A 144,179-nucleotide genomic window follows, 5' to 3' on the forward strand; every position below is an offset into this window, starting at 1 on the left:
ATTCAGGGACAGGTTGTTGGCTCTACACCAGTTCGTCAGCCGCTGTACCTCCTCTCTGTATGCTGACTCGTTGTTCTTGCTGATGAGACCCACCACGGTCGTGTCATCGGCGAACTTGATGATGTGATTCAAGCTGTGCATTGCTGCACAGTCGTGAGTCAGCAGAGTGAACAGCAGTAGCCTACTATGAAAGTACATTAAAGTACTTTACCATCGGATTCCATCATTGTAACATGGTGCATCCACTGCACTTTTACTGGTTTGTTGTTACATTCAGCGGAAGTTAAACTCCATTGACACCCAGTAGTGTGTTTAATACTCTGTGTGGCGCTATTGCTCTATTGCTGCATAGACTCATGAGTATTTTGAAAGGCACATACTCGGAGCGCCGCGTGCACCTTACATAAATAGATGATCTGGTGCCTCGCGCAACTGTGTGTGTGTGAGAGAGAGAGTGTGACACAGGGCAGAGAAGAGCCTTCAGTCTCCGACAAACAGGGATGGAATATGATAGTTCACAGAAACCAATGTGGATTCACAAAGACATCTGAAACACGGAGCCCCTGAGTGAGTAAAGTTATCTGAATGACGCAGCCTCGTTCAATGTTTTGAAGTGTCAAAATGTGCAACAGGTTGTTATTATTATACGCGCCATGAAGTTCGGATTATCATTTACAAACAAATGTTTTATTAATATTATGTAAGAAGTTGTTTCATGTATTATAGCCAGGGGTGGCTTAATTACTAAATTAGATCTCAAATAATTTCAGGCATTTTACAGTGGGATGATTGGGGTTCTTTAAATACGTTTAATATATCAGAGTAAAAATGCATTTGTCTGCACCTGTCTAACACAGAAAGTGAATGGAATAGTCACAAATTCACAAGAATTTGCCCTGTGGGAGTGCCAGGTCTGAGTTACAAACAGACTATGGATGAAAAAATTTAATTGACCTCACACTTGGAATGCATTTTTGTGTTTACCCAGTATGCGTTGTAGTGTTATTGATTTGTTTGCACACAGTAACAGCCAAAGATTTCCAGCATGGTATATTTATTGTGACAGTGGAGAGGGATTGGTCATAATCAAAACTAAAACTACTTACATTAACACATTTTCTTCTTCTTCTATTTTATAAGGAGCAAGCACTTTAGAATGGATCCATGTTAAGAACATCAGTTAAAGTGAAAAGGAAAACACTAAAAATTATTATATTACGTTATTACACATTTTTGTGACGAAACCCATTTGTGTGCATGTTGTATCAGATATAACCACCACCAAAACATTTCAAAGTTGAATTGAAGCTTCTGTTTATAGAGACCCATGTGTCATGTGCTCAAATCCAAAACTACATGGTCAACACAAGCTTTAAGACTACCCTATTTGTATATTTACCAAATATGGGTTTCATCATGTTTGTGTTCTTGGTGAATATGTCACTTATAACTTGTCTATGAGGCTGATGTTTTCTTGTCATGGCAGGTTGTGATTTTTCATTGTAAATGCAAATGCCGCTTAGTTTTGCCTGGTGTCACGCAATTAAAAAAAGAGTTGTGGACAAGGTGTCAAAATTGGTTATTGGAAAATTTGTCAGTGTAGCATATTCTTCTCATTCTGATAGTTATGTCAAGTTTTGTTTTTTGACGATATTAGAGAAACTGACAACAATAGAGTTTCCCTGACATTTAGGCTACTTAGTTGAGTTATGGGAGCTGAAAACAGATTCTGCAAGTAGATTATTATTTGAAAGCTAGAATTGCAATCTTTTCAAGACTTTGAGCTGCAAGAAAAGTGTTTAGAGTTCATTTATACTTGTACTTGTGCCACCATAGAAATTGAGGGGGACACATCCAATATTTGTTTACATCCTTGCACTATTAACCTTTTGTTTTATGCATTTAGCCTATAAAAAAGGAAAGACCTGATTCCATTAGTCCCATGTTCTTTATTAGGAGGAGTATGTATGCTTCAAACTTAATCAATTAGCCATGTTTGAAATCCCTTGAGCTGAAGTAAATCGCGAGCACTTAATACTTATGAGAATAGATTAGTGAAAGTTAGTGCCATGTTACATGCAATCAGCTTTCAAATGTGCTTCAGCTGATGCTATCTTCTACACTCCCATCAAGAACTGCACCGACTAAGAATCTTATGAAAATCAGTAAATCATGTAAATTTGTTCACTGCTCTTGATACAGGGCTGTGATCATGCAGTTTATTTGAAATACAAATGAAAGCAGTGGACACAGGAAAGAAGCGTCCACGCTGTCTCTCTAATGCCACACACTTCCACTGTTTACCGTGTGAGAGCTCTCACCACTTCTGCGTGAGATATGTCTCGAGTGCCACAGGCACAGGGTGCGATTTGGCCACTGAAAGCTGGGCATTAACAGTGTGATAATGAAGTTCATGAACTTTTAGTTATAATTTTCCTCTCTTGAACTTGCCTTCAATCTTTGGTGTGTTTTAAGGTTGCAATATGACATAGGACTTCATTTTAGTTACCATATGTATATAACAGTAATGCTGTAGCAAAATCATGGTTAATTGTATCAAAACCTTACTACCAAAAAGAAAAGAAAAGAAAAACATGCTTACTACAGTAACATTACTAGGCAGGGTTAATACAATATTACTACAGTAAATCCATGGGTAGTTTTCATGAGGGTATCATTGATTAACAAGGATTAAAGATCATTATCAATGTTTTAACAACTCTGAATTTAAATAACCTGTAAAAATTGTCAAACAAGCCCATTATATTATGTCACATAGGTTTGTCACTACTTAATGTGAATAACTCCAGATGCTGTTTTTCTGTCATTACATCAGGAATGCACTGCTCCCTCTTTGAACAAGTGCTATGACTGAAAGTGTGAGCACTGTCTGTGACTGATGGTGTATTTCAGCATTTCTGCGAGTCAAGATGAGCGGAAAAAAATTGTTCTGGCACCATGCAACAATTTGCTAATCCTCACATAAAAATTCTATATTTTTATGTGAGGATTTATATTCCTGATATTACATCAGTATCGGAGTATTGATACTTTAGTATCAATCTGCCCATCCCTAGAGGAGACCTCTTGTTTATATGAATTGGAGAAAAACAATAGTAATGCTAAATATTGTGGCTTCATGCTGCCATCACAGGCTATCGGAATTATCATAAATACATGTTTCCCACAAGGAAGTTACAAATTATTGACCCCTCAAGTCGTTATTACAACTGACAAACACAGAGATAATTTTGATACCTGCATTTTCGAGTTGTGAGGAGTTGTTAACTTTCAACATGGTGGAGGACGGTTTCTGTAGTGAATGACAGGTTTTATTCATTTATTTAAATACAGCTAATTGTTAGTGCTTGCCGTTTCCATTTATAGATCAGCAACCATTTGATGCATGCTGTACATTTGTACGCTGAGTAAATAGCTATTATTTGACCAAAATTCCATTATCGTCAGCAAGCTAACTATATGTATTATGGTTTGACTGGTGTCAAAATAAAAGTCCCTAAAAAAGTAAATGTGTATGAATGAACCTGTCATCCATTTTTATTGCTGATTTGAAATATGATAGTTGAGATTTTGGTCTTTCCCCATTCAATTATGTAGGAGCTATAGTAAATGGAAATAGCCTACTGTAACAAAATTTTATGGAAAGGAGGAGGCGAGAACCGGATTGTCAATATAAATAATATTATAATAATAAACTTAAACAAAAGACAAAACACACACATGACGGACATGCCCGTAAACGACCTCTCTCTCCCGCACAATCCTCCGCAGTTGGCCTTTATCCCTTTCGGAGACTTGATTAGCCTGATAAGGGACTGGGTGTGTAGAATCACGACCCGGCCCTGCCCTCCGCCCTTCCACACTTACCATTATGGCCACTGAGTTAACCGACTTGACCAACTACTCTAGGAGACTTTTGTGGGGGGAGTGGGGTGGGGGCACTTAATCATGGCCAGAGACAATATAGGAGAACGAGAAGTTTCAATAGTAGAAAAATGAATGGGAGAAAACGTAACAATCACTATGATGGCTGTAGGAATGGAACTCCCGCCTTTCAGTTAAAAGACCCAATCACTATTTGATAGAGACGTTGCCTGTTTTTTAAATCATAGAGTGCACATTCACTTTAGCTGGGTTTGAGCTAAAGAAGTATGATTTATGACACCATTGTTGTCTGATTTTATTTCTAATGTTGAATATGTTATTTAAACGCAAGCTTGACAAGCAGCTTTGGAGATTTCGGTCTTTGCCCATTGAAGTAGATAGGAGCTGTACATATGCCTGTGCTTCATGTACTCTGTGCCTTTTACCTACATAGAATATAGCTGCCCGGGGCGTTACCAAGATGGCCGCTGAGTGAACTGACTTGCTTTAAAGGTACTTTGTTTTGACTCATATTTACATGTAGTATCCCAAATGCTTGAGTTTTATTTTCAAATGTGCTAACACTTTAGTCTCATTGCTGAATAGAATATTATTGAGTGTGGGATGTGACAACCCAAAACACATTTTTTTCACCCTCAGGAGAGGGACTGCAGTGTCTTGTGTGAAAAAAAGCCTATCTGACCACTGACACACAAATGACCAGTGATGGCCACAGCATCAGACTTAACGGATGAGTAAGAACCTCAATAAACACCTTATTGCATAAATATTGCCTAAAATGGATGCGTATAATTTTCGTCACCAAATGGAACCGCAAATATAATAAATGTTTTCAAACAGGTTTCCCAAACGAACAAGCAGATAGTTCCACCCCAAACTCACACCAATGTTGCTGTGTTGGACTGGTTAAGATGCTTAATCAAACAGAGCAATGTTTTAATAGCACAGTTGTAAGGGGTATCAACCTACCAATGTCGAAAATATTATACACTTCACCTTTAACTTCATTCCGATTAAAAAGGATGTATTACAAAGGAAAACACAATAATAAGGAAAAAATTCCTGATTTTTAAAGGCATCTTTATAACATGAACAGATTTACCGGATGTTAAATCTTTTTTGTTTGTTGTATGTTTGTTTTTTGTCTGCAGTTCAGTCGATAAAGTAGTGTCTAAACACATTTTCAACCCTGTGGAGAGGATTACACTAGCTATTTTCCTGGTGGTTGTCATTATAATGACTGCACTTGGTAATTTGCTTGTGATGGTGGCACTCTGTAAAGACAGACAGCTAAGGTAATACTGCTTTCATATAGATTTAAACTTGCTATATCAATAACGTAATACTTAGATATCGAATTATTCAAACAAAAAACATTAAAAGGTTTCACACAAAGTGCATGTTTTGTCACTATTCCCTTCAAACAGACCCACTACTTGGCTGATGCTTTTATCCAAAGGGAAATTCAAACTGAATGTGTTTTTTTTTTGCATCCATCTGTGCTGTGTTTTAAATGGTTTTCTATGTAAATATGTGCAAGATGCACATGTTTGACCATTGTGTGACGTCTTGCTATTTTCTATTAGTGCCATGTTTTTAAGATACTGCATGAAGTTCAAGGAACTTCCAACTTTTAAAAAAACACGTCTTGAGACACATGCATGTTGTTCTATATGTTGTGCTGCATCTAGTTTTTAATGCAAGAATGCATTCTGTCTGAATGACCCTGTACATTACACTCAAGTTATATATTTTATCAGTATGTGTGTGTTCCCTGGGAATCAAACCAATGACCTTGGGATTGTTAGCACGATGCTGCCAGCACAATGCCTGAAGCCTTTGGATCTGAAACAAATGGTTTGAACAAAAGTTTAGTCTACATTTTGTGTATCCTGTTACGTGGTTAAGTAGAAAAAAGTAATTTTGTTAATTCAGTTATCATGCAGATGCTGAAAGTTTCAAGTGAAGATAAAAGTATATTAAAATATTGCTCAATATTTTCCATGTACTGATACTAGAAGAGACAGAACTTTTACTATCTGTGCTTTCTGTTTTGAACCTGAATATAGGAAGAAGAAAACCAACTACTTCATTGTATCACTGGCATTTGCTGATCTTCTAGTTGCACTTGTTGTGATGCCCCTGGCAGCGATAGAGTTGACAACAGGTCAGTGGAGTTACGGAGACACATTCTGCTTGGTCCGGACCTCACTGGATGTGCTGCTAACCACTGCATCAATCCTCCACCTGTGCTGCATTGCCCTAGACAGGTGAGTGCATTCATGTATGGGTTAATAATTAAAAGATTTTGTGACAAAAGGTTGTGGTTTCGAGTTAAAAAAATGGAAATGTTCCGATTTCCGATGATCCAGAAATCATCTTCTTTGTTTTTCATCTGTTTATTTGGTCGAAGATACCTAAATTAACTTTACCAAAATGACTAATGTTGTACACAGAAGACTACTGAGGTTGCCATGGAAATTTGAGCGAAGAGGTCCTAAAATAGATCATGGTGGCAAAGAAAACAGCATTGTGCTGAATGGTTTTGAGAAAGCTTTTAAATTGTCCTTGACTTATTTGATATTTAATTTGCTCTCTATAAAATTAAGACACCTAACTTGCCATATCATATTTTCTTATTGTATAAAACATTATTCCATCTTTTTTTTTCTAAATTGCAAGATTTGCATTTTGACATTCAGGGACTTTCTGATAGGTTTAAGCACTGTAATCTTGCTTCACCAAATTAGAATGTACTTCAATTCTTCTCTGGTCCGCTGCTGTGCTATATACTGAGATGCTGGGCTGTATTTGTTCAGATTGTACTTATATTTGTTTATATCTTGTCCAGTTCCTAATTAAGTGTCTTCGATTTTACAGTTGTGTTTGATGTATACTAATGCACTCACCAAGTGAACTGTGTTAAATGTGCACAAAAAAGTAACACATAGTTTATGTCTTCATGCTAACTCCAGGGGCTTGTCAGTATGTCAGCTAATTATGTGTAATTTGCTGCATTATGTATGCAAAACCTCTCTTGCTCACTAATTAGCAAGACTACAGCTCCTGTGGCCCGAAACAGAGCAGCTGTGATTTTATGCACCGCACTTGTCCATATGGCAGAAACATGACACATTCTCTGTCTCGCAAAGGCTATGTTTGGAATAGCATACTACCATACTACTTTAACTATTGCTGTAGTATGCAGTATGTATGTTCTACATTATGCTTACTGTATGGAATACTGTATACCACTATGAAGGTGAGGGCATGGTCGAGCGTCCATATGGGGGAGAGAGAGAGTTAAGGACATCCACCTGAAATTAACTGGGACTAATTTCCATTTCCATTTTCACAGTGAGAGTCGGGGGAGATAAAAGATGGCCAGTCCACTGAAAGAGAGAGAGAGACTCCAGCTGAGAAGCTGTATGTGTGTTGGCCACTGCCGTTGTTCTGTTATTGAAGTACCTTGACTTTGTGATCGTTTGAAGCTGTACTGTTGAGCTGTAAAACGAATCACGAGTTTTTGAGCTGAAATAAAGACATTCCTATGTCGGAATTACCGTGCTTCCTGCTTCCTCCTTTTGATCTAAATACGAACATCTCTTACACTTGTGCCAAAACCCGGGAAGAAGGTGGAAGGTACACTGTTATGGAGTCTTCTTCTCCACTGGAGGAAGTGTTCTGGACCCTCGCCAGCATCCACCAGGCTCAAAAACAGGCCATCATGTATCTGCAGGTGGAGCAGCAACAGCGCTTCAAGAAGAGGACCGATGGGCATTGTGGAGCTTGGTACTGTGACCCTGGCAGCAGCAAACCCCCATGTGACGTTGGCAAAGATGGGGTGCAAGATAACCCAGAGGCCTTTCTGGAGCTCTTTGAGCGCAGCCTCCTGCTTTTGCTGACCAGGAAGGCCCAACTCGTGGCCCATCAACTCCCAATCAACAACCTCCTAGGTAACCTGAGCGGTTCCAATCCCTGACATTGAGCGAAGTCGGCCACCTGTTTGTCTTCGCTCAACATATCCCTGATGCCTGCCGGCAGTGGGTGCTGGCCGTGGAGCCCAGCGATGTCAGAGGTGTCATCGAGCTTGTGGTACTGGAACAATTGGTCTCCAAACTATCAAAAGAAATTGCGGAGTGGGTCCAGTGCCACCATCCGTTATTGCTGGATGAAGCAGTGCAGTTTGGCTGAGGACCATTTAGTGGCATAACAGGGGGCCGGCATGCCCCGCTCTCTCTTTCTCTGTGGTCCCTCCCCTGCCCCCTCCCCTCCCCTCCTTCTTTCCGACCTATCCCGTTCCCCTGGTAATAGTGGAACAATCCTCCGCGACTGGTGCCCCGTCCTCAAGGGTGTACTTACCCTCCTGACTTTCTCTTTCCCCGCTCTACCAATTCTTCCTCTCAGGTGGGGGAAGAGGTGTGGGTGTGGGTGTGGGTGTGAGGTTTGGGCCGTTCTGTTTGAGTTGCGGGGAGGCAGGACAAGTCCACAAACAGTGCCTGTTGATGGAGGTGGGGATGTTGATCTGGATCCCTGACACTCCATAGGCCACCCTGGATCGAGCCGGGACGTACCAAATACCTGTGAGTAATAGAGGGGGTACCCACCAATCCTTGGTGTATTCAGGTTGTAACCAAACCTCCATTCATCAATGCTTGGTTCAAAATGGGGCATTGGGTACAAATAATCGGGTGAAGTTGAGATGTGTGCATGGGGATATTTACGATTAACCTGCAGTGATCATCACTATTCTAGGTCAAAATCATAACATTGGGGCTTTGGTTATTTCCCGCCTCACCCGTCCACTAATGTCGGGTACTAATTGTCCGGCTTTCCCCAAAGGGGTTGTGTGTGGATGGGTCTTGTAATACAGTATGGTCTGTGGTGTGCGACATGCCGTGAATGCCCTTCTGGGTTGAGAGAGAGTGGTAAGGACATCCACCTGAGATGAATTGTGACTAATTTCCATTTCCATGTTCACAGTGAGAGTCGGGGGAGATAAAAGACGACCCAGTCCACCAAAAGAGAGAGAGACCAGCTGTCTCTCTACCCATCTTTAGAAACAAATTCCATCTATCCCATTGTGTCACCAAGTCCTATTTCCATTTATATGATTCCCATGACTTATAATATGTTTGCCTGTGCAGTCTCCAATGAGCACTTATTTTCTGGTGGTACATAATTCAAAGCACTGCTTTTTCAAGGAAAGATTAGCAAAACCTTAGGGAAATAATAAAGTTTGTAGGGATATGGTGGTTAGACAAGGCACTATACTGCTTGGCGGCATCTTTGAGTAAATCTGTAAAAATACACTTGTCTTAATATCATTTGCACCTCTCGTCTTTGGCAGGTACTATGCAATATGCTGCCAGCCTCTGGTCTACAGTAACAAGATGACACCTGTAAGAGTGTCACTGATGCTGATTGGATGCTGGGTCATTCCCTTTTTCATCTCCTTCCTGCCCATCATGCAAAGCTGGAATAAAATTGGAATTGAGAAAATTGTGAGTCATGAGTTGAAGTTATTGAATGCATTCTTGTTAGGCTGAATTCTTTACAAAATACATTTAAAGGGATAGTTCACCCAAAAATGAAAAGTCTCTCATCATTTACTCACTCTCATGCCATCCCAGATATGTGACTTCTCCTGCAGAATACAAACAAAGATTTTTAGAAGAATATTTCAGCTCTTTCTGTCCATACAATGCTAGTCAATGTGTCCAAAAATTCTGAAGCTCTAAAAAAAAGCATATAGAGGCAGCATAAATGTAATCCATAAGACTACCTTAGTTAAATCTATATCTTCAAATGTGATAAGATAGGTGTGGGTGAAAAACAGATCAATATTTAAATCAGGGCTGTCAAACTCATTTTGGGTCATTGGCCTAATTGGACCAAGCGACATTGCTTGCAGGCCGAAGTTTATTTTTATAAGTTATACATACTGTGTGTGTGTGTGTGTGTATATATATATATATATATATATATATATATATATATATATATATTATGGTGTGAGGCACGCTACCAATGAGACTGAGACTAACTCCATGCCGAGAAAAGAGATGCTCTGAACCGGGGCGAGCTTGCTCTTTTCCCAGTTGACCTGAAGCCCTAGGCGGCTGAGGTGCCTGAGCACCTGGTCCCTGTGGGCGCATAGTATCTCTCGGGATTGGGCCAGGATGAGCCAGTCGTCGAGATAGTTGAGTATGCGGAAACCCACTTCCCTTGGCGGGGCAAGGGCTGCCTCTGCGACCTTCGTGAGGACGTGAGGGGACGGGGTGGGGGGCATGCCGAAGTGGAGGACCTTGTACTGATACACCTGGCCGTTGAACGCAAACCATAGAAAGAGTCAGTGTCGAGGCAGATAGAGACGTGGAAGTATGCGTCCTTCAGGTCTACCACTGCAAACCAATCTTGATGCCGGATGCAAGTTAAGATTTAACTTTGAATGAGCATTTTGAACGGGAGTTTGTGCAAGGCCCGGTTGAAAACTCGCAAGTCCAAGATTGGTCGTAAGCCACCGCCTTTCTTAGGGAACGATGAATTAAGGGCTGAGAGAAGACTCAAGCACTTAACTTGCTCCACTCACCCCACAAGGGGCGGGTAGTTACTGAGCAGGAGGTCCCATTTAGGCGTCCTCTGGACTCGTCTGAACCTGCCGGCCGGGGGACAGCCGTCGTGGGTCCGGAGTTGGGGGGTCCATGTCCGGGGTACCTGGACTGCTGAAGTATGGCACCGGTTTGCCGTGAGGACGGCATTTGCGGGCCAGGTGACCCAGAGAGAGAGGAAATTGCTCTATTATTGGGAATGTGAGAACCGGCAAAGAAAATACCTTTAACTGAAGGTTCTCCTCCCAGCCCTCCACCAGGGGACGGAGTGGTCTGCTTACCAGCTCTGGAGAAAACGCCTCGTTACCTGGGTCGTCCGTCTCAAGAACGCTTGGAAGTCTTCCGGGTCCTCGAGGAAGTTCGGGAGACAGGGGGCGTGCGCTTCCTTCGGGGCGCTCAACGCTGGGGCTGAAAGCTGGGTCCAGGTTGAAGCGGAGCTGCCTGACGTTTGGAAGCCGCAGGGTGATGAGCTCAAGTTCAGAGATGCTCGAGGCTCTCAAGAGAGACCCCTAGTGTCGCATCTTCGACACAACGTCAAAGTGAGTGACAGACAGGGAACGAAATTCCACTGATAACATAGCAACATGCAACACCACAAATTTAAATGTTGATCTGTTCTGGTGTTGCTAATAAAATAATAGTATGAATGCATCTTACCCAAGTTACAGGCTAAATCAATGTGAATGTTTTCAAACATTACTTATTTATTTTTTCTGCAAATCATCCCACGGGCCAGAGATGACTCCTTGGCAGGCCGGATCCAGCCCACGGGCTGTATGTTTGACACTCCTTATTTAAATCCTTTTTTAATATAAATTCTCCTCCATGCCCAGCAGGTGGCAATATGCATGAAGAATGTGAGTCAACAAACACAAAAGAAGAATAATGTGAAAGTTGAGATTGATAGTAAAGAATGACATAAATATTGTTCTGTTTCTCACCCACACTAATCTTCGCACTTACGAAAATATGAATTTAACCACTGGAGACTTATGAATTACTTGCATGCTGCCTTTATGTGCTTTTGGAGCTCAAAGTTTTGGTACCCATTCCCTTGCATTGCATGGACCAAGAATTTAGGAATTTAATTCTTCTAAAAATCTTAATTTGTGTTCTGCAGAAGAAAGAAAGTCATACACATCTAGGATAGCATCAGGGTGAGTTAATAATGAGAGTTTTCATTTTTGGGTAAACTATACCTATAATTACTTACTCTTTGCTAGATCTCTTTTGGCTACATTTTATACCAGTATTTTGAAAATAAATGCTTTCTGGTTGTTAAAGACTGTTAAAGACTTTTGTGTTGACATATTTTGTATGAAAAGCAGAAGTTTGAGCGTGCTATAATGAATCTCTTTACTCGTTCCTTAAAAATTAAAAAAGCCAATAAGCTTGGGTCACGTCACAGACATGAACCTACTTGCGAGTTGATTACAGGTGGTTTCAGGAGGAGGGACATTCTCATTCTAGAGAACATTCGATTGGACAAATATCTGTGTAGTGCAGGATGAGTCGTCAATATTTTTGGTCCATTTTCCCTGAAGAGAGAGACTAAATTTGAAAAGCATATATCTGCTAAAAGTTACTTTAGTTCATTTTTATTAGTACACTATCTTGGTAGCTTCAAAGCTAACAGACATGGACTACAAGATACAAAACTAAAAAATGTATTTCATGATTTCACTGCAGCAAACCTCATTATGTTAATTTTACTTTTTATGTTGAAATTTTCCAGGTTGAACACAGAAAATTCAACCTTTCTAGTAATACAACTTCTTGCGTGTTCATTGTCAATCGACCCTATGCCCTGGTCTGTTCGGCTGTGGCCTTCTACATGCCTTTGGTGCTGATGGTTCTTGCCTATCAGCGGATCTACATCACCGCTATGGGCCATGCTCGACGAATTGGCTCACTGCATCGGGCGGGTTCGGCCCCCTCAACATACCCTAACCATGACCAACAAGGCTCCAGTCGTATTAAGAATGAAACCAAGGCAGCCAAGACACTGGCCATCATCATGGGCTGCTTCTGCCTGTGCTGGGCACCCTTCTTTATCACCAATGTGGTGGACCCCTTCATCCATTACACCGTACCAATGCAGATGTGGACAGCTTGGCTCTGGTTGGGCTACATCAATTCAGGCTTGAACCCGTTCCTCTATGCTTTTCTGAACCGTGCTTTTCGGAGAGCCTTCCTCATGATCCTGTGCTGTGGGGATGTTCGCTATGCCTGGCAGGATGGCTTTAGTCCAAGCAGACCATTATCAGCGTCTGTCAACGGGAACTCCATGAATCTCAGGTACAGTTAGTCCCTCCTGAATACACTGAGCTTTTAGAAATGAGATCTGAGAGGAAAGAGATTAAAGATAATCTTGTGTATGATAACTGCATTTAAGAATATTGTAATAATCTTTATAGAGATCTCTGGTGGGATGCACCACTAGATCATTGCTTTTTTATCTTTGTTGTCTGCCAAAGTCAAAGGATTTTATTATTATTATTTGTTTATTTTTGGACATTTATTTGAAGGTCTGTGAAATGAAAGTTCTTAAATTCTGCAGAAATGAAAAGCAGCAGGGATGGACAATAGGGGCAAATTAAAAAAAGTACTCCCTTTCAATTCATGAGTTGGAATTTAAATTGGCTACCTACTCCACACAAAATGCTGAATTTGAATTAAGGGAAGAGGAGTTTACTGAATTGCTATTAAAAGAAATTGGGTCACACAACAGAGGATTTTCATTTGTCCAAGTCAACAACAAAATGGGCAAGATCAGATAATTTCATAGGTGTACTGTTGAAGTCTTTTTTGCACCAAAGCACTCATAATTTAGTAATATATGATAATTTTCCACCCTGTCTCTAGCCCTTTGTCTGAAATGCTTAGTTTTGGCCTAAACGTCTCCTTTAAACTTCAACGTAAACACCCCTGTTATGATTTTGCTAACATTGTGCAGCCACTCAAATACACAGCCATATACTGTATATTTGAATCTCGATCGGCAGTCAAATGAACAAGCTCCAAAACATAATAAAATTAATTTCAGGGTTTACGCATTATGCACATCCAACACATTGCATCCGAATATGTTACAAAAGCACAACTGAACCATAAGCTATCAAACAGTCATGACATTTGAAACATTCGTGAGTGTAACTGGTTACTTGCGGTTTTGCGGTCGGGTCCAATAGTGTTTTTAATTGTCATATCTTTCAATAATAGCTCCTTTGCAAAGCTTGAATCATTTTGTGACTGGTTCACAAGCAATCCACGCTGATATGAGCCGAAAGCAGAAGTGGAATGGACCAGAACAGACATGTTTGCGCTTGTACCGTTCTTAAAATGCAGTGCACATGGCTGGAAACACATCAAAATGAGCAAAGATGTCCATCTAGTGCATGTTCACATAGACCAACAATTGTCCAGGATGCATCTCTATGTGTTTATACTTAAAACTCAGCAAGACTTAGAATGTGGGTCTCCTTTTAAGAGTTATAACTTAAACTTTTAAAAGTGGTAGATGCATGATAACGGTCAAAACGGTTCATCTAGTGCATGTTTATGTAGAAAACATTTAGTATGTTGTCTCCTTACAAAAAGTACCCTTTTGTATAGATGAGTCTCCAATGAGTCCCATCTCTTCTCACCTCTTCTCCTGTCTGACTGAGTGACAGTGGGCGGGGGCAAGGGTGTGACGTTGTAAAAGTGGGTGTTGGTGTCTTGCTGTAGAGGTCCTTGTGATGTACAAAATCCACAAATTCCAAACGAGACGTTTTTGCAGCATGGTTAAAATAAATGTTCTTTTTCTATTGAGGTATTTTATTTTTATTTATTTTATTTTGTATTTTATTTATAACAAACATAAAAAAGTCTCACAAAATGTATACAAAAAGTATGCTATACATAAAATAAACACACAAAGGAAAAATACAAAAAATATATACCTTATATATACCTTAAATAAAGCCTTATTTAATCAAACTTAAGACAAAACATTATACATGGAGTGAAGGAATAAAAGAGTGAAGTTATCAATAATACAGAAATGCACAAGCAAATTTCAACTCTTAAAAAGAAACCTAAGGAAGGGGCCCCAGCTTGAGGGCAGCAACCATTTCAGCTAGCCATTTATGAAAACTGGGTGGTAAAGTGGACTTCCACTCCATCAAGATCACCATTTTAGCCACCACCATACCAAACATAAGAGACAGTTGCTGAGAATGTGTCAATGCTAATATAGGGACAGAACGTCCCTGCAAAGCTAACTCAAGATCTGGACTTATATCTTCACCAAAAACACTGAGTACCACTGAAAAATATTCCTCCAAAACTCAGAAATCACAGGACAAAACCAAAAAGTATGAGCATGCATCCCATCTGAGCTCTTACATCTATCGCATAATGGGGAAACTGAAGGGTAAAGTACCTTTTGCTTACTGTACCACTCTAAGTAGTTATGGTGGTAACTTGTGTGCAATAAGGGACCGTAATCTTGGAAGCCCAAAACAAATATTATGATTAGAAACACAGCGTCGCTTTTGCTTCTAAAAGACACAAAGCAGATGGCTCTTTTTCCACACTTTATGTAATTACTGAAGAGATAATAGAAGCTTCTTGTAAGATATTCCACATTATACTAATACTGTACGTGTACTTAGAAGTGCCTCTCATGTGCTGAAGTTTTTAATTGCTCAGTAATCCCTATGTTATTTTATGGTTCATAAAATAAGAGTATTGAGAGTATGGTTCATATTACTTGTGGATAGTTTGTGTTTATGATGTGTTCATTATGTGCTCTTTGGAGTGGTGGCTACATTTTATTGTTTGATGTCAATAGGGGTAGAGAAGTGCCACTAGAATGCCATGAATATGAAAAAAGCCACATGAATATGGTCTGAATTAGTTAGAACAATGTGTACAACTCTTTGGGATTTAAACAGGTTGTTACAACATATATTAGAACATTTGGTGTATTAAAATGCTTAATTAGCCAAATAGTTAATCCTTGTTGGCAGTGTATGTCAAAACTTACCAAGCAACTAAAAATAATTAGTTTTCTGATTTAAAATGTTATCAGAATAATGCATTCTGTTACAAATCCCTCTAAAAGAAAAATGTATATATCTCAGTTAACAGAAAACATTAAGTTTGCATGATTGCTTTAACAAATATCGCCTGTTCCAGTGTTTCAAATCAAAGCAGCTTTCAAAAGCTGTAAATATAAGGATTTGGAGTTGCACACTGAATCAGTCCTTGTGAAACATGAGCAAATACACACTGTGAGTTGAAGTGAGTTTTTTATCTGAAAGCTACAGCCTTGGTCCTCTGTATGAAGCCTTTTAACGCTGAATTTTTTCCCCACTTTGTTTATTATCAGACTAATGATTGCAGATGCAGAAAAGGTGTAAAATATAGGTCTCTCTGCTTCTTTTTTCCTAGAGATTACTTTGTGCAACAAACCTTCAAAACCCCCCACCTCAACTGTCAATCACAGCCTTTTGATTTCTTTTCAAAGTTTTCCTTATTCTACACTTTTCTTTTCCTTGAATGTTCCTAAGGCATCTCTGGAATGTGATATTCTCCTAAGGAACAGTTGGACAGCTTAACGCTAGTAGTTCAAGTCTGCCCTCTACTCATGCAAAGGTGCTTTTTGTTGAGCTCTTTGAATCCGTCCGGTGGTACCCGGACTCATGTTTCACTCTGTGTGACTGAAAAAGCTTAACCTTTGAGGAACTTTGAAACTCTCACTTAGACAGAACAAAGTAAAGCAATTTTCAGAATAAAATAAAAGACTGCGGAAGAAATAATAATGCAGTGTCCAAAACAAGTTCTTAATTTTGCCTGTGGACACTTTTTTCATAAAGATATTTACACAGTAAAGGAATATTCCAGGTGCTGTACAAATTAAGCTCGATCAACAATCTTTGGGTTCTATATAGAACCGTAGAGTTCACTACACAGTTCCAAAAAACCCTTTATGCTAAAACGATCTATTCACAAAGATTTACAAAGAAACAAAAGGGTTCAGGCTTAAAATTGCTCTATGTACATAGACAGGGCCATCGCAAGCCAAGGGCAGGCCCTATGTGTCGGGCCACCCCCATTGAAGTGATAGTCACATTTAAGCCACTAGCTCACAGCGACACACTTCGTGCCAGTCATCAAAAACACGTCCCCATTTCAAATTTCAACTGTCACAGAAAGTCTATTAAAATGCTTTATTGAAATGTGTTTTAAAAGGTTATTTTACTTTCTTCTAGTGATTAAACAGTATATATGTTAAATATTTAATTCACAAATCCATTAAATGTTCTTCTGGTAATAAGTAAAAAAATACATTATAAAACAAAAACCAAATGTTACAATTCCATGTTTCAAACTCCTAAAATGTTTTATTTAAATCTTTTTCACCTGGCCCAAAGAACCCTTTTAGAGTTCTTTTAATAGAACCCTTAAAAAGGGTCTATATAAAACCTTTTCTTCTAAGAATGTACTTCACTGAATTGACCCTAGCTTCTGCCAAGTAACAGATCAAAAAGCACCAAAATATAATTGTTTTATTGGACACACTACCTTTGACATAATCAACAAACTATATGAGAAGTGTTTTCTCCACCCTTTTAATATTTGATAAACCTAGTTTGTTTAGTTATGCTATGCAGGATTATATGGCTATTATATGATATCTATTATTTGCATTTACCATTGTTTATCCTGTTGTCTGCATTTCTGTCAGAACCGACCAGCTTTTGGGTCATGACCCACCAGATAACTACTGTTATAGAGTGCTTGCTGATATCAACTTTAAATAGAACCTGAGATGAAGGTTATAAAATGTTTTATGGCCATATATTTGATTGAGGACATTGTTATTATTGCTGCCAATACAAATATCCTGTTCTAGTTTGGGTTGGTCCATTTGATGGCACTGTATAATACCGCAACCTTTTATTGTGACAGTTCTTGTATTCAAATAATGGCAAACCCGTTTCTACACATTTTTTTAAATGTATCCTTTATGTGATCAAAGCCAGTTTGGAACAAACTCAGCATTGTGATGGAGCTGACACCGCAATGAAGATATTGGAGGGCCTTAAATATTAATTCAGCTAGTTTATGGTGTCTTTCATTTAGACCATTTAGATACAGGCTCTCTAAGGAAGATATACATTTGGAGTGGGTTAAAAGGAGCAATGGGTTAATGTGTCCTATTGATTGTACAGTGCACTTTTACAAGCTTTACCTGCTTGCTGAGGCAATTATTAAATGTAGTAAATCAGTCATTTGTTACTCATTAAAAAAGTTTTACTTGAAACATGTGAAAAATACATTATTGCACTCACATGAAATGAAGACTCCAGTCACATCAGTAACCTTATAAACGCTGTTTTATTCTACATGAAGATGGTCCCCTCACGGGGTCTACCATGTTAGAATCACATGACAAACCAAATACTACTCACTAAATCTCACTTTCAGTCATGGATATAATTAATCATGGCTGAATAGTGAATATTTACAACTGAAAACTATTTATTTGAATGATGCTGCATCCAGGCCACTAGGTGTCAGTGTAAGTCCAAGACGACATAGTCCAAAAATTTGTCAGTGCACCTTTAAAGCTTAGTTTGATCCAATACAAACAGTGCCAATGCTGAGCAAATCTCCTCACTGTGTCCAAAAAATGGTCTAACTACCAAGCAATTAGTTATTATTATTTATTTGTTTGCAATTAAAAATGTATTATGCTATCAAGTTGCTTTAATCATAAGCTGACTTAAGTGCTGTTTTTCTGTGTAAATTGTAAAAGGTATAATTCACCCAAAAATGAAAATTCTGTCATTATTTACTCACCCTATTATCATTTAAAACTAAGAGGATTTTTTTTCTTCCATAGACCACAAAAGAAGATTGTAAAGCAGTTCAATGGAAAGTAGGAGGCGAGAACCGGCTTGACAACATAAATCATATTTTAATGTAAACCGTAAAACAAAAGACACAAAAACACGCATAGGACGGACAGCTGCCCATAAACGTTCTCTCTCTTTCGCACCACCGTCCGCATTCAGCCTTTATCCCTCTCTGCAGCTTGATTATCCTGATAAGGGACCAGGTGTGTAGAATCACGACCCGGCCCCACCCCCCTACCTCACATTCCTCCCTCATTCTCTCAGACGCCCTTTCCCTGGGGGAGGGCGTGCCTTATTCCCAATCTGCTGGCAGGTCATTTCCGCCTTCCTGAATCTGGGAGGGGACAGGGGGAGGGAAAAAATTATAAAAAATAGGGGGGTACTCCCTGTAACAGTGCAGTACCCCCCAACAAATAATCTAAAAAGTAACTTAAGGAAAAAGGCCAATGTGGAGCGTTAGTGGGAGAGAACACTTACTCGCTGGTTCTCCGATACGCCATAGCTTGGTCCTCGGCCACTCCTCCACCCTCTAGTGGATGACAGCCGTGCCTCCGTGGGCGGATCGGAGTCACTTCTCCAGCCCTTGGCGGATGAAACGCCCTTCCGCATTCTCGGGGAACAGAAGGGGTCTCCCCCGCCCCTGGCAGAGGCCCTGAATGCTCCAAGCGGTCGGTTAGGAGCCCCTTCTCCCCTTGCAGTCGGTGGCCAATTCCTCCGCTTCCAGGTGGCTGAGCTCCTCCGTGCCCCGGAAGATGGCCGCGGCTGCTCCATTGGGATGGATGGTAGAGGCATATCCCTCCTCCTTCCCGGGTCTTCGGCACCAGTGTAAAGCAGCTCAATGGAAAGGAGGAGGCGAGAACTGGCTTGACAATATAATTAATATTTTAATGTAAACCGTAAACCAAAAGACACAAACACATGCATAAGACGGACAGCTGCCCGTAAACATTCTGTCTCTGTCCACCACCGTCCGCAGTCGGCCTTTATCCCTCTCGGAGGCTTGATTAGCCTGATAAGGGACTGAGTATGTAGAATCAAGACCCGGCCCCACCCTCCGCCCTGTCACAAAGATGTTAGTTAGATGTTGGCACTGCTCTTTTCCATACTATGAAACTGAATGATGACCAGGTACTGTCAAGCCCAAGCAATGACAAAAAAGCACCATAAAAGTACCATAACAGTAGCCCTCCTTATGACATATGTGCTCTTGTTTCAAGTCTTGAAATCATATGCTAGCATTGTGTGAGGATCAGACCAAAATTTTGAAACCAAGTCTGAATTTAGAATATTTGTGTGATCGATGGACTTAATTTAAGTCGTCACTCACTGATAATCTGATGCATATCTCTTTGCATATATTCAAATATGGCAGGTCAAGAAGTCTAATGCCTGGTTTGATAGCAATGAAAGATTCTTGTTTGTCTTGTAACCAATCGTGTTGCAACAAATTTGAATATTAACGCTTAAAATCGCACAAGAGCATCAGTGGAGGGGAAGATTAACATTTGGAAGGAAATAACATAACATTTTGGTCTGTTCCTCACACAATGCTAGCATATGATTTCAAGACTTGAAACAAGGTATATAGCACATGGGTGGTATGGACTCATTTTATGGTGCTTTTAATCTTTTGAGGAGTTTTGCAGCCCCTGGTCACATTCCCTATCATTGTACAGAAAATACCAGCTTAAACATTCTGCATCTCCTTTTGTGTCCCATGGAAGAAAAAAAAATCATTCAAGTTTGGAGAGTGAGTAAATTGTGAGTATAAACAGATTGTTTTTTTTTTTGGGTGAGATTTATTTTGGGGAGTCAAATAGCTGCTGTGATGGTTTTAAAATGTTTAAAATAATTACATAAACAGTATGGGCACAGGCAGTAACTTGAGCACATTTGATTTCTACTCTTTATCTCATGAAGTATAAATGAGGTTTAGACTGTGAGCATTTAAAAAGGTATCTGCTATAATTCACTACTTAAGATATGTTTCCATGTTTGGTCAAAACTGGGGCAGTTTTAGTATTAGCTGCAGCAAATCCTTGAGTTTCAGGTTAATGTCAGGTCGGGTTATGAGTTGGTCATCAGGATAATGGATGGGGCTTTGTGTGCATATCTATTTTTATAGTTTTTTCCCTGTGGGTTTTAAAAAAGTTCACAGAGAGGCTGTTTAGAGTCACACTTTTTTCTGGTCCTGTCAATTCTTTTTTCTAGATATTTTGCAATCTGTTTTTGAAGTTTTTTCAATGCAAAATTTTTTTTGCAAGACAAATATATTTGTCTTGATTTCCAGTAAAAAATATCTAAACATTAAAACGTGATTTATTTACTTGACAAGCAAACTGGCATAAGATTTTAAGTCTTGTTTTGAGAGAAATCTAATCAGATTTATTGACATTTATGCTTAAAATGAGAAAAAACTGTTTGCCAATGGGGTAAGGGAAAACAAGTTTAATTTACTTACTCTACTGGCAGATTTTTTCTTTTCTTGTTTTAAGTCTAAAGTTCATAAAATGTTGTCAGATTTATCTTGATAAGTAAATGCATCACATTTTAAGAATCTTTAGATTATTTTACAGCCCATTTTATGTATACACTGATGAGCCAAAACATTATTACCACCTGCTTAATATGCTGTTGATTCTCCGCATGCTGCCAAAACAGCACCGACCCACTGAGGCAATGACCCTAAAAGACCCCTGAAGATGTCCTGTGGTATCTGGTACAAATATATTAGCAGCAGATCCTGTTGGTCCAGCATATCCTACAGATGCTCAATCGGACTGAGATCTGGGGAATTTGGAGGCCAGAGCAACACCTTAAACTCTTCATCAGGTTCCTCAAACCATTCCTGAACAATGTGTGCAGTGTGGCAAGGGGCATTATCCTGCTGAAAGAGGCAACTGCCATCAGGAAATACCATTGCCACGAAGGGGTGTACCTGGTCTGCAACGATGTTAAGGTAGGTGGCACATGTCAAATTGATGTCCACATGAATGGAGGAAATCACACTCCCACCACTGGCTTGTCATCTTCCCACAGTGCATCCTGGTGTTATCATTCCCCAAGTAAATGCTGCACATGTACACGGCCACCCATGTGATGTAAAGGAAAACGTGTCATTGGACCAGACAACCTTCTTTCAGTGCTCCAAGGTCCAGTTTTGATGCTCACGTGCACATTGTAGGCACTTTCGATGGTGGACAGGGGTCATTATGGCCACTTTGACCAGTCTGCAGCTAAATAGCCCATATGCGGTAGGGTACAATGCTCCGGTAATTACCATTACAATTTTCTGTGACTTGTGCCACAGACCTCTACTGGTTTGGACCAGACGGGATACCCTTTGTTGCCCTAGCATATCAATGTGCCTTGGGCGCCCAACACCCTGTCGCCGGTTTGTGGTTTGACACTCCTAGGACCATTGTCAGCTGGGAGCACCCCACAAGTCTTGCTGTTTCAGAGATACTCTGACCCAGTTGTCTGGCCATAACAATTTGGCCCTTGTCCAAGTCACTTAGGTCTTGACTGCAAGAACTGATTGCTTGCTTGTCATCTAATCTACCCAGACGTTTACATTGTTAGGAGATAATCAATGTTATTCACTTCACCTGTGAGTGGTTATAATGTTTTGGCTCATCAGTGAATATAGACGTGTGTGTGTATATATATATATATATATAGAGAGAGAGAGAGAGAGAGAGAGAGAGAGAGAGTGAGAGTGTGTGTGTATTGCTCTAAAGTTATCTAGGTCTTCTTACTAGTGTAGACATATGTTTCATTTCAGATTTGAAGGTCAAGGGCTGAAGGTCAAGGTCAACATTACTAATGTTTTATTTATTCAATTCTGCCTAAACGATCAGATGGTAAAGTGAATATCCAGTCTGGATGTGAAATAGTTTTTACATTATATGTATACTTTTATAGACTGACACATACAGTAGAGTTTAGAGTAATGTGTTTCACAGCCAGTGACAGGTTGTTGAGGGGACTGGAGTGTTTGTACCCCTGGTGTCTGTGGGAACATATGGATCTAATGTAAAAGCAGTGCCAAATTTGTCAGGGATGATTATTAGAACATAAAAGTAGAACAGAGATTTGGCAGGGCTGAATTGCAGTTCAGGCCAATACACTAGCAGATATGGCCCCTTTTCTAATTCTAACTGACAGTATAGAAAATGTTTTGTTTTGTATCCTTTCTTTCCCATGTAAAATTTGCAAGGATTATTCAAGAATGTGGCCAGATTGATTTAAGTGAGGAATCCAAATCCTCTTGCGGTTTCATCTGCTGCAGATGATTGGGATATTTTTAAATGATCAAACTATTTCGATGTGGTTATGTTTGATTTGGAAATCAAAATGAACTCCATGAAGGTTTGTTTGGTTAGATATATCTGTACAAATTTTCTGACCCCTTTCATATTTGTTCAATTTGGTTGCTTAGGAGACCTGGCTGGAGTCACTCAGCACACCCTGGATTCAAAGTCACGACTCCAGGGGTGGTAGTCAGCGTCGATACTCGCTGAGCTACCCAGGCCTCCTAAAGGCACCTATGTTTAATAAACTGTTAGATTTATTATTTAAAATGATTGTAATAACAATTCTTACACCAAGTAGTATACAGTAGTTCATTAGTCATATGTCTAACAGTTGACTGTTTGTGGTTGCCAAGCTGTCTAGCAATTTGGCACACTGAATTCAAACATGCGGTCACAGGGGTGAATTTATAGTAATTTTACAACTGCTTTGGCTCATCCAATTTTGAATTTGGAGTTGGAAATGAATCTGTTTTAAAAATTTAATTTGATTAATAGTATTAATTAAAAAACGTTTGCTCTACTTAAAGAAGTGCTGATTGAGATGGACTAATTACTGCACTCAGACTCAATTATTTTAAGAGCAGAGAGTTGGAGATGTAAACAGATGTTCCATTGCTCTGGAACTTACTGATCTATAAAGTTACTTAGGTGTGGATAACAGCAACGTCCTTCTTGCTATGCATCTTCAAATGAATCATACTTATTTATTATTATTGGCCTGTGTAAGTTTTGTTCCCCATCAATATTCACTTTAATTTGGGGGTATTCATTGCAGCTATGTTAAATAAAAGTTTATTTTGGTTACTTTTTTGGTAGATTCAACGAGACTCAGACCAAAGCATTGAGCGGTGTGTCATCCTATCATCCTATTCTTGGAAAAGTTTAAAGATTTTTGAGAATTGATTTTGGGCTCCACATCTGACTAAGATCTGAAATGGGATGAGGACTGTGATCAGATGTAGGAAGAAAAAACTTAAAACAAATACAGGCAGCCTTTTTTTTTCTTTCTTTCTTTTTTACTAAAAGACATCAAAGTTTATAGCATACCTGGTCTGTTCTGGGAATCAGTTTTGGCATATGGGGAGTATTACTGGACATTAGGCGTATAATGTATCTCATATAGGGGGGATGCTGGACTGGATTACTGATCAGTCCAAGTTTAATAAAAGAACAGTTCATGGGAACTGGCTGAAAAAGTTTTCTAGAAATTGTTTGTTGAGCCAAAGTGTACCTTTATCTTAAACACATATATATAATTTATTATTATTTATTATTTATAACAATTTATAAATTATAAGAGTCCAAAATTAATACATTTCCAGATTATGTTTATTTTGAAACCAAAATTCCAATAATACCCCAAAAATATATACTGAATATAAATGGCTGATTGGAAGCATCCAGTACTATGAAAAAGCCGAAATACACATACTTGTTTCAGGACTCTTATTCTGAATATACTTGATTTATTGTTCTTCTTCAATAGTTCATTGTTTTTTATTGAATTTTAAATTCTTATTCAATTTCAAGTTCTTATCCAAGATCTTATTTTTAAAGTTCTTAATGCCTCATCAAAAAAGGGCATAGAAGTTAAAACCAGCAATAAAAGAAAAGAATAATGAATACGTTTTTGCCACATTTGACTGCACATATTCCTATATGCATATCATTTTTGGTGTGGACCTCATAGCTGGTTACAGCCATGAATACTTCATGGGATACAGTGTCGCTTGCAAACAAGCAAACGTATTGAGTATTTATTTTTTTATTTATTTTACTTATCTTTTATATTCTCTCCTTTTTCTCATCTTTCTATCATCCTAATCGTCTTTGGGGATGTTGAAAGAGCTCAACTAATTATAGAATTATAAATGAGTATATATATATATATATATATATATATATATATATATATATATATATATATATATATATATATATATATTATGGATTAGTTGAGATCTTCAAGTGAGAATCTTGAGGAGCTTAAAAATTATATAGTTAGTTTGCTGTAGTTAAGTAGGCCTATAAATGTTTTGACAATCAAATAATGGAAACATTCTCATGAGAACTCCACTATAATTATTATTATGAACAGGTGTTCCTAATAAAGTGCTCGGTGAGTTTAATATATATTTTCACTTTATTAGGAACATCTGTACCTTATTCATGTGATTATCTAATCATTCAATCATGTAGCAGAAGTGCACTGCATAAAATCATTCAGATATGGGTCAGGACCTTAAGTTAATGTTCACATCAACCATCAGAATGTGTAAAAAGGTTTATTTGAACTGTGGCAAGATTGCTGGTTTGAGTATGGCTGTAAATGCAGTCTGTAGAGTGTATAGAGAATGGTTGCAACAACAAAAAACATCTAGTGAGTAGCAGTTCTGCAAATGGAAAAGCCTTGTTGATGAGAGGTCAACGGAGAATGGCCAGTCTGGTTGGAGCTGACAGAAAGGCTATGGTAACTCAGATAACCGCTTTGTACAATTGCAGTGAGCAGAATAGCATCTCTGAATACACAACATGTTGAACTTTGAGACATTTATATTTACATTTACATTTATGCATTTGGCAGACACTTTTATCCAAAGTGACTTACAGAGCACTTATTACAGGGACAATCCCCCCGGAGCAACCTGGAGTTAAGTGTCTTACTCAAGGACACAATGGTGGTGGCTGTGTGGGGTTAGAACCAGCAACCATCTGATTAACAGCCCTGTGCTTTAGCCACTACACCACCACCACTATGACAATAGTGTTCCTAATAAAGTGCTCAGTGAGTGTGTGTGTGTGTATATATGTACGTATATATACAAACAGTTGATTTTATCTTTTAATATTTATATGAAAGTGCCCCCGATTGCTGTGTACTTGTACCGACAGACTGAATGAGAGGAGCATGTTGTTCATTTACTTCAGCATCGGCATGTGAGTCTACCTCGTTCATTATGGAGAGAAAAGGGTGGAAGAGCTATTAATGTGTTAAAGTGACTGATGTTTCTGCACGTTGAGGGGATGTCACATGACTTTTGTCAGTGCCGCCGAATACATTGAAGTCTATGCGTCAGTACAAACTCGGCTCCAACATCACACCAAAGTGTTTTCCTCACAAATTATGTCTTTGAGAGTACAAAGCTACATTAAATATTTAAAAATGGTTGAAATTTATGAAGAGATGTTGAACGTCTCATAATTTCCCTCTTCGCAGCGTAAACTCTAGTAGGCACCCTAATGTGGAGGACAAAGCGCCGCTTGACGTGTTTAGCAGAGGTTTGACGCCTCAACTCAACTCATGTGAAATGCACTTTACAATGATAAAGGGACATCATTGAAACTCAAAATTATTAGTATGCTATTATTGTTGTCTTTTCTTTAAATACTGTATACTGTAGATAATGATACTGTACATCTGCTTTGTTTTTATATTGCTTAAACATTCTACTGAAGTCAGTAGATTTGACATGCAAATTTCAATAATGTAGAATGTAAGGACGTTATTTATACTCATTATTGTTATTAGAATATTATTGTTGTTGTCTTGTAAAGTCATGCTCTGCCTTTTACTAACTGAATGGAAATTATAGATCTGCTTTGTTCTTATCATGCTTAAACACTATAAAGTCTCTTGGCAGATTTCGGTCATGAACATTTCAAATGATTCAATAACTTGCTCATAGCACATTAGACATTTCCTAATTGCTCATGCCTCTAAAGTATAGAAAATGGCTATTATTCCTCACAAACTTTGCTTTTGTGACCAAGACAGTGATATTTTGAACTTGACCTATTTCCAATGAGAAAACAGGCGAATCTTTTCTTTATCAGTGTCAGAAAAAACAACATATGAATCCAAATTAACATGTAATTATACTGAAGTAATAAAAAAATGACTACAAAAGATTTAGAAGTGAGTAGTTTTTTGAGATTCACGATTATTCTGTAAATCACTTTCCCGATTCAGCCCCCAAATGTAGTCTCCAATCATGTTCTTGTTATACTGTCCTTGGTAGCGGTGTTCAAAGTTCAGTATATCCTGATGGAAGTGCTTGCCTTGCTCCTCCGAATACGCTCCCATGTTCTCCTTTAATTTATCAAGATGAGCATCAAGGATATGGACTTTGAGGGACATCCTACAGGCTATTGTGCCATAGTTCTTCACCAGAGTCTCAACCAGCTCCATTAATGCCTGTCAATCCAGCCTTGTGAATGCCCAGGAAGCCCCAAACCACTGCGACAAAGCTGTTCCAAGCCACTTTCTTCTTACTAGTGAGCTTTTTGGGAAATTCATTGCACTCCAGGATCTTCTTTATCTGTGGTCCGACGAAGATACTGGCTTTGACCTTTGCCTCAGACAGCTTAGGGAAGAAGTCTTGAAGGTACTTGAAGGCTGCCAACTCCTCATCTAGAGCTCTGACAAATTGATTCATAAGGCCCAATTTGATGTTCAGAAGGCATCGGCACCTTCTGGGGGTCCAAAAGTGGCTCCCAATTGACATTGTTCATCCCCACAGAGAACTCGGCCCATTGTGGCTAGTCCCAACTGTGGTAGTGCGCCTTGGTGTCCCTGCTGTCCCAAAGGCAAAGATAGCAGGGAAACTTGGTAAAATTGCCTTGGAGACCCATTAGGAATGCCACCATTTTGAAATGTCCTATGACCTCCCAGCCATACTCATCATACTTCAAGGTGTCCAGCAAGGTCTTGATATGTATCCACTGAGGCAACTGATGGGATTAAGGCCCCTGTATTTATACTACTGTTTATATTACTGGAAAGTTCTAGAATGTTCTAGAAGTTACTCCAAGTTTACTCAGCTCTGAATCTATCTGGAATGTTCTGGAAAATAGGTAGGCCTACATACAGATAATTTTCTATACTTGAATCATTAAAATAGCTTAAATTGGTGCTTTTAGATTATTCTTTACAAAAAATAACCCCAGAAAACATGTCCATGGATTAGTGATGGTCTCAACTTTTTGGACATTCATGAGTTTGCATCCCTGTGAGTTATAAACTTTAGACAATTATGACAGTCAGACCATTGATTTAAAAAATAAATAGAAATTCACACAGGGTTCATAGTGTGATGATTCGGCCTTAACATCTCGGAATGTGTATTAATTTTCAGTAATTCAACGATCGGAGTCAGCTTATTCCATGGTTACAACATGTAGTATGCAGAAAACATGGAATATAGTCGGAAAAATGGCATTAGCAATAAACCGCAGAATGTCATGGAATATGACATAATGTATTTGGATGAAAATTAATGTTTGAATGTACATTTAAAATTGTGATATGTCCTACTGTGATAAATAAAAAAAAAAAAGTGTCTGATTTAATTGAATAAATAAATAAATTATCTGCAAGCGATGCATGCTTTAAAATGAATGTGTAGAGCCAGACGCTCATACACTGAAAACACCTTATCTTGATCATCATCTTGTGGCAGAACGGAATCCGGTAGCCACTCTATTCTGTTACGCTGTTGACCAATTAGGGATAATTTTTTTACTAACTATTTAAGGAGGGATATCGTTAAGCCGAGGGAATCGGAAGTGAATTTGTGACGTAAGAAAAGACGTAGCTTAGCTACGGAGATGTGCGCTGTCTGAGAGTGAAAGGTGGGAGAAGTTGCGTGCTGCGGTGCGAAAAATGAGTCTGCTTTGAAGAGAAGTGCGAATGGAAGCGCGCAGTGATCAGATTGTTTGGATTATGCTTCGAGAGTGCAGCTGTGAAGCAAAAACGCAAACTCGTTTGCCGGTAGAGGTGTGTTCCTTTGATTAAGCCTCCCTGACTGTTCCCCTGGTCTGTGCTGCAAACAAAGCTCCTGTGACTTACCTGAGACTCAAACTGAAGATCAGCGGTACCGGGTACGAGCTTGACGCCCCCCACATTACATGCACACGCCTTGCATCTAATACAAACACCCACACTAAACACGCAATCTTTATTTATCCTTGTTTTTCTTTAGCGTGTAAACTGTATAGCCTACGAGTAAAAAGTAGTTGATTGGTTTTCTGACGAATTAATCTTTTCTCGTAACTTCTTTTTTTTTTGGAGTTTATGAACATTTGGGACTGAGACAAGTATATGAAACTAAGCGAACACTTTGAGGCAACGCCATTGCAGCTTTCATATTCAAGTTGTTTTTGTTTTCTCTTTGACTTGATCCCTAGGGGTGATTTAAGTGAAATGGACACTAAAATAAAATATAATTTTGTTTCTGTAAATGAATTTGAGTTTTCCTGTGTTTAATTTGATTCTCCCTCCATTCAAGTACTTCATATGTATCTGGTGTTTTTTTTTGTTTTGTTTTTTTAAGCTATCTGGAGTTTATATGACAGGAATAAAGGCCTGTCTGGCACCCAAACGAATAAATAAACCAAGGAAATCGAATTGGTTACTAACGTAACCTCGGTTCTCTCTAGATGAGGGAACGAGTATTGCGTAAGCTAGCTTACGCTACGGGAAAGATTCATCTTTTCTGAGATATTGAAGCCAAAAAATTATCCTTAATTTTGTATCCATTGTCAACGCAGTGCGGCAGCTGCAGACCTTGAGCGGGCTAGCTAGCGAGCTCATTGGTTGCTCTGCGGCAACTGCTGCAGCCTATAGACAAGCTTGGGCTAACTCGCATCCAATGAGAGAGCGTCCGCGGCTCACTGCATCAAAGCCTGCCAAAAGGGCGTGACTAGAGTGCATATAAGCGTAGTTCGTGAGGCTGGAACCCTGGTTTTCATTGAATGAAGCTGAAAAATCGCCGTGGCGCGAAGCACGGCCGGTTACGCAATACTGCGTTCCCTCATCTAGAGAGAACCGAGGTTACGTTAGTAACCGATTCGTTCTCTTACGAGAGGTTCTCTCGTATTGCGTAAGCTAGCTTACGCTCACGGGAACCCTTTGTCAACGACGTAGCGCCAAGCATCCACTGCATGAGCCCCAGGGAATTAAGGGGACCCGGGGAGCCCTTGTGAGTGGGGAATTAATATTTGGCCGGCAAGAGTGCGGGCCAGTGTGTGTGTAGTACATAAGCACATAGACAGAGCGGCGGTGCCGGTCTGTGTGGACTGTGTCCCATTAATGCAGCTCACCAGGGAGCTGTAGCGTATTAAACCGCTAGCAGTTTAGCCTGCAGAGCGGGTACTTCCAGATTGTAAAATCTGACAAAGGTGGAGGGGAAGCCCAGCCCGCTGCCACACATATGTCATGAATGGAAATCCCGCTGGACCATGCCCACGAGGAGGCCATGCCTCTAGTGGAATGAGCCTTAATGCCTAGCGGGCATGGTAGGTCTTTGACGCCGACGCGGCAGCAATAGCGTCCACTATCCATCTGGACAGTGTCTGTTTCGAGGCGGCGAGACCTTTGGTGCGCCCTCGAACTGAAACAAAAAGCTGCTCAGAGCTTCTGAAAGATGCGGAGCGTGCAGTATACAATCTCAGTGCTCTGACTGGGCAAAGGAGATTGGCGTCGCGTTCGCTATCAGATGCTGGTAGCGCCGACAAGGAAATGATCTGTGCTCTGAAAGGAGTATCGACCACCTTGGGGACGTAGCCGTGTCTAGGCTTTAAAATGACCTTGGAGTCACTTGGTCCAAACTCAAGACACGCAGCGCTGACAGATAGTGCGTGAAGGTCTCCCACCCGTTTAACTGATGATAGGGTAGTTAGAAAAACGGTTTTAAGTGAGAGGTGTTTCACATCCACGGATTGAAGCGGTTCGAAAGGGGGGGCTTTCATAGCTTCGAGAACTATAGAAAGGTCCCAGATAGGAACCGATGTGGGGCGCGGAGGGTTCATCCTTCTAGCTCCCCTGAGGAAGCGGATGACCAGCTCATTTTTACCCTGTGACTGGCCGTGCAGGGGTTCAGCGAATATTTTTCGAGAAAAATATTGGGCAGTGAGAGTTCTCTTCTGACGCAAAGAGGTCTATCTCTGCTCTGCCGAATGTGCGCCATAATGTCTGGACTGTTTGAGCGTGCAGGGACCATTCCCTTGGGGGAATATTGTCTCTGGACAGTCTGTCTGGGCCGTCGTTCAGGTGGCCTGGCACGCGCGTCGCCCTCAGCGGCGCAGGTGGCACTGGGACCAACTCAGTATGCGTTTCGTCAGATGGAAGAGGTTCCTGGATCTGACACTGCCCTGACGGTTTAGATAGGATACCACAGACATGTTGTCCGAGCGGACCAGGACGTGGTGACCCTGAATGATCGAGAGGAAGCGACGAGCGTCCTCGACCGCTATCATTTCCAGACAATTTATGTGAAGGAGCTTTTCCTGAACTGACCATAGGCCAAAACCGGAGAGCCCTCGCGAGACCGCGCCCAACCCGTGTTGGACGCCGTCTTTCGAGATGACTTTTCGGCGAGATACAGCTCCCATCATCACTCCCTGCTGATACCACTCGGCCACTGTCCAGGGCTGCAGAGCTGAAATACAGGTCTGAGTCACTCTGATTGGCTGGCGGCCTGTGGCCCAAGCCCGGCGAGACGCTGGTGTTTAGCCAATGCTGAAGCGGCGCATGCGCAGTAAACCCAGTTGAAGTACTGCTGCGGCTGAGGCCATGTAGCCTAGCACTCTCTGAAACTTCTTCAGAGGTGTGAGGCTGTTCATCTGAAATGACGCTGGCTAGTCGTTGCACACGGCGCTAGCTGTGTAGATAAGCGAGCCGTCATTGCCACTGAGTCTAGTTCTATTCCAAGGAAGGAAATTGTCTGACTGGGCTGTAGTGAGCTCTTGGTCCAATTGACTGCAAGGCCCAAACTGTTCAGATGACTGAGGAGAACTGTCCTGTGAGACAGAAGCTCCGTATGTGATTGTGCCAAAATCAGCCAATCGTCCAAATAGTTCAGAATTCGCAAACCCTGACTCCGCAGTGGTGCGGCGCCGCGTCCATGCACTTCGTGAAAGTACGGGTGCTAAGGACAGGCCGAACGGAAGGACGGTGTATTGATAAACCTGGCCGTCAGGCTGAATCTCAAGAATGGCCTGTGACGGGATTTATCTGAATCTGAAAGTATCTTTCAGATCGAGAGAAATAAACCAGTCCCCCTGGCGCACATGCGCGAGGAGTTTGCTGGTTGTAAGCATTTTGAACGGTCTTTTTGCAAGCACTTTGTTCAAAACCCTGAGATCTAATATTGGTCTGAGGCCGCCGTCTTTCTTGGGGACAAGAAAATAACGGCTGTAAAACCCCGACTCGCTCAGGGGAGGTGGCACTCTCTCTATGGCCCTTTTGCACAGAAGGTTTGCTATTTCTGAACGAAGCATGCACGCTGCTTCCGTGTTCACAGTACTTTCGAGCCGCGCTCTGAAGCGAGGAGGACAGCGATCGAACTGTAGCAAATAGCCTTGTTTTATTGTGCTTAACACCCATTCGGATATCCCTGGAATATCTTCCCACGCTTTGAAGCGTAATGTTAGAGGGTGAGTGGCCAAATCGCTCTGATTGCTGCACACAGCACGCTGAACAGAATGTGTGAGCGCTTACTGTGCTTATGCTGGACTGCTCGCAGACAGCATGGACAGGCTGTTCTGTGAGTGACTTCCGATTGAGGTGAATGGGGAAAGAGTCACGTCTGTTAAGTGATACGCAAGCATAGTCACAGGCATGGGACTTACATACAGAGAAGTGTTTGCTGGCCGTGTGACAGAGCGGGCAGAGAATGGTAGCCTGGACGTATTCGTGAGCACATTTATTGACTCTAATACTCGAGTGGTTCAGTAACCGCTTTTGAGTGTGCTCTGATGGGGACACAGAGCGTGTAATGCTTGTGTGTAGAGGTGAACACTGGATTGTGGGCACATTTTCTACACATAAGGCTGGTCGTGTGACAGAGCGGCCAGAGAATGGGCTCACGCGCGGATTCGTGGGTGCGTTTATTAACCCTAACACTCGAGCGGTTCAGTAACAGCTTTATGTGAGTGTGCCGTGATAGAGCCACGGGATGTGTAATGCTTGTGTGTAGGGGTGAACACTGGATTGTGGGCACATTTTCTACACATAAGACATGTTTGCTCTCTGGTATGGACACGGGATGTGTAATGCTTGTGTGTAGAGGTGAACACTGGGTTGTGGGCACATTTTCTACACATATGGCATGCTTGCTCTTTACCAGATTTATTTGGGTCGCCGTGAAAATGCCGTTTGAGCGCAGGCAAGCGAGCGTTAACACCGGCTTGTTGGCTGCTGAATCTACCACTGTAGTAGCCTGAAGGAAGGGGACTGACAGGGGCTGAAGCTTTGACGGTGGTCCGGCGCAGCGGGACTGATCCGTCGTTTTGTCAACAAAGCTAGGAGGACTTCGGTTGTTCAGGTTTCAGCGCAATTCTAGTCTGAGGCCCGTGGAGGCGGCGGTCTGCGGCGGCTGTCTGAGCCTGATCGAGGCGGCCGCCCTGTCGACGCTGAGAAGTCTGGCTTTGTTGAGCTGGGCGCTGTGAAGAGGCTCGTGCAGGAGGCTCACGTGGGCGGCCTGCAGAGGAGCTAAGCGACGAGGCAGAAAGAGATTCATGGCTTGTGTGGCTTTTGGACCTCTGAAAACCGGTCAATGATACCACTCACTGTGGAGCCGAAGAGACCGGATGGAGAGGCGGTGCGTTGAGGAACGTGAAGCTCTGCTTCTCCCATGTCGGCTAGCGTTAGCCACATATGTCTCTCGGTCACAGTCAGCGGCCATGCACTTCCCTATAGCTTGGGCTGCAGCTTTGGTAGCTGGAGGGCGAGGTCCGTAGCACTCCGTATGTCTGCAACCGCCTCTGGATGCCTGCTTTCCTCATCCCACTCCCGCAGAAGGTCCGCTTGGAGGATCTGTAGGATGGCCATAGAGTGCAGAGCAGATGCAGCTTGGCCGGCGGCGGAATAGACGCGGCCAACACAGGCGGAAATTGTTCTGCAGGCCTTAGACGGGAGCACTGGTTTAGACCGCCATCTCGCGGAGGGCGGGCAAAGGTGTGCTGCTACCGCATCCTCGACCAGAGGGATGGAAGCGTAGCCCTTCTCAGTGGCGCCGTCCACCGAAGCAAGAGAGGTGGAGACGTGGGATCGGACCCTGGCCGAGAAATGATTTGGAAAGCTCGGCGTGGAGTTCCGGCAGGAAGGGAGCGGCCCGGGTAGCGGGTGCTGCTCGGCGGCGGCGGCTCTGTAGAAAGCAGCCGTCAAGTCTGTTGGGTGCCTGCTCAAGGGCGGTGACCACTCGAGCCCGAGGCGGTCGACGGCCTGTGTGAGGAGGCGTGTTAGTTCCCCGCCGACTCGGCGCGGGTCCTGCTGGATTCCTGGGCCGAGGAGGAGGCGTGTGAGCCTGACCACTCCTCGCTGTCCGAAGCCATGATGGAACAGCCCTTATCCTCCGCTTCTTCATCCGAGATGGCAGCAGAGCAGCCGCTCGGCGGCAACTCGCGCGTCCGGGTGGGCGGGGAGGGTGAAAGCGATGCTTTCGAGGGATGGGCTCCGGCGAGGCAATCGCTTCTACCACTGATTCCGGCAGCCTTTGAGAGCGGCGCTTTTTCTCGCGTGGCTGAGCGGAAGGCGGCTGGCGGCTTCGGTCCTGGCGCCGAGTCGAGCCCGCAGGGTCGACATCGGCAGCTCCTCACAGAGATCGCATCCGCCTGGCGAGGCGAGCTCTGCATGCCCCAGTCCCAGGCAGAGAGCGCCAGATGATGTGGCGGTCTCCGGTGCTGAGAGGAGCATGGCATGAGGCGCAAGTGGGCGAGGCATCTTAAAAAGACGCTTCGTACTCTTTTGTGAAGTTCTTTAAGAACTAGCTTGCTTTTAAAAGGATACATCGCCGGATGGCGTAGCTTCGCAGGACGGCTGAAGGTGGCGAAGACGGCCGGCTTCTTCGGCGCTGTCCACGCTTGCTTGATGCCCCTCGAACGGCGACGCGGCTTCCGGTTCAGTGATGCGAAGAGCTTCGCTGAAGAGATGAAAATCTGGGTTCCAGCCTACGAACTACGCTTATATGCACTCTAGTCACGCCCTTTTTGGCGGGCTTTGATGCAGTAAGCGCGCGGACGCCTCTCATTGGATGCGAGTTCGCCCAAGCTCGTCTATAGGCTGCAGCAGTTGCCGCAGAGCAACCAATGAGCTCGCTAGCTAGCCCGCTCAAGGTCTGCAGCTGCTGCACTGCGTTGACAATGGATACAAAATTAAGGATAATTTTTTGGCTTCAATATCTCAGAAAAGATTAATCTTTCCCGTAGCGTAAGCTAGCTTACGCAATACAAGAGAACCTCTCGTAAGAGAACGTTTTATTTCTGAAAGCTGATGGGCTGCCACCGTTACAATCTGTATGCTTGTGTGTGTGAGATGACAGAGAGCACTCTGAAGTGCACAGCAAATACAGTCTATGTATTTATTTAATTAAATTACTGCTTTATGGGGACAATTAATCACACTATGCCATGGAGTATACTGCTTATCTGGAGGTGAGAAACATCTGTCAAAAACACACATAAACAGCTAAATAAAAGCTTGATTTAAATGGACACATGTTTTTGCTTTATTACATTTGTTGGGTGCATAAAATGTCCTGAAAAATTGTGGCTTGAAAAGAGTGAGAACCCTGGTCCTTTTTGACCTTCTGAGTTCTGGGTAGGGTTGCACCAGTGCAGTTCACACTAAAGGCTTAGATACTAATTAGTTTGTGACAAAGTCAGGCAGATGTTGATAATTTGATTTGAATTGTGCATGTCACTTTATTAAGCATCTGATTGTTGTTCACTCTTTAATGAAAAGCATGTAATGATGCAGTTGTTAATAATGTTACCTACCACCAGGTGAATATACTCTTTTCTTTGCCAAAAGCATTTTTTTTTTCTCACTTTTGGCATGTGCCAGGTGTTAATTTTGGACTATGTTTACATGAATATCAAACAAATATTCACCTAAGTAGCTACATTGACAGGTATGGCTCAATTTTCTTCTGTAAAAAAACCCTCAAATTGTCTGTCAATTCCTGCTCTTTCTCTGCTCCTTTTCCTTTTGTATGTCTGGATTTATATATTTTGGATTAATTTCTGTACATTCATTAATGGACTAAGCAAATTACATCCCACATAGCAGACAATCTTGGCCTGAATGTGGCCTCAAGCTGGCACTGATGGCCTCATGTCGGCAATGGCATACATCCTGTCAGCCAAAGATGGGCCATGTGTGGCAGTGACAGCACTGCATACGTGACGGCAAACAACATGAGGGCTGATTGTTGGTAGGAGGTGTGTGGGTCGGATCAGGCTTGTGATCATGGGCCACATTTGAAAAGTTACATAGATATGTACTTAAAATAATTGATAATCAAGACAGTTCATTGTTATAAGTATTTCTTAAGCCACCTGCATGACCCATGTTTGTGTATATTTAATTTTTCCATCAAATTTGTTAAGTATTGAAAAGTTTGTTTATAAAAAAATAGGTCAAGATTACATTCAAAGAACAAAATTTAATTCAGCAGTAAACAAGTCATAAATTGTACTTTAGCTCAGATAATGTTTAAAAAAATGCATGAATTAATAAAAATAAAAGAAATTCTGACTGGTTCAGCTAAACCGCATGCGCATACATGAGTTTGCTGACAGGCGATGTCTGAATCTAAAATGTGATTGGATCTGTTACCTTTAAGGCGGGACTTTCTTTTCTACATCCAGACCGTTGGCCGCTGGGTGTTCCAATTTAAACTGCGGTTGCGCTGTGTATTCCCGCCGAATGTGAATCAAGACAACACAGGCATGTGTCCCTCTATTTTCTTCCATTAGTGCTGCGAGGTAAGCGATGTTTCTATGATAACGCTGCATTGCACAGTGATATTATCTTTGTGTCTTCTTGTAAGTTATTTCTTGTAAGTTATTTCTGTAGTCTAAGTAAATGAGGAACGAGACCAAGTTCAGTGTTTTATCTCACATCTCCAGTGATGTAATCTGTTATCATTTACAGTGATTTTTTGTTCAGTTGTTTATTAGCAGGTTCTGATAATGCAGCATGATTTAAAAATATATAATAATATGCATCTATGTACTACATCAGCCAATATTGTGATTATAATGATGATTCTTAATGATTAGTTATATTATATCTTTCATTTTCCTTCCCTGCAGTGCTGTTTTTGTGGTCAATGAAAATTGGAATTGAGACTAATTGACTTTGGTATGGAGAGTAATTGGACTTCTAATGACAGGAGCAACATGAAATGACAAGCATTAAACAAAGTTTAATGTAATGTACACATGAATGTATGTGTCCACCAAACATAATATATGTCATCAAGACAATAATAAATAACGAAGAACCTGGAGAATGATGGACCCCACACCGCACTAGAATATTCACATCAGGTTAGTGCATTCTTGTAGATTCTCTTTATTTTGAGCAAATCAAGCGACATCTCTTTGTACTCATTAAACATGTCATGTCACACATGAAGAAGAATATTTTACCTTGATATATCATGAAGGCATACTGTATAATTTCACATGTTATATCGAAGTTCGAAATTTTGCCTATGAAAAACAATGGACTGTATGGGGAGAGTTCATTTTTGTAGATAATTAAAATGAAGCAAGGTTAAAGCTACCAGTAGATGTTTAACACACAGATGATGAGTCAAATGAAGAAGAATGTAAGTTACCTTTTTTCTTTGTGAGAAAATGTATCATATCCAACCAAATTTGTGCTTCATTAAACCGTAGAACATCCTTTTCCCTGGGGAAGCTGAAGTAGAAAATTACTTCTCAAAAGCTAATCAAAGTAAAAAAAAAATTTTAAAAAGGAAAGCACAAGTTTGTTTGTCTATAATCAGTTTATAAACTGTCAATAAGATTTATCTCTCTCTTTAGTGTGTGGACCAAAAGAAATGCCAAGTGGACAGCAGATTTTTCACTCATCTCTTCCTAACTCTCAAGTGGCTATCACCATTGAGCAGAATGTCTTGGCTAAACCAAGGAAAATGCATTAATTAATGATTAATTATTTATTCAACCTGTAAAATGTTCTGATATGATATGTTCTGTCTTTCTGCAAACCACTCCAGTCACATTTATTTATCAGAGTGAATTAACTTCAGATAAAAAATATTTTTTGTTTTAAAAAGAGTCTTAAGAGAATTGGGCACCACAAATTTAAAATTCTCATCATTTACTCACCCTCATGCCATACCAGATGTGTATGTCTTTCTGTAGGTCCATACAATTCCAGTGAATGATGATGAGAAACAGGGCGGAGCCAGGGGTGTTTCATAGGAGTGGCAGGGCAGGGGCCAGCTATCAGTCTGTGGTGTTGGGGCAGAAACATGTTAAGTGTTGTGCTCAAAACGGCAATGGCGAGTGGGGTGGACAATGGCCAAACCCCTTAGCTCCACCACTGATGAGAAACTTAAAGGTCCAAAAAAGACAAAGGCTAAGGCAGCATAAAAGTAATCCATATGACTCCAGTGATATCTTCAGAAGTGATATGATAGGGATGGGTGAGAAACAGATCAATATTTAAGTACATTTTTACTGTAAATCTACACTTTCATTCTGGTGTGGAAGTGACTTCCACACATTCAGCCACATACAGGTTGGGGCTGGTCAAAGGTGGAAATTTATTGTAAAAAAGGACTTAAATATTGATCTGTTTCTCACCCACACCTATCATATTACTTCTGAAGACATGGATTTAACCACTGGAGTGACATGGATTACTTTTATTACTTTTAAAAATCTTCAGAATTTCTTAAACTACTACAAAGAGTTCTCATCAAAAAATCCTCAACCTGCAGCAATTACAGAAATGGCTTTCTAGCTGTCATTTTGTCCAGATACTCAGGTGACATTTCACCACATACTTCCTGAGCACTTGCCATAGATGTGGCTTGTCTGGCACTTCACGCACCTTACAGTCTAGCTGATCCCACAAAATCTCAATGGGTTTAAGATCCATAACACTCTTTTCCAATTATCTGTTGTCCAATGTCTGTGTTTCTTTTCCCACTCTAACCTTTTCTTTTTGATTTTCTGTTTCAAAAGTGGCTTTTTCTTTGCAATTCTTCCCATAAGGTCTGCACCCCTGAGTCTTCTCTTTACTGTTGTACATGAAACTGGTGTTGAGTTGGTAGAATTTAATGAAGCTGTCAGCTGTGGACATGAGGTTTCTATTTCTCAAACTAGAGATTCTACTTATCCTCTTGTTTAGTAGTACATCTGGGCCTTCCACATATCTCTCTGTCCTTGTTATAGCCAGTTATCCTTTGCTTTTGAAGAGAAGTGTTCACCTTTGTATGAAATCTTCAGTTTTTTTGTGGGGGCAGTTTCAAGCATTGTATAGCCTTCATTCTTCAAAACAATTATTTACTGATGAGTTTCTAGGGAAAGCTGTTTCTTTTTTGCCATTTTTGACCTAATTAAGTTTAGACATTCCAGTATATTGCATGCTGTAGCGACACAAAAACAAACACAAAGACAATGTTAAGCTTAATTTAACGAGTGTTTGTGTTTGATATAATGGCAAGTGATTTTCTAGAACCAAATTAGCAATTCAGCATGATTACTCAAGGACAAAGTGTTGGAGTGATGGCTGCTGGAAATGGCGCCTGTCTAGATTTGATCAAAAAAAAATAATTTAAATAGTGATGGTGCTGTTTTTTTACATCAATAATGTCCTGACTATACTTTGTGATCAGTTGAATGCCACTTTGGTGAATTAAAGTACCAATTTCCTTCCAAAACAGCTAAATCTGTACATTATTCCAAATTTCTGGTCGCCAGTATTACTAGTAGTTCATAAGCTCCCATAAAGTAATGCGTATTTGCATAATATGCCGTTTACCTGTACTGATTCAATAAACAGCTTTAAAATTTTACACTGAAGTGTTTAAAAACTGTGAATTTCAATTTGATCTTGTTACGGTTGATGTTCAAACCTTGTTTGCTCACGTAACTGTCAGCTGTAATAAATTATATCCCCATTAAAATACAATATGTAATAAAACAAGATTTAATGTAAATAACAATATTCAATAACTGTATCTAAAATTAATTAATAATTAATAAAATTTAATAATAAATTTTATTTATTAACAATAAATAAATTAATAGTAATACAACAGGCTGGAAAAATAGACATTTATTCATTTTAATATCTGTTTCATATGTGGAATATTGACACCGGGCGGCGTACACAGGAAAATGCACCGTTAGATCTGTTTCATGTTGAAGAAGTATTTTACATAATGTTTTCTCCGGTAAATGTAAACGAGTGTAAATGCAGCCCCTGGTCACCATCCACTTGCATTGTATGGACATACAGAGATTCTTTCAAAAACCTTCATTTGTATTTTGCAGAAGAAAGAAAGTCATACACATCTGGGATGGCATGAAGGTGAGTAAATGATGTGAGAATTTCATTTTTCTAACCAACTATGCATTTAAACAATTGACAAAGTACTGAGTGACCGAAACAAGTGTATCTACCAAGAGAATTTAGCAGTGTTTAAGCATAAGAGTTTTCCCCACAAATCACAACAAAGTATATATTTTATTTTGTGAAATGCTGTGCATGACTATCAAGCTATACAAAAAAAGCCAACAATATTGGCCCAAAAATGATTAGAAGTTTCAATTGCATCGTAATGCCGTAAGTTACTTTTACTCATAATTTATCCAACCCCTTTCTCTTGTTAAAAAAGATTGCCGAACAAAAAGAACAACATGCCGTCTCCTCCCGATCAGTCGGTCAGCAGATCCTAACCTTTGTCCTGCACTAGACCCTGCTGAAGCACCCCTAAATAGTAACAAGCAACATCTGTGTTTGAATGATTTGTATATTTATATTTATTAATTGTGTGTCCTTGGCTCCTCTCTCTCACACACACACAGAAACAAATCCAGCTATTAGGGTCGGGCAATAAAATAACTACTGTTATCATACAAATGTATATATATATTTTTTTTTATCTGTTGTTTGATCCATTTAATTTGTTTAGAATGTGCTTGTATATTGCAATTAATGCAAGGCTTTCCTTTTGTCCACTGCCTAATTTGTGCACACTGCAATCTGATAACTGAAAAACATTCAATTAATTGCATTTTACCTGTTGCAGATGTTAATTTTATTTAATTCAAAATAGTTGGTTTATTTTACTTTTAGTTCAGATCATTGTAAATGTTTTATGTGCACTGAACAAAAAAACGCACGAAATTAACAAAATTGTCATTTGTCTATATATAGCCTATATATATATATATATGCAAAAATAAAACCTTTTCACTCAATAATTGTTTTGTGGTTTATTCTACATATGTATGATTTGGGGATTTTATGGCTGAGAAGAGATGTGCAGAAATTGGGTTAGATGAGTCTTGGGTGTTGCTCACTTATGGGGTTTCTGGTTAAAGGCTAGTGCTGATATGGTATACATAAGGCTGAGATTCAGTACTGATATTATACAAGTTCAGTTATGGGCTACTGATCGGCTGAGATTTGGGCCAGTTATAGCCCATGCGTGGCCCTTCTCTGAAAATCCAGATCTGGGCCACTGCGGGACTTTCGATCATTGTTGTATGTGGGCCAAGGGAAAACAGATTATGTGAACCGGAGCTGAGCCAGACAAAAATTGCTATGTGGTATCATGACGTGCACTCAGTTTGGACCATACACTGACTGAAGGAGCGGTGGTGGTGTAGTGGTCTAAGCACATAACTGGTAATCATAACTGGTAATCTGGTAATCAGAAGTACACTGGTTCGAACCCCACAGCCACCACCGTTGTGTCCTTGAGCAAGGCACTTAACTCCAGGTTGCTCCGGGGGGATTGTCCCTGTAATAAGTGCACTCTAAGTCGCTTTGGATAAAAGCGTCTGCCAAATGCATAAATGTAAAATGTAAGGACTAGACCACTTACACTTTTGTTGTGGGAGGGTGGGGGACGCTTACATGGGAGGAGACAAGGCAGATTATAGAGGAACTCCCCATTTTTACAGGTGGAAAATAGAGTATTGTGACCAACTATATATACCTGTATATAACAAATTATAATATAATGGAATTTCAATAAAGCCTTTCTGTGGGCCCCCCTACAGTGTTACTCAGGTCCATCATTACCCGTGGTCTGACGCCCCTGTTTGCAGCTTGGTCAGTAAGCAGCTTTCTCCTAAGCAACATAATAACCCCACTGCTCTTGTGTAAATAACAAACATGGTATCCATGTAAGACTTTGGTATTTAATTTTTTGTTGCTTCGCTTTATTTCCAGATATTTCAGAGTTGTTGCTGTTTCTATAACAACCTGCAAAGGAATTGCACTTCAAAAGTGGGGTTTCCTTTCCCTTAATCTACCAGGGCATATACATGAACATGAGGGACCGTCAATGTTTTACAGTGGTGTTTATAAATGGGTTTAGTTTAGTGTATATGCTTTTCCACTGTACTCCCTGAATTGTTTTGTTGACTTGTTGGGCTCCATCCTATGTTTTTATTCTGTCTGTTCCAAGAACATGCGCACTCTGTTAGAACAGTGCGTATGGTCGTGCAATTAACTGAGAGGTCAAATTTTGGAAATCATATTTTTATTGGGCAAGGAAAGCCTGTCAGAGAGATGAGAAAGTACTGAGGAACTTAGTAAGTTTGTGGCATGTGTGACAGTCAGGATGAGAATTCCACAGTCTTATCCTGCCAACCCTCAGCCAACCTTTCCTCAAGACAAACTCACATGAGTCAAATACTCCCCAAGCAACCAATGACACATTCTTAAGCGTTTTCATTCCGATAAACAGCTGTTGTTGTGCTATATCACCATTAATTGAACAACACGCTGTGCACCTTGTTCATGCACACTAAATGGGATATTGTTTATAATTTCTCCCTGTGATGATCTGCAGTGAATACCACAGGTTTCCTGAAACTTGCTGTAGAGCCCAGATAATGCAACCAAGTGCAAGTTTTAGTGTTTTGCCCTACATGATTGGTTTCTATGTTAAATTATATACAGTAGCTCTCTATTTTATTTCATGGTATATTTGGATGTGATTGCTGTTGCAAGTTTAAAGAATGTTGTTGGGAGTGTTTTCTACACATTTATTTATCAAAAAACATTTCATTTTAGCTACACATTAAATATCTTACAGCTACTGTTCAATATAATATCAACAGACCTAGAATAGGATATTAAAGGTGCACCCAGTAACTTTGGTCTTTGTGTCATCTTGGACTTACACTGACATCTAGTGGCTTGGATGCAGCATAATTTAAAATCAATAGCTTTCAGTTTCAGATGCTATTGTAGAAATGTAGTATTCATGGTCAGCCATGATTAATTTAATCAATGAGTGGAAGTGTCAAATAACAGGACTGTTACTGAGATTAAGTGAGTAGTATTTGGCTGGTCATGTGATTCTAACATGTGTGGGCCCTCTCCATTTTAGAATAAAACTGCTTTTATAAGGTTACTGATATGACTGGAGTCTTCATTTTAATGTTAGTGGTTATGATTTCTTACATATATTGCAAAATTACCATTGATGTATTTAGGAGTTAAACGTTTTAATGAGTAAAGAAATTACTGAATGCACCTTAAAATAACAGGAAAATTGGTGAATTGACTACAGATAGCATTTTGTAACCATTAATGGCATTTTCCCCACACCATAGTTATTTTCTAACCCTGGTCCCAAATGATTTGCTGAAAGTGACACATATGCTGAAAATATCGTAGAAGTTCTACATTAAAATATTATGCTGCTTTTGTTTTTCATCAATATTGTGTTTTAGTTGAGTAATGAAAGTGAAGATAGAGATAAACCAAACATATTATGAACTTTTAGACAAGTCTCACAGGAACACAAATTCCTTGTACTTATATAGCCATATTGAATGTTATGATTAAAAAATATAAACATGGAAAGATTGGGTGATTCATTGTAACAATAAACTGTATTTTTAAACATTTCTGTAAACTTCCAGATAGAGTTTCTTTCCTGTCCATTGGCTAACTTTGTGTTGTGATTTTGTCAAAGCAATATATATTATTAAATTTCATATCTGGCATGCTGATTCAAAAATTACTTATGTGTCTTTGGGATTTTAGTAACAAAAATTCACTGATTAATTAAGTTCTTAAGGTAAAATATAGTTTTTTTTTTTTTTTAACTAAAATACATAATGACCCTGAATAGACTACTTTGTTTTAGCTTAGGAGAGAACACAATTTCCAAGATCTGATTTAAATTGGATTCCTAGAAGCAACAGACTTTCTTAATGGTCAAGTATAAAATCAAGACCAACATGAAAGTGCATATGCTTTTTAAGCCAAGAAAGCAGACTATATTTACATTTTTTGTGCTTTTTATTTCTCTTCAGATTGTCATTTCTACCGAACCGAAGGTACAGTGACAATTCCAACCGAATCCTGTCAAGCGAGCTGGAGTCGCAGGAATCTGTTGTTGCCTCATAGAGGTCCCATGTCTGCAGATGCCACTTGATGACTGATCAAACATCAGCCCACATTGGAAATATATCTCAAATCAGAGAGTTTTAATTCATCCTGGTTTCCTTTTTGATGGGTATTTGCTTTCAAAGATATATAATAGTTACAAAGGTGGACTATATACAGTAGGCCTATTTCACAGAACTTCTGTTAGGATAAATTTGCATGCAGGCATGTTACAGAACTGATTAAATCAGTGTGAATGCAAAAAGATAATGTCCAGGAATGTTCAAGGAGATGGGGAAAGTTTAAGCACAACAAAGCAAATGAAGGCAAAGACTGCACTTTTAAGAGAAATCTCTCTTGATCATTTTCAAGCTGTTCTCATCTTTCAAGTTCAGAGGAACATGGCTAGTTTAGCAGTAAAGTCTGACAAACAATGACAAATCCTGCTCAGCGGGTGAGAGAAAGTGCCCCATAATTTAAGCATGCAGTTATTATTGCATCCAGTAAACCATTTCCTCTAATCAAGATTTTCAGACTAAGAAGATACTCCATCTTTAATCATTAATGTATTTATGTTTTTACATGTACAGTTTTGGCTTCTGTGAAAAGAATAAGTTATTTGTCACTGCGTGACATTTTTTATTTTAAAGTATCACTGTGTAATCTAACTGCATTTATTGTACAGTGTATCTGGAAGACCTAAAACCTATTAAGTTTCATAAAAAACACATTGTTACTCTGTATTGCATCTGTTCAGCACAATTTTATCCATTGCATTAAAGCCTGTGTTTGATGGATATGCCATTGTTATTTCCACTGTGCTACTTTCTGCTCAATGGAGGTTCCTAGAAGACCGCTAAATGGTGAACCATTTTAATTGTATAATGCTTTATATGGACTTGAAATCATTAGCACGATCAACCCATTACATTGTTTTGCTCAAATGCATGTCAAAACATTGAGTGCCCCTCAAATATTCAAACTATAGCACCAAAGATCCCAGTTTCGTTTGCAAAACATATGAAGATATAGGTTATTCTGCCATGGATGTTTTTTTTCTCTGCTAGCTACAATTGAACTTGGTATGGCAGGTGGGTAAAAAACAGATCAATATTTAATATTCAATATTCTCTGGAGATTAAGAGTAAAAAGGACTTAAATATTGATCTGTTTTTCACCCACACTTATCATACAGCTTCTGAGGACATGGATTTATCCACTGGATTACTTTTGTTGATTTTTGGAGTTTCAAAAGGTCTGGTCATCATTCACTTGCATTGTATGGACCTACAGAGGTGATATATTCTTAAAATCTTTGTTTGCATTCTGCTGAAGAAAATTATTCACATCTGGGATGGCATGAGGATGAGTAAATGAGAGAATTTTCATTTTTAGGTGAACTATTCCTTTAAGGCTTTACCATGTCTAGGAATTCATGAAGTCAGTGTAAATAAATGTATTGTATTAAGGAGTGTGCACACTTTAAAAAAAGCTTTGAATATTTAATTGAAATTGTATAAGGAAGCATTTTATTTTTTGAAAAGTGCTGTATGTACAAAGGAATGCAAAGAACTGACCTTTTATAAGATAATATATACATAATCTGCCTAGACAAGTAAACAAAATAAATTAGATAAAAGAACAATAGGCAAGAAGAAAAAAACGAAATATTTGAAAAGTCACTGCACTCGTCAAATCTAGATAAGACAAAAACCTGAGAATACCTCAAATTATCATTAGTGACTTATGCTTCATAACAAAACAAATAGTTTCAATGTTGACAAGATGATCAGAGCAAGTCTCTAACAGTAGAATTATGAAAAGCATCAAAGCTGGCTTTCTTGGAAAGCTTGTTCTGTAGTGGAAGAGACCAAAAATGACAATACATTTGTTAACCCATCTTTACGAGTTAAACAGTCATCAATCTTTAGAATAATTTGTGGGCCTTAAAAATGTTAATGATCTTATGGGAATTAGTGGTCACAAATGAGCACTCTTCTTATCACTGATGCTCCATTTGCAGTTAATATACATCCCAGGAAGTGGTTGAGTGCTGAGTGATTGGACTTACAGTAAAGTCAAAGAAGCTCACTGGAACTGGCCTCGTCACTGTTGAACTTCTGGAGCAGCACACGTGGTCCAGAGCTGGCCTCTGTAGTCTTATTCCTCTGTTGGGCAAATCCAGAAGACAAAAATACTCAAGACGATCATCAAAAAACTCATTTCTTGCACTACTGAGAACATTCAGTTGATGTGACATGACGTCTATTAAGAATGAACTTGCCTTCTCTTTGACTTAAAATCAGTGTCAGAATTAGAAAATAAACTTTTTATCAAGGGGAAATATTTGCACACTGAAACAGATTTGATGCATGTAAGAACACAGTGTGTCATCCATACTTTTTAAATACTTCACTACTGAACTAAATTCTCATTCTGAACAAAAATGCTGCCCATAAAATCAAATCAAATGTAGCTGTAAATAATCCACAAGATATCATGGCACAATAAAAACTCTGTAATACAGATATCTGTAATAGTAGCTACAGGTCACTACAGTGTCTGCAAAAGCACTAAACCACTAACTACGTAGACCTAGATTATTATGAAAAATGAAAAGTTTGATAATAAAGAATTATTTTTTAAAGGCTTATTTTGCCCCTGGAATATTTTGGTGGCATTTTCTTTCTGGTCACAGGGTTATTTCTGACTCCGCTAGATTGTTTGCAGACAGTGCTGATTTTTATTCTTATGCAACAGAGTCATCTAGTGTTTGCCAAGAGAAATTCTCTATTTTCACACTACACTTCATTGTAAAAGTGTTTTGGACTGATCTTAAGACAAAGCTATGAGCACAGGGCTGAACAGAGTTTTGATTGCCATGACCAGGCATTATAACTTGGCAGAGTTGAGGCCTTCCTGGCACACACACTCAAACATGGTGGATGAACTGCAGCTACTGTTACTACTGACACTGCTGACTGTGGTAGTGCGAGGTATCAGATTATTGGGTGTCTGTCAGAAAGATGGTTACAGAAAGGTGATTACACAATGTTTTATTAAAAAGCTTGTTTTTAAATCAGGGTTACTCACCTTTTGACCAATGAATATGCTTTTACAGATATTCCATTACTAGGTATTGATTTCGAAAAAATAATTTATATATTGTATTCACAAAGAGTGCATAGTAATTATATATATATATATTATATATATATATATATATATATATATATATATATATATATATATATATAAAATGGAAATCTCCATTTGAAATTCCCTTATATTCCAGGTTTTCCATGGCCTTGGGAACCCCGTTGAATTGAAAATAGTTACCTTTCTAATTTTGTTGGGGCTTGGGGTGGTACATGTTGACCCAAGAGCTCTTTTTGTTGGAGGTTTAAACTGAGAGGTTTCTGCTTTCTTTGTCATCTGGAAAGCACAAATCATCCTGGTATAAAAAAGTGCTCTTGCACACAACAGAAAGTACCCAAACATATAAAGGTAAGTATCAACTAACTATATTACTAAATCACTTTATGGCATGTATTGTGAGTGTACTGATAACTTAAGTGAAACTAATTAAATCCCTTTACGAGCAGAGTAAACAGCCATAAAGTCAAATTCACCCGTTCATTCTTCTCTTTATCTTTCTGCAAATGATGCTCTTCCCACTGGCTGGAGATGTAATCCATGATCCTTTGACCTTGCACAAGGAAGGCAACGCACTTATTATTTTCCCATTCATCCACACAGCCTCTCAACTCCTCCTCCAGCTGTGTGTGTAGAAATTCACACTCCATTAATACTACACAATAGGATAAATGTCACTGAAAGTGATAAAATTGCCTCCAAGTTTATTAAAACTTTGTTGCAACATCTGATATCTTGATAATCTGTTCTAGGCTTTCTTATACAGTGCCTTTAGAAAATCAGCAAACCCCTTTGGAATAGTCACTCTTTTTTGTCTTACAGCCTGAAATCAAATCCCATTAAAAATTGATTGCTTCCTAGTTTTATTTACTAATTTTGCCTTACAGCATTCAAGTAATGAAAAACCATTTAGAGCAGAGACTGGATAATTGGTCAGGATTGAAGGCAAATGGATACTGCCATGTACACCCATATTCTTGAGGAAAATCAGTGGCACTCGACAACTGTAGATAATGCACGACAATGACTCTAAACACACCGCCAAAAAAACAAAGCAGTGGCTTAAGGATAGGAAAGTCAATGTCCTTGAGTGGTCAAGTCAGAGTCCTGACCTAAATTCAGTAGAAACCCTGTGGATGGACTTGAAGAGAGCAGTCCATTGCCACTCACCCCACAATTTGTCTGAACTCAAACATTTCTGCAAGGAAGAATGGGCAAATATTCTCCAATCTAGGTGTGCAAATCTAGAACAGGCATATCTAAAAAGACAGTAGCTCTTCTAAGTATCAGGGGCATGATAACTTTTCAAACTCTGTTATTCTAATGTCATATTTTATACATTTTTGGAACTGTTACCTTTTTTCTGTTACTTTTATGTTGTAAGGCAACATTTTTAAATAAATCTGGAAATGTATTAATTTTTTTAAATGGGTTTTGATTTCAGGCTGTAAGACAAAATAAGTGACTATTCCAAATGGGTATGATGATTTTTCTATAGGCACTGTAAATATTACAAAATAAAATATTTGATTTTGATTCAATGTAATGGGTAAGGGGTAATAAATGCTCAATCTAATTATTCTGATTGAGAATTTGTTAGTGAATGAAAGTATTTGACATAAAAGGATCACATAAAATAATAGGAAAAATGCCCCCAAAAATAAAATCCAGGGGACAATGGGAAAGTTAATTTCGGACACTGTTCCCAACCATTTAAATACTTTTTCAAAATAAATGTTTATTTTGAGTACCTTGGGAAGCAGTTTCTGCACTTTGGCCCGGTCCTTACTCTGACCCTCCTCTGTTGCGGAATCGGTTAGGATCTGCAGCCTTTCTCTGACAAGGCAAACATATTGAAACACATGAAATCACATCAGGTTGAGTTCAGTGTAAACATCGGACTTGAAATGCCTGTGAAAACCTGAAACTCCTGAAACAGAGCCCAGTTCCTCTTCCATTTCTCCAGGTCCTCCAGTATTTACTGAGCTGCCTCATAGAAAGCCTTCATTCTCAGCAGCTCTTTGTCATGCAGGGTCAGTAGCTCCTCTGTGTAATGATGTGTACAACAACAGTTGGGTGGTAACCAGAATACAGTCAAAGCCCTCTTCCATGTACAAGTAAACGATTAGCTAGGCAGAATTTAAGAGAATAACAACTTAAGGGATAGTTCACCTATAAATTATTCTCTCATCATTTACTCACCTTATGACATGCCAAATGTGTATGACTTTCTTTGTTCTGCAAAACACAATTGAAGATATTTAGATTAACATTTCAGCTTTGTAGGTCCATACAGTGCAAGTGAATGGGTACAAAAATGTTGAAGCACTAAAATGCGCATAAAAGGTAAGTTGTAAAATCCATATCTTCAGAAGTACTTTGATGGGTGCAAGTAGGGTTGGGACGATTCATCGACGTCATTGATTACATAAATACGTCGATTTGCATAACATGTGTCGGGACGTCGCAATGGAATAATTAAAATGGCACCACCCGGTTTAAGCATGGATTCCCCGAAGAACAAGCTGCAGATAAAAAAACTTGCCCACGGTCAACTAAAGCGTGGGAGTATTTTAGCCAGAGACCCAACAATGTGGTGCTGTGTAAGATATGCAAATTGGAAATGGCTTATCACAGCAGTACAACCGGCATGAACTAACACTTGAAGCGAAAGCATCCCGGAGCGCTTGTCAAGGCGGCGGCACCGTAAGTCCTGTTTACTTTTTTTCCCTATCCAAACATGGCATAAATTAATATTACAACCCATGCTTCTGTTAGTAGTAGTCACTTAAAATAGATTTTCTAAATGTTTCCTCATCGCCCCATATTAAAAGTAATTTCTACACCGCTGCTAACGTAACTTTCCACCATGCGTCATCTAATTTTGTTATTTGGCCGTTTTATATTTTCTGTTTAGTTTAACGGCCATGTATGAGTGAGAAAATGGTGTAAACTGTGTGAGACTGTTACAGTCTGTAAATCGTTTCAATTCTATTCTTTGTCCTACTGAGATTTAATTCAGATTGCAATAGTTTTAGTTATTCCTGTTAGAAAAAAGTTAACTGTTGCTCGAATTGCACTAATGTTACTGTAAGATGAGGGGGAGGGAGAAAGGTGGAATGTGGTAAATTGGGTGTGTGTATTACTGAGAGTTGATTAAGAAAAAACAAAGTTTTAGAAAAACATTTGTGTTACTCAAATTGCACTAATTTTACTGTAAAATTATTTTATGTTGGACTGCTAAACTTGAGGTTGCACAATGTTTTGATATTCCTCCTGAAAGTGACCTGAAGTTTACATTTTGTTTAATTTATTTTGTTGTTGGATTGCTAAATGTAGACAGCATTTTCCTTTTACTCTAATTGAACAAGTTCTTACTTAAAATCATTCCAAAATAAAATTAAAGTAATCTACATTTATCTACATTTTTGGAGAAACAGATCAATATTTAAGTCCTTTTCTACTATAAATTCTCCTCCCTGCACAGCAGGTGGCGATATGCACGAACATTGCAAATCACCAAAAACAAAAGAAGAATGTGAAAGTGAAAGCAAGAGATTAATCATAAAAAAGGACTTAAATGTTGATCCATTTCTCACTCAAACTTATCATTTTCACTTCTGAAGACATGGATTAACCACTGGAGTCTTATGGATTACTTTTATGTTGTCTTTGTCCTTTTGGAGCTTCGATATTTTGGTACCCATTCACTTGCATTGTGAGGATATACAGAGCTGAAATATTATTCTAAAAATCTTTGTTTGTGTTCAGCAGAAGAAAGTCATACACATCTGAGTCCGCATGAGAGTGAGTAAATAATGAGAGAATGTCCCTTTAAGTTTCCTTCTGTTTCTCACCCAAAGCTATCGTATGACTTCAGGAGGCTTGGAATATTGCACAGAAGTTGTATAGATAAATTGTTATTCTTCTTTTGTATCCCGTTTGAACCTTGAAATCTCAAGGCCTCATGCAATATAGCTTTTCTCTGTGTTTGTGTTGTGTAAGAAGCAAAGTCATACAGGTTTGGAATGACATGAGGTGGGTGAGTAAACGGAAAATACATTTTTATATTTGGGTAAACAACTCCTTTAATCGTTCTTAAAAGTAAATTCAACTTACTATCACAGAAGTGAATAATGAATGCTTCTCTCTGTTCTGGTCACAGCCCCTGTCGGATCTTATCAATCACTTCCTCCAGCTGTGCCATCTGCAGTTCCTCCAAATGTTCCAGAACACCCTTCCACTGCAAGAGGAAATGCACTCTATTAACACACAGTGGTAAACCACAAGGAACACTAAGATCGGTGTTCCCTGATATGACATCCTGTGGGCTGGACACAAATGAGCTCTCACCCGTCTGATATCATCAGGGAGAGTGCTCATGGTAGCCTCTTGGAATGCCTCTCCTTTCGGCACTGGACAACACAGTCGATACACAAGGCTTGTAGCTCACTCCCTTGAGTTCGTCTGTGGGTAATAAATATTCATTAAATATTAAATGCAGTCAGCACAAGGGGGTTGCCTCTTTATTGAATTAGCTTTAGTGGAGGGCAACAGGAAATTATGGGGAAGAGAGGCACAACATGATCAAGAACCGTTGCAAGCCAGACTCAACCCCGTGTCAGTTTCGGGCTGGTCAGGATGCTCAAAGAAACCGAGCAATGTTACTAGCAACTCAGAGCCCCAGTGTTACACTTTTCAGCCTACACAGCTTATTTATAGTTGTCTCTGCATTTTGAGTTGGGACAATAGAAAACAATTTACACCAAAATAAAATTATTTTTATTTTTTATTTAAATTATTTTAAATTTAAACTGTAGTACCTGGCTAAGCAGCAGCTTCAGAACTTTGATATTGTCATGTGTAAGAAGAAAAATGTCAGTGTCGGAGCAGATAGACTCTCTCTCTAAACTGCTCTCAGGTTCATGTCCCTTCTCATCCATCACAATCCTGATGTCCTTCCAGACTGTGAGTGATGTCCCTTCCCAAGACAAACACGCCCCATAGCATAATCCCACCCTTGACCCTGATTGACAGGTTTCCGTGTAAGGCATCAATGGAAATACTAAGGGAATTAGTATTCCATTTGAGTTTTGGCTGGCTACATACGCGACGCTGAGAAAGTGAAAAAGCAGACGTGGTAATTGAAATTGCTATTTAAATATGACAGGGCCAAAACTCGTAAGATATGGAAAACACAGTTGCAAACGGACTTTGCTTTTCCATTTGAAATCAGGCAGTCACTGTGCGTTCGCTTAAACGAAAATGCAAACCGTAATGCGCGATTTGCAATTGCGTTTGGATTATGTCACATTTTATGCGTCCACAAATTGAAAACGCAATTGCAAATACAATTTGCAATTCCTTTTGAATAATGTCCGGAAAATCATTCCATACATCTATATTCCTTTTCACAGTTTGCATTCTCTCAACCCTCTGATCTTCCATGATGCCAATGCAGTCCCATATATATCCGCTAGTCTTGCCATTGCATGATTTATCTCAGTCACAAGAGGGCATGCCAGAGCTTCACTGATCACGCAAACACAAATAAATAAATTACATGAACTGAACACAGAAATACTTTTATGTTACATGCCAAAGAAAAAAACATCTGGGGACAGAAATTCAAAACCCTGGGTAATATGTCCATTAATATTGTTGATGTTCTATCATTTTTAATACCAAGTAACAGAGTTCATGTAAAACCTTACATGTAAACACACACATTATACATCTTCAAACGCACTTATTATCCCCCAAACATCTGTTTAGGCAGGCAGCTCACTAGGTTTTGAGACAGAGCCATAACATTATTTAAATCACGCTGGCTTTTAACAATTTCCACGTTTAATACAGACACTTAACTTCGTCGACAGGACATCGTTGTAACATATTAATCCAACACAACGTCGATCAGCTATACAATATTTTAAGTATGAAATAAATGACACCCGTCTCGCTTAGATAACGAGCGCTAAAGATTTGAATAATCGCTGACGTCATTTGTTCTTCTTCACTAGATGCCGCGTGAAAAAGAGACTTTTTTGCTACATGAGCACTTTGCTTAACTGTGGACATGTGTTGTAACAGGACTGACATAAATGATGAACTGTGGTGGCACAAAAGAATTACCTAATTATCTCCACAAAATCTTAAGGAATTGTAGTGTAATCTGTGGAATATCTTCAACAAAGGTAGGGTACTAGACCAAGTACAGTTGTAACACTTTTACATTTTTTGCTGAACTGCACAAATACAGTCCACAATAAACATGCAAATTTTTCACATTATATCCCTTTGTCTGTCTACTAACAAAACAAAAGCCAAAAACCTGCATAAACTGTTACTATTTTTTACAAATAGTGTTTAAGACAAGGAGTGCTTTTGTTACAACTGTCCCCATACCAGGTACAGTTGTAACTTGTAACACTATACCCCGGCATAATGTAATATGCTAAATAAGACGTTATACCTAACTTAAGTTGAATATACTGACACATTTTATAATCTGTGATTGTTTTCAAATATTTCTAATGCTTGCAAATGTATCGTTTCTAACGCATGAGCTGGAAATACTGTCTTGTTTTCCTCATCCTGATATGAGGCATCCTGTGACATGTACACACATGGAAACAAACCAAAAAACTCTTTTAAAATCATATTTTTGGAATAAATCGACTTTATAAAATTATTTACACTGCTTCACTATCTATCTATCTTAGACCCCGAAGCCGCCGCCAGGCGCCGCCATTTGCGCCATTTAGAATGTCAGCCGCCGCCAGCCAATAATTTCGTAAGCCAAATTGAGCCGCCATCTGATAAAGTTTGGCTGAGCCGGCTAGAATTATTTGCATCAAATAATAATTATATCACATAGAGACATACACACACGAAATATATAAACAATACACGAGATCTATTTTCCCACTGGATTCATAACAGCGCAGTCTTGTGCCCGTTGCTAAGATACACAGACTCACAGTGAACTGACGACCAATTAAAATTGCTCGTTTTCCGTACAGAAGAAGCGATGCATGTTTTTCTCGCACTGAGGTGAAATGGCGGAAAGAAGCAAGCAAGGTAATTTTGATCTCACTTCTCACATACTTTCCTAATTCCTACTTACTTTTTTCTTAACTTAGGCCTACCCAGACTTTTGTTAAATCTTCAGGGCACGGTTGCACAAACACCTGAATCAAAGATTGATGTTATGAACCAAATATTCTGGAACGGAGAGATTTATAGCACTGAACGTGATATTACTGCAGTAACAAACCACCGTTTCCACATTGCTAATTCACGACGCATGCGTAAGTGTACATTGAAGTGAAATGTGCAAAACTTTGTCCAAAATAATAGGCTACTGATAACAGTGTGTGTTTATATTAAGGCGAGACACGGCAGGCAAAAACATAGTTTTTTTTTTACTGGTCAATTTTGAGATTTTTGGATATTTGTCTTCAATAACATGTCTTCTTTCAGACTTGTGGTGAAAAAAAGTCCGAAATACACATTTAGGTCTTTATTTTACTACACTTCGTCTGTTTGCGTCTGTAGATTTCTCATAAAATTCAACAAAAGTTTGCATTCTTAATCAAGGTGTAATATGATAAGCTTCATCCATGATAATGCCAAGATATTGTATACAACTTAGCCTACATACATTTAGCCTAAACACAACACATTGTAGGCTATTTGAAAATGTTTTGTAGCATACAGACTACAAAATAAATATGTACATACGTTGCGAAAGTAAAATCTGATTGTATTGCATTTTGTAGAAAAATAGTGTAAGCCATGCATTGCTTGGAAATATTGAGATCTAGTAAATCAGTATAACATAGACAGTGGTGGACGAAGTACACATACCATGTACTTGAGTTAAAGTAAAGATACTCAAGGTAAAATATTACTTAAGTAAAAGTGGAAGTGCTGCCTTTAAAAATTCACTTGAGTAAAAGTACAAAAGTATTTGCCTTCAAATGTACTTAAGTATCCAAGTACTATGATTTTTTATGGCCATAATGTCCTATTATAATTTGTCACAAGGCTCTTGCTTAACTCAGTCTACATGAAGACTAATGTCACTCTTGGCACACCAATCTATTAATAATATGACATTAATTAGTCAGATGTGTGTGTGTGTGTGTATATATATATATATATATATATATATATATTTGAATTGAATACATTTTTTGTGTGTTTAATTTTGGAGGGAAGGGGACTGTTCCCATAAGGTATAATACATTTACAGTATTTACTGTATATATTTTTCTCGAGCGTCTATGGTCATAATTATTAACATCCTAATGTTATGATACATTCAAATAAACCTGCACAATGCCATTAAATATAAATATATATATATATATATATATATATATATATATATATATATATATATATATATATATATATATACATATACATACACACACATACATAGAATATATATATATATATTCTATGTTATGAGAGCAGCCAATTTCCTCCAAAATTAAACACAAAAGCGTATTAATGCAGTGTTTCTGCTACTCTCCAGAAAAACAATGCTATTATATGCAAGTCATTTTAGTGTCAACATAATAAGCAATGTACATTATGCGTCAATATTTACCGATAATTGCTGCAATAATAGCTGCTGCTCTCTGCCCCGCTTAAAATCATTGGCAACGCAATTTGTTTGGAACTATTGAGAGCTACACGAATCACGTGACCGTCGTGCGGCGAGATCACTGTCGCAACCGTCTATGTTCGCAACTCTCATATTTAACGGCTCTGGGGTGCGTTTCCCGTACAACAACGTAACTTGCTGCTCCACTACCGTGAGTACGATGCACTGTTGAAGAAATCAACTTGCTAGTCACGACTGTTTCCCAAAACCGTATTGTCGCAAATTGGTTGTTCAACCACATTGGTTAATGATGTCACACATGTGGTGGATTAAAAACTACTTTTAATGAATCTGTTCGAATTAATGATCGAATTAATGCTAGATGTTTTGCTATAAATTACGGACATGTCATCTGAGGACTCTCTCATATTTTTCTCAGTTATTTGCTTTATTTCCAGATTCAATCATAGGCTCGTTCTTACGCACTAGAGCACGTTCACACATGCGTACTCTTCAAAAATGGTGCTTTAAATCTATTGACAAACTAAAAGACATAAAGGACATTTGTATGTCTTCTAAATAAAAGATACTGATTTTACTGAATGTCATCTTGCTTATTTGGCTCAAGATAATAATTTATTAAGCCCACATGTTATAATAACAAGAAACTCTGCTTCTAACCACAGGTCGAGAGCTGTCGTTCCAACCACACAACTCTGCGATGCTGTTTTGCGAATGTTCGTTGGAACGATGGTTTCGGGAAACACCGACTCGTTGAACTATGATGATAACGACGGAACTTGCTACCATAGTTGGCTAACGATGCTTTTGGGAAGCGCACCCTGGTTCGCGCTTAGTAGATGCCGCCAAGGCAAGTTCAAAACAAAGCGGCGTGCTGTACTGTGATTGGTGGCTCGTTTGACCAGTTAAATTTTTATCCACTCATAAATAAAAAGGAACGACTGATTTTGAAAATGTAGTAGAGTAAAAAGTAAGATATTTGACTTTGAAATGTAGTGGAGTTAAAGTAAAAGTCTCCCCAAATTTAAATACTTCAGTAAAGTACAGATACACAAAAAAGCTACTTAAGTACAGTAACGAATTACATTTACTTCGTTACTGTCCACCACTGAACATAGACATCTGTAGACATGAAGTGGCAGCTTCAGCCATTTGCAGCTATGAAAAGTTTGGCGGCTGCAGCAGCCATTTAGGTTTTGGCTGAGCCGGCTAGCCAGCCAATAACTTCATCAGCCAGCCATTATTCTCAAAACAAATGGCTTCGGGCTCTAATCTATCTATCTATCTATCTATCTATCTATCTATCTATCTATCTATCTATCTATCTATCTGTCTGTCTGTCTGTCTGTCTGTGTGTCTGTCTGTCTGTCTGTCTGTCTGTATGTGTGCCTGCCTGCTTGCCTGCCTGCCTATCTATCTATCCATCGATCTATCTATCTTAATTAGTTTTTCTTACTTATCTGAGATTTCTGACTGTATAAAAGCTAACAAAACGCTAGAAGGAGCATTGGCAGGTTTCTTATGTAGCGGGTACAGTTGTAACAGTGTTGCATCTCATCTTTCTCTGCTTATCATCATCTTACATGTTTGCGTGATTTTCTCCATGATCTTAATGCTATGATGTCCCAAAATATATTTATTGAAGGTAGACAAATCAAGAATTACAACAAGGAATGTTTCCTTTTATGGTAATTCAGAAATAATGATTTATTCACAATGAAAGAGGGGTAAGAAAAAAAAAAAAAACTGGCCCCCCCAAAAATGATGTTCTCTAATAATGTCTCATTGAGAAAATGAGAATTCATACTTGCATTAGAAGGAAAATATTTACAGTGTTTCAAGTGTACTCCCTTACAACAGTACTCGGTCTACACATTTAATATTTTTGCATGTTTCAAGGCAAAGACAGGGTCAGTTGTTCGTTTACAATATTAATATGTATATAAATCTACAAATTCCAGCTATTGATGCTGATTTAAAATGTAATTACATCTTCAGATGAAATTTGTCCCTCACAGTCTCTTTTATTTCCCTAAGATGACATTTAAAACAGACATTTAAAATACCAGGCAACATAAAATCACAGACCCGTATTGCCTTCTCATTGTCCTGTGTGTTTGTAACTGCAATTATCACTAACAGGAGAGAAAGATACAATAAAAAACTGTACATCAAAACCATGTACATGTTACAAGTAATTCATCAAAATCACTCATAATACTAAAGAGATCTGTCACATTATAAACAGTATATTTTCCAAAGAATTGAAAATTATTATATTTCATTTGTCATTAAAAACAGTTAAGAAGACACAGATGTTGTTATTGGCCTGTTTCATCACAGAGATTTAATTTGAGCCATAAATGCAGTTTTTTCACCTAAAAAATGAAAAAACCTAAAAATTTGCTTCATATTTTATTCAAGTCAGATATATTACTCAACTGACAATCGATGACTGCCTTAGGTTACATCAACAAAAGTCATTTTAAGGGTCAAGTCAGGTAGAAATACCTCATTTAGCTCAAGTAACAACATTTTAACTTTTTACTGTGAAACTCTTTTAACATGAGGACATTTTCTCAGATTGGATGTTTTAGGAATTACATAGGTTTATCTTCATGTTTTTAATGAAAATATTTTTTACTGTTAATTCCCATTTGTGGACACATTACACAGATGAGTCATTAACTGGTTGTGCCATACCAGTAGCAAAACAAACAGCACTGTGGATGTTATGGAATGACAGCCTTTCTATGTCTTTGTCACCAGCCCCAAAGAAAGAACCTCTCCTTAAAGAATCTATTACTGTTGTGTTGCAACATGCTAGAATTACACTCACACCCACTTCCTTATAGTCTTTTAATACCATTTTAAGGGTGCTCACTCCTGTTGTGTCTATTAAGGAGATGGAGGAGCAGTCCAAGATGATTGTATGAAAATCAATCTCTTTTGAAATCAAGTTTATACTAACATCTCCATTTGTTTGCTCCAGTCCATTGGTCTTCTTTTTAGCTTTTTCTCTTGCTTTTTTCTCCAGCTTTCTTCTGCGGGTTATTTCAAGGAATGGCTCAAGATCAATTGCTTTGTATAATGATTTTAGAAAGAAGTCTTTATTCGCATAGAAGAGAAGGGCCTGAAAACGGTAGATCTTCACTTTTGGAACCGGCAAAAGATTATCATATTCTTCCATGTCCTCATAGTCATTGGTTTGTTCAATTTGTCCCAGTAGTGCAACCTTAGGATTTTGAGTTTGGACCACTATACAAATCATGGAGAAGACCACCCCAATCAGCAGTCCAAGCTCCACGCTAATTAGAGCAGATGAGCTCATGGTAACCATCCAGACAACTGCTTCAATCTTACTCGCACGCCATTGCTTAGGTACATCTCGAAATTTACGCAGGGCGCCCCGTAGACTGACAATGATAATGCAGGCAAGGACACATTTCTGCAGTGCGTAGAAAAATGGTGCAAAAAAGAGGAGGACCAAAAGAACCACTAAGGCACTCACTATACTGGAGACCTGAGTCTGGCAACCTGTTGAGTCTTTCACCATTGTTTTGGCAAGAGCAGCACTTGTAGTGAAAGAATGGAAAAAAGATGGAATTATATTGCAGAACCCAATTGCTATCATTTCCTGGTTGGGCCTAACTGTGTAACCATTCTTTTTAGCGTACATCTCTGACAGGGAAATGGTAAATGCAAAACTGATGACAGCTAATGGAATGGCATCAAATGCTACCCTGGTCATCAGTTCAATGCTGGGCACCTTTGGGGGAATGAAACCAGTTGGAATGGCACCTGAGATACTAGAGCTAAATTGTCCATTTAGATCAACAAAGTGGGAAACTATAGTGGCAACTCCCACTACCACCAGTTCTGTGGGCAGTGGTATCTTTAAACGATCCTTATACCGATCCTGGAGCTCCTTTCCTGCAACCAGTACTGTGATGCAAATGGCACTTGTTATCAAATCACAAAAGTTTGTCTTTTGAATGTTTTTGAAGATGTTGATCCAAGTGACCACAACAGTGCCATAGCCTTGGTGGCGAGGGAACTTCAGGCCAAGTAAGTACTTAGCCTGGACAGTGAGAATTGTGCATGATGCACCAGTGGCAAAGCCATCAAGCATAGGAGCAGAGAGATAAACTGAGACGAAACCTAGCCTAAGCACGGCCATCAGTACCTAAGGAAGAAATACAATAGGTGAAGACAATGACCTGTATATTTGCGTTGTTATGTATACTGTATGTGATTTAGTGGAATGGTTCCCCCAAAAATTCTGTCATCATTTACTGACCCATGTCATATCAAGCTTTCAAACTTTCTTTCATGGAAAACAAAAGAAAACAACATTCAGCAGCAACAATACAAAGATGTGTTACATTCTTGCATGTAAAACACTTGAAGGAGCGCAAATGCTATTTAAGGGATCTCAAGATGTGTTTAAAGATTGAGTATTAAACTATATCTAAACATTTTATGTTTATGATGCAACGCACCCGAGACACTACACAAGCATGTCTGACGTGGGGTGTGGCTGGATTGAGATGGTACAAATTTTGGAAATTACCCATAAATATAATCAAGAATAAAATCAAAGAAATTTCTTTCAAACTTATTTGTAAGTACTACCTCACTAATTATTTTCTTGTAGAGAGATTTAATTGTGATGTCGATATATTCTGTACATTTTGTGGTCTGCAGGAGGAAAAAACTTTTTTTTTGGAGTTGTCCCTACTAGACATGTTTTTGGTCTGATTTCTGCAAGATTGCTATCATATTATTCCCAGCTTTCAACTTTGTTTTGAAAAAGTTTTATTCGTTTTGTTTTAGCTATGACATGTCTCTTCATAAAAAATATTATTTGATTAATGTTCTGCTTTTCTTGGCAAAAGTATCTTTAGTATTCATAAATGTAAGTATGGTGGTTATAAACCATTCGTTTTAATTCAGAGGTTCAGCAATACCTAAGAACAATTTCCAATTTTAGTAACAAAGCTGTAAAATGTATTAAAATATGTAAACAATTTGATATTTTTATTAAACTGTTTATTTATTTATTTTCCTTTTTGTTGTTGTTTGTTTTAATATACCTCTTGGCTCTAGATGTAAAAGTTTTGTAAACATTAATAAAAAATAAAAAAAACAATGACGCAGGTGTAAATTGACGGGTCCTTAAACAAGCCCTCATAATAAATCTCCAACTGATTGACAAATTCACTTGTGAAATGGATTGCTGTGAACTGTATGCCCATGATTGACTTATGATCAATAATATGGTAGTAAACAATACATTGTATTCTAAAGCCGCTTTTTGTATAGTCTTATCAATGATTAACTCTTCTGCTACAAGAATGTAATGCATTTTAATTATCTGAATATTTTTTATTTATATATATAATTTTTGAATATTTAAATATAACTATGTATTATTATATATTGATATAAATATGCATAATCATTATATATTGAATTATTGTTATATAATGGGCTTTCTCAGCAAATATTTGTATATGCGATTAATTGTGATTAATTAATCGGGACACCATGTAATTAATTTGATAAAAAAATGTAATCGATTGACAGCCCTAATATATATATATATATATATATATATATATATATATATATATATATATATATATATATATATATTTATATACGGGCACCTGAGACTCGTAGTGACGGATTAATTGACAGCTGCTGTCAGACTCTATGTTATTATTATTCCTCACACGGTCGCAAGACGACATGTACATGAATCTGGCGTGGTGAGCTGGAACCTGCTTACGTCAGCTGTCACCGCTTACGTCATGAAGTACCGCAACAGCCAATAGGAAAATTCAACTGCAGTAGCCACCGTTCAACCTGAAGAGGGCAGCACTCAGACGTTTTTACACCATATATTGTAGAATTAAAACACTTTATACACAAATGTCAAAAAAATTACTTGAATCAATGACCAGTACTAATAAAGCCCCATGCTTACAGATCATTAACTAAAAAAAGTTGGTTTAGGGTTTAGTTACCCTTTAAGGAGAAGAGACCGCTGCAGATGGCAGATAGTGATGTATGTAGCTTGTCTGCTAGTTTGACTGTCTTTATGATTTGATGCAGCTGGCTGAAAAGCAATGTGTGTTTTTGTTTCTTATACACTGAAATGTGTCATTAAATGTCTATGTGTTTATCAAGCCAGTCCCAGCTTCCTCCTTACCTTCATAATTGTTACAGTAATATAATCAGATTTATTTATTTTTTTTACTTTTGGATTATTTCTGACCTAGTTTTTGATGTCACATGTATTTTAGTAGGATGCATCATTTGACAAGATATCTTGACATGATTGATATTATGTTGTGTTTATGTTTATGTTACTAGCTATTTGTCTGTTTCAGAGTGAAATAACAAAGGCAATTAAAATATTCCATCAATTGTGGTATTACAAATTCCATCCATATGTGGTCAATAAGATGTGTTTGTCTCAAAGGTTGTCATAAAAGCCCCTTCATGAAGCCTAGTACAAAAGAATCTTCAGTGTAATGAGTGTGTGGCCCATTACAAATTCCTCGAAGATTTACAGAACTAAAAAAAAAATGGTTTTCACTATTTGGTTTTCAGCAATTTTACTGCTTTTGCCAGATTAATATGTAATCATGTAATCCATATAAAGGTAACTGTAATATGATTACAAGTATTTAGCCATTTAATTTATTATTTTACTTTTGTAATATAATTATGTAACACAGTATCAGAGAGAGAGAGAGAGGAAGGGAGAGTTAAAGTTAAAGGGATTTTAAATGAGGATGGGTAAATAATTATAGAATTACAATTTTGGGGTGAACTTCTCCTTTAAGAATTTAGAGTACATACCTGGTAGACCCCAGCGAGTAATGTTAAAGCTGTAGCAATGCTAATGGCATAGCACTCCTTTCCACATTCCATAGTCAATGCCGTGATCTTCAAGTTGACTCCTGTGGTGTTGGTTTCTCCAGTGCCATTTAACCCAACATCAAATGCATTTTGCTTTGTGTCTTCGTTCATATCAAAACCTGCTAGATAGACCTCTCGGTCCACAACTTGTCCAACCATAAGACTCATGAGGCTGAATATACCCACCGATACATGTCTTGATGTCCCCATAAAAAAGTATATGATGTTTGAAAAAAATGATGTGTACAAGCCATAGATAGGATCCAAGCCAGCCAGCAGACAGTAAGCAATGGCTTGTGGTATCAATATGATGCCAACTATGAGCCCAGACATCAAATCGCCCCATATGTATTCCTTTACCTTGTACTTTGGAAGCCACTGCACTACAGGGAAGAGACCCGTTAGAGTGCTCTTCACTCTAGGTACTGAGCAGGAGAAGTTTTGCTGCAACTGCCTCTGGATAATCTCACTAGTTTTTCTCTTCTGTCGAACTTTGCGCTTCAAAGCAGTCACCGAGTTTAGGTCCTCCATGGCTTCCAGTGACGAGGTGCCCATCATAAACAGATGAGGCTTTTAGGATAGTTCCTGAAAAAGAGACAAAGTGATCTTTGATCAGCAAATGGCCTCCAAGATCAAACTGCCTGTTAAATAAGGGTAATTGATTAGCACTGTTCTTAGAGTGAGTGTGCATGTAAAACATGTGTGCTTACAACATTTTCTTTTTTCTATAGGAACGAGTCAGTAACTAGTAATGCGAGTTAACACAATAATCGTATAAGCTGATATAGCAATCAGTGCTTGTGACTGTGTTTACCAATCAGTAGCATTGATTCTCACATATTTCCCTTATCACAGAGTCTACAGCTTCAAACCCAGGAAACATAGCTTGAGCACATCTAACACTTATTTATAAATCAGCCAAAACTATTATCAGGTTCATTGACATTTAGTTCACATGCACAAAATTAAATATCTTTGGAGAAGTACGTGGTAGCATTATGTTGTAATTAAGGTAAAATCTCTTACGTTTCATAATCAGTAAAAATAAACAGCAATCCTCACTCCACTTATGACAAGTAGAAATTTGATCTATGTGGCACATAATTTGCGTCAGTGTCTCACAGCATATACATCGGTGTGCTTACCACCAGATGGACGGGACTAGTCAAAGCAATTCAGTCAAAATGTCCAATGTCCAATTAGTTCATATGTTCCCAGGACAGATTCGTCAAACAGGGAACAGTAAACATCTCTGCCTTATTCCTTATTCTGTTGAACTATTATGGATGAATCATTCTTGACAATGAAAGAATCTGGACTTGAACCAAAGCAAACTCAGTGTATGAAATCGAATTATCCTGATTGCCTTTATCATAAAAAGGTCATAAAATCCCCATTTAGACATGGGACTATTTCCATGTTGTTATCTCAAAAAGTGTATAGGTCTATAATTTAACTGTCAGTAACAAACAATAAACTGTTCTGTTTCCTCTGTGAATGTGAAGATGCCCAAGGTATCTGGAATAAGTCTTTACAATATAAGTGATAAATTATTAAACACAACACTCACCTCAATAGGAGATCTGTTAAAGACACAAACCCAAAAGTCCCAAGCTATAAAAATGAACATAACTGCTAATATTTATGCAGTTACCTCTCTCTGCCCCACCTCCTTCCAGCAAAATGAAGTCAATATGCAAAAACCTTGAGGCAGTCCCCCTTTCCAGACATCAGTGGTTTTCATAGGCTGAAGAAGCAGAATGCGGTAGTTTTGTGTCCCTCTTGGGTTAAACATATGCTTGTAGTGCTGTGAATTGAGCAATATTTGGCATCCTGTTAACAGAGTGCAAAGAGTCAGTCTTTTATCGGTTCTTATCAGATAGAGCAAAGCATCTCTGCTCAGACATAAGATCCATCCAGGAACATATTGAAAATAACTCAATCAAAGTTTCCACTGAACTGTTAGTTAAATAAGTTATAGAGTGGCTTAGAGAACTATTTATATAAGTGGCTTATGCCTCAAGTTTGTTGCAGGCAATGGAGTGATGGCCAGTGAATGTCCAAAAGATATGCTGCTTTCAGATATTTGCTTAATTAGTTTCTTAGGCCTTTTTCTTTATTAGAAAAATTACTTTAACTTTTTAGTCTTTGTGTATCATCAGAGCCATGCTAATTGCTGGCCCCGTGGCGCTATACTGTGTGAAATCATGCATTTCAGCATGACTCTATCAAAGGATTCTGTCTCTTGTCATAAATGTTCTGCTTTTAGATATAGGTCCCTCGTGATGGGTGCCTCACATAAATAATGGTGTGAAATAGGGGCATTTTATCAATGAAACCAGTCAAAAGCTTTAAAAAGTTTGATGACAAACATGGTATAAAATTAGAATTTTGTTTTTTTAAGTTTAATCAAAAAACGTTGTACTTGTGGACGTACAAGTTTCTGGCTTCAGGGCATAGAGTATGATTTGTCAGAAGCTTTTCTTATTTGTTTCTTTTTCTATTATATTATTACGGAAGCCCTGAAGTGCAAGGTGGGAAAAAAAATGTAATAACGGTGAAAATAAAAATAGTGAATCAGTTCCTTCCTGAGACTAAAGCTTAAAAAATGTCTCTCTTCCTACATCTCTTTTTTGAAGAGAGAATAAAATGTAGGACTTAGGCTCAGGAAGAAACTGAGACACTATTTTTTTTGTTTCACCGTTGTTTTTTCCCACCTTGTGGTTCAGGGCTTCTGTACATTATTACTATAAATAAGGTCGAATTCAGGGAATCTCTCAGTTTCATTCTATGAACTGTGGTCATGTGGTGGGATAAAGACTAATTTTGTACTTTCTGGTTAATTTCTTACATTCATACCTTTGTCGAGTCTGGGTGGCTGTATAGTAAGAGATTTCTTTCCACTCTATATGAAAGTTATGAGTGAATTAGTTAAGAGTGAATGACATAGACAGACCATTAAAAAATGGTTGTTGACAAAATTAAGAGGTCCCATTTAAGACATATTTTCAGGCATTCTGACCCAATAATGTGTGGAAACTGGTTACTTATCACAGTTTAAAAAGCGTCTGAAAATCAATAAATTGTTAATAAATATAATAATGTCATAATTATTTCATAAAATTAATATTAAAAGACAATGTCTGGCATAAGTTCATTTAATATTAAATGTTACTGTGCTAAAAAGGTTGCCTGTTCAAAGAGGAAGCCCTGCCCCATATATATTTACTGATGAAGAATATCTTGTGACAGAAACAGGGTCTCACCCTTATAGGAGCAGATGAGTAGAGAGCTGAATACATTTGCCATGCCTTCACTGCTGAATTTCCCGGTGTGCAGTAGCTGGTTAGCTTGGCTGAATAGAGCAATGGATTATGGGTAAAGATATTCTTTGGTTGCTCAAAACCTCAGCAACCAATCATAGACAGAAAGAGATAGAGGAAGAGAGAGGGAGGGGGAGCTGTGGGCTGCTACTGAGCTGATCACAATAGAAACAGTGCCACCCACAGTTACCACCATTTTTGAATATATGCAGTCAGTAACACATTTATTGCACGATCTGAGTAGTCAGACTAGTGCAATAAACATTCCATCACACTTAAATAATAAAGAAGACATTCTCTCTGATATACAGTTGCACTGATGATAACTCTTCCATTTCGAAACCAAGGTAGCATACATTTGATGATTATTTGTATAGACATATGCCTTTACCATTCATGCAGTAGTCTTCAGCAGAGAACTGCTATATCTGTTCACGTATATACACTGCCAAAACATTGTCTTAATTAGTATTTTTCTGTTATTTTACTGTCAAAAAATCTAAACATCCTTAAAATAACATGAATTTAATAGAGAAGCAAAACTGTGTAAGATAATACCCCGCCATATAATACAGTTTAAATTAAGTTCATTTTCATATCCGATTGCCAATTTCTTTTTTTAAGCATAAATCTATACATTTTGTGAGGTTTATGCTTAAAACAAGTAAAGCAATTCACCATGGGGTAAAAAAAAACAACTTATTTCAATATATAGTCTCAGAAAATGTATGTTTTTTTGCTTGTCCAATAAATGTATATTGGGTAATGCTTGAGATTACAGCCTGCAATTTACAGTGTAAATACACCAAATTTACAGCATACCTTTTTTGTATTAATAGTGTAACTACACAGTACATACTTGTTGGTATAAGGGAACAATATGCAAAGTTTGGTGAATAAAGGGGTAACAACCTGGAAAATTACAAATAATTTATTCTGTAAGTATTTTATAACTAAGGGGTAACTATTCTAATATTATGTGGTATATGACCTTATACTATTCTAAACAACAATCTTACTTTGAGCAAGAACATACACTGCATACCTTTTTGTAATAATAGTGTACCTATACATATAGGCTACTGTAGGTATTTTTTACCTATGGGGTACATACTCTATTATTACAGGATGCATGAGTTTTTTTCATCTGATGGAGTTTTGGTTCCTTGCCATTGTCACCTTTAGCTTGCTCATTGGGGGCTTAAATGACTATTAATATTCAGAAAATATTATTAACTGTATTGACAGTATCGGTTGAGAACACAAAACTTGAACTAAATTGAGCTGAATAATTACATTACTGTCTTGAGCTTTTTTATCAATGAAATTGAAGTATTTTTCATAATTTATGCATTTTGAAACATTACTATTATTTTTCTGTTTATTACTGTGAAGCTGCTTTGAAACAATCTGTAGCCTATATAAAGCGCTATATAAATAAATGTGATTTGAAATGTGATTACGTGGTATATTACCTACTATGCTAAACAACAAACATTTGGGAGCAATTTAGAAAGAACACACACTGCATACCTTTTTGTAATAATACGTATTATAATATAAATATAGGGCTAGGTATTTTTTTAACTATGGGGTACATATTCTATTATTACAGGATACATGATGGAGGTTTTTGCTTTATGATTTTATCTCGAAATTTAAATCAAGGCTACTTACCTGATGAAAGTGTGTTACATACACCAAATTGCTTGTTCTGCTATTCCGTTTGAATGGCATTGCAGTCCATCAATGTGCAATGCAGTGGAAAACAAGCTTACCTCTTTCCAGCTATTCCCAGGAGATAAAATACAAATATAACTTGATTCAACACTTGCATCTTACTGCATAATTGATATGTTGTTTTGATAGCAAAGTGCATCTGACTTGGTTTGGTCTTCCATGTTTCAAGGCAAATAAAACTTAATTAATTAATTAATTAATTAATATATTACTGGCAAATATACCCCCTTGTTCCACGTAGTTACAGAGTAAATACAACATCTGCAGGCAGTAATATAAAGTGGTTCTTGTTACTCCTTTATTCCCCACACTTTGCATATTGTTCCCTTAAACCTACATGTAAGTAATTTAGAGGTACACTATTATTACAAAAAGGTATGCTGTAAATTTGGTTTACTTACGCTGTAAATTGCGGGCTGTAACCTAAAGCGTTACCGTATTTTTATTTAAAAAAAGTTTAGATATGTTTACTTTAAAACAGAATACATATTAAACTAATATAATTAACATATTCACACAGCTTGGTGTGATGATAAAGCATTCAACTAACATTTGTAAGGTGCTGTCTTCACAGATGTTTTGCTAGTTGCCACAATCTCCATTATTTACAATTGTTTAGTCAGACCACAAATGCAGTCAGGTAACTCTGACCCGTCCACTACGTACGGCAAATTGAGAGCACTGAGTGCATGAAGTGTCCAACTTTCCACATTCTGTTTTGATGGCTGAATAAGTGCATCATCTGGCTACTCATAGTACACTTCATTTTGTTGCTTTTTTCAGTGTAAACATACTACTCATGGTGTATTGTGTACATGGTGTACTAAGCACTTTGTACTACATACTGTCTTTACAACACTAGCTTTTAATGCTTAAACATAATTTTTTTATTATTATTACTATTATTTTTTTGGGGTGATTTTCTCCTCTTTTCTCCCCAATTTGAAATGCCCAGTTCCCAATGCACTCAATCCGGAGGGTGAATCTCAGTTACCTCCGTGTCTGAGACGTCAATCCATGCATCTTATCTCGTGGCTTGTTGAGCCCATTACCATGGAGATGTAGCAGGCGTAGAGGGTTCCCGCTATTCTCCATGGCATCCACGCACATCTCACCATGTGCCCCACAGAGAGCGAGAACCACACATTGTAGCGGCCATGAGGAGGTAACCCCATGTGACTCTACCCTCCAAAGCAAGCTGGCCAATATGGTTGCTTAGGAGACCTTGCTGCAGTCACTCAGCACACCCTGGATTCGAACTTGCGACTCCAGGGGTGGTAGTCAGCGTCAATACTCGCTGAGCTACCCAGGCCCCCTTAAACATCATTATTTAAATTCTTCAAATTTAATGCAACAAACATTTGATGTTACATCTGGTTCTCCAGCATAAACACCAAGTTCTTTACTTATTAACTCTTGTCAGAAGGCTAACAAGTTTACACAGAAATTTTTAAATAAGCTCAGATTAAACCAACCAAGTTATTCACTGCAAACTCTTCTTGGGACTATCTAATTGTTTGAGGCAATGAAGTGTGAATATTGGTGAAGAAGGACCAAGGGTAAAGTGAAAGATTCATTATTTATAATGTGATTCAGATAATGTAGAAATTAATTCCAAATAATTTGTCAATATTTTCTATAGAATACTTTTTCCTTTGTCCCACTTTACCAGAGGCATATTGGCAAAGTGGGGCCTGGTAATACTGATAAACTGGGACAGAATTTCAAGTCATTTAAAGGAGTCATGAAGTGCTATTTTTTTATAATTTTATTATCTTCTTTGAGGTCCAATGATAATGTTATAGAAGTTTTTTGTACCAAAACTGTCACAATTTAGTAATATATGATCATTATCCACGCTGTTTTTGGACCTTTGTCTGTTTCAGACAAAGGTCCAAAACAGCGTGGATAATGATCATATATTGATCATTATCCGGTTTTGTCCTAAGCGCCTCCTATAAAATGTTTATGTAAACGCCCACTGTTATAATTGGCTAATATCAAGCTCCTCAAATTCAGTGTACTCAATCGGAAGAGAATGAACAAGCTCCACAACATTATAAAACAAAATTGCAGGGTTTACACATAAAGCACATCCAACATATTGCATCCGAATATATTAAACTGTTCATCTCAAGCACATCTGTTATCACTCAGCACCATAAACTATAAAACAGTCATGAGATTTGAAATATTCATGAATGAAACCATTTACTCACTTTTTTAACTGCCCCAATGACTGGTACACAAGCAATCCATGCTGACATAAACCTAAATAAACTAACACACATTGTCCGGAGCAGTGAATCTAGACACATACACGTACAGAATCATCATGCACTGAGGCGCACATCGCTGGAAATACAACAAATCAAAGATATCCATCTTAGTACATGTTTGCTACACCAGCAATTACAAATAGCACAGATGGTCAGAGGCGTAGCCTAGTGGGCTGCACTCATGACATGCAATAGTGATAAGATGATGGAAGTTTACTTAATCCATGTGAGTTGGGACTGCATGAATAGATTTTGTGGTGTACATGTGCACTGATGAAACTGGGTAGGGGATTTCCATTTCCCAGCATGCATGGGACTCAACAGTGAATAAATGGAAAAGTTTTTTGCTAGATGACTATAAAGAGGAATACTTTTAAATTATTTAATGTTTTGTCATGTTGAGATTTACAAATGTTCTGTTATGTTGGAATTTTGGAGGTTACCATTTTGGTGAAGAGTGGAGCTTGAGCTAACGATGAAGATAGGTAGATGTGAAACATGAAATGGATTGATGGCCTCACTGAGCAATTGCTATGCTAACCATAGCATATTTACTAAACTACACTCTTAATGTTTATTTATGTTAACTTTTAACAAAGTTAATACTTAAAAACTAAATAAAAAATATTTATTTTTGAGTTACATTGACACATCTAAATGTATTGGGTTTACCCAATTCAAATAGGTTCTTTCTGCAAAAAGTGTTTGTGTTGAGATTACATAGAAAATGTAAGTTAAGAAAACTCATATCAAACACATGGAACCACTGTCCATGATTGAATCAAGTTCAGCCTAATAGCTCTTTTATTAGTTAACATGCAATAAAAGGAAAATGAATTATTTCACTTTATTCTCTTGATCATATACTATTCTTTCTGTAGCATGAATATGAAATACAAATGAATATAGCCTATTTTAATCATTTGTTTTATTGAACACATGCAAATTTGTGTGGTGAAAGTGTGCTTTATGAGATAATTTTTTATCTTTTAGCCTATACACTCCAGCAAAATTACAATATATTCAAATACTGAGCTGTGTATTTTCCTGTTTATAGAAAGTTTCACACATATTCAAAAACATTACAAATGACTAATCTTAATGGATTTTTTTTAAGGAGATTTAACAACTTGAATTTGTTAATTTAAGTTGATTTAACAAGTGTGTTTTTCAATATTTATGTAAGTGCAAACAGTTTAAATACTAAAAGAAGGTACGAAGTGTCCCACTTTAACAGTATTGCGTGAGAAAATCTGGGATTCGATTTTTGAAGGTTCCTCAGAATATTTAGTAATTCTTAATATTTGATGTATTATATGCTTTCTATACAGATATAATATCTGTCATGATCATTCTCTGTATGCCCTTCTGTCTGTCGGTTGTTTGTCTGTGTGAGTTTGTGTTATGTATGATCACATGGCTTAGTCTAGTGTTTATGTTTGCCATGTGCTCTCCCAACTCCACCCTCTTCCCTCTGGCCTCACCCTTAGTTAAGTCCTCATTATGTTGATTGTCATCACCTGTTTCCTCTTGTGCCTTCCCTTTATAAATTGTGCTCCCTTTCCTCTTGTGTTTGCAGGATCATTTTGTTCCCATGTGTGTTGACTAGTGTTTGTGTGTGGTCCCGCTGTCTTGCTTTTATGTTGCGTTTGGGTTTTCTTATAAGTTTTGTGTTTCATGTTTTTTCTTTTGTTTAATAAGTCCTTTGTTTCACTCATTCTTGTATTTGGGTCCTCCTTCCTGCTTGCATACTGAGACATAACAATCCGAGCAACTGATGGACCCAGCAGGAAAAGTTTTTTTTCTCTCTTCTGATTCCCCGGTTTGCCAAAGAGCTGCCAAAGCCGAGAAGCTCTTTGGTCTCCGTCAGGGGAACCAGTCGGTGAGGGAGTATTCACTGGATTTTCTAGAGTTGGCCTCTGGTTTGGGCTTCAACCAGGAATGCCTCATTTACCTTTGGCAGGCCTGGTTGAGCACATAAAGTCATTCCTTTTGGTGGAGAAGAGGGGAGTCTTAATGTGACCATAAGATTGACTTTAAAGTGGGACTACTTTGTCTCGGCCTGTGTCTTGGAATGCTCTCTCTCTTCATCCCAGCCCGAGGACAGTGACACCCCCTCACTTACGGTGGGTGCTGCAGCCCCTCTTCTCTTCACTTGTAGGAGGAAGAGACGGAGCTCCACACAGGCGTAGTGGGCTGAAGCACATAACTGTTAATCAGAAGGTTGCTGGTTCGATCCCCACAGCCACCACCATTGTGTCTTTGAGCAAGGCACTTAACTCCAGGTTGCTCAGGGGGATTGTCCCTGTAATAAGGGCACTATAAATTGCTTTGGATAAAAGCATCTGCCAAATGCGTAAATGTACATGCCGAAGTGTCCTTGGGCAAGACACTGAACCCAAAGTTACTTCCAATGGCAGGCTAGCGCCAGAGCATGGCAGCTCTGCCGTCATTGGTGTATGAGTGTGTGTGAATGGGACACAGTGTAAAGCACTTTCGTAACGGCTAAGGATAAAAAAGGCGCTATATAAGTCAGTGCAGACCATATAGCAAATAGATCACGAGCTCTAATTATCTACAAGTTCATTAATCCCAGGTTTGTATGTTCATGGTATTTGTTCTACCATCTTGATAATGAATGGCTGGGCAGTACAGTAACTATTGTTACTTATTTATTTTATTACAGTGTTTTAAACATTTGTGATGTTGCAATGGTTTCACCACTTCAGCTAAGTTTCATGGCTGCTGTTAGGTAGATCGTTCAAGAGATAGCAAATATACCAGGGGTTGCATTTGAATTGCTTTTTTTTTTGGTATGAATGAAAAGTGCCTTGCTGTTCTTTATAACTAAAGAATCTATCTTCACTGAGAATCATACAATGTCATCATTCAGCTGTCTAAAAGTCAAAATGTCTAATTTACAAAAATGGCATGATGATGGTTGTAGTACTGTATAATAATTGCAGCATGTACTTGCACTATAGAAGTATGCAATTTATGTGCCACTTGCAACATCAAAAATAATTGCAATCTGTTTGGGAAAGGTCTGTTAAGTAGTACATCTGTGCCAAACATCCTGTCTGGACTTTTCAGCATCTTTTTCACCTATTGTAAGGCAAGTTTGACCAAGCTGAAAAGCCGCTTATGTCATTAACCCTGACTTTCTCCAGCAAAGACTAAGCTCAGTACAGACAATCTGTTCTGTTTGCAAGAGACACCAGCTGGCATAAGAATATTTGCTGGCAGTCAAAACAAGAACAGTACACAGAAGGTATTAACGTGTTGTACTTTAAATAAATCTGTCAAAAGATTCATTGTAGATTGGGGAGATGAAGTATTTGCCAATGGCTAGGCCTCAGATGACCCTGGATAAAAATGAATAAGATAAAGTCATACACTACTTCGTTTTTTTTTCTTCTTTGAATCCTATAAGGTTATTGCAATGGCAATATGTACTATATATTATTAACCATGTAATTAACGCCTACAATTATTGTGGGAACCTAAGCTTGATAGATCTACTTAGAAATCCTCAACTTGGGTTCTCTTATAGCAGGGCATATTCTCAGAATGTTCGATGGAGATGCTCCTCTATGGAGGTCTCAGGTTTATTTGACTTCTAGTCTGAACTTCTAGTTTTTTGTTTTGTTTTTGTTTTTTTGTATTTGAACTTTAAATTTAAATGAAAAATATTCTGTTAAGACATGCAAATATAAATTTGTATACCTCAAATATGTAATGTCTTTGTCACTCCAACATTTCAAACCCACAAATGATTTCAGGATGTATTGATCAGATGATAAGCAAGAAATATATATGCCAGAATCTGCGTGTCTCACATTACACAATGTAGTTTACCCCAGTTCACTCCATGTAGTGTCTAATACTTTTGCTTCATCACATTTGTCCATTTGAATCTTTCTTTTGCTTGGCACAAAGAGTTCTATAATGTTTACAGGAATTATCATTGTAAAGCCCTGGTGCTGACAACTAAGTGAATTACTGTCTTCTTTTGGAAACACAACACCTGTCTCATTTGAACCCAATTAGATCGAAAGAGGCCGCATGAACTTTAACCTTCTACAGAGGCTTTTCCCATAGTCTGTAGAATGTTTCCCAGACCAAAATAAATGCAAAAAAAAAATTCCTAAATGCTGTGTATCCATTGTAATATTTTTTTTTAAATCATCTCTCATCTGTTAAATTATTTCCAGCCAGACTGATTTCACATTGTGCAAATTGATATTTAAAAGAGTATAGATATCACAATCAAATATCGGACCTTAATTTGTAAATTGATGCATAACCATCCACCCCTATCCAATTTCCTTCCCTAAGAAATTCCAAATAAGTTGAGTTTAGTTTAAAAAATTTTTACTGTCGCAGACACATAACACAACACAACATTCCCTTGAGATAAGATGGTTCAAATGGTCTCTTCCTGATGCATAATGATTTCTTCTTGCATCTCTAACACTGGACGGATGACTCTTTTCATGCCAGCATGCTGAATGAATCCCTCTTAGTTTGCACCAAGAGCTTAGCAAGCCCCTGTGAAATAAAATATGAAAACATCAGGACAACCATACAAATGGATGCGTTTTAAATAAATAACACAAATACTGAATTTACATCATATTTTTCTCTTATGTCAAAAATACTCATTCAGTCTGTAACTGCATAGTTAACCCAAAATCATTTACCCTCATGTTTTTCCAAACCTGGATGACTTTCTTTTCTCCATGAAACTCACAAGGAGGTGTTTAGGCAGAATGTTATCCTCAGTCACAATTCTCTTTCATTTTAAAAGAAAGTCTACATGTTTACAAAACATGAGGTTAGGTAAATGATGACAGAATACATTTTTGTGTGAATTGTACCTTTGATAATCAGGGCTACTTTGTGCTTTTCAGCTTTTTCTTTACATTTTTAGTAGACAAACTCAATGTCAGTGTACTTACCTGTCTGCAGCACGGGCTGAAACTGGCCAGCCATGCAGATCTCTTCCTGTTTTTGCCTAACAAGGCGCTGGATTGCAGGGGGCAGGCCACGGGGGTTACGTGAGAAGATCAGGGCATAGCCGTCCTCACATGAGCCATCGTCCTTCAGGGTGCGGCAGGCATAGGTGATGGCATAGTTGTCATAGTCTGTGTCAATGATCCAGTAGTTGTCACCTGAATGAAGAATCAACCAGCCAAAGTAAGTCAAACACTTGTGGAGACATGACAACTTGCTTATTTTTTTGATGTTGAACCACTGAGCAAATGAGCATAAGTTGTAAATTGTAATGGATACAGGATGTTCTAATTTGAGGGTTTACTTACCTCCACTAGATAGGTAGCTAGCCAGGCCCTGGTAGTTCATAAACATCTTGCCAGGAGTGGTAGGGTCAGGCACGCTATACTGGGCAGCCATGTCAGCACACACAACCCAGAATCTGTAAACAGGTAGCAGGATTAGCATTAGCATGTGATGTCATCACTATTTAAATTTAGCATTAGTGTAGTAGCATAGCATTTCTAGATCAAATGTGATGATATTGGATGCTTATATTATATTGAATACCCTTTTGAAAATAATTATATTAATAATTAGCATTAGCATGTGATGTCCTAACTATCCTATACTTAAACTTGGTTTCTAGATCAAATTATTATGGAATTGTACCCTTATACATTGTGAATATCCTTGTGAATATGATCATATAGAGTCATCATTACTTCACTAACCCGAAAAGTGTTACTCGGCCCTTGGAAGAGGCAGTCATGGTGCCGTCGTCATCAATGGTGTATTCAGCGGAGATGTTGTCCTGGAGAAAGAGTCCTTCTGGGTCTTTCTTCTGCTGAGCATACCATTTGCCTGCATACTACAAGATATAATGTATCAGGGCACGTCAACCGTTCTGTCTTACGTTAACATTATAAATATGCAAACTTATATCCTGAACAACATCATTTAGACTGCACACATACTCGTTTTGGGTCAAAGTTCTCCTTGACTGTAAAACTGTCCACAATGCAGGAAGCAGACCAAGAGCGCTCAACATAGGACAGGAAAACCACCAGCAGAGCAAACTTGTAGTATTCCATTCTGTGCAACACAGGTGAAGCAGTTAACAGAGCAACCCTTCTAATCAAGACATTTGCTTTCTCTTAAAGTCAGGATATTTTCATGAGAAATTCCCCTTTAATTCAGTATTTCTCAAGAGGTGCACTGGACTGCAGTTTAGTTAACAACATGGCCAAAAGGGCCTGCACAAAAGCATGGACCTTACCTGCTTGTTTTGATGTTGTTTGGAGTAAATGAAATGATGCTCTCTTTGTTGTTCGGCAGGGCTGTGTTGTCTACAATGTGCAAGGGCCCTTTTATACCAACTCTACAGACAGGCTTATTGATTATTTTCACTTCTTGTGACTAAATAAGGTTCTTAAATCTACGGTTAATCCGGCTGTAGAAATCCTCACTGTAATCTGGCTTCTCGGTTGAACCCTCCAATTAATTCTTTATGTAACTAAGTGGAATATAGTAACACTTTTTTAACTACACACAAACAAACCTCTGGAGGGACAGTGTTACTGTATGTGAAGCCGTTCAAATTAGTTAAAGCTTTTTTTTGTTTTGAAAACGGGTTTTTGTGAAAAAAGTTTTATGGTTTATTTTCCCACCACAGAATACAATGAGTTAAACTCATATTAGACACTTATGTGTAATTACTTTGCAAATTAGAGAGTTACTAGTCCATATTATCCCATCACAAATTATGATGTGAATGTATACTAAGTTTGGAAACTTTCTAGCAGGTATAAATTGTTGTGATATAGGCTAATCTACAATTTTGCATAACTAAATTTAAGTCATTGTCTTTGTTGTCCTTACGGATGTTGTAAAATATAAACTAATATGAGAGAAACAAGTGCAAGATAAACAAGAAGGCTACATTAAATTCATTCAAATTCAAGTCAGTCCAGTGAACTTGTTGGGTTTCCAATATAGAACAAGTTTAAGGTAATGCAGAATATACTCATTGTCTAATTATCTGAATAAGACCTGACAAGTATTCCATTGTTTTGGTGAAAGGATTGTGATTGTTGATTTTGATGGTGATGGGGCCATGTTCCATGAATTATCTAGATTACAATAAGCTCCTAGTGGCTTTGCACTTGTTCGAGATGGACATGATTATGAAGTAGCTTAACTCATGATGAGAATTCATTATGATGTGGTCACATCAGTTATACAGCAAGTGTTAAGAGGATTGTTTATTGTAACAGCATCATTTTGTTATAAAAATCAGGTATAATAATTATAAATAATATTTCTTTACCATCAGCTATCCTGGTATGACTATGATATCATTACAGCACAGTAATGACAAAACATTTTTATTCATCAGATATTCTCTTCCATATTTCTTAATGACGGTGCAGGACAGACACCCAGTCTCCCTCAAGACTCTTGCCTTAAATAGATAAGAATCATGTGTGCAGAGATCACATATCTAGAGGAGTAGAAAACAACAAATGGAACATTAGTACACTCGAAAAAATATTTTAGCCTATTTTTAAGATGTATCCACTTCAATTGAATAACAAATTTCCATCTAATAGTCTCGAAGAAAATGTAATTAATAAAACTTGCATTTTGTACGATTTGTTTATTTTATTTAGTTAAAGATTAGGCAATTAAATTAGATGGAAATGTGTTATTCAATTGAAATGGATACATCTTGAAAATAGGCTAAAATATCTTTTTTTAGTTTATAAAAACACAAATGTTTCATTTGTTGTTTTTTATTTGTCTAGTTTGTACAGTATGATCTCTGTAAACACTATTCATATTTATTTAGACTAAAACATCCTCAGGCGCCTTTACCGGGATGTTCTTGTGACTACTTCCAACTCTTCTAATCTCCGATTGAGTGGCCAACAATTGCTGAATTAACAGTATTAGGATTGTGGGGCCACAGGTAATGACCAGTTACAGCACTGAGAACTATTGGCTCAGACATCACCGTGTCCTTAAGGAACTTTGGTCTCAGCTGGGGTGATTCAATCATCATATGCCTCCTTACAGCTGCCAGTATGAGGGAAACATTTTGCTATTGCATAATGTATATTTTCAGTATAGGTTCAGTCTTAAGTCTCACAGGCAACTACATACAGTAGTAGGGGTGTCATCCATCTATTCACTTTCTTCTTTGTAATTTCTTTAATTTTTCCTAAAGATGAGATATGGCTTTAAACTACAACATAAAGCTAACATGGTTAACCTCTCATGGCACAGAATAAAAACACAGTGTTATTATCTATTTGTAGGTTAGGTAGATTAGTTTAGTTCTTATTATATACCTTTACATATTATTTTGGCCACAAATTCTCAAGCTTTCAGCTGAATGTAAACAAATAATTATAAAGAAATTTGCATATGGCCTTTAATGTTACAATGTGCAAAGTGATATTGTGCCGTTCAAGTGAGCTATTTCTACCTGACTTGACCCTTATAAAGGACTTTTATTTGTGTAGCCTAGTCAGGTTTGATTTTGTCCATTTAAATAATATTTTTGACTTAAATAAAGGCAGTTAATTAAGATGTTACCATTAGGCTACATTAAATAAAATGTTTAACATGATATATTCCCTAATTCAGTGGAACAAATTTTCCTTCATGTGATAAAAACCAATTAGAAGATGTAGTTCTGCATTGTTTACCCAGAAATTTCAATTCTGCATCTTTTCTTCCATTCAATAAAAATTAAGAAAAGAATGACATTAGTTATAGGTTTGGAACAACAACAACAAATTACTGATTTGTGTACTGGAAATGAATATCCCTTATAACCCAAATTCCATTTCTCAGGGGATATCCTTACTCTAGCTGAAACACATAGAAATGTATCTATAACCCTCTTGTTTTGTTTGTGGTTTTCATGGACCTCACCACATAAACCCTCAGCCTAATCCCCCATGTGTTCTGGCTTGTTCCTTGCCAACCTACTAAAATATTCAAACAAAGGCACTACTTAGTGTAGGCTTACAAGACACAAGTGCTGACTATGCACAAATTCCCTTTGCCTGATGCATGAAACAATGCAGTTGCCTTCATGCTTCAATTATGAGAAAGACACAGATTCAGAGTAGGGTACAACAGGGCACACCCAGTCATTTTTTTTGCTCATTAAAATAACTTAAACTCCAAAAGGAATTAATCATGAATACTCACACGAGATGAGAACTCCAGTCATATCAATTACCTTATAAAAGCTGTTTAAATCTACATGGAGAGGGATCCTCTTGGGGGCTGTCATGTTAGAAACACATGAACAGCCAAACACTACTCACTTAATCTCAGGAATCACAGTGTTATTGGACACTGTCACTCATGAATTCAATTAATCATGGCTGACTGTGAACAGTGAATTTCTACAACAGATCTGCAACTGAAAACTATTGATTTTGAATGATTATGCATCCACGCCGCTAGATGTCACTGTAAGACTGAGTGCACCATTAAGGAAAATGTGCCTTTTTTTCTGGTCACAAAGTGTATCAAAATTGAAAAAATATATTTTTTTATGAAATGTTGGGAGCAACATAATTTGTGTGAAAAGAAATAATAACAGAGGGTTGTTTTGATTAAAACTGTTTTTTTTTTTTTTTTTTTCATTTTAAATGTCAAAGGAGCCATTTACCCCACACCTGGAGTAAAAAGCCCACACATTTGGGGTAAAAGGCCCCCCAGGGGGATTATAATGATATCGTGTAAATATAGGGAAAATAGATATAGGGCAAAATTAGTCAACTTAGGCAAATACATTTGAGACAGCAAGAAGTTTTTTTTAGTAACAAAGATAATGAGTAATAAGAGTAAAAAGATAAGATAATGCCAATTTAAAATATCCGCTATAGAAAAGAGTTCTCTGTTAATTTCAATAACATTTAACATTTTATAATATCTCAAGTGTTATAAGCAAATTAATCTCACTGTGATTGTGTCAGTCAATGTGAAACCTTACCCTGGAGGACCATTTTAGCACTGTTGCACCCTACAAGGTTTGTTGTTAATATGAACTGCAGGTTAACAGATGCAGACTTTTGTAGCTTTTTGTCTTCTTGAACAATATATCAAGATGATCTTCTTGAAACTCTAAAAAGTTTTAATTAAATAACTTTTTCATTGAATACATACATATACATATATACTGTAATTCATAAACATTGTGAACGTTGTGATAAAGTTATGTGCTTCCTCCTTTCCTGGTGAACTTATATTTGTAATATTTAGCAGATAGACAGCACGTTCATATGTTAAATGCGGTTTAAATTTGCATTTAACCAAGAGGCCTAATGAACAAATCAATAAAGACCAGGATGCACTCATGAAAATTTATAACAAAAACCTGGAAAACGAATTTAACCGCTCACTTTCTCTTTGTGGTAAACGCTAATAGTAACACTTATTAAACAGATATCATTTGGGTACAAACCTAAACAGGAAAACGCACATTAGTTACAGCTATGGAGTTCTATTCCGACCCTATCAACTTCCCTGGTACCTTGTGGAGTTCTCGGGTGATGGGACAATCAATGGGTTCAAAACAGTCCAAGCAGATATTATTTTATTTAGAAAGATGGCAACATCCGCGCTTTCACCATAGGAGAGAGCGTAATGGCCGACTAGAATGTTACGACAGTAGGTCGCCATACCAATGGATGGGGAGAGCCGTAAACTGACACCTACCTGTTGCAAAATTGTCCGCGACTTATCTTATAAAACAGCAATTGTATCGTAGTACACTCCACAAATAGTTAGTTTTTTTTGTTTAAAACATGTTGAAGATTTGCGGACAAGTGGTCAATTCATTAAGTGATTAGCTGTTTCCTAACAAAAGCCGTTTATTCAGCGTAATGAAGGATCTCCTTCATAGATATCCATTAAAAAACGTCCTATTGTCTCCTTGCCAAAGGACCACCGCGTTATGCTAGTTTATGCTAAACATGTTGGCGTGTAATATGTAGAAGGGCTCTGGTCCAAGTATTATGTGGCCTACTGCTCCCTTGTGGACTTTTTAGGCAACGACGAAGTGATTTAGATTGACAGTCGTTGTATTCGATTCGGAACTCGAGTCATAACGATATCGTTCATTTTCTTAATCTTAACAATTTGCCATATTTTACTTTATTGGGTAGTCTATATTTGTTTATGTGTGGTAGGCAGTAGTGTAGTAGTGTTTTCAATCTACTGATCAACTGATCATTATGACTATCAAATGATTCCTATCACTAGGTGGCACAGCAGCTAGCAACAGAACTACAGAGAAAAGCATTTGGAGAGTACTGGTTACTAGAGTTAGGCTACAGAAACCCACAAATAAATGTGTTGCTTGGCATGTCAAATGATTCAATTACATACATATAACTGGAAAAAATTAAAATAATGACATACGTGCTCAGCTATTCACAGATATCCTTCTGTCTGGGTACTGTGAATGGTCAATATTTCACATAATAAATAGCTGTTCTATACAATACTGGCTGATTGAATTCTCAGTGTCAATTCTGATCTAGATTAATCTAACTTAAGACTTTTGTCTGTGCTAACACAGAGATTATAGGTTCAAACCCTTGCAGGGGTGACTCAGAAATGGAGATTTACTAATAACAATCATGTTTCCTCTTAACCCCTCCCATATTGCTCCAAAGAGACTATATATTTATGCATTTAGTGTAACAGATTTAATTGTTTAAAACTTCTACCAAATGGCAACTACCTGACAACTGTATCTGTATGCCTTTTCATCATGTGCAGCTTCTAAGATGAATCTCAAAGTCAGTATAGAAATAATAGCACAGATAGATAGACAGTAAACCAAAACAACAGAGACATGAGAATTTGAATTCGCCACCTCTTAGTATTGTTATGAATATTCATGAGATGTTGCCACAGACACACACCAACACATAGATGCACACAGGACTTTGTGTTTCCCTCAGCAGCCACTTGCTTTGTGCAGGTATAAAGCTATTAACATGCTGATTATCCTCATGACCTTATGCTTAAGATGGATACTGGGCCTTTATATAGATATGAACTTTAGATCTAAATGAAGGGATTATAGGCATTTTATGATTAGACCCTATATTGTTATCCCATTTAGGATGGCATCCCTTAATCATTTGTAGGAGTATTTTGCATGCTCCAAATGTACTTGAAATGCAGCCTCTTCTGAAACAAACACAGATTCGGTTTTAAACAAAGAGAACATTGAGTGTCACATGTTATTCTCAACTGGTTAGTTAACTGATTTTGTGCATTTAATTACAGTAAGTATGTCTATAGACCTGATTCTTGTTTACTCCATGTGTAGATTCAAAAGATTCAGGAAAAGTTTCTACAAACAAGATGTACACTTTTATGATTATTATAATAAAAAATTAATTTATCATAATGTAAGGCCATTTAAAATGAACTACTGAAGGCAAAAAGGTGATTAAAAATCTTGAAAGCTTGAGAGAAATTATGATAGGACCTAACATACACTTTATACCTGTACATCCAGATAGATATAGCGTTGATATAAAAAATAAAAGTTAAATTACATGTTTTGATTCAACTACCAGTATACATTATGGCAGTGTATGAGAGCAAGATAGACACATTATGACACAAGAGAGCACTGGAATAAGAATTACAGAAGTTACATATGGTAAATGTCATAATAATAGTATTATAATACTGTAATTACAATGCAATTTTATCACTAGTTCTTGATGACGACAATATTTTATTTGGTCATTTGTCTTCTCTTAAAGGAATATTCCAGGTTTAATACAAGTTCAGCTCAATCAAAAGCATTTGAGGCATGATGTTGATTTCGATAAAAATAATTTTGAATCTTCCCTCATTTTCATAAAAAAAAAAAGCAAAAAGCGAGGTCACGGTGTGGCACTTTCAATGGGGTGAATTTCTGGAGGGTTTAAAAGTTGAAATGTGAAGCTTATAATATTAAAAAGCACTTAAATTAATTATTCTGTTAAAACTTGTGTATTATTTGAGTTGTAAAGTTGCTTAAATTGACGTTTTTGCAGTGAAATACAGATTACAGGGTTTACTGCATTACGTTGTCAGGGCAACACAGTTGTAAAATTGGAAAGGTTAGACCAGTAGTCTAATCTTTCCAAAAAAAAATGTTTCCAATAAGTTTTTATTTTTATAGAAAAGTATACTTTATAGACGAGTCAAAATTTATATTTGTGGTAATTGACATTATGCCACAAATGTTGTTGATTGAGGTTAACTATTGAACCCAGTATTAAATTTCCATTTTGTCAGAATGTTTTTTTTTTCCACTCAAATTAAAGGACCTCTGAACTGTTTATTTACTGACAATGGTCACTTAATTTACTTCATCTTCATAGTTTCTTTGAGAGAGCCCTTTCACTGCTCTCTTGGTAGCAGTCACAGTAAGAAGACAACTGGGGTGCTGAGATAATCAGCTAGTGGCCTGGTTAAATAGGGCTTAGTAATGAGGAGTGTGTTTTTAATAAGAACTTAAAGAGCTTGTACCACAAAGGCCAGGCTTCTTGGAGAGGAACAAAGCAAATTTATGAGACTATTTGCTGCACATACTTTAATGATTGCATATCTTTGGCTCTAAAACTTTCATTAATAAGAGCATCACTTCTCCTCCTAGGACAAAGAGAGTGTGAAGAGCAGGACGTCGGTCAGTTTCAGCTGTTGGCTCAGGCTTTGATGCAGGTCACCTGATCAGTTTTACTACAGCAGATCCTGGTTCACCTTCAACACTATTAGGAAAACACCTTGCTGATGACAGTTGTATTGGACTTGGGTTGCCCCTGCTGTTGCAGGTGTCTCATCTCACGATTCCTCTTTTTCTCAACAGTTTGAGGATTATATGCTGTAAATATTTTATTTTACCCCCTAAAAGCTCATTTGAACTCTCACTTCTTGATCGTCACCTGCTAGTACTGGGACTGGGGCAGAAGATCCCAAACCCAAGATGAGTGTCAAAAAGGAAGACGTGGAAAAGTTCCTCGATGGAAATCCAGATTTTGCCAAGAGCTACTTTGACAAAAAGCTCAAGCCTGGTGCTGTGGCCTCAATCATGCAAATATCTGAGTCCAAAGTGGATCTGGATACTTTTAAGGACATAAGCTCAGTAGAGGAGGGAGCAATATTCTACAATCTCATTACAGACATGCAGGAGAACGTCAATATGGAGAAAGTGATTTTTAAGATTCTGAAGAGGGTCAGTGCTCTGATCCATGCCGACCGATGTAGCCTCTTCATGTATCGACAGCGGAATGGTGTGGCGGAGCTAGCAACACGACTCTTCAACGTTAACAAAGATTCGGAGCTTGATGACTGTGTGGTGCCTCCAGATTCTGAGATTGTCTTCCCTCTTGATATCGGTATTGTAGGATATGTTGCTCAAACCAAAAAGACCATCAATGTCAAGGATGTCACACAGGTAGGAAGCATGCTTAAAATTGTTCAGATTAAAATATATGCACTTAAATCATACAAGTACATAGAAGTGCATTGTAACTAACTATTGACCAGACAAGGCATACTTAAATGAATATTAAATCTGTTTACTATGCCTATAAGAAACTATTATAAATTAACTTCATTATTGCTGGTATGGTCAGTCCATATTTTAAGGCTTGGCAAATCCTCTTGACGTAATCCATTTATTTTAATATTCCATGACCCATCTCTTGCATAAAGGATTATTTCCCCTCTGCCATTTATGGGATTCAACAGTGCTCTTTAAAAGGCCAAAGTAGTTTTTGTGTAGTTGAGTTACAGACAAAACACACATTGATGTGGCTACATAATTTACATAACACATTTTAATTTGTTCTTTTATCATTAATTAAATTTTTAAATAAGAATGAAAACACCTAATGTTACTTTCTAATAAGCATTAATCCATTAGCAATAATTCATTGCCGCATAAATGTTTGCGGGTGTGCATTAGAATGGACTTAGCAACACAATGAAATGTCTAAAACAGGCACTAAGCATTATTCAAGATTAACACATTCTTCTGCCATTTTTCCACATGTACATTTCCTTGTTTTCAGGACAATGTCTTTAAAAATGGCATGCATGTGATTCCCCTGGGGTTAACATTTGTGCTTAATTAGTCACACAACTAATTTTATTCAAAAATAAAAAATTATTGTTAACAGAATTTGCTGCTTTTCAGCTTGACCCTGTAATACAATGTTAGTAAGTGATAAATACAAATATCTGTGTCCTACAATGGAAAAAGTGACTTTGCTTTCACTTTAGGATAGTCACTTCAGCTCATTTGTTGATGAACTCACTGAATACACCACACGCAACATCTTGGCCACGCCCATCATGAATGGAAAGGATATAGTAGGCATCATCATGGCTGTCAACAAGACCACTGGACCACATTTCACAGATGAAGATGAGGATGTAAGTTACAAGTGTCTATATCTGCCTTTCTGACTTTTCTTTCCTCCACAAATTAAACCAAAATCAACACAATCTGCCTCCATCAACAGAGCCTTACCCAAAGTATATAGCTAGTTACCTTAAAAAACTATTTTACTGGTTAGTTTTTAAAGTATATTAATAGAAAGTCAAAATATGCCTCCTTTTCTCAAAGCTGTTTTTAAAGTATCTGAAAGTTGGCTCTCTGAACCTGAAGATTTTTCATCTGAGCTACCTTCATAACTGCGAAACACGTAAAGGACAGGTCAGTCTGTATACACAGCAAAAAATATAAGTTACAAATAAACAGATAAAGATCATTTTTTAAATATGTTTTCATGTATCTCATACATAGCTGCTGTTGTGGTCAGCTAACAAGGTGTTTGAAGAGCTCACAGACATTGAACGACAGTTTCACAAAGCTTTGTACACAGTGCGAGCTTACCTCAACTGTGACAGGTACTCTGTGGGCCTGCTGGACATGACAAAGGAAAAGGTGCGTCCATCATGGAATCACACTGAATTTAGAGGCTTCAATCTGTTCTGTCTCTTTGTCATACTTATTGATTGTTCTCCTGCAGGAATTCTTTGATATTTGGCCAGTGTTGATGGGAGAACAGGCACCGTATTCTGGGCCTGTAACTCCAGATGGAAGGGTAAGCTTCATGTTTCACATTTAAAGGGATAGTTCAACCATAAACGAAAATGGATTGCTTTAGAAGACATGGAATAAATCACTGGAGTCATAAAAGTAATCAATTTAACTGGAATTAAATGGATTACTTTTATGCTTACTTTATCTATGTTTTGGAGCTTTTGGAGTTCTGGTCACTATTCACTTGCATTGTATGGACCTACAGAGCTGAGATATTCGTCTAAAAATCTTTGTTTGCATTCAGCATTGGGTGAACTATCCCTTTAACATTAAATGGAGTATCATTGTTCATCCAAAAATGAAAATTAGGCTATTTTATCATTTACTCACCCTTGTTCAAACATAAGCTGGATGACTTTCTTGCATAGAACACAAAACAAAGAGTCATTTATTGCAATGTCTAAGCTGCTCTATTCCATACAATACAGTGGAATGTGACCATTGCTTTCTCTGGTCACCATTCACTTTCATTATATGAAAAGAGCAGCTTGTGTCCCACACAAGAAAATCATATTGGTTTGGAATGACATGAGGGTGAGTAAATGATTAGAGAATTTGAATTTTTGAGTGAACTATCCCTTTAAGTTCTCTTAAAAGCTAATTAAATATTTATCTTTTTATCTTATCCACTTAGGAAGTAATTTTCTACAAAGTTATTGATTATATTTTGCATGGAAAAGAGGACATCAAGGTCATACCGTACGTTTGTCTTCTTTTTCTTCTGATCACTTTTTCTTCTGATTCTGATTTCTATTTCCAAAGAATGCTTCAGATATCTTATGTATCTCTTTTCCACAGAAATCCTCCTGCAGACCACTGGGCTTTGGCTAGTGGATTACCCACATATGTTGCAGAGAGTGGACTTGTAAGTGAGTCTTTATTACTTTGGGAATTAATTTAGCATGTTTTTTGGGGGAAAATGTACAAATGGCAAATTGAAAATGTATTTGTTTATTGTTTTTATTGTGTGTTCAAGATTTGCAACATTATGAATGCAGCATCAGAGGAAATGTTCAACTTTCAGGTAAATATGAATCACTATCTAAAGTAAGATGTAATGGTTGAAATTCTCTTTCCTTGCAGTAATTACACATTTGACGTAAAACTTGTAGTTTTTAGAATCTTAATTATTGCACTTTACAACATTTTTACAAATTATTTTTAATTACAGCTACTTTATATATAATAATTTTATAATCACATACTTCTTAACACTGCCTTAATATAGCTTTTTATGATGCTTTTTGCACACAACTTTATATTGCTTTAAAGTTTTGTGCCTATGTTTTGTACCTTTTCTCTTTTTTTACTTAATTAGCACTCTTCTTAAATTAAATAATAATTATCACATAATTTATTATTACTGAAATAAATAATTTATATCTAATCCTTCTTCTTCATTGCTGGACTTTTCATTGTCAACAACTTGACAAATAAACTTTGACTTTTGCTGTGTATGTAGACGGAGGCCCTGGATGCCAGTGGATGGACTATCAAGAATGTGCTGTGTCTACCAATTGTCAACAAAAAAGAAGAAATTGTCGGTGTTGCAACTTTCTACAACAGGAAGGATGGTAAACCATTTGATGACCATGATGAACAACTCATGGAGGTAAGACAGATAGATGGATGGATGGATGGATGGATGTCATTTATTGATTGAGTACCAAGATCAATGGCTTGTTGAGTCATGGAACTATACATTGCTGTCTTGACAGGCTTTGACACAGTTTCTGGGCTGGTCGGCCCTCAACACAGACACCTACGACAAAATGAATAAGCTGGAGAACAGAAAGGATATTGCCCAGGACATGGTGCTTTACCATGTCAAATGTCGAGATGATGAGATTCAAGATATCCTTGTAAGTGCAAGTGCCTCTTTGATAAATGACCTATTAACCCTTTTTTTTACATTGATTGGGCTCTTGAGTCACCATCTTTTTGTTCTGTTCCAGAAAACAAGACAGTATTTTGAAAAAGAGCCAAGAGACTGCGAAGAGGACGAGCTTTTGGAAATTCTGGTACACTGAACAGCGTCTCTTATAATCTTATTAAAAATGTACTCGGTAATATTTCCCTCATTAAATATCAATATGAGTCCAAGATGATTGCCTTATCAGCCCCTGCAACAAACTGTACACAAAAATTACTGAGTGCACCTTTCAAGTAAAGAGTTTTGATATCAGTGTACAGGTTGACCCAGAACTTCTCAGATAGATGTATTATGCAGACACAGACAGTCACATTTGCTGGTTGGCCATTAGCAATAGCATTACAACAGATGCTTTTAATTAAGTCTACTGTGACTATCCCCATATGATTACCAGCACAGGAATAATTATGTTCATGTTGTGCAGTTTCAGCTGTAACAGACTGCTCCTAATTAATATCCATAATTCATGTACTTCCATACCTTTTCCTTCTGTCTTGGTTAATTTATGTTCTGAAAATGTTATGTATTTTCTGTCATTTGTTTTTGTTCGTCTGTTGTTTTTCATGCAGAAAAAAGAGCTGCCTGGTCCAAAGAAGTTTGAGATCTACGCCTTCCATTTCTCAGACTTTGTTTGCACTGAACTGGAACTTGTAATGTGTGGGATCCAAATGTACTATGAAGTTGGAGTGGTTAGAAAGTTTCAGATCCCTCAGGAGGTAAATGCCCCTTGGTTGTTTGTGATGGCTTTGTGATGATGGAACAGCTGGTTTGTAAGTAGGATTTGTTTTATCGTGAAATTACACGGAACTGAAATGCAAATAGACCGCTATCTTCTTTACTTAGGTTTTGGTGAGATTCATGTACTCAGTCAGCAAAGGCTACAGGAAAATCACCTATCACAACTGGCGCCACGGATTCAACGTTGGGCAAACCATGTTCACATTGCTCACGGTATGACCTGCTTAGCCTGCTCAGGGTCCAAACTAAGTTCAAATTGAATTAACTTGTTAATATTTAAAGATGAAGTGTGTCATTTCTGTGCCGCCAAACAAAATGTGCAAATTTGAAAGTTTTCGAACAATTTTAATATATGAGGTGGCCTCGCCCCAAACTCACACCAGATATTGTGCTGCAGAGATTACAATATGAGTCCATTTTTACATTTTAATACACACAATCTAAATCTTAAAGAGAATTAGAATGAGAAAATAATATCTGTATTTTTGTGGATCCAGACAGGCAAACTAAAGCGGTATTACACAGATTTGGAGGTGATGGCTATGATCACTGCTGGCTTCCTGCATGATATAGACCACAGAGGCACAAACAATCTCTACCAAGTCAAGTCAGTAGACCACTACTACTATTCCTTCTACAGTTACTACTATTTCTAATCATCATTATCATCAACATCATCATAATATTTTTATGTTTGTAATCAGGTCCCAAAATCCTCTAGCCAAGCTGCATGGATCCTCCATTCTAGAGAGGCATCACTTGGAATTTGGCAAATTCCTGTTATCAGATGAGGTATAAGCGTTGCCCAAAATGTACTGTAAGTCTTTGTCTGCTTATTTGATATTATATTGACATATTAATTTTTTCTTAGTCCTTAAACATCTTCCAAAACCTCAACAGAAGACAAATGGAACATGTCATCCACCTCATTGATATTGCCATTATTGCTACTGATCTTGCCTTGTACTTCAAGTAAGTTATGACAATATGTAATACTGTCATGTAATGATCTGTTTTTTTAGGTGAATTTGCATATATTTAAGAAATAAAGTTAAAGGACTAGTTCACCATAAATAATACAAAATAATAAATAAATAAATTCATTTTTACTCAGCCCTATCTTGTTCCAGATCTGTAGGCCCTATACTTTTTGTGTGGAGCACAAAAGGAGAATTTCTGAAGAATCTTCAAGCAGCTCTTGTCTATACAACAACAGTTCATAGCGATCATGGCTGTCGAGGTCAAAAAAGGGAAAAACACCATAAAAGTAGCAAAAATCTGTTTTCATTTGAAGTCATGTGATAGCTTTTATGTGCTTATTCACAAAAAATCTTCTGCTCGACTGCAGCTCTCAAATCACATTCTTTATACTACATTTTCAAATGGCTCTGTCATGTTACAACACATGTGACAACAAATGTTATTTTTGAACCAATGACAAAATACCCATGTAGATAACATGTAGATTAGTTTGGACTACTTTTATTGTGTTTTTGTTCTTTTTGAAGCTAAACAGTCGTGGTCACGATTAAATGTATTTGTATGGAAAAGAGCTGTGTTAAAGTTTTAAAATTCTCTTTTTTGTGTTCAATGGAAAAAATAACAGCATACAGTAAGTGTTTGAGACAACACTAGAGTGATTAAATACTGAAAGATTTTGTGTGTGTTTGAACGGTTTCTTTAAAGAATGAAACTAAATTTAAGCTAAACTGAGGAATACTGGCTAATATACAATATATTACCTTACTGTACTTAACTCTGTCTCTATCTTAAAGAAAGAGGACAATGTTCCAGAAAATTGTGGATCTCTCTGAGACATATGAGGAGGAAAAGAAATGGGTGGACTTCATGTCTCTTGAAACAACGAGGAAAGAAATAGTAATGTAAGTATGTCCAGTTATAGCAACACTTGGTATTTTTTGGTTTTCTGATCATATTTTGATGTAATGACCAGGGCCATGATGATGACAGCGTGTGACCTCTCAGCTATCACTAAGCCATGGGAGGTACAAAGCAAGGTAAGAGATGTCAGCTAAATAATGATTTAGACTGCACCGCTGCAATATAAATATGTCTGTTTAAGTATAATTTCTGCACTGGATCTAACTACCACCCAACCCTAGGTTGCCCTCTCTGTAGCAGCAGAATTCTGGGAGCAGGGTGATCTTGAGAGGACTGTTCTTGAGCAACAGCCTATTGTGAGTACTATGTGTAACTACAATAAAACATGATGTAAAATTAGCAATCTGAAAGGCTAATATCGCATCTGTCTGTTCACTTTACTTAGCCCATGATGGACAGGAACAAAGCTGCAGAATTGCCCAAGCTTCAGTGTGGTTTTATCGACTTTGTCTGTACTTTTGTATACAAGGTACCTTTGGATGAAGGGGACTGACAAATTCATGTTTCCAAAAATTGATGTCAAAAACCAAATATTTTGGTCACTTAAAATTACTTAGCAGAATTTCTTATTTGTTTTCCACAGGAATTCTCTCGTTTCCACTCCGCCATCCAGCCAATGTATGATGGCATTCTTAACAACCGGATGCATTGGAAAGAGAGGCAGGAGGAATATGAGGCAAAATTAAAAGCATTAGAAGAGGCAGCTAAAGCCAAGCAGGAGGCAGATGCCCTGAAAGGTTTGAACTTTACATCGTATCATTCATCTACAGTATATCCATTTTTTTTTTTTTACGTACACTGCATCTGTTCTAAATTTGATGGATCCTCTAATCAGACCCTTGTTATAGCTCTTCAGTCAGTTTACCACTGTACCCCACTCTGCTATAATATGGTGTGATGCATTTCTTTAATTTGGAGTGTATGTGTGGTTTCTCACAGCTGGTAATGCCAACAAAGCCAGTGGATCAGAATCAGGGTCCAAGACCTGCTCAATCTGCTAAAGAAAAGGGAACAAGAGGAGGGCAAATGGAAAGGCAGCTTGGGACACAAGAACACACACAAAAAAAAAAAGAATTGGAGAGTTGGACAAACACTATCAAAGCATTTGATATCAGCAAGCCATAGGACCAGCTGTTGGCTTGTTGGTAACAAAAAAGCTAGTATTACAGTTGTTGGGTTAAAAGTATTTTCCACTTGTATTTAATGTTCTACAGAAAAGTCACGAGGTGAATATTGCAACTATTTCAAAGATGGTTTCATCAGAACAATGAAATGTTCTAAAAAAAAAAAATGTTTTAATATTTTTCTGAGCCAGTCATAGAAATTAGCACCATATTTAAATGTTGCCTGTACTGGATAGTTTAGTCCCACTGGTGACTGGTTGCTATCTTATTGTCAAGGAGGATCATGGCAACAATGTTTCCAGTTCCAGTGAGTTTGCCCATATATGGAATTAAAATCATGGGATTCATTCATCATAATTTAAAGAATATATTCTATTGTATATATAAATGTAACTCTATATTACATTTTTGCCACTACCTGCCCTGAATCAGAACAAAAAGTCAATTTTATGTGTGCTACAAACTTTTGTTGTAAGGTTTACATTTTAACCCTCTAAAAGTGATCACATTATAGAGCTGAGAAGCCATTTTTCAGATTGCTAAATGTGAGGTTTAATTGGCTAAATGTGAACAATATGGCATTTCATAGGAGACACTCACTGAGCACTTTGTTAGTAACTCTATGGTCCTAATAAAGTTCCAGACGTGGTCTTCAGCTGTTATAGCCCATCCACCTCAAAGTTACACATGTTGTGCAATCTGAGATGCTACTCTGCTCACTACAATTGTACAGAGTGGTTATCTGAGTTACCATAGCCTTTCTGTCAGCTCAAACCAGTCTGGCCATTCACCACTGACCTCTCTCATCAACAAGGTATTTCTGTCTGCTGAACTGCTGTTCACTGGATGTTTTTTGTTTTGGCACCATTCTGAGTAAACTCGAGAGACTTTTGTGCGTGAAAATCAAAGGAGATCAGCAGTTACAGAAATACTCAAACCAGCCCATCTGGTACCAACAATCATGCCACGGTCAAATTTCCACCATTCTGATGGTTGATGTGAACATAAACTGAAGCTCCTGACCCATATCTGCATGATTTTATGCATTGCACTGCTGCCACATGATTGGCTGATTATATAATTACATGAATAAATAGGTGTACAGCTGTTTCTAATAAAGTGCTCAGTGATTGTAGATGGGGGAGTACACCTGAGTGATGGTCAGCCTATGTAAAAACTGGAAAAGCATTGAGTTTAAAGTTGTAGTTGTTTTTTTTTTTCACATAAGCTGGAAGTTAATGCGCAATTGTCCTTCAGACGTATTTACATCAAGTGCTGTCGTGGGTGTGTTTCACTGAGAAATGTCCCGTTGCTAAGTGTCTCCACTGTTGGGATATGCGTTCACAGAAATATCTAATTCCAGTGGCCTTGATACCATTCATCCAATTCATTCTCAGCTGACCTGAACCAACTGAACAATGAGAAGTTGTCTGTGACTAAATTCAGAAAGGTATTCAGATTTGAGCATACTTTTTATAGGTGTTTCTCTTTCACTGGTTGTCCATAAACATCAATAGATGTCAGTTGTGAATCTAATCGTGTAAATATAACAAATTGTATGAGGTACAAAGATCTAGTTTGAAAGTAAATACAACAAAAGGTGTGTTGTTAGTGCACTTCATAAATTCTACATGCTCTACATCATTACAACGCTGCTGCTTCTGTTTTGCATTCCAGAAAAGGTTCAATTTAAGTAGCGAAGGACCAGCAGTAGTAAAGTAAATTGATATTTATATGTGCCAGATCAGAAAGTGAGGGCTCAGTAATAAGGCTTGTGTGACACAAATTGAAATCACTTGCAGAGCAAGTTTCATCATGCTCTGAAACCATCCACAATACAGCATCAAGTATGGGTGATTCCAATTAAATTGGTTAACTTGTTAAGCTTCATTTCTGTATGCTCAATACTGACAATTAAAGCATATATTTTTATGATTTGTTTTTGGTTTTGTTTTGCCTAGTATGTCCAGTTGAAAGAATGATGATGTACAATAACAAAAAGGTTCTTCCAATTTGAGATTTTATTTTATGTATTAGAGAGATGGTGGCATTTTCTGCTGAACGACTCACTCGCTAAGAAAGCCTCTTATCCAATCCGAAATATCAGCAGTTTCCACCCTTCCCTTTCTAGATGTCATCTGTATAGGATATAGACTTACAGTTGCATTTTACTACAAATCATCTGACAATATTCTTAAAAGACATTTAAAAGTTGATGCTAACCCCGCAATGTTTTGTTTCTCCAAAATTGGCAATTCTCAAAAAAATTTAACATTTTCATAAACTTAGTATATAATTTGAAGAGTTTGAAAAGTGTTCTAAACAAATAGTTTTCTTGCTTATTTCAATAGAAAAGGAAGTGTAGCACTGCAGCTAAGTAGCAATGAAGCATTTGTGCAAAATCAGCACAGTATTGGCTTGACCTAAATCCTGGGATTTACTTTAAACCATGGTCAGGTTATACAACTGTCCACCCTCTACATATGTCACTACAGTGGTGCAGAAGAGGGAAAAATGGTCCACCATATATTCTGAATAAACCCCACGATAAATAATTAGATTTTAATTTATCTTTAATTTTTACCTTATTGTGATTGGAAGGTCTGTGTGCTGCATATAGCTAATCAGAATAACCTGAACACTGACAACTAAAAAAAAGAAAACACACATGCAAGACATTTTTAATCTTCCTGTGTCTTTATTGAAAAATAGATAAGTTGACTGTCCTAAAAAATCATTTCAGAGCATTGTTGGAATGGATACATCTTGGAGAGTTACTTCAGAATGGTGTCAGTGTTGGCTGTGGAAGTAAAGAGATATAAATATAGATATTTATAAATTGTTTAAATAATTAAGATCAAGAAAACATCCTGCATTAAAAGTCTGGCCAAAAATTCAGAGTTTTGATAACTTTCTGTGAGTGTGAATCATAATCCACAATGCAATGCGTTCCCTGAAATTCCTTTTCCATGAATAACATTTTGAATTATTATGGAGACTGAAGCCAACTTTGGTCCAAAAGTTAAATTCCACAAAAAAAAAACATTGCTGTTTATCTATTACGGAATAAATAAAATAGACCAAATCCTTAAATCAGACATCATGTTGAGAGCACACATTTCAACATAACTGTATCTTCCCTATACTTCAGTTTTAAATACATATGTTAAGAGATGCTTATTAAGAGTTGTATAACCTAATACACATAACAGTTAAAGGGTGCTTTTCATTTCTATATTGTGCATCCTTGTTTCCTTTCATTGCTTCCTAGCTCCACCCTCTTAGGAAATGAGGAAAGAATCCAAGGATAGGAAAAGAGGATGGAGGAATCAAAGCAAGACATACTTATAAAATGAAATGTCCTGCTCACTGACACGTTTTTGCACAGCTACAGTTATAGGTGTGCTTTCCGTTATGCTATTGAAACTTTATTTATTCATATATTCATAATAAATCAAAATAATTCTAGATGCCCTGTTGAAGTATGTGCCAATTATGGTTTAAACTGCAAAGGTGATACATGAATTAAAACTATTGTGCAAGATGTGAATTGGGAGGAGAATTAATATGTGCATCTGGTGCTTCGACCAAAATGTCTTCCGCATAGGATACTCCTGTGTTTCCTCACTCAAGCATCCTCTGGAAACTTCCTCTATCCTCTATCCTTGCCTCCTCACAATGCATTTAGAGAACTGATATATCCTCCATGATGGCAGACTTTGATTGGTTTTTGGGGTCACGGGCTCGAGGATGGAGGACCGATGAAACGAGGTTGCACAATTTAGGAAATGAGAAGAACTCAAGATGTGATAGATGAGGTTACAGACCTTCAGCAAGTTGTTTGTAAATCCGCTCTTGCTCTTCCCTCACTTTCTTCTCCTCCTCCTCAACCCTCCTTTCTTCAGCAGCAATGGGTTTTAGATAATCTAGTGAGCAGTTTGATTGAATAAATACATTAGAAGCACAACTTTGCAACACAACTTTGAAAACAAGGCACCCCGATATTCTGCGCAATTTACATTAAAGGCCTGCAAATGTCAACAAGGGTTAAAAGGCATACAATGCTGTTAGAATCACATGACCGAATACTACTCAATCTCAGTAACCGTCCTGTTATTTGACACTTTCACTCATTGATTAAATTAATCATGGCTGACTGTGAATACAACATTTCTACAATGGCATTCATGTGCTATCGGAATTATACTACTTCCCACTTCTGAAGTGGTAATCACGAGTATGTCGCGTTCAAGTGCTTTGTTGCCGGAATTGTTTTTAATTCATATATATTTCTAGAGGAACTTTTATTTTGACACCATAAAACATATTACTCAGCTTGCAGACGATAATGGAATTTTCACTACAGAAACTGCACTCTCCCCCACCATGTTGAAAGTTTAGGACTCCTCCAATGTTGGAAACTCGGGTATCAAAATTATCTCAAAGTTTCCCAGTCGTAATTACGACTTGAAGGGTCGTTCATGTGCAACTTCCGAGTGGAAAACTCGTATTTATGATAATTCTGATAGCACGCGAAGGCAGCATAAGTCCAAGATTACACAAAGACAAAAATGACTGAATAAACCTTTATTTATATACAAATTTAAATAATAAACTAAAATAAACCAAGTTGAAGGATTTAGCCCAATTTAAAATAAAGAAACAGTATGACATAAAAAGAATGAGCAATACTTACTAATCTGTACACTTTCTAGGCTATTATTCAGATATGCAATTTAGTGACCACTTTACAAAAGGTCAGATTGAAGCACATTAAAGCACACATGGTGCTCTTTGGAACATTTTAAAATAATATAATTTGTGGTTTAATTTTAAAATTAAACTTTTAACTTAAAGAGAGTTCTGCTGATGATAGTATCATTTGTAACTATTTTACAATTGTAATTTTTTAGGTAGATGCTCTTTAAACCCCAGAGCAAATAGGGTCAGATACTATTTACACTCCTTATGAAATAATAACATTCAGGATAGGGGCATCACTGCAGCTTTGTTTGTGTTTATTTAAAGTCCCACGGTTACACTACACCAACTCCTACCCCTAAACCTAATCCTTACCTTCCTTTACACAAATTAATCATGGATTTACTACAATAACCACAGTATCACCATGGTATTTTGTAGTAAAATCTAAGTAACCACAAAATTAAAAATAGTTACTATATTAAGATCATATTACTGTAGAAACACCATGGTTAATTGCATAAAATCTATGGTTTCCACTAAAAAGACATTGCTACTGCAGTATTACTATATTAACACTACCTTTATATAATTTTTATGTGTTATTATAAGTAGTATTAAAGACAATAGTAAGAGTGGAGTCAGGAAACAAGATGGGAAGAAAAAAAAAAGAAAAAAAAAGTGTGTGACAAACGCAGAATCAAACCCGGGTCGAAAAGGCACAATCTAACTGGCGTTATGCCCCACACCACCTAAAATGAAGTTTGTCATACATTTGTGTCTCCAATACTTTATTGAGGTGCATATACCCTGTGTGGCAGGTGATATTTACACCTGGGTGCAAATAGTTACTACGTATTTCTTTTCTTTTTTTTTAAATTTTATTCAGTTAGAAAAATGCAAATAGCAAAACTTTTAGTAGTGGTTTCAGACAAGTGAACTCCAGTGTATTTAAAATAATATGTCACCATACATAATACGTACCATATCTCTGTTTCCCATAGATTAAACCAATCAGCAAGGCTGACCATCTTGCTGTCTGAAATAAGAGAATGATATCATGTCAAAATGCTAGCTTGTTTGCTGACGAACTTTCTAAGGACAAAGACAATTCTTTACTAAATAATAAGATATAATAACACTGAACATAAAAGAAAAACTGTTTCACTGTGAAAACACTAGCATGACCTCGGATAACAAGTTAACAAGATGAGCTCAAGCTAAGGTCAAACTCTTGGACAATAGCATGCAAATAAATAGTTTATTCACAAACAATATACTTGAAACGTTCATTCACTGGTTAACTTTCTATGCAGCACGTCATGTAAACCATCGTGCACATTACTTGCAGTTAGCATTACTGACTGACCTTGCATTGCTTTAGGCAGCTAACTGGCTAACACTATTAGCTCAACGGCTATGGGCTGACCAATGGAAACTATGCTAAGCTAAGCTAGGCTACACATTTAGCACTATTTACTTAGGATAAATGAAGGTCGCCGATGTAAACTAACAAAGAGTGAAATACGTGTCTGAATAGAAAATACACGTGTCTTGAGGGTTATGGTGATATATTCGATAAATATTAAACATACCTTGATAAGTGGGGAGACTTGTACAGGAGGAACCATGTTTGTATGAATATCTTCTTCTGACAGGAGAGGAAGTCAGAGTGCTGTGAGATCAGATCTGATTTATCAGAGGCAGACTCTACAGACTTACCTCACACAACAGGCACTACACAGTATTAGGGCAGTTGACAAAAATATCGCGATATAATATACATATACATTTTCAAACATTTAATTTGTATTTAAAATCTACGTTTACAGTTTGGTGCTGTGACTGGTCGCAAATGTCACTTTTATGTACTGTAAGAAAAAACCCCACTGACAAGTGTGAAAAGATAGATCACTGTTAATCTTAATTTTATTATACATCCTAAATACATATTATGCATCAGTCTCCACCAAACAATACCATTTGTTTGTATATAGATAAAATATTTAGAAAGTCCAAACATTTTAGGATACTATTTGATTCCACTTGAGTTGAACTTATGAATCTATTTCAGGAAGTGTAGTTTCAGAATCCTGCTGGATTAGAAAGTATGTTGGAATGCTCATAAGTTAAATTTAAACATGACAGATAGAATATGATGTAAGCTCTGACACAGAAAGAAAACATGGCAGCCTATGTGTCATTCCCTGTGTTCCAAATGGGATAAATCAGCCTCTTAAGGGCACTTCGAAAGAAGAACAATCAGGATAGCCTTGCTGTCATCAAAATCATCAATAAAAATGACTTATAAGGTGAGTTCCGAATAAACATAATTTTTAGAGCCCCATACCTTTCAGTCATTCAAAGCTCTCACAGTGGATGGTTAAGTCTTTGAAGGGAATAGGGCATAAGTATGATCACTTCTGAATGAGACGCACCAGTTGAACCATTGAGTGTATTCCCACTATTTTATTTATTATTGCCAATGGATATTATTTTGTTATTTTCATTGAGTTATATCCTATTATAGTCCCAAAAAAAAAAAAAAAAAAACACACACACACACAAAAAAGGATGAATAGAAAAGTTTGTATTATCTTCTTGCATTAACCTCTTCTGTTAATAGAAAGTAATTCAGACCCATTAGACAGCTAGAGTGGTCACTGTAAATAGAACAATGATGTAATTCTCTGGTATTTAACAGATGGATCACAAAAATACTTGTTTTGGAATATGACCGCAACTGCTCTGTCATAGCAGCCCTCTACAGGTTAACACACACTGCAGTGCTAATAAAGGACTGTTACTGGAACATTCTGAGGCAGCATATAAAAGCACCGTGGCTTGTTTACTGGGGCAGAAGCTCAGAAGTGTCGACCAGCTGAACACATCACCAAACATCCAGTGAAGATGCTTTGCTCAAGCACATTTCAACCTTATCTCAGCCCATTCATGGACTTCCACTGGCCAGTGCGCAGTCTCTGGCCTGAGACGAGACCTCTTTTCTTTCAGATTGAACAAGAAATGATGAGACACATGCAGGAGATGCGGCACAACCTGGAGTTCATGGAATGCCTGCATCAAAGGATTTTCAATGAGATTGACCATGTTTCACCCATGACAACTTTCAAACCCATCTCATTCCAACTTGGAAAGGAAGGAATTCACTATGCACTGACATTAGACACAAAGGATTTTTCTCCTGAGGAGCTGTCTGTCAATCAAGTGGGAAGGAAGTTGCGGGTGAGCGGCAAAACAGAGAAGAAGCAAGATGATGGGAAGGGATCATACTTGTATAGATGCCAAGAATTCAGGCAAGAGTTTGACCTTCCTGAAGGTATCAATTCAGAGGCAGTGACCTGTGCTTTGCGTAATGGCCAGCTACAGATACAAGCACCTAAAGATGCTACATCTACCGGTAATGAGAGAGTGATTCCCATTGCGTACACTCCTGCTGTCAATAATTCCACTCCACAGAGTCCTGTTTCTCAGAGCCTACAGCGCCAAGCAGCTGAGACAGAATATACAAATAACTGAGTTTATACTTTGTGAACACTGTCACCCACAATGGAACAAATGTCTCTATGGAAAACGGATATAATTTATACTTACAAATAGACTGAGTTGTCTTTATCTTTATATGTTTTTTAAGTCACCAAGATTTTGTAGTTTTGTATGAACCATTTGTTTATTGTAAAACAGAAGACAAAAATTCTTCAGTTCAGTTCCTTAGAAGTATTACTATATTCTATAATGTTTTGTCAAATTCCACGAGATGTTCTTGTCTTGTTTCCATCAAATAAACAAATATCAACCACCACTATTATTACTATTATTAAATTGTTATTTCATGATTTTTACACAAAATAGGATTACATTATTTGTATCCCCCAGATATTTTCTTTTATTCATAATTTTCAACTTCACAACTTGTAATACATTTTCTGGGGAGTAATGCAGTATATTATATTATATTACATGATTTAGTATATATATATAATCATTATAAAAATATGAATAACTACAGCCTTGACCAACACAACATTTGTGTTGTTTTAAAGCTTTGAAGCTGTAATTTACAATGCACCATAATTGAACAAGGGCTTTAAAATTTGCAGAGAAATCAGAAGTTCTGTTTTGATAATTTATTAATAATTTTGCACTGTACATATTATTGTAATCAATAAAAACATCAAACTGATCAAATAGTCATGTCATATGTTGTTTTACTTGTTTTTAGACGCAAATTATATTTGTAATGCTATAACTTTTGATTGCTTTTCGATTGCTTTGCCGTATCGGCATTCACTAAAGTACAGGGGTTTCAGTACAGCGACGCACAAGGGGCGTGGCCATGACATAAAACAAATTTCAGGTCAGCGCACATGTGCATTATAGTGCCTTCTTTCCGCGGGCGTTTCAAATTTTCATCGCGGGCTTTTCATAACAGCGACAGCAAACTGATGGAACAGCCATGGAGAATCTAAGACAAAATAGGGAAATCGGTAAATGTTTTTGTTGTTTTACTATGATACAGAGGCAGATGATTTTGTAAAAGATGCGGTAGCATTTTAATGTAAAGAACGAGTAACGATACATAATTTTTGTTACCGTTTGCAATATAAGTGCATATGAACTATGCAAATTTTGAATTAGGAGAACGCCTACATTACCACGTCACATTTTTACGCTGTACTGAAACTCCTGGAAATAAGTGACTGCCTTGTTGTATCAACACAAATCTTTAATCAGTTACAGGTGACATGATTGGGAACAAAACAAAAGCAGTTTTTCAGAGCTTATTTACACCCTGAGATATATAATGTAAAATTTTTATTTATTTAATTTTTCAGCAAGGATTTATTATGCTGAGAATTTAATAATTTATCGTACTCTATGTTGTTCACAACAATTGTGAAATTTTTCTTTAAAATTATAGCAAACAATTAACCTATTTTAACCTAAGTTAATTTTGGTCATGCCACAGAACAGGAAATCTATAAAAACACATTCAGAGATTAAAGGGTTAATACATTCGGTACAAGAGGAACACACATCATCCAGTATAAGATTTTTTTAAAATATTATGCAAATTAATATGGACTACATTATGAAGGTTTAATACATCCAGTACAGAATGAAAGCTCAAACTTGAAAACAACAGACTTTTGACTTAAAAATCATCACATCTTAACAGTTTTTATTTATTTATTTATTTATTTATTTTATTATTATTACAAATTATATACATCACAAAAACAGGGAGCATTCACATCTTGACAGTTTACAGTGGAGTTGATTCATCACTTGAGCAAAGCGTACTACGTACTCCAATCCTGTAGGTGAAGTATTGTTTTGACAAAATACATTTCCGATATTTGGGTTTGAGGGACACATTTGCTTCCGTTTTTATTTTTTTTGCCCGCCTCAAACAAGAAAATGGTTGGTTTGCAAACCGCCGTAAAACAGCAAGAAGAAGAAGAAGAAGAAGAAGAAGAAAATGGCCCGGGCTAGCTAAGGAACTTTGTACGTGCATTTATATCATGCATTGCTCCTAAAGTGCTGGCTAATCATCCCCTACCATGACGGCAGCAATCCACGAGCTGCTTTCCTCCGTTATGGGGGTTTTAGTTGAAAGTGTGGTGTCGGAGTTGAGCAGACATCTCTCTGACTTCACTGTCTTATCAGAGCAATTGCTCAGCAAAAAGGGCGGAGCTGTGAACAAAAACAATCTTAAGCAGGCGAATCAAGCCAAAACTGTAAGTTCTAGCGCAGAAAAATGTATGCAATGTAAATTACTTTTTATAACAAGCTTCTGGCTATAAGTTGGTGAACTGTTGCTTGTCTTGTAAATACCGTTTCGCATAAATGTAAATTATTGCATCATAATGAGGCACAGCATAAATAATCATTTTCTAATACATAATAGAATAGATAGAAACAAAGTACATGTGTTAACTGGGGTTGCATATTAGGCCTTCTGTTTTGGTAATAAGATGTGACCATATATTTAATATGCCACATTGTAGGTGTTTTGACTGAACACACAGATAATAAAACAATAGAATAGAATATAGGCAAAAGTGTAAATCGAATAAAAGCATGTAATTGTCATGCAGATATTTTCAATTGGTTCATGCAATCAACGAGTCATCTAACAATCTGTTTTGCTTTTCAGAAGGAGTTTGCAACATTCATGGAGATGTTGAGTAAAGCAACTGTAGAGACCATGGTAAAGCTGATTTATGATCGCATCACAGCTCAAGTTCTGGAAGCTACAGCAAAGTTGCAGCTTTCAAGACAAGACAAGTCATATGGTAACTTAAGCCTTTATGCTTAATCACTAACTTAAATCCAAGATTTTGAGTTTGAGACATAGAACTTATAGGCAGACAGCATAAGTAAGCTTTCCAAAGATCTCAAAATGTAACTATGGTTATTTATTTATTTGTATTTGGTAGAGATGGATTCATAAAAACAGATGACTAAAAGCTGTTGCTCCAGATATCTGCCCTTACAATGCTGACAGCCAGCATCTTGCCAATCTGATGAATAGACATGTGGTCATAAATTATTTTTTTAATGACTACCTTGCCTCCCTAAACAGTATTTGAATATTTTTGCTTGTTATTCGATATCTTGCTTAATAAAATTAAATGCAGCTTTTTACTTTATTATGTTGTAACCATTGTATAATAATAATAATAATAAGGCATTTGAGACAGCTTTTCATTGTGGTTTCAGACTTTTGGATCCCACTGTGTGTGTATTAATGATTTAACATCTCTGTGTTCTCACAGATGGTGAAACAGCATCATTTGAGCCTGAAAACAGTGTGCCTTTGGAACCTGAAACAAACAATGTTGAAGTGGAAACAGACCATCATGATGTTGACTCTGGACATGCAGCAAATAATCAGTACCAACAGATTTCCTTTGCGCAGGCAGTAATTCTGTTGGGGAGTTCAGGTGAAAGCCAACCTTCTACAAGCACAAATGTGGCTGCAGAAGAGAGGCAGGAGCCTTTAATTTGTGACTCCTGTGGAATATCTTTCAATGACATGGCCTTGTTGGACATTCACAATGCTTTACACAAAGAAAGACCTTTTAATTGTCTAACATGTGGGAGTACTTTCAAAATGATGAAATGCTTAATGAAACACCAGAGATTTCACACAACTCCGGAGTTGAATATTGAGTTTGAACATGAAGAATTCATTGTGCAGCTCAAAACATGTGATGCTGTCAATCCATCCCTGGAAACAATTGAAGTGACCACTCAACGTAAGACATATGGATGACAATGCCATGCTTAAAGGTGCACTCAGTAAATTTTTTGTTAACGTTGTGCCTGATTTGGCAGTTCGCTTGGACTTTATACTGACAGCTAGCAGCATGGGTAATAACCAATTATAAATGAAAATATAGACAAAAATGTGCCTTTAGTTTCGAAGCGAGCTAGGTTTGGGTACACTATTTCTAGTAACACAGCTAGTTATAATCATCGATTAAGCAAAAGTATGACAGCCATTATAAATAAAGATATTCTTAGCTAAACTATTCAGGGCCGGATTATGACTAGCAAGGTCTCTGGGACCAGATGAGATCTACACAATTGATTTTCATTGATTTAAGTCTCTTTTAATACCAGTTATGTTAATTATAGTCAGATTAATTAAAACAACACAAATGTGGTAAAGACCCCACTCAACCAAAACACGTTTGCTGAACAGCCACTGTTCTTAAAGAGACGGTATCCATCCCTACATCCCTACACCCTCTTTTCTTCAAAGACTTTACACTCCTTTGTAAGAGCTTTGAAGGGCTGAATGGTGTGGGGCTCAGAAATAGTGGTCATTTGGTTATTTTTTGGAGATGACCCTACAGCTTGCCTATCATTATTATTCTTCCATCAAAAAACCCTGCTAAGGCGTAATTTAAGCCTATTCAATGTGTCCAAAAATCCCCTATACTACATAATACTGACAGAATATTTAAATGAGCTACGAGTGTGTTTTGGAATTTTCATACTTTCAAACCTCAGCTGTCAAAACTTTTACACAAGCCCTTTAAAAGTGCTGTAAGTGATTTTAGCATTATGAAGCTTTCACGTGACTGAGCTGTTTAATTAGCCACACCCCCTCCAAAATCCCACCTTCCAAAGATAATTTTGAGACCAAAACGATCAAAAGAGCACCGTTGTTTGTTCCTATGGCAGTCAAATTCAACAGTGTCACATTAGCACCCTCAACGGAAAAACATGAATCATATCCTCAATTCTCCGCTTCAAATATAACACTATGAGAACAAGCAAAATGATTAACAGATGAAAAGCGTTAATGTTGCGGTACACAGTCACATTTTTGTTTGCTTTTAACAAATTCTACAGCTGTCACAGAGACCTGTGATATATCTCAGGAGACATTTTTAATTAATATATTTATGGGAGTAGGAACACTTGGGCACTGGCCCCATTGACCTGGTCAGTAATTCACCTATGATACTAGTATTATAATGATATGAGCTAATAACATATCTGTAAAAATATGTTTGCTGCAAAGCCATGGCCTGTGAGTTGGAAAATATCTCTTCAGTCTAGTCAGTTCTGTTGACGGAATCTGATAAAAGTGACACTCTCTATTTTGCACATTGCGATTTTGACAGCCAACAGTGCAGCATGACATTTCATTTAGCTTAACCAGATAATTAAAAGGTAATGCTAACTTTTTGAAGACTGTTGGGCCTTCTAACTTCAGGTTTGGTTTACTGTTCACACCAGTCTTTTTGCCACGACTTCAATCTGTGAAGTAGGCGGTGATATTGCCAAATTGTTGGTGTATTAGACCACTGATTTGACTTATCATCTCATGTCAGTGTATATATTTTTCAAAATTTCTTATCATTTTTATCAGTAAAACTTTTTAAAATGAGGGAATAATTACTGAGTGCACCTTTAAAGACATTTCTTCCAATATTTGTATTACACTAATTATAATAATCAACAGTTACCTTTTCAATTGAGTTTTTCTGAAACATACTCTGTTCTTATCCTAACAGGCGTTCTCCAGAATAACTACGAAGACGAATCTTATGATGTCTTTGAAACCAGTCAGAATGGAAACGAATCACTTGTGCAAGGTTTAAATATTATCATTGAGAACACCAACAATCAGCCTAACATCACCTCCAACACGGATATAATTAAGCAATCAAATGATGGTTTGTTCCAATGCAAAACCTGCGGGAAGTGTTTTGAACTAAGGTGGAAGTTCATTAACCATGTTCGAGCTCACGTTAAACATTACAAGTGTTCCTACTGTGATAAGCGTTTTACCATGAGGAGCTGCCTCATCAGACATGTAGCAACACACACTGGGGCTGAGTTATTCAAATGTGATATATGTTCCAAGTCATTCGTATTTCAGGCCGCTCTGGAGAAGCACAAGCATCTGCACACAGCAGAGAAGACAGTTACATGCCTAAACTGTAAGAAGATTTTTCCTGGCAAGCGTTCATTCAGTAGACACAGGTGCAGAGCACTGGAAAAGCTCTACAAATGCCCTGTATGTGACAAACAGTTCAAAATTAAACAAAACATGCTTGATCACCAAACGCTGCACACTGGAGTGAAGCCGTACTGCTGCGAGATATGTGGTGCATTTTATAGTTGTGAGCGATATCTGAAAAATCACCAGAAGAGTCACATTGAGAAAACATACGAATTTGGATGTGAACTCTGCGACAAGCGATTCAGCGCTCATAAACATTTGCAAGCGCATATGCTCGTGCATACGAGGGAAAAGCGATATGTGTGTGACATATGCAACAAGAAGTTTGCCACCTCTGGAAATCTCAACAGACACCGAGCAGGTCACACAGGAGTGAAGCTGTATGGTTGTTCTATATGTTTGAAGAGGTACACCACAGCGTATGCTCTAAAAATTCACACGCACAAACACACTTCGAGCAAACCGTTTCTTTGTGATGTTTGTGGAAAGGGATTTACCAGTTCGGACTACATGAAAAGGCACAAGCGAATCATTCACATAGGAAGAAGAGATTGTGTCTGTTCAATATGTAATAAGGCTTTCATCTTCCCCAGTTCTCTTAATCAACACATGCTTGTACATACAGGAGAGAAGCATCATGAAAGACTAGTCAGTCCTTTGCTGAAGAAGTTCAGTTGTGATCATTGCCAAAAAAAATTCTATTCACAAGCTGCTCTCATGGTTCACCAAAGGGTTCACACAAAAGAAAAGCCTTACAGTTGTGACATATGTGGAAAGAGCTTTGGGTATGCAAGCAGTATTCAAATGCACATGAGAATCCATACGGGGGAGAGACCTTATGGTTGTGATGTATGTGGTAAGACGTTCAATCAGGCTGTACATCTGAGGACCCATCAGAGAGTACACACTGGTATGAAATCATTCAGTTGTGAGAGCTGTGGAAAGACATTTGTGGATCTGAGAAACCTGAAACAACATAAATGTAAATACACCATGTAAATTCATCAGTACCAGTTACCTTTTTGCAAAACAAAAGGATACACTGAACTACATGTAATGTATCATATGTTCAGGGCTATGTGAAATTGATAATGTAAGGCATAGCATTGTAATGTTAATAGGTAATGATCTGTAGAGTCTTTTCTGGAAGAAAAATTTAATGATTTTGTATGCTTCTGCATTTTTAAGGTGTAAACAATTATATTTTCAAAGAAAGACTGGAATCAATGGTTGTGTGTGAATGCAATAAACACCATGAAGGACCACCTCTGTTTTTTTTTCTCTCTTTTGTAATTGACACTAGGTGGCACTGGCACATAAAATGTATTTTATTAAAGTTATTTTCTAAAGCCTAGTGAGCTGCCTATGTAGGCAGGATTTTAGGGTGTCAAAAGTAGGCTATTCTCCCACCAGGAAAGCTCTTATAAAGTTAGGCCTTAAGATATCTTGGTGGCACTTTACAATGTTGTATTTGTTCCCTACACTTATGAACTAACAATGAACAATACTTTTTCTCCACATAGTTTATGATATTTAATGTTAACTAAAGCATATTTATTGTAGTTAGCGATACTTTTTGTCAAATTTAAAGGCTGTTAAATCCTGAAAAATGCTGCCTTCTCAGGCAGTATATAGAGGAAGGCATCAAGATATCAGGAATATACACAATGATACATTTATCATAGGATGATAATAGATGTATAAATGTTTTGTTATCTAAATTATCTTTTAAAAATATGCAGTCTCACAAAATAGGGGCAATAAAATGGATTAGGCTTTAGAGATTCCAAAATAAATATTTTGGGTTCAATACAAGTTAAGCTTAATCGACGGCATTTGTGGAATAACATTGACAACCACAAAACTTATTTGGACTTTCTCCTCAAAAAAAAAAAAAAAAATATGGTTTACAGTGAGGCACTTACAATCGAAGTGAATGGGGGCCAATACATGCATACATAGATGTTAAAATACTGTTTCAAAAGTATAGCCACCACACATAAACTATAGTCATGTTAACATGATTTTAGTGTTAGAAAATCACTTACTATCCTTTTCTGTGTAAAGTTAAAGCCAATTTTACAGCTTCATTGCCATGACTTTGTAATGTCAACAAACCCTAAAATGACAATAAAAGTGAAGATTTAAACAACGTAACAGCTCAAATAGTACAGTTTTAACATAATTAATATACATGGTTTTATAAAAAATGATAAGCTTCCCATTTCTGTCTTCAAACCCTCCAATAGTTGGTCCCATTCACTTTCATTGTAAGTGCCTCACTGTAACCTCGATTTTTGCTTTTTAATGGAAAGGAAAGACCAGACGAAATTATTTTTGTGGAAATCAAAATGATGCAGCAAATGCTGTTCTTTGGAGCATATCTTGTATTGAAACCGAAATAGTCCTTTAATTTTAAATAAATTTGGTTGGTTAATCATAACTTAATATTTATGAGTGCACTCTGAAAGTAAAACTGACTTCCGGGGCGGAGTCTAGTTGCTGCTTATAAGTTTACCTGAAACTAATTAGCTGAACGTCACAACTGACGGTTATGTTCATTTGTTCTCCAGATTTACTGTTCTCTATGGGCGCATTGTAACGCAAACTTTTTGTCTATTTAGGGGATAAGCAGAACCTTGTTCTGCGGTAATTGCGATATTTGCGATCCTTTGATAATCGAAAGTCGTTTCTAAGTAGGTTATTTTTCTGTGCCTGAAATAATCAAGAAAGATGAAGGAGTTAGTGGCGGGGATTCCTGATGAGCAATATGGATGCGCCGTGACTAATCGTTTCGGACATCTGCTCGATGATGAGACTGACCCGTCTGACATCTTAAATGCGGCAAAGGTGGAAAAACGGCAAAAGAAAAAGAAAGAGGAGCAAAAGAAAACTACCACGACGAAAACGGGAAAAAAGGAGACTCAAAGGGACAGACAAAATGTTTTTCGCGCAGTTGGAGATGGACAAGGTGGGTTAAAACAAACAAACATGTGTTTGATAATTAACCATTAACATTTAATCAGGTAATTGTTTAAATCTGTCTGTTTACTTTTATTATATTACACATATACACACACACACACACACACACACACACACACACACACACACACACACACACACACACACAGGGTTGGGAGGGTAACTTCTGAAATGTATTCCACTACAGAATACTGTAATGTCATTTGTAACGTATTCCGTTAGATTTTTTTTTTTTTCTTGTTTTGCCTGTAAAAAATCTGCCAGTACAGCAAGACTAAATACACTTGTTAAAAATACATTATCTGAACACGTAAATATCTTGCGCAGTGTTGCTTTTAAAACAAGATCAAATTGTTCAAAAATGATCAAGAATACGATTTTTGCCTTAATATTAAAGGTCTTGCTAGAAAAATAATTTGATCTAACGTGAATTTTCTTGGAAAAAAATAATATGATCGTGCCTGGTAACATGCATGTGAAATGGCATTTTAGTTTGGCATAAATCTGACTTAAACCTTTTTATTTTTTTTTATTTTTAATTCTTCTGCTTCAAACTTCAGTCTGCTTGTATGAATGTAACGCATCATAAGAAAGTGTTTCACAGCTGTTCAAATACACTTTGGATCAAATCAATTGTATGTATAAATGTTTTCCATCTGACAGGACTAAATATGAAATGAAACAAATTACAATAAAATGCAAAGTAATCTCTTTAGTAATCAAAATACATTTTGAATGTAACTATATTCTAATTACCAATGATTAAGTGGAATACAGTTACTTATATTTTATATTTTACGTAATCCTGTTACATGTATTCCATTGCTCCCCATCTTATATATTGTACACACACACACACACACACACACACACACACACACACACACACACACACACAACTGTCGAAAAGTCACCTTTTTTTTTTTCATTTATTAAGTAAACCATTGTCTTGATACACTTAATATTCTGCCTAGCATCTCCTTTTGTGTTCTACTGGAGAATTTTGTTTGGTTTGGAACATAAGGGTGAGTAAAATAAATGTTTCAGTTTTGTAGAGTGTAGAAAAAATGTATGATACTTCTGCATGCAGACAGGTATGACTTTGTGGAACACAAAAGGAGATTTTTTTTTCTTTTTTTTTTTTGCAGAATGTTAGCTTCCCTCATCATTAATTTTCATTGCATAATTATTGTTCTCCATACAATGAAAGTGAATGGTGACAGAGGCTCCCTATCATGGAGGGGAAAAAAAGTAAAATGGGTTTGGAAAAACGTGAGGGTGATAAAATGGAAGACCATTTTAATTTTGTTTGACCTATCTCATTAAATAATTTGTAGATCTCTTTGTTGTATGTATTTTAATCCAAATATATTTGTAGCCCAAGTGTGTCTTGCTCGTGGGGAGGTTGAGGAGCGAGTAGAGAGACGTGGAACTTTGGAGCGCAAACACTATGGTGACACCCCCCTCAGTTTTTCAGTTGAGAGGTAAAGATCTATTCAATACTAATAAATTGACTTGTCTTTTATTTATAATCCTGCCTGAATTAATGTACATTTGCCTTAATCTATCTTCCTCTCTGTAGGCCTGTGGATGATGTGTTGGATAGGGCTGGTAGAGGAAGAGGTACAGGAAGAGGACATGGAGCCAGGGGCCCAGGATATCCAAGATCCAGTGATGGATTTGATCAGAGAGGAAAGAGGGAGTTTGAAAGACGTAGTGGCAGTGACCGAACGTGAGTGTTTTTAAATAATCCGCAGCAGTGCTTTATGCATATCATGAACATGAATCAAACTCACTCGGTATGCCGACATGGTTTCCATGCATATTTTTTATTAGGCTATATTAATGTATATGTTACAGCTAAATGATACAGAACAGTGAACTCTCTCACAGAAAATTAACTTTTCCGTCTTGGGTACTTTTGAGTGTCTCGCACACTCACTGCTTGAAGAAGGATGACTCGAGTTCCACTGTCTTCTCTCATTGGTAATCATAAATGACATAAATGACTAATCCATCCAAGGATGTTTTGCTGAAAAAGTTTTAGCGCATTAAAATATAGCTGATGGAAATGCTAATTATTAAAAACATTTCACAAGTGTCTACATATTTTCCTGTTTAACTCTAGGGCATAAACTCTGTCGATACTTAAAAATGTTACGATTAAACTGGTTTGGAAACACTCTTTGTTGAGAGAATTTTCATTTAACGCAAAAATATAGTCTCATGGGACATAATTTACCCCAATCGTTGGACTTTAATCATTACAACAAGGTACACATCCTTGAAAGCCAATTTATTGTACGTGATTATGGATTGATCTTAACGGCATATAGATCTGATGCTGCAAACATGACACTTCCAGGAGTGCAACACAAATATCTCATATCATGCACATCGACAAGTACACAGAGAACATTTATAGCCGCTGTTTGTGATTAATCACGGTAGCCATCCGTTTATTTATTAAAGTTGCTTTTCCACACCATACAAAATAATAGATGGCAGTAATGGAATTAGCCCACAATATATAAAACATATAATTTCTGTGCACAAAGATGTTTTAAATTAAAAATAAATACACAATACTAGGAGAAAAGCTTCAGTTTGCTTTTTTGGAACACTAACATATAACCCAATTCTATAAAATTATTGATTTTTGCTTTTGTTTTAAAAATGCAGGCAAAATTCTGTTAAAGTAGCCTACCAAATGAATAAAGCATTTAATAAAATAATTACTATTATTAGGCCTATATTATTACCTTTTTCTTTACACAAACTAAAACTAGCCTTCCTTTGTTTTGTAGAATGAGAAAAAGTACACTTCAAGAACCGAAACTATCAGAACAATTTTTCCAATGAGTTCACTTACAGAAAACGAGCTTTTGAACATAAAACTTTTTTAAATATTTTAAATCTAACCCTCTTTCCATCGGATCACATTTGCTAAGGAAAATGTAAATTGTCATCTAAAATTACGTTAAGCATCATAATGCAATCAAGTTCAGTTGGTCATTAAAAGTTGCTGGACAAATAGGCGGGATACAATGCAGTTGTGATGGGATGCTTTAGATGATTGTTCAAAATAGTCTGTTGAATATCAGGAATGTATCGTATGTAAACCCTGATATTACACCGCATCAATATAGTTTTGTTAATTGCTGTGCACACAGCATATACACATCGACGTATGGTCCTTATACCGAGACCAAAAATTTCCCCCACTACTTTGTGCAAGTTGCCAGCTTGAATAGGGCCATGATGATTCGCTTTCGGGTCGGAACCGATGCCAACCTGCGACAGTTGCGACATAAGGACCAATATTACAGTCCTATCATGTGAAATTAAAATGACTGTTAGCTGTCTAATTTCAATGAACGGTCTCCATACTCTCCTCATTTTACTAAAACTTCGGAGGGAAACAAATATAGGGACATAGGATTTATTTTGCGATAAACCGAAACTTATGCAACAAAGTGTTTTTTTTAGGCATGACGTCATTCACAACATTATCGATAAAATATAATTTGAATGGAAATGGGCAGAAGATGGCAAATTTATTTTCGCTTTGTCGATAACAAAATGGCGTGAAAAGTGGATTGAAACTAGGCTAATGTTGCTCTTCAGTTGCATAAAGTTAAAATTTTCTCAACTTTGTCTTGCTCACCTCTGCGACTTGTCACCAAATGTCATTGCAGCTAGTGTCTCCAGAAGTCGCTCTGCACTTATTGAAACTGAATTGGATAGTGTTGCGCGATGTCGCTGGCGGTGTGAATGGGCATGAAGGAAATTCTATAGGGATGCAAAATCCTTGTTTAACATCTTGCTTTGTATTTTAAGTCCAGCATTTTCTGTGCACAACTTCTGATAGTAAATGAGACTTTCCTTTATATCAGGAGTGTCCGCTCTGAAGAGAAGCGTGGTGGTAGTGGATCTCGGAACTGGGGTTCTATGAGAGACCATATAAGGTGGCGTTACTTTTTATACTAGGTTTTAAACTTATATCTGATCTCACTGGTTTGGATTAAGTTATTACCTTGATCTGTCTTATTTGAAATGGTTGTCATTTTCCTTGTCCTGTAGTGAAATTAAAGAGGCGACACCAAGTGAAGAGGTGGGCGAAACCGATGAGACCCCCGAGACTGAAGAGGCTGATGGAGAAAACAGGTCCATTTTGCACAGCTGTAGGGAATATCTTGTAATGCACATGATGCCTGACAGCGAATACAATTATTTGACTTCATAAATTTAGAACTGCTCATGGTTTGTAATGGATAGTTTTGTATGCTTGCTTGTCTCCTGCAGGCCTTCTGAGATTGAGAATGCGATTGAGGTTGCCATAGAAATGACACTGGATGAGTGGAAGACCCTACAGGAGCAAAGCAGGCCCAAGGCAGAGCTAAATATCCGTAAGCCAGACTCCGCTATGCCATCCAAGGCCGTGGTGATCCATAAGTCCAAATTCCTTGAGGTAAGGAGTCATTTGCTGAATGCAGATCTCAATCATACAGATTTTAATCTGTTTTTAATGTGTTATCATTTTATTGGAGCATTTTAATGGGTACAGAATTAGGTGGAGCCGGGCTCTGGTCTACGTCTTTTGGTAGAAACAGATCGGCTCTTACAAAACTTGTGCTGTGTAGGCTATTTTCTTTCCAGCAAGAAAGTTCCTGTAACTTTTGGAGGGATTCATTTCATAACTTTTGAACTGCTACTGTATATACATTTCGCATCATTCTTTTTAGAAACAACATGTCATTGATGAGGATGTGGGTTTCCGCCGCCCAGCCAATGACATCACACGTCAGCTGGAAATCAACTTTGGCAGCCTGACTCGGCCCTCTCGTGGTGGGAGAGGTGGTCGTGGACGTGTGGCACCTTCCATGCCATCCCAGAGATCTCCTCCACAAAAATATGAAGTAGTAAGTTAGTATTGTTTGGGGCATTCATTTCTGATGCAACCAATACACAGCCCTGTGAAATGAAAGGCTTGTAGTTGAAAAGTACTTTGCAAGTTAAGTATTGAAACTAAATGTTGAATATTAATGTTGTATGAGAGACTATGCCTTTAGAAGTGGTTTGGGGCTTAATTATTTTGTTTCCTAAGGCTCCAAACCCAGACGATCCAGAGGATTTCCCTGCACTGGCCTAGTGCTCATCCAGAGGAGTCTGAAGTTCAATCAGGTTGCAGAACAGAGGGTAACACTGAAATGGGCAAAGTGCACTTGAAATGAGCAAAAATAAAAAATATGCAAAGGCGTTTGTTTGCGTTGATCCAACGGTTTCATTCCAGTAGTGTTAACTTTTTTTGGATTTAATGTTTCAATTGGATGTAGAAAGTTTTTTTTTCTAAAATAAAGCAAACGAATTAATGCATTTACTCATACTTAACACTTTATTACCCTTAGTATAGGGAAAAGTTTCTGCTAAGATAAAGCTGCCTTGCATGAGTAGCGTGCAAAGGCAAATGTGAAATTTACGAAGTTGCAAATAATTATGACAAGGTTTTCTATTTAATGACTGTAGATGATGCATTTTAAAGAGAAACAATCATAAATATTTTTAAGCAAGAACAATAATTTGTACATGTTTGAATTGAGAACAAATGTAGAATTTACTTAATATCTTCAAGTTCATGCTTAAACTTCAATTTAGAAAGTACTTTTCTTTCCTGCTATATTTTACTTCCACCATATATTCATGTACATATACACATACAGGTTAACAAAACATTGTTTTTGTTTTTTTTTTTTTGTTTTTTTAAGTGTATGATTGGTATGAAAAGAGTTTGGCTCTGGATATTATGAAAGAGTACATTAATAGATGTGAAATTGGCAGTTCTTCAATCATAATTCTAATTCCACATCAGCCCCATGTGTGGTCATGCCATATCTAATGAAGGTGGCAACATATGGCATTTGGTATTAGACAGCAGCTGAAATTTTACTTTCTACATTAAGAATCGAGGTGACTCTCAAAGTTCAGTTTAGTTCAGAGGACACCTTGAAGGATCTTTATGCATTTCTACAAATGCAATATGCAGAGCTGATCAGACCAAGATCTGTGAACAGGAACTTGAGTGTAAATTTGGTTTTATACTTTGTAGGCCTGAAATGATGCTTGTGAAAATTACAGGTTACACTGAAGTCCATATAGACTTTTTGTTCACTGCTTTTCACTAAGCAGTACTTTATTTGTCCACCTGAGGGCTGCATACCCTATAGAATAACTGAAATCGGATCCTTGGCATTTTACTTGGTAGGTTATTCCTTCATAGTTCCCATGTGGCTGTATGAGATCGTATTGCACACTACACAAAGCAGTGGAGAGATGTCTTGAAAGTGAATTGCTGGCACCCTGTGTAACCCACTGTTTGAAAAATGTAAAAAAAAAACTCTTACTCTTTGATGTCAGGCAGTCTTTTTTTTATTTTTGTGGGTTGACAAGTTTCCCTCATAAGGTCACAGTGCTTTTGGTGATAGAATGTCACACTGCTAGACATACAGTGAAGGGAAATTAAATTTACAGTGAATCATTTCCTCCTTGCTGTGCATCACTATAGATTTTGGCAGTTCTCTAGACAATACTGCCAATCTCCCACAAAAGAAATGGAAGCCCTGTCCAGGGCCAAATGTGTAGAGGTGTGGGTTTTTTTTTTTTTTTTTTTTTTTGCTCTACCAGCACACCAAAGAAGTGAACTCTGGAATTTAAATTCCTAATTGAGGAAATGGACATTTGTGAGAATATCTTACATCTGCCAAAATAATTTTTGTCCTCTACGGTCTCCCTTGATTGCCCTCACTCTTATCTTTTGAGCTTTAAGAATCTTGTCTTGGTGTAGTCATATAATACACTCTTAAGACTTTGAAGAGTCTGTTGTTTTTATTGGGGATTGGGCCAAATTCCCGTGGCTGGGTTAACACTGAGGTGATTGTAAATGTTAGGCTTAAGCATTTTCTCTGCATTCTCAGGGCTGTTTTTCTCTGTACATAGTGTGTTGAGCTCATGTAACACACACAGGCATGAGCTCATTGTAGCTGACAGAGTGAATCCAGATGGATAAAGCAGTGATATTGGAAGGATGTGTACACTATTTTCTATACCTTGTTTTTGTATTTTATATTTTCACGTTAGGCCCACCAGCTTTTCTTTGCCCTTTCCCTCTGTCCTCAAGGGGCTATTGGGGAGACTGTGAACTGTGTATGGCTGTAATTTACTGTAAACCGTTTTGAATTAATAAAGATTCATTGGGGCATAGAAAAAAGGTAATTGATTGCTGGCCTCAGGCCCTAAAAAGTTATTTAGTATAACACCAAAAACGCATTGGCACATTTGGTGTTTCTTTGGCCTACACACATGTTAAGGTAAATCTTAAACGAGTGAAATCTTATGTTTCGTGTTATCGCAGGTCCTGTAAGCAATCTGAGATGATCTGAACTAAGCTGCGTCTGAACACAGAAGGCCAAAATCAAGCTTGTGCAAATAAATTTTGCATTTTGCTGCATACTAAAATTTGGTGAACTCTGACCTGTGAATCTTGTAGATGAGAATTTGTGACCAATAGCCCTACTTTTTGTCAAGTTTTATTGTCCGAAAAAAAAAAAAGAATAATTTGAGTTTGTTTTATTGAAAAAGCTCAAACTCACTAAATTGCTAACTTGTTATACTAAAAGATCCCAAATGTAACAATCTCATCTAAATCTTACAGGGACCTAAATTCTTGCCTCTAGTTTTATTCAGCTGGATTTTTATTTTGTGTACAACCTACATTTTGGCCCTTCTATTCAGTCACTTGCTTTCCAGGAAGACACGCAATCATGTACTAACTTAAATTTTAAATAGTTGTTCTTGGCAAAAATTCTGTCATGATTATTGATCATATGATATTTTTTTTTTCTGCGGAACACAAAAGGAGACGTTAGGATGAATGTCAGTCCTAATCCCCATTCATTTTCGTTCATGTTTTTTCCATACAGTGAAAGTGAATGGTGACAGACTAACATTCTGCCGAACATCTCCTTTTGAGTTCCACGAATGGGGGTGGGGGGAGAAAGCTATCTGGGTTTACCAAAAAGGTGAAGGTGAGTAATGATGACAGTATTTTAATTTTGGGATCAGCTATTCCTTTAAAAGTGGTATCCCTTTTATTAATATACATGCATAATATTCCAAATAACATGTATTATTGTATCTTTTATACAATTTTTTTTTATTTTTTTTTATAAACATAACTAATTTAGCTGCAAAGTCCCCTCTTTCAGGATTTAATCTGTCCATTTTCTGTGCATTGTCAACTTTAAACTGGAGGGCATTGATTTATTAATATAGTGTTTTTATATTTGATTCACAGGCCTGCTTATCAAAATGGCTTAATCTCAAGGCAGAGAAAATACCTGTATAGGTCAGATATAGATGAGAGATGTATTTGGTGTTTAACAGGATGAAGTAGTCTGTTTTGAGAGCATTTCTCTACACCCTGCAGCTGTTCTGGTAGCATTTAACACAAAATCTTTGCTATTTCTGCCTTTTCTGTTGTCTAAGGAGCTGTAATATGAGTGAGCACCACGATGTGATGAGGCAAATCTATATTGCGCCAATGTTTTGCGCTTGCTATGTAGACCGCTTAGATTTATAAACATTGCTCGCATGTGCTTCCTTGGCTTAATGTGGGAGACACAGAATATGTATTGTTGCTACTGAGAAATTTATGTGTGTGTATATATATATATATATATTTTTTTTTTTTAGGTGTCAAGGTTAGACTCCATTTTAAGTAGGTGTGGATCTCAAAGAGGCAAACCCAACATATTGATCAGGGCCTTAAGGCTAGAGCTGTAAGCAACCTTGAATCCTGAAGAGCATGTAATGCAGAGACTTGTCAACTAAAGAAATGGAGTCTGATAAACTACCTTGTGCTTTTTGGGGCTGTATTTCATCTCACACTTAAGTGGTTGAAGAAATTCAACCACACTGAATGATTTACCAAGAGACAGGAACGAGTGTTAACAAATGCTTTTTTTGACTATATTTGTGCTTAATTTAGTATGCATGCAGCACTATGCACATTTCTTGTGCTATTTTCATATAACTTTAATGATATGTGTGTGTATTTTCAAACAGGCCGGGTGTATCAAAGTCTTAACCCTTATTTATTAATAATAAGGGGCTAATCAATCAGGGCTCTTGAGTTATTAAGACAAGGGTCATATTTGCCCTGCAGGGAGAGAGGGGGCCAATGAACCGTACCCATGCTCATTATTTATTCAGCTGTTAAGGGACCTCTGTACTCTGTAGGGTAGAGAGCAAAGCGCACTGTGTCCACACAAAGTTCATCTGTAACAATTTGGCCGTCTTGGTATCGCTTGGGTCTACTACGTTAAGTGTAGTTAAGCAACAAGCGAGATTCATTATCACTGTGGGTAATTAACATATGCATGAGATGTCGATAGATATTTTTAGAAAAATGTAGACTTGCAGGTATTAAAAATTGTCTAAGATGCAGCACTCTTACACTTTATACAAGCGTAATTTATTTTCCAATTTATTGTATTTTCCAATAAAAATATTTAATGCTTTATAACAGGATGTTGTTACTTGTTTGTTTTTCCTTACTCCATTGGTAAAGTTTTCTTGTTTGAAGCATAAACCTCAAATGTACTATTAGATGAAATTTAATAATACTTTATTAAATGTATTATGTTTAAAACGAGAAGGATAAATATTTTTCAATGGTGTAAGAAAGCTGTCTTGTCTTAAATTTGCTGAAGTATTTACCTTATCTAAAATTAATCTAGTTTAATGGATGTCATTTTATTCCATGTTAAAATGATTTCTCGTATCCCTCATGTAGTCAACTATTAGTTACTTGTAAGTTAATTTCTCTTAAAAGTGTAACTGGCTCTATCAACCCTGTTTGATAGATGGAGTGGTATTTTCTGGAATCTGTTTGATAACGTTGATTCATTTTATATATTTGGGGGATGAATGTCACACAAATTACACATGCAGGTTTATTCATTTTTTTTTTTCAGTGTAGTACAAATATTTTTTTAAAGTCAATTCGCACTTAAATTTAGAGATGGTGAAATCACTTTAATAATAAAAAACTTGTATTAGAATCAGCTGACAGATATCTTCAGTCAAATTATTATTTATAGTTGGAGAAAGATTAGTGTGTGAGGAAATGTAGAGAAGAGGGGGGAAAAAAACCAAGATCTGTGTATCTTCCTGTCTCTGTGATAAATGTGACCTTTGTTCCTACTCCCGTTTCCATGGCTGCGTTTGAACCTGAAATATTTAAATACGACATCTCTATTCTTTATGGTTTTTATCATTTCACTGTCATTGCGATGAAAATGACTACCTTGGCTGGAACATTTGTTCCACTGATGACTAATCAAAATATTAATATTCCAGCACCAGGCTGTTGGTCATGTCTAGATATTTTAGGATTGTTTTAAAATACTCAAGGAATGGTGTTTAAATGACTTAGGCTCATGGGTGTTTTAATTAAAGAGAATTTCTTAATTTGCAGCTCTGCAGGTTCCTGGTGATGGTGTGTACAACAGTGTGGTTTCTGTCTTTTCAGGTCACAGACAGTGTGTGGTATGACCTACCGGAGCCCTGCCACATCATCTAACTTATTGAATGTGGATAAATGCCCTCAGGTGTGGTTTTTTTTTTTGTTTTTTTTGTTGTTAGTCTACTGTTGATCTCCCTGGGGTGTGATACAACATGGCCCTGACAGGTTATGGCAGTGTACTCCGAACAGCACACTGTGAGACTGTTTAATTAGTTCACACTTTCCATACAGTAGAGACCCCGATAGCCCTTGAGCACCCTTTGTCTTAATGTGTTTACTGTCAGAAATAACCAACTATGGCATATTTATCAAATGTATGACATCTTTGGTTCCATAGAAAATGTTGACAGAGGCTAACATTATGCCTAACACTTCCTTTGTTTTAGAACTGCGTGCAGATGAGTAAAAAGATGACTAGTTTAATTTTTGGAGAACCATCCCTTTAACTAAGAAATGTTCTGCAAATACAAGATATGTGTAGGCATGTGAAGGTATGTATATGACATTTGTGATATGATTTTAGCAAAACACAATATGTGCGCTATAGTTCAAGGACTGTTTGTTTGGTGCATGCATATTTATAACTGGTTTGGCCGGAGGGATCGGAATATATCTGTCTTACATTATTATGTTATTATCAGCAACCTGAGGCCATGCCCAAAGTTCCCATGAAATGTAAAGGTCATTGTTATGGTTCTAGTGGGTTGCGGGGTTGACACCTGCCCTATAAATCCCTCCCGAGGCTCAGGGGACATTATAAAGCTATTACATTGGTTTATCTTTATTTTGTTTGTGAAAACGTAGCGGCGGTATACTTGTGCAGAGCTCAGACATGGAATACCTGAATCAGGTTTTCTAATGCAGAGAAGGATGTTCTGACTGAAAAATGCACTGCTAATCCTTATGATTGAAAACATAAGACCATAGGGTTGAGGTACTGTAGTTTATGTCATCAAATGCGAAGCTTACATATTTGAGGTCTTTTAGAGGAGGATCATCTAATATGGACGTTGCTTGTTTGAACTTTCATAATCTAATCTTTTAGCATTGTTAAAATGTATAATACCCTGTTGAAAAGACCAGCTTGAAATTCCTTGCTAGTCCAGGTTTGTTTATGCTGGTCTAGCTGGTTGCCCTGCATAGCCAATAAATGTTGGTCAACCAGCATGTTCTTTCTGTTGATGCTGGTTGACCAAGTTAGCCTTGCTGTTTAAGGGACTCCACCAGCATCTGAAATGCAACATGCTTGTGACCAGCAGTGCTGTTCTTTTCAACAGCGTCTTGAAAATGGTCTGAATACTATTGTGGTTTCTTTCCTGTATTCATTTTAAGATAGATGTCAGAAGTGCTGCACCAACAACCTTTTTTTTGCCATGTCATATCTGACATGGCAAACAGATGCTGATTTGTCTGCGTGGGAAAATTTGGTTATGCAGACCATCAAGTGTGGTGATCAGTGGGCTGCAATGACTTGCCACTTCAGTAGATTTGTATTTTGGACTTCCCTAGTGTTTCTGAAATGAGATGCAAAGTGTTTTTCCACAAAATCAAAAGAAGGTGTGGCCGATTGGCAGGCTTATGTAAGCCAGATGACCTGTAAAGAATGTGGCAGGAATGGTGAAGAGAATAAATACTTGAGCAAGAATTCATAACTTTGATAGGAATAGGATGAAGTTGAGAAGTTTGCTCTCATGCACTACCATTTAAAAGTATCATTGTTTAACCATTTCCTACATTTTAGAACAATAGTGAAATCATCAATACTATGAAATAAGACAAATGGAAGTAGGGGAGTTACGTAGTGAACATTTTTACAAAATAAATCCAAATCTTATATTTGAGCTTATTCAGTGCAGCCACGCTTTCCCTTGATTGCCTAGTTCAAGGTATTTTCTCATGAGGTCCCACCTGGGATGCTCTTATCCGTATTGAAGGAGCTCCCATAAATGCTGGACTAGGGATGAAATCATCCGGAATTTGACATTTCTGCTTTCGATTTTAGTTCCCCTTAATTTTTTTGGTTCTTGAATGATTTTATTTGCGATTATTGGTACTTTTTAAGGAAGACAGTTTTGAAAATAAAAATTTGGATTTTTGTCATTTTTGCTGCCCTCAACAGTTGGTTACCAAATGTAAAAATTGTATATAACAGATTCTTTACAAAAGGTGTTTACACAATTAAAAAAATAAATAAAATGCCACTAATTGCAACAGAACTCTTGTATCTTCTACACATATGAACAACCAGTTCAGTCAGTTACTCTGATTTAAGTCTCATGAGTTGGATATGGTAAAAATAAGTTTTAGGTTTATCTAAACAACTGGCTGATGAAAGTCATTTATTTGGAAGGTTTGAATTTTTAGTTTTTTTTGTTTTACTACATCCACATGAATCTGGATACATTTTTAAAACTGCATTTTCATTTTTGAAACACTCAGTCCACATTGCTGTTTTCCAAAAGTTTCTTGTCCACTCTGAAAAGTGTAAAAAAAAAATGTTTTATTTTTTTATTAAATCCCCTTACTGAGCATGCAGAAAACCGCTATTCCATGAATGGTCTGAAATGCAATTCTCCTCTGGTTCCGTCACTGGACAGCAATTGCAGGGAAACGCCTTATCTTTAATGACACTAAAGTGAAAAGCAGGCACAATAAAGCTGCAACAAGATGGGTCGCCATTTTGGGTTGAATGGAACACATGACTGTGCCACCTGACGACAAATACATCATCGTTTTCAGATGTCTGTTTCCCCTGTCCAGAAACGTGAAGACGACATTTTCAAATTCATCCAATTGTGAGCGCATTTAAGAAAAGCTCTGTTTTCTCTGTCAAATACGCTGTTTGTGTGGACTGAAGGCCAAAACTTGGAGAAAATTGTTTTCAAACTGAAGTGTATTCATGGCTAAAAAGAACGCGCTAGTAATGGTAATTCATTTGGAAATTGAACTACACTGTTTTCACTGTGTTTCACAATGTAGATTCTAAGAATGGGTTCTCTGTTTCCAACCATATGCTGGACACTTGTTGGTTGCCTCAAACAATTTAGCCATTTTTTTAAAAATTGGTTTTCAAATGGAATTCCTACAAAATCTGTAATTTTCTTAGTTTTTTTTTTTTTTTTTCTGCCTAAGAAACCTTTTATTCAGTCATCGGCCCATTTTTTTTTTTTTTTTTTTTAATGTATTTTTTTTCAACTGGTAGTATTCGGGCATGAATTAGGCTACCTGGTGAGACTAAAGTAATCCCATTCCTTTAGAACGGGAGAACTTTTGATATGAGATTGCTGATTTACCACCGTTGTTGCTTTGAGTTTGACACATAACCCCAGGTTATGCCAGAGAGACTGTACCTGTACAGTTAGTGTACTGTAAATTACTTTACAACTTTAATCCATTCTAAATAGTGCACAAAAAGCAAAAGTGTGTGTGTGTGTGTGTGTGTGTCTTAACCACTGCAGGTAAACAAAGTAAATGGGAATTCATAGGAGAGTATGGCTCTTGCAAATTATGACTTGTTTAATTGAAATTAGTTGTGACAGCAGCTTGTATTACAGCTCTGTGTGTGAGAGCGAGATGTGGCTTGGGTTGCAATAGTAATTACTGCTCAGTCTGAGGGGTAAGAACATAGCAGTGCCTTTGACTGCTTCCTTGGACTTATTGGAAATATTTTAAGTTAATGTTCATCAAACAAGCCTGCAAAATTGCAGCTGCTTTACGCCATTTTTATGCTGTTTGCACATCCATGTTTGGCATCAACACATTTGAAAATTTCATTCATTGATTTTTCTCTGGTAGCCGAGCCTTTACTGTTTTCTGGCTGAAAGAATTACCCTGTCTTACAATGATGCATTCACAGAGAATATCACTAAAGCATTAATGTAGACTTGTGTCTCTGCAGAACAATAATGGCCGTTTCCCAATCAGAGGGCGTTTTCAAATCGGGATGGATATTTTTCAACTGCTTTACTCATTTTGTCTACTAAATTGAGATTCCCTACTTTCATTGGATAGTTGAAGAATGCCCATGATTACTAGTTAAATTTTTGGATAAGATGCACAGAGGCAATTGAGATTCATCCTCCGCCACCCGGATTGAAGCGAGTCACTACGCCACCTCTACAGAGTGCATTGGGCATGCCAAATTGGGGAGAGAAGGGAAAAAAAAAAATAAACCCACTGATTTACTGCATTGAGATTCCCTACTTTCATTGGATGGATGGAAAAATGCCCATCCTGGTGTGAAAACAGCCAAAGATTGGGAAACGCCCATTATTTTATTTATTTTTTCACAGAAACCTATAATTCAGTTACAGTACTATTTATTGTTACTATTTGATTTAATTTATAATTAAAACTGAAGAATGTAACTTTGTGTTAAAATACTTTCTCCTATCCGAGCTTAATATGCAGAGCTGTGCAACTTGGACGATCAGCCTATAATCCCACCCATGTTGATGCAGCAATAAACTGCAGCGGGAATGCAAGCTCAAAAGTAAAGCAAGTTGAGTCTAACTGTAACGTGCAGTGGAAAAGTGCCACAAGTAAACCATTCATCGGTAAATTTCAGCAAAAAATTGTAAACCCTCTGCACTATGACAATTGCTCTTTTTGAGCAATCTGCTTAGACCCGGACCAAATACGTTACTTAACCAATGGTTGATAAAACGAGGGTGGCACTATCTATTTGTTTGACCAGAGGCAGATGATGGGTGTACTCCGAAAGCTGTTTTGAAAATAGTTTATTTTTGCAATTCCATTTGGTGCCGTTAGTGGTGCAGAAATGACATACTTCAGCTTTCAAAATTAAGTCTTAACCAAATAAAGAATTATGTTGTTCCTTAGTGACAAATGTGTAAAAAAAATATGATGGCAAATTTTTATAACCATATAAAAAAAATTTAATTTGTCAAATTCTTTGACCTAGTTGATTTAATTTAAATGTTTAATGTGCGTGTGTGCACGCACTGATGAGTTAAAACATTAAAACCACCTGCCTAATATGTTAATGGTCCTCTGTGTTCCACCAAAACAGTGCCAAGGTTTGGACTCTACAAGACCCCTGAATGTGTCTTGTGGTAACTGGTACCAAGACATTAGCAACAGATCCTTCAAGTACTGCATGTTGCGAGGTGGATCTTCCATGGATTGGACTTGTAGGCCCAGCACGTCCCATAGATACTCAATCGGATTGAGATCTGGGGAATTTGGAGGCCAGGGCAACACCTTGAACTCCATGTTCCTCAATTCCAGAACAATGTGTGCAATGTGGCAGGGCGCATAATCCTGCTGAATGAGGCCGCTGCCTTCAGGGAATACTATTGCGAGGAAGGGTTGTGCCTGGTCTGCAACAATGTTTAGGTTAGTGTCATGTGCCAAATTGACATACATGAATGGCAGGACCCAGGGTTTCCCAGCAGAACATTTCTAAGGGCATCACACTCCCTCCACCAGTTTATCGTCTTCACACATTGCATCCTTCTGCCATCACTTCCCCAGGTAAACTGTGCAAACGAACATGGCCATCCACGTGATGCCCAATGTTGGCATTTTCGACGGTGGACAGGGGTCATCTTGGGCACTTTGACCAGTCGGCTGCTACGCAGCCCCACAAAATTGTGACTTGTCACCGATCGATCAGCCTTGGGCACCCAACACCCTGTTGCCGGTTTGTGGTTTGTTCCTCGGACCACTGTTGGTAGGTACTCACCACTGCTGACCGGGAGCACCCCTGCACTAGGGCGGGGATGGGCTGTGATGCTGCACACCCGGCCCCGAACCGGGCTGATCAAACCCGAGAGAGAATTACAGGAAGCTGCCCGGCATGTGTTTTGTCTTAAGTTAATCATTAAACTATTATTTTGTATTGTTAAGCCGGTTCTCGCCTGTGCCTTTCCATTGAACTGTTACAACCCCAAAAGCCTTTCCATTTCAGAGATGTTCTGACCCGCTCAGGTCTTTACTCCTGCCCATTTCTCCAGCGTTTCAGCATGTTGACTACTGGAACTGATTGTTTGCTTACCATCCAATCTACCCGGACCTCGCATCAGGCGACACTGAGATTTCGGTGCATCCCTAATGTGTATATATAAACATTTATGACCTACTTTCAACTAGAATAGAATATTATGAAATATATAAAATGTTTCAGTATGTAAAAGGTTGAAAACCCGAGAACCTCCGCATGGGGACCCCCCCCCCAACCACCACATTTTAAATGAGGCATTTTGTCACTTTTGGTGGCATTTTTGTCCCAAGCCTTGGTTCATTTCTGACGGTAGTAAGAACCATTTGAGCTTGAGGAGCATGGCCATAAAAAGGACATCAACAATAAAACTCATTTTATTTTCAAAGCCAGGCAGAACATTGGCAAGTAAATTAATAAATTATTGAATGATTAAATGAGTAAATGATTCAGGTTATGTTGTGCTAATGTGGTCAATTCATTTATCATCTGAAATAGGGAAGTCTGTGTGGTGTAACCATCATCACTTTGAATAGGCAATACATGATTTCCACATGGTGAAATAGTGGAGGCCTGTAGTTTTTTTTAATGTTTAGATCAAATGAGAGTACTTATGAGAAACCAGACTGCTGTCAGACAAAAATATGAAAATATGAGCACATTGAGGATAGGTGGTAATCACTCTTCTGTTATGAGACCATCATAAACTCTTCCTTTCAATTTACATAACAAACGCAGATGTTTCAGACAGATGTTTCAGGTCTGTTGCATTACATTGTTCTTGTGAAGAAGGATATCTCTACAAATGAATATTGGCATGCAACACATCTGCACAAATGTTTCATTTGCTGAAATGAGAAAAATCACTGGACATGTTCGGACTTGGTAATGAGAAACAAAATGAACTTTCACTCGAGTTGTTTCTTTGATGTCTCTGTGAATGTGCAAAGCTATACAAGCACATAATGGGTCATTTTCTTTTAATGACTGAAGATCTGATGTTAATTCGACCCGTCAATTTGGTATTCAACAAAGCAAAACAGATTTAGATTTGTTTATTTTTTGCCCTCTTTTTTATTTTTAGGGTTTGCTCAGTCCTGTGGCTTATCTGAAGTCAAATGTAGTTTTTTCTTTTGTTTGACATTGTGGCACGCAAACTGTAAGCAATATTCAAACTATAAACTTTAGATTTATTAAGCGAGACATGACTGATGTCTTCATATTGCATGTGATGTTTTAGTGTCAAGTCACAGGGAGTGTTCACACAATCGCATGTAGTATAATGAGAAAAAATGTGTTAAAGTTCTTAGCGAGGTAATGTTTGTAAGCTCATAGTCAATTTAAAGACGTTAATATAAACAGTGTTTTTTTAATCAAATTCCAGACGTAAGTGTTTCACACAAATTATCCACAGCTATATAATACATTGGATGTCAGTGTAAATGGATGTGCAAAGATGTGTATCTTCGCATTAAAATAGAATGTTGCAGTTATTTTCCTAGTCATCACGGTTGAACAGTGGGGTAATTAACTTTTCTATGTCAATGCAAGTAAACAGAATATAAAAGTATGTTGCTTAGTTTGTGGGTGGATTATATGATCATTCTCTTTGCTGCAAGTACGTTAACTTACTTATTGTACTTGTTTAGAAAAATACAGAAGCAACAAAAAAAAAATGATGCTTTAGACATTACATCATCCAAGTAGAAGCATTTCTTTTGATATTCTTAACGATTTAAAGGAGTACAGATGGTTTTTATGCTTGATTCTGGCTTTATTGTATGTGTGTAATAAAGAAAAGCACTGTAAAGCCACTAAAAGAGCATTTTATGTTGTGTATGTTTTCGATAATAGAAAATCATGACATTGTTATTTGTTGAGGAGAAATGCACTTAAAAAAAAGCCCACTGCTTTGAACCTGGAAATTTATATTTTCCATACACAGGGCAAACTAACAGATTGATTCAGATTTGCTTTTGACTTTTCGAGAGCTGTTTAGTGGTGTGCTTACTGTGCAGAGCTTGGAGCAAATTGATGGCCATTGAAAATTATTCTTTCATCCACGGCAAACAACGTGCGGGAGTTCTACGGTGGGGCTGCATAAGATGAAATGGACTGTCATTGTCAGCGGGAGCTAGCACCTGCAGCCATTGCACGTTGAGCTAATTTCACTCAAAAAAGAGTGGTATTCATCCACAAACAAATCCCCCCCCCCCAAAAAAGTCAATGTAGAAATAACGTCATAGCTCTTTCCTCTGATGGGAAGGAAATTCAAATAAAAGTTTTTTTTTAATGCTGCATTAAATGGTGGGAATTCAGGCAGTTTTTGTGTGGGATGAATTTTGCTTTCCCTGTGTACTTTGAATTTCTCAATATGAATAACACATTGTTGCATAGAATTGCAGCAGCAAAGACGAAACGGAGGAGGAAGAAAGTGAAAATCCTTTTGACTGGCTTTTGTTAGCTTTTAATTCTATTGTTTAGATCTCTTGTGAATATGTTCAACAACCGAAGATTTATTCTAAAGTTGGTTGGATTTAAACCAATGACCCAATGATTACTGCAAGTTGGAGAGAGCAGTCCATGGGACATTAGATTTAGAAGCTGCAGTTGTTATGAACTCTTTAAATAATGACACATGAGCGATGAAAGCTGGTGAAAAAGAAAGCTTCATAAAACATAACCCTGCTCTCCTCTCAGCGACCCTGTCTATCCAGTGACAGACTGAGGAAATCTCATTTCCTCTCTCCAGGTCTCCCTGCTGCCTATTTTCATAAAAGTTATGAGTCACCATTCAGACTGGGTTTCTCTGGCGCCCTCAACCCCTTGTAGGGATGGCGTTTAGGTGACCACTTGGGATGGGATAAGAAGTATTCTTTACATTAAGATACAATGTAACTTGTCATCATGTTTAGTGTACTCGGATTAAAGGAGTAGTTCACCCATTATTTACTCACCCATATGTCGTTTCAGATCCATATGAATTTCTTCTTTGTATTATAAAGGAGATATTTTAAAAAATGTTCAGGATGCTCATTTCCATGCAAATACAATAAATGAGGACTGTTTAAGGTTCAAAAAGGTTGAAAAAGCTAAATGAAAATAATCCATATGATTTGTGCACTTTATTCTAAGACTTCTGAAGCCCTACGATAGCTTTGGATGAGAATCAGACAGATTTTAAGTCCTTATTCATTGCTAATCTTCCCCTCCTTTTAATATGTTAATATGAGAACTGGTTGTGAACCGATTCAAAGATCTAACTAAAAAGAGTGATTCGTTCATGAATCGAAAATCAAAATTTCAGCAAATGACTTGGATTTCTAACTGGGCCTTGCCAAAAAGCTATTGTATGACTAGGAATACAGCGTACCATTTACTTTATTTACCAGTGTAAGCTATTTGTGCCATTTTTAAGATATTTTGTTGCTTTTGCATCATTTTAGAAGTTTAAAAGCTCCAGTCCCTATTCGTTGTGTTGGCACGGAAAAGAGCAACCAGTGCATTGTTTAAAAATCCTCCTTTCTGTTACACAGAGTAAAATGAGTCATGAGATGGAAATCACATGAGTGCAAGTAAATGATGACAGAATTTTCATTTTTTCTTTAAGTAGTTGCCACTGTGGTGAAACAGTCATTAACATCAACTTTTAGCATGTTTTTGAGCCATTCGCGGTTTGGTGCCGCATGGTACAATGTACAGGGCAAGATGCTAAAAGGTAAAAGATAGAGACGTTTAAAGTGTTCAGGGAAGTAGATGGAGGTTGTATGGAGATGAAGCAGGGCAAAGGGAGGTGATTAGCTGGTGATTCATCAACTCTGCCTGCTGAGTGGCTGCACTGACAGTACTTTAATAAGCAAGCAGTATGCAGGCCGTGAGATGAGTACTGGCTCTAATGCAGTAATTTGCAGACTCTTGCTTTTCAGAGACACAGGTCTATAAAGAATGCTGATGATAAAAATGATACAATTACTGGAGTTCTCATGATGCCTAATTGCATCTGATCGCATTTCATCCCCTGCTTGACAAACCCTACTGAACCGCTTAGCATTAATGAAAGCTTATCCGGCACTGTCTCGTTGCTGTATAGTTACTCTACCTCCCAACGGAAGGGACCATGCATGACACGGTTTGATGTAAAGTGTGTTTGGATGATTCAGTGAATTATGAAGAACGGGTGTAGAGTCATTGTTTTCCAGCCGATTATTAGAGCTATGACATTTTGTCCATCATAACACAGACAATTGATTTAATAGTGGTCGTAATAAAGGAGAGGCACAATTTGAACCATTACATACTTAAACCCAAGTACTTGGTAACTAAGCAAGACCTAGATCATGTTGTTTTACCTAATCTCTCCAAGCCACATCCACACTAATATGTTTTAGTTTGAAAACTCACTTTTCTAACATGTTTTCCAACAAATGCAATGCAGTAATTGAAGGCTTTTTCGGTGGAGGACAATGCCATGCCAGTGTGGATAAGTGTAAACGTAGCAAAATCAAGGATGCACTGTTTTACAGAGAGTGTACTTTCAGTATATTTACAGTGTACTTACCCAAGAAAGAACTGAGTAGAATTCGGTAACTACATGAACTTAATATGGGTTAAGGTTAGGATTAGGTTTATGGTTAGTACCTAGTAATTACTATAATTTTTGTAATTATATGGTACGTAAATGTAGAACAGCAATGTAAAATCAATGTATTTTCAAGTGAAAATAGATTTGTGTGGACGTGGCCTTAAAGTCTGCTGGAATGTGCAGTTTTAATAAGAACTAAAGCCACCTCAACACTAATACTTTTTCATTTGAATAGGGTTGGATTACACTACACTACATAATTTAACACTGATTTTAGCCCTGATTTGCAGTCGGGCCGAGTCCGACTTAATTGTTTCAATTAAAACATTATGTCATAGACTTTCTAGATCAGTTTGAAGTTTTATTTGCTTAAATTCTGTGCTTTTTTTAGATAAATTTAAAGATTAATTTAAGTGACTTTTAGCTTGGCTGGAATGTGATTACATAGTACATCACTGAATAGAAACCATGAATTTGATAATTAACACATAAAATAATCTTTATCTGCAAAAATTACACCGTAATGAACCTTCACTGCCATTAGACCTCACATTACCGTGATTGTTTGCCCATATGACTGAATTCCAAAACATTATACGGAGATGCATCTCCACATTAAAGCTTGCTGGATTTAGATTGAAGGCATCCTTTATTCTCATTATCTTCCAGTTTTGGCTGTTTAGAACTTAAAGAGCTACAAGGGAGCTGTTTAGTTCACCATTAGGTCCAAGTATGTTCTCAGAGGACATATTTATGGACTTTACATGTGCTGCCTTTGTTCAATTAGGTTGAATAGAAAAACCCCGGAGAATGTGGACAAACAGAGGAAGACTGATAGCCGAAGTAATTAGGGTTTATCTTTTGACAGAGCTGCTCTTTGTGTCAGTTGAGCAGATGGATGATAACAATGCATGGACTTGTTAGGATGCCTGTGGGCTCCATAAGTGGTGTTGACCATCTCTGGTCATTACTGAATTTAATGCGGAGTAGCCTGTTGCCATGTCCAGCATTGGCGTGTAAGCAAAAGAGAGAACGGTGGAGAGAAAATATGAAGAGACCTTGTTTGACTCCCCACACAAAGCATTGTGGATGTATAGGTGTGGTTTGTTGGCAAAACTAGAACATTTCAAGCATTTAATGTCAAATTATAGATTTTGCTTGTCCTCTGACTGTCCTTGAGTTTTCATTACTGCACTTTAGTCTGTGACCTTTTGATAAATGTCAGCCCAGTTGTTAAAATGAATCAATACATTTAAAAAAAAAAAGTAACTTTATCATGTCAGCTCTCTTAATTTGCTAATGAGGAGGCTATTTTTTCTGACCGGTCATGTCATGTCAAGTCCTTGTCTTGTTATGCATTGGCATTTAAAATGTCTATGTTCAAGACTTAATCACTTGTCTATACATTTTTCCCACAGCTATTCTCCATTAGAATTAGGCATGAATAAATCATTTTTAAGAGATTTCCATAATGTTCTTCATGCTGTGCATTGTTAAATCTTCACAATGTACAGTGAGCAAATAAATAAATTCAATGCATTTATGTATCACTTTTAACACTGTGTTATGAGCCATTAATTTTCTAATGCATGCGTTATATATATGTGTATATACAGTATAGGTTACTAGGCAGAATGTAATGCTGGTTTTGAGGGATAGTTCACCCACAAATGAAAACTCTCATGATTTACTCACCCTCATGCACATTCCAGATGAGTATGACTTACACACAGCTCTGTAGGTCCATACAATGCAAGTGAAGGGTAACCAGACCTTTTCAAGCTAAAAAAAAAAAGGCAGCAAAAAAGTATTTGGTATGATCCCATTGGTTAAATCTATGTCTGTAGAAGTGATATGATAAGTGTGGGTGAGAAACAGATGAATATTTAATTCCTTTTTTACTATAAATCTTCTCTTTCTCATTCTGAAAGTGAAAGTAGAGATTTATAGTAAAAAACTATAAAAATATTCATCTGTTTCATCCCCAAAGCAGTTGCATCTCTTCAAAAGACCTATATTAAACCACTGGAGTGGTTTATGTGATGCCTTTTATGTGATGTTTGGAGCTTCAGTGGTCTGGTCACCCTACACTTTCATCGTATGGACCTACAGAACTGAAGAAAGAAAGTCATACACATCTGGGATAGCATGAGGGTGAGTAAATTAGAGGATTTTAATTTTTGGGTGAACTATCCACTTAAAATGTATGAATTTAATCACAATAGATAGAAAAAAATCTAACTAAGTGGCATCTGAAAGTGACTTCCAGTGCATTTATTACAAGGACAACCCCCCGGAGCAACCTGGAATTAATTGCCTTGCTCAAGGACACTATGGTGTTGGCTGTGGGGATTGAACTGGAAACCTTCTGATTACCAGTTACGTGCTTTAGCCCACTACACCACCATCACTCCATGGTGCAAATGGTGCTAGTCTCAAGGGTATTTTAAGTGGATGTACAGTATGCAGTCTCAAGTTCACACAGGTGTCCTAGCAGAGTAACCACAGGTGTAGTTCATCATATAAACTTTGGACATGTTCCACTAATGTTTGACAAACAGAGAGTGATAAAAATAGCTTTTTTTGGTGTGTATTTTTAAAAGTAAGCTTGTGTTAACTTTCTTAAAAATAAATACACTGGGTTTGATATTTTGTTATCTCAGACAATGACATTTATACATATTTTTTAGTCTGGTGAGCCACTGTATTTTGTACAACTGCGTATCATGCAAGTTATTCTAGAGAAGTTAAACATGCCGAAGATTAGGTATACATTTGAAGTAATTTGTCTGCCATGTAATGAACAGCTATGGACACACTCTGAAATGCCACTCAAATTACTTTGTTATCAGAACCGTTAGCCATTTAGTTCCAGTTGGAGCAGTTAATGTCCTCCGAGGGGATCATTGCCACAGTTATGACTACCTTCTAATATACTATGAAAGGTTTACGAGGTGTAGTATGTAAGCGAATTCATGCACAAATAACCCTTTCTGGATGGCAAGCTAAGGCGATGTGTATAGAGAGGTAATCAAGCCCAGCTTTGGCTGCTCTCAAATTAAATGAATGAGACTGGATTTAATCTCTCCATGTGTGAGCACTGTTATGACAGGGGCTGGGAATCAGAAAATACATCTGTCTGTTTTCTTTCTAATCTTTATTGTATAGTGAATTTGAGTAATATCATGTTTGGCCTGTTCGCTGGCTGACTCCCACATCCCGCTGTGTTGTCGGTCGAGGTTTGTTGACATTAGAGGACCCAGGCTTCGATACCTGAGTGTTAGATGACTGTGGAGACATCCTGCCTCACCAGGTTTATGTGATATGAAAACACATCATAAAGCATGAATGCTTTGAAGTAATAATAAGTTTTGACATCATTCATGCTGTTTTATGCCATCTGAGTGCTGATTTTCTGTTGGCTGACAATATGCAGTTCTCAGTATATGCAGGATATACATTAATTTAGTTTTAGTGTATGTTTGATAAAATTAGATTTGAACTTAACAATATCTGAAACTTAGAGAGTGTTTAGTTTGTACTGAAACACACTGATCTTTATTACATCAGACTGGTGGTTTCATGCTGCAATAATCAATGCTGCACACTGGTGGTGGTTGAGATATTCCCTATACTATGTCAAGTGCTTAGAAAAGAGCTATATAAATGTAAGAAATCAATCAATAACAATTCCTTACAATTCTACTCTTAAGTCATACAATGACTTAAGAGTTTGAGTTATTTTGTTATTTCAAACCTTCATGTTTTGGATATATCCCAATTAATATTACCCCTACCAACTTGCATATTAGATTACGTGTTCTTGCTGAGGGGCTGTTTAATGCTGGTTTGCTAAAACACACTGGCAGTAATGAGTGGAAGGTCACACCAATTAATGCAGCGGTAAGCAGCAGGCTTCTGCTCACAGCAGAGCAGCTCTATTAGTTTAATTTTGCTTATCGTCTCGCTTTTCCCCCTGTATTCAGCCTCGGCTTCCTTTCTGGAAACTTGCCTCATCATACTAGAGCTCAGGCATGATAACCTGAAGCGACTTCTATTAATTTTTCATTATTTCATTAAATTGCCAGTCCATTGTGCCTTTTGGATTTGTGCTGAAGCATCCAGTCTTTTGGCTTGCTGCTGTCAGCTCTCTGTCAGGTTCTCCACGGTTGGGCATTTTTTTTTCTCCGTTTCTTTTTCTGTTGCTTTCTAAAGCATATAACTGATAGTTGTTTTACTTAAGGTAGAAATTTCTTATTAGATTACTTCTGAATGTCTGTATTTTTGCCTTTGGTTCTTGTTCAACGAATGTTTGACATTGACGGTGACCGAAAGAAATGCATTACACATTATTTAACTGTCACTTCTTGGAAATATAAAAGACAATTTCAATTTTTCCATTCTAAGCAGTCAATTTTTCAAATAAAATAAAAGCAAAATATTACTGTAAAACAGTTGGTTCCAAACTGTTTGCAGAGCTCGGTTGTAAAGAACCCTGTAGTAAATGTCACTCTCACCAGCAGATGTTGTGGTTGTGACTGGTCCCCAGTATGGGAGACTAGTGTGCTGGTATCCCCTCCAGGCTTCTCAAGAATTTGTGTGTGTGTAAATTGTTTTCCTTATTAAAATGCTTTATTCTGTCACAGTTTAATATGTATAGTCAACTATAAGTATGCTATTTGTAAGCTGATTTCACCTAAAACTGTGACACTTTGGCTCTATCAAATATTTCCTCTGTTTGTTTGAGTGGCCTGTCTAGCCCGACACATCAACATTGGTGTGAAAGTCCTCTGTTGGGTTGGGAAAGGGGGAAGCTGGAGCTGGATGCACATTCTATGAAATTTAATCTAAACACCACATTAGACTGAAAACATAATGACATCACACACAGCTTGAAGGTATCTCTCATTCTCAGCATCTCTCTCCCAACTGCAGCTCTGCTCCCGGCTTTATCCCCCGCCTGCTCATGGCGTCATCACTCACAGCTGGGCAAGATCATTTACCCCAGGTGTACACTTTGGCCTCGCTGCCCATCGTCCTCGCTCCGCCCCGCCTGGCCTGCCACAATTGGCTGAACAATGGCGTGAGTTAGAGTGGAATTATCTGATTGTATAACCAATGGTAGATGGAGGAAGTTCTGGAATCTGCCTGAAAACAGTGATTATTTGTGCAATTCCATTTGGTATGCAAGTGGTGCAGCAATTACCCACTTCAGCTTTAACCATAGAGCAAGACTTCATTGGTCCACCAGATTCATCATAAAGAACATGTTGGTCTACCACCACCTTCCCCTGCATTGGTATTGCTGGCAAACCACATGGCTATTAGGGCTGGGTATTGATACAGATTTAATTTCCAGAATCGATTTGATTACGATTATATTCAATATCAATTCATATGGGTATATTTCATGTCCCTTTTCTTTCATTTGAAATATATTTTCTCCCAGGTAATACTGTTAATTATACAGGGGACCTTCAAACTAGGTACATTAAGAATTATTATATATTTTTTTTTATAATTTTGGTACATTTTAGCTTTTAAAAAATGAACAAATCCATATATTCAATCAATAAATATGATATTGGAAATATAATATTTTGTTATGTTTTATTTTTTATTTTTAGGTTCTCCCCAATTTGGAATGCCCAAATCTTATCACGTGGCTTGTTGAGCACGTTACCACGGAGACGTAGTGCGTAGCATAGTCTTCATGCTATTCTCTGCGGCATCCATGCACATCTCACCACATACCCCACAGAGAGCGAACCACATTATGGCGACCAGGAGGTTACCCCATGTGATTCTACCCTCCCTAGCAACCGGGCCAATTTGTCACTCAGCATGCCCTGGATTCGAACTTGCAACTCCAGGGTTGGTAGTCAGAGTCTTTACTTGCTGAGCTACCTGTTTTTGCATTGATTTATTAAACACGTGCTAAAACTGGTACTGTTTCTAAAAAAAAAAAAAGCCGGCATTTCTATAAAGAGCGTCTGTAAATGAGCGCATGTTAACGAGAGTCTCGACTGGTTTTACCTCAACCATGCTATGCATGATTGGAAGTAAATGTTTATTTTTTGTTGATTTTGATCAACTACTGACTGTAAAGAATAGAAAGTGTATTAAAAGAGACATTATTCATGACAATTGGATTGCGTGGATCTCGTCTTTAGATGCACATTACACAGAACAACTTTTACTCTCAACATGCAGTAAAAGGCTCTTGCTGCTGAATACTCCATGACTATACTATACAATTAGTAATCTAAACATTTACCCACCAGTTGCCAAATAAATACATTTATATTGGCATAGCTCGAAGTTCGGTTGCAAATGCAAGTGATTTGTCATAGTAGAGGGCTGTGCATAGAGTAAAAGATTGGTCTTGGGATTTAAGAATCGATATCGTTCAAACGAAGATCTAACATGTTAGTCCACCAGCTGTGGCTCAGGTGGTAGAGCGGGTTGTCCACTAATCGCAGGGTTGGTGGTTCGATTCCTGGCCCACATGACTCCACATGCCGAAGTGTCCTTGGGCAAGACACTGAACTTCAAGTTGCTCCCAATGGTAGGCTAGTGCCTTGCATGGCATCTCTGCCATCATTGGTGTGTGTAAATGGGTAAATGAGACACCGTGTAAAGCGCTTTGAGTACTGCTAATGTTAAAAAGTCGCTATATAAGTGCATTCATTTACCAGCTAGACCAGCACCAAACCAGCGCTAACCAGTCAGCCTGAACCAGCCACGGATTTCATGCCTGTTGTAAGCTGGTCTTTTCAAAATGTAGTTTGGAATGGCCACTATTGGAATGTTTCCTTGTAACATGCCATTTATCTCTTTTTTTTTCCCCATGTAACATGTTAGTGTCTCAAAGTTTCTATATGTGTCTCTTACAGCACCTGTCTACTGTTCTAAAATAGTGACAAAACAAAGAGAGCCAATATGTTTTAGAACAGCAGCCAGGTGCTGCAATGAACACACACAGAAATAACTTTGGCTAACTCATAGACTGAAACCCTGCTGTGTTACTTAAGTGTAATATAAAAACATTAAAGTAAAAACTGACAAGGAATATCTGTAGTGGTGAAAAACACTGATACCCCCTGTTATTCAGGATTAATGCTGAAAAACAGAGCTAAGCTCCAAGCCCACCATCAGAAATTATATTCTGTCTAATACCACAGGTAATGAGGTAGGGGGTAATACGATTAGACTGCATGTGGAGAGTTTTAAGAAGAAGCAGAGAAGATAATGAGGACTTACATTCTAATGTACTTTTCAAGGAGGACGATGATTTCTTTGTTCTCATAGAGAAAGTGTAAGTAACCAGATTCTTGTGATATGGGAGTGCAGATACAGTAAAATACAGTCTGTATATCAAACTGAAGGGATCTGGATTATGCTTTTCCCCCTATGACAAAATCTCAAAATCTTGGAACAAAATTCCATCTTGTCCTGTCAGTTTGATAAAGAATGTGCACCTTGTCTTGGCTGCTTAAAGGTGGATGGTTTCATGATGAAGACAACTGATCAGCTGGATAAACAAGCTTTGTGGAAGAAGGAAGGACTTGTTTGAGTTTTAGCAGAATATCCTTACTTAAAGACCAGCTTAGACCAGAATGGCTGGTTTGGTGCTTGTCTAACTGGTCAACCAGCACGATTAAGCTAGTTAGAATACTGATAACCAGCCTTCAAAACTATATACTGTATGCCACAGCATTTGCTGGTGACAACTTACCTAATTAAACATTGTATTTTAATCACATTTCTGTATTATATTGTACTTTAATAGATTCCCTATTGGTATTTTAATGTTAAATGAAGATCTGGGGTTTCTCATAACACTGATTTGAAACCCTTCTGAGTGTTTTCATATCGTCACAGAGATATGTACTCAGGTACTTCACAGGTCACTTGCCATGTATATTTAAAACAATATTCAATAAAAACATTTAACAAAAGGGGTAATAAATGTCCTGAAATGAACTTCCTAGAGTTTATTTATGTTTCTGAATCATCCAGGAATATAACTTTTAAAAGGCATTTTTCTTTTACTTTAAATCTGCTTGATAACAGTGTAGTTTTTTCATTGGTCCTTGGAGAGATGGTGAATACAGAGGTCATGAGTTGGAGCAACATGAATAAAATATAAAATGTACTAACCTTGAGAAAGTTATTAAAGTGCAGGAAACCTGAGAATATAACCTTTGTAATAGGTCTAGGAAAAAGAAATGGTTAATATCCAGAAGTAGTAATTTAACTCCCAGGGCACAACAGCTAAAACCCATAACCCACCACTGGCACTCACTGCCCTGAGATGACATTGCAGCTTGGCAACAGAGGTTAATATAAATGACTGCTAAGAGAGAAGTTATTGTATGAGCTGCAAGGCTGTTGTCACTATCCAGAAACACCTCATGAGTGCATTACTCCATCTGAGAACCCAGTCTAAAGTTCAATGCGGCTCCATCCTACAGTTGGCCATCCAATTAGTCTGCGCAGCTTCCTTCTGCCATCACCCACAGAGATGCTGAGCTCATTCAAACCCATTTCTTCTGTTTAGAAGCAAAAAGCTTGAGGAAATTACATAGTATTAGCTGAATGTTTTTTTTTTTCAATGTTTTTTTTTTATGGATGGAGAGCAGTATGACTGTGTTATCAATCAACAATGTGACTGATGAGTGGTCAGCGAGTGTAGAGAGAATCATTTAAACATCCAAAGAAAATGCATTATAAAATGTCCTTTATGCCGTGATGATTTCCTCTTTATAGGCTACCCATATCCTGTCTGACTCTTAACCATGTGCTTCTTGTAATGTTGACCAATGAATCTTTGTAAGTTGAAAGGTGGAATTAATGTTCTGCCTGAAAGAAATACAAATAATGGACATTAAACATTGAAAGGTAATGGTTTGTTTTATCAATGCATATATCCAGCAGATAGGAAACTCATCACACATTTGAGTCATCAGACATTTTGACAGCGTAATAATAAAAACAAAATGTTGGTGATAAATTAATATGCCTTAGGAGTATTAGAATTGTATTATAAAATAGTGCTATATATTCATATAATGCACTTATAAAAAGGAATGGATGTCTGATTTGAGGTAGACGTGTGTCTAGTGTATTTTCTCGATATGGCAAGCTCGCATCTGATTGGCTGATCTTACACTTCCTTTATAAAGGCGTGCAGTATTTTATCAGTCATCCTGGACACAGAGTCGTGTTTACAAAGTTGATACAATGAGCATTTTATAGAATAAAATAATCTCTGGATTTGCCAAAGTTTTCCAAGTTTGTGCCATTAAATCTAGGAAAGATATAAGAGTTTGATTTGACTGACTTGGTAGCAAGTTAGCTAGATCCACTAGCAGGACTGTACACTCACTGAGCACTTTATTAGGAACACTATGGTCCTACTAAAGTACCAGACATGGTCTTCTTCTTTCGTAGCCCATCCGCCTCAAGGTTCGACATGTTGTGCATTGTGAGATGCTATTCTGCTCACTACAATTGTACAGAGTGGTTATCTGAGTTACCGTAGCATTTCTGTCAGCTTGAACCAGTCTGACCATTCTCCGTTGACCTCGTTTCCATCCACAGAACTGCCTCTCACTGGATTTGTTTTAGTTTTTGGCACCATTCTGAGTAAACGCTAGAGACTGTTGTTTGTGAAAATCTCTGTAGATCAGCAGTTACAGAAATACTCAAACTAGCCCGTCTGACACCAACAATCATGCCACGGTAAAAATCACTGAGTTAAATTTTTTCCCTGTTCTGAAGCTCCTGAACTGTATATGCATGATTTTATGCATTGCTGCCACGTGATTGGCTATTTAGATAATCGCATGAATAAGCAGGTGTACAGCTGTTCCTAATCATTTGTTTTCCGAGGATGTGTGTGAAATAGTGTTGTACTAACTTTTGGATGTGCGCAGATTTTGATCGCAAAGTCTAAACACTCTTCCCTCGTTTTCCTTATTTTCTCTCTACAAATTTTCATGGAGTCTACAGAGCATTTATATGAATAATTATTTTCCTGCCAGTCAGTATATTGTGGTGTAATTTATTTCAGATAATCCCACCCCTAAACAGCACACAGAAAGCACTTGTCCACCATCAGGTCAGAACGGTTCAGAGCACGGTGAGTAACGGTCCAAGTAGCATTTGCCCACGAGCACGATTTCGCTGTACCATGATGGAAAAAGAAACTGTTCACCCCAATGGTGGAAAAGTGTCTAAATACATTATAGGCTAAATGGGGCTGTTTTTGACCAGAATAAACTCAGTGATGTCAACCAGACCTTTTGCCTTTTACTATGGCTGTGCGAGACTAAAATGTGGGGCAGAGCTTATGTTATGCATGTGTGTGCATTGCCATTCTTTTTTAAAGGACATCTCATTTGCTTCCTTCTTGACATGTGTGCAGCATATGTCAACATCTCAGCCCACTGCAATTTCAACATGTGTACTGCATATATGGTCCTCCATAGATCATTTGTCTCGTTGACACTGAACATGTCTGCTTCGTGACCTTGACTGTGCTCTCATAATTCCTGTACTGTTCTGCAAGCCCTCTCTCACCAACACATCCGGCCTTATGCATTTATAGTTTTCATAGTGCATGTGACAGCAGCTCACAATGGTTCCCAGGAGGAAGCCATGGCCCCTGGTCAGGTTATAACAAGGTGAGTGAACCATACCGACTCCTTACCCATCTTCAATATCGTATGAAGTCTTCTCTCCTTTGGCAAGCCGCTTGGAGGTCTACTGAATTGATGGTGCACCTCGGCTCCAGAATGTCAACGAGTGCCGTATCTCTGCAGCACCTGGAGGAGGTGACAGAGTGAATAATGAATTCATGAGCAGCTGGAAAAATTCCTTCACAGGATCTCACCCACACGAATGCTCCTGGGATGAAAGGTGCTTGCAATTTGAATTTGGTTCCAAGCTCTTGATTCAAAGACCATCACATTCAGTGTGGGACAGGAGAAGGCAGATATATGTTGGACAATGTAGGGCCTGCATAGCTTATGTTGTCAGCGCCAGCTATTAGTGGCAATTTTACTGGCATTTTCCCGATCTGTAATGCTATCTGTAGCATCTCTTATGTGTAATTATAATAACAAATACAGCATATGTTCTCTTTCTTCTATTTTGTCTGTTAGAGAAAGCACAAATCTGTATGTGAATACCATTCATTAACGGGGCCGTAAAAATGAGAATGACTGCAAATGAATCATACTTCATATTTCAAATTAATCATTCCTGCTGAATATTATACTATTGTCTGTCTCATACACAGTGTAATTAAATTCCGTCATAGAGAAAATTGAAAAATGATTCCCCCCCCCAAACACATTCAATCAATGCTCATAAAACAAATAAAATACCTCTCTTGATTATTGGAGTTGGTATTCAGTCTTCAAAAATTTCTATACATCCTATAAACTCTTTGTAAGTCATTTCTGATCTGTCTCACCGCTTGATGTGTACTGTGGGCTCTCGTACATCTCACAGATAAATCGATGAAGAGCCACAGGCAATCCTGACAAAGCGTTATTCAGGGAGCAGACTCATACAGCTGCCTGCTCGTAACGTCCAAGTGTCTAGTTTAACCAAACTATATTTGGAGTAGTGTAATAGAGTGGATTTCAGCAGGAGTAACTCAGCAGGCCATAACAGTGATTTTCAACTAGGGGGTACGTGTGTTCCAGTGGGTATTTTAAGGGGGCTCAATTGGGTATCTGCTAAGATGTTGATTTGGTTTCTTTTTTTTAAATTTTATTATTGACTTGTAAAGCCATATTTTGTGTTATCTAATCAATTATTTTATGACTGTCACAATAATGTATTGTCTGTGAATTATCTGAATTATTAAATATATCATATATTATATTGGTATCATTTTACAATAAGGTTACATTAGTCAACATGAACTAACAATGAACAATACTTATACAGCATTTATTAATCTTGGTTAATGTTAATTTCAACAAATAGTAAGACTTTTTTTTAAATCAAAAGATGTTTATATTAACATTATTTAATGTACTATGAACTATCTTAAACTAACAATGAACAATTGTATTTTTACTAACTAGTGTTAACAAAGATGAATAAATTCTGTAAAAAATATATTCTTATTTGTTCATGATACCTAGTGCATTAACTAATGTAAACGAATGGAAACTTTTTGTAGAGTGTTACCATATTTATTAATGTTTTTGTTTTTGAATTCTTTACTTCTCAGCAAAGATTGATGTATGTGATTTGTTATGATTAAATTTGCTCAGTTAATCAGCATCTAATGTAATTAATTTGACTAAATTAGATATAATATATACTAATAATAATTTGACAAATATAATTATTGATGGCCCTAATTATTATTAAAAATAATACAAATAATAATAATTCATTGCAAATAATCTTGTGAGTTTTTAAAAATTTTGGTAGTTACTGTCTTAACAAATTTATTTTCTTTTTAAGGAAAGAAAATAAAATGCGCATGTACTGGGTTTGATTCAATAATAGGTGATATTTTATATTTCATGTTTCTGCACCCCTAGAACTGTCAAAATTTGTGACAAACAGGTGTCATATATTGTAGGAGGCAAGTACATAGTGATTATGTTTTTCACCCAAAGTATGGATTGTTTTTAGTTTAAAGGTACAAATCATTGTCATAATGGTCATTTTAATAATATTAAGAGGTTCCTTCACCCAAAAAGGGAAATTGTGCCATCATTTAGACACCTTCATGTTGTTCCAAACTTGTATGACAATGTCTTGCATAGAACACAAAATTATATATTAGGCTGCATGTTAGGGACTGACAGCCTCAGTTAACACTCACTGTCACTGTATAGAAAAAATAAACATCTGTTTTGTGTTCCACAGTAAGTGTTAAGACTTTGGAAAACAAAGGTGAGTAAACAATAACATAATCTTTATTTGTGGGTGAACTTTACCTGTAATTGTCAACTAAAATTTTATCATGTAAATTACGAGTTAAAAGGAACACATTTCTGGTTTATTTTCAATGTAGCCTTACTGATGGGGCTTCAGGCGTAAATAAGACTAAAATAGGAAACTTATTATTTATGTATTTAGCATTTAATAATTAAAAAGTCGAGGGCCCAGGATGTTGGGTTTTTCATGTTTAATCATGTGGCTCTCATGTCTGGTTTTCTCTCCTTTCTACCATCTATCAACTCTGTAGCCCTCTCCCGAGACTGTCATGGTCCTGTCACCTTGTCAGGTTGGGGTTCTGCCTGATGGGACGTGGCAGTATCGGCCTGCCTCAGTGTTTTGTATACCCCTTTGTGTGAGCGCACAGGTCTGGTTATTTGGGACCACCATGCTCATGTAACAGCTGTGTGCTCTCTGGTGATGTCAAGGTCCTGGCACCGTACCAGGTTGTGTGATTCACCTGATGAGGACCATGGCATCATCGTTCCTTGTCTATTTTTGTCGAAGCGTGTTTATGTTTTGCCCTTATGCGTTTCAGGTGCCACTGGCATGCTGAATCAGCGTTTCCATGGGAACTCTGAAAATTACAACCTTCAGCTGTGAGCGACACCTGCCCTTGTTTTTTCCAAACTTATTTAAATCCCTGCATGTGTCATATCCGATATAGGTTCATTTTTGTGTTTGTTACTGTCAAGTGTATAGGTATTGTTTACTGTATATGTTAACTGTGCACTCTTGTGCAGTTGGAGCTGGCTGCCGTTTAGTTTCAGAAGTGTAGTTACCTTCTGTTCACGTTTGAAGCCGCCTTCACCCGTTTGGTGC

At 37.5% G+C, this 144,179-nt stretch overlaps 7 protein-coding genes and 1 pseudogene across 11 annotated transcripts; 5 read left to right on the plus strand and 3 right to left on the minus strand.

The window, feature by feature from the left end:
* Positions 1-513: 513 nt before the first annotated feature.
* Positions 514-44,884, plus strand: LOC127627969 (5-hydroxytryptamine receptor 4-like). Its single transcript, XM_052104597.1, has 8 exons — positions 514-567; positions 4,340-4,398; positions 4,546-4,640; positions 5,058-5,201; positions 5,976-6,176; positions 9,257-9,410; positions 12,253-12,815; positions 44,074-44,884. Exons 3-8 carry the CDS (start codon positions 4,612-4,614, stop codon positions 44,165-44,167), a joined length of 1,185 nt encoding a protein of 394 aa, XP_051960557.1. The 5' UTR covers positions 514-567; positions 4,340-4,398; positions 4,546-4,611; the 3' UTR covers positions 44,168-44,884.
* Positions 44,885-45,737: 853 nt separating this feature from the next.
* LOC127627361 (protein regulator of cytokinesis 1-like) lies at positions 45,738-57,548 on the minus strand (annotated as a pseudogene).
* Positions 57,549-57,645: 97 nt separating this feature from the next.
* LOC127627330 (sulfate anion transporter 1-like) lies at positions 57,646-70,262 on the minus strand. 3 transcript variants are annotated; one of them, XM_052103677.1, is made up of 5 exons: positions 70,159-70,262; positions 66,143-66,231; positions 64,531-64,709; positions 62,817-63,461; positions 57,646-60,129 (listed from the first exon to the last, which is right to left on the minus strand). In XM_052103677.1, exons 4-5 carry the CDS (start codon positions 63,432-63,434, stop codon positions 58,612-58,614), a joined length of 2,136 nt encoding a protein of 711 aa, XP_051959637.1. In that variant the 5' UTR covers positions 63,435-63,461; positions 64,531-64,709; positions 66,143-66,231; positions 70,159-70,262; the 3' UTR covers positions 57,646-58,611. The 3 variants fall into 3 exon arrangements, with proteins under 3 accessions (XP_051959637.1, XP_051959638.1, XP_051959639.1); XM_052103678.1 differs by lacking the exon at positions 70,159-70,262 and adding an exon at positions 65,736-65,781 and having other exon boundaries at positions 66,143-66,161; XM_052103679.1 differs by lacking the exons at positions 64,531-64,709; positions 66,143-66,231; positions 70,159-70,262 and adding an exon at positions 64,447-64,496.
* Positions 70,263-74,009: 3,747 nt separating this feature from the next.
* Positions 74,010-76,627, minus strand: LOC127627799 (purpurin-like). Its single transcript, XM_052104349.1, has 6 exons — positions 76,493-76,627; positions 76,191-76,308; positions 75,948-76,084; positions 75,543-75,655; positions 75,180-75,392; positions 74,010-74,769 (listed from the first exon to the last, which is right to left on the minus strand). The coding sequence occupies exons 2-6, from the start codon at positions 76,305-76,307 to the stop codon at positions 74,759-74,761; spliced, it is 591 nt and encodes a 196-aa protein (XP_051960309.1). The 5' UTR covers position 76,308; positions 76,493-76,627; the 3' UTR covers positions 74,010-74,758.
* A 7,416-nt stretch (positions 76,628-84,043) lies between these two features.
* Positions 84,044-93,972, plus strand: LOC127627687 (rod cGMP-specific 3',5'-cyclic phosphodiesterase subunit beta-like). Of its 2 annotated transcripts, XM_052104177.1 has the most exons (22): positions 84,044-84,706; positions 85,537-85,689; positions 85,883-85,972; positions 86,063-86,203; positions 86,289-86,363; positions 86,997-87,061; positions 87,161-87,227; positions 87,339-87,386; positions 87,825-87,974; positions 88,081-88,224; positions 88,318-88,383; positions 88,865-89,011; positions 89,139-89,246; positions 89,531-89,640; positions 89,738-89,825; positions 89,905-90,005; positions 90,809-90,916; positions 90,988-91,051; positions 91,157-91,231; positions 91,321-91,404; positions 91,519-91,672; positions 91,875-93,972. In XM_052104177.1, exons 1-22 carry the CDS (start codon positions 84,236-84,238, stop codon positions 91,934-91,936), a joined length of 2,571 nt encoding a protein of 856 aa, XP_051960137.1. In that variant the 5' UTR covers positions 84,044-84,235; the 3' UTR covers positions 91,937-93,972. The 2 variants fall into 2 exon arrangements, with proteins under 2 accessions (XP_051960137.1, XP_051960138.1); XM_052104178.1 differs by lacking the exons at positions 90,809-90,916; positions 90,988-91,051; positions 91,157-91,231; ... (1 more) ...; positions 91,519-91,672; positions 91,875-93,972 and adding an exon at positions 90,164-90,781.
* Positions 93,973-99,599: 5,627 nt separating this feature from the next.
* Positions 99,600-100,882, plus strand: LOC127628018 (heat shock protein beta-11-like). The gene has a single exon (XM_052104666.1). It carries the CDS (start codon positions 99,671-99,673, stop codon positions 100,295-100,297), a length of 627 nt encoding a protein of 208 aa, XP_051960626.1. The 5' UTR covers positions 99,600-99,670; the 3' UTR covers positions 100,298-100,882.
* A 1,318-nt stretch (positions 100,883-102,200) lies between these two features.
* Positions 102,201-107,527, plus strand: LOC127627977 (zinc finger protein 431-like). 2 transcript variants are annotated; one of them, XM_052104609.1, is made up of 4 exons: positions 102,201-102,519; positions 102,939-103,077; positions 103,561-104,043; positions 105,817-107,527. In XM_052104609.1, the coding sequence occupies exons 1-4, from the start codon at positions 102,343-102,345 to the stop codon at positions 107,265-107,267; spliced, it is 2,250 nt and encodes a 749-aa protein (XP_051960569.1). In that variant the 5' UTR covers positions 102,201-102,342; the 3' UTR covers positions 107,268-107,527. The 2 variants fall into 2 exon arrangements, with proteins under 2 accessions (XP_051960569.1, XP_051960570.1); XM_052104610.1 differs by having other exon boundaries at positions 102,203-102,286.
* Positions 107,528-109,001: 1,474 nt separating this feature from the next.
* LOC127628258 (intracellular hyaluronan-binding protein 4-like) lies at positions 109,002-114,479 on the plus strand. The gene is made up of 8 exons (XM_052105043.1): positions 109,002-109,239; positions 110,638-110,737; positions 110,836-110,985; positions 113,150-113,221; positions 113,337-113,420; positions 113,559-113,724; positions 113,999-114,175; positions 114,361-114,479. Exons 1-8 carry the CDS (start codon positions 109,002-109,004, stop codon positions 114,403-114,405), a joined length of 1,032 nt encoding a protein of 343 aa, XP_051961003.1. The 3' UTR covers positions 114,406-114,479.
* The last annotated feature ends 29,700 nt before the right edge of the window (positions 114,480-144,179 follow it).

The sequence above is a fragment of the Xyrauchen texanus genome, chromosome 34 (genome assembly GCF_025860055.1).
Source record: "Xyrauchen texanus isolate HMW12.3.18 chromosome 34, RBS_HiC_50CHRs, whole genome shotgun sequence".
In the NCBI taxonomy this organism is placed as follows: Eukaryota; Metazoa; Chordata; class Actinopteri; order Cypriniformes; family Catostomidae; genus Xyrauchen; species Xyrauchen texanus.

What these genes read in the sequence shown, in the direction of transcription:
- LOC127627799 (XM_052104349.1), bottom strand. Translation starts at nt 76,307, where the DNA reads ATGGAATACTACAAGTTTGCTCTGCTGGTGGTTTTCCTGTCCTATGTT. An exon ending in AGAACTTTGACCCAAAACGA is followed by an intron (nt 76,085 to 76,190) that starts GTATGTGTGCAG and finishes TATATCTTGTAG; the next exon opens with TATGCAGGCAAATGGTATGC. An exon ending in TAGCTACCTATCTAGTGGAG is followed by an intron (nt 75,393 to 75,542) that starts GTAAGTAAACCC and finishes TTCTTCATTCAG; the next exon opens with GTGACAACTACTGGATCATT.
- LOC127628258 (XM_052105043.1), top strand. Translation starts at nt 109,002, where the DNA reads ATGAAGGAGTTAGTGGCGGGGATTCCTGATGAGCAATATGGATGCGCC. An exon ending in CTCAGTTTTTCAGTTGAGAG is followed by an intron (nt 110,738 to 110,835) that starts GTAAAGATCTAT and finishes TCCTCTCTGTAG; the next exon opens with GCCTGTGGATGATGTGTTGG. An exon ending in ATAAGTCCAAATTCCTTGAG is followed by an intron (nt 113,725 to 113,998) that starts GTAAGGAGTCAT and finishes CATTCTTTTTAG; the next exon opens with AAACAACATGTCATTGATGA.
- LOC127627330 (XM_052103677.1), bottom strand. Translation starts at nt 63,434, where the DNA reads ATGATGGGCACCTCGTCACTGGAAGCCATGGAGGACCTAAACTCGGTG. An exon ending in TACTCGCTGGGGTCTACCAG is followed by an intron (nt 60,130 to 62,816) that starts GTATGTACTCTA and finishes TTTCTTCCTTAG; the next exon opens with GTACTGATGGCCGTGCTTAG.
- LOC127627687 (XM_052104177.1), top strand. Translation starts at nt 84,236, where the DNA reads ATGAGTGTCAAAAAGGAAGACGTGGAAAAGTTCCTCGATGGAAATCCA. An exon ending in TCACAGATGAAGATGAGGAT is followed by an intron (nt 85,690 to 85,882) that starts GTAAGTTACAAG and finishes CTTTTCTCAAAG; the next exon opens with CTGTTTTTAAAGTATCTGAA. An exon ending in ATGTTGCAGAGAGTGGACTT is followed by an intron (nt 87,228 to 87,338) that starts GTAAGTGAGTCT and finishes TGTGTGTTCAAG; the next exon opens with ATTTGCAACATTATGAATGC.
- LOC127627969 (XM_052104597.1), top strand. Translation starts at nt 4,612, where the DNA reads ATGGCCACAGCATCAGACTTAACGGATGA. An exon ending in TGCTGCATTGCCCTAGACAG is followed by an intron (nt 6,177 to 9,256) that starts GTGAGTGCATTC and finishes CGTCTTTGGCAG; the next exon opens with GTACTATGCAATATGCTGCC. An exon ending in GGGAACTCCATGAATCTCAG is followed by an intron (nt 12,816 to 44,073) that starts GTACAGTTAGTC and finishes ATTTCTCTTCAG; the next exon opens with ATTGTCATTTCTACCGAACC.
- LOC127627977 (XM_052104609.1), top strand. Translation starts at nt 102,343, where the DNA reads ATGACGGCAGCAATCCACGAGCTGCTTTCCTCCGTTATGGGGGTTTTA. An exon ending in AGGCGAATCAAGCCAAAACT is followed by an intron (nt 102,520 to 102,938) that starts GTAAGTTCTAGC and finishes TTTGCTTTTCAG; the next exon opens with AAGGAGTTTGCAACATTCAT. An exon ending in AATTGAAGTGACCACTCAAC is followed by an intron (nt 104,044 to 105,816) that starts GTAAGACATATG and finishes TTATCCTAACAG; the next exon opens with GCGTTCTCCAGAATAACTAC.
- LOC127628018 (XM_052104666.1), top strand. Translation starts at nt 99,671, where the DNA reads ATGCTTTGCTCAAGCACATTTCAACCTTATCTCAGCCCATTCATGGAC.